At 42.5% G+C, this 144179-nt stretch overlaps 3 protein-coding genes and 1 pseudogene across 4 annotated transcripts; 3 read left to right on the top strand and 1 right to left on the bottom strand.

Moving 5' to 3' along the window:
• Positions 1–1763: 1763 nt before the first annotated feature.
• Positions 1764–14190, bottom strand: cmpk2 (cytidine monophosphate (UMP-CMP) kinase 2, mitochondrial). The gene is made up of 5 exons (XM_020500886.2): positions 13484–14190; positions 5400–5514; positions 5012–5213; positions 4051–4284; positions 1764–2534 (listed from the first exon to the last, which is right to left on the bottom strand). The coding sequence occupies exons 1-5, from the start codon at positions 14069–14071 to the stop codon at positions 2414–2416; spliced, it is 1260 nt and encodes a 419-aa protein (XP_020356475.1). The 5' UTR covers positions 14072–14190; the 3' UTR covers positions 1764–2413.
• A 1482-nt stretch (positions 14191–15672) lies between these two features.
• LOC109903881 (radical S-adenosyl methionine domain-containing protein 2-like) lies at positions 15673–17730 on the top strand (annotated as a pseudogene).
• Positions 17731–23336: 5606 nt separating this feature from the next.
• Positions 23337–26230, top strand: rsad2 (radical S-adenosyl methionine domain containing 2). The gene is made up of 6 exons (XM_020500887.2): positions 23337–23852; positions 24002–24163; positions 24590–24819; positions 24948–25097; positions 25406–25438; positions 25904–26230. Exons 1-6 carry the CDS (start codon positions 23546–23548, stop codon positions 26066–26068), a joined length of 1047 nt encoding a protein of 348 aa, XP_020356476.1. The 5' UTR covers positions 23337–23545; the 3' UTR covers positions 26069–26230.
• Positions 26231–30156: 3926 nt separating this feature from the next.
• Positions 30157–87705, top strand: rnf144aa (ring finger protein 144aa). 2 transcript variants are annotated; one of them, XM_020500888.2, is made up of 9 exons: positions 30193–30560; positions 30701–30892; positions 63964–64114; positions 69615–69719; positions 73271–73331; positions 75425–75644; positions 78606–78753; positions 79403–79492; positions 82314–87705. In XM_020500888.2, exons 3-9 carry the CDS (start codon positions 63980–63982, stop codon positions 82443–82445), a joined length of 891 nt encoding a protein of 296 aa, XP_020356477.1. In that variant the 5' UTR covers positions 30193–30560; positions 30701–30892; positions 63964–63979; the 3' UTR covers positions 82446–87705. The 2 variants fall into 2 exon arrangements, with proteins under 2 accessions (XP_031644222.1, XP_020356477.1); XM_031788362.1 differs by having other exon boundaries at positions 30157–30892.
• The last annotated feature ends 56474 nt before the right edge of the window (positions 87706–144179 follow it).

The raw sequence follows: 144179 nt of genomic DNA, 5'->3' as shown, positions 1-144179 counted from the left end.
TCAGTGATTTTTGCATTTCGTTCCAGTCATTGGCAGCACAGACCTGGTTAGGGTTAGGGTTGTTAGGGTTGTTTTGCAAGCCTAAGCAGTAAGGGTTGCAAAATCCTAGTTGGGAAATTCCTGGAAACGGGAGGGGTAAGCAGTGTTGTACCAGTTTAAGAGGTCCACGGTAAAGGAACAAATGGCTTTGTTACTGTGGTGGTACTATATAAAAGCAAAAATGATCCTTTTGTACCTGTGGAGAAATGTACTATCTGAGGTATGAACTGGGGTACAATTATGTACCTATAACTGGGGTACAATTATGTACCTTTAACTGGGGTACAATTATGTACCTATAACTGGGGTACAATTATGTACCTTTAACTAAAAGTAAAAAAGAAGGACCTTACAATGTACCACGCTAATGACAAGCGGTTGTACCCCTTTTTGGAACAAAACTAAACCTATATTTCCGAAAGTGTACGTTTACGGACTGAAATGTTCCCTTGAATTTAGTTATTCTCTTTTTTTTGTTCCGAAAACAAAAGTTGGATCTTTGTGTGATAGCGCCATCTTGTTTGGATCTAACGTACATTGCTCAGGACTACATTAAGCCTTGGGGTAGAACATTCAGTAACATCACTCTTGAATGTTCTGCAGCCAAGAAAGACGAGAAATGAACAACATCTACGAAATGTGTTAGACATCATGCTACTACCACATAACTATACAGTTCTGCCTTGAGCCTATGACACACAACTCCAAAGTCGATTGGCCTGTGGCATTACTGGCTCCAGTTGTTCTGCTCTCCCACCGCAGAACTTTAGTGTACTCTTGAGACAGAAGCTGTGCTACTCAGTTTTACCTTTTAGATTTGAAAGGAATATCTATAAACATGAGCAGAGCTTTTTCTGAGTAACTGCTGAAATCCAATACATTTTTAGTCAGACTTGCAGTAAACAATTGGAAACGGCCCCGGACTAACGCCCTGGTAACGTATAAAATGTCTGGAGGCTGATACTTTTCAGCACCTCAGGTTTTTTAACCCAAAGCAACGCAATTTTCACTCCTTGTAACACCAATTGTTTTGGACTATACTGCACAGACTTGGCCTACCTGAATAATTTCAACAAACATAATATAATTCCCAGGAATATATGTTACAAAAATAATTCTGGATGTTAGTATTCAAAATGATAGCATCTCTCCGGCCATTGAAAACACTGAGCGCGGTAATTGGAAGAAGAGGTTGCCTCTGCTGATGCATCACTGTAAAAGAGATCCGGCCCACAGTCTTGCCAAGATCATATGAACTAAAACCTCTAATTAATCTTCCCATCACTGACCAAATACAGCTTCCTACAACATAAATTAGTTACTGTATATGTTCAAGTGTGTGTGTGTGTGTGTGTGCATTGGTGATAGAGGGAAGGGAGAGATAACAGAGAGGGAGAGGAGAGAAAGAGTGTTAGTGTGCATATGTTTTTGTGTACATTGTGTGTGTGTGTATGTGCATGAGTGCACAGTTTGCATTTTCATAAGCACATAATGTACACTGCTTTCACTGCCTCATATGCAGTCATTCTCAGTGGTGCAATACATGGCATCTGTCACAGGGGTGAGGTGTGCTTTTCAAATGCACAGCTCACTCACTTACACTGTAGTTGACAACGACCTACATCAAAGCATCAGAGTACCTTTGCATAAAGAAAACACTGACATTGCACTGTATAATACTCCTTATATAAGACACTCGGACAAGAACAGCTCAGAGCCAGACGCCTGGTATATTCAATATGTTTCCTTTAATTTGAAATAGTACTCAAACAAATGAGCAGTGTTATTGTAATGTGAAATGTATCATATTGCTCTGTGTGTGTGTTTTAATCCCTGGGTCCATATAGCTACTTCAAAAGGAAAATGTAGAGTTAGCTGCTGGCCCATACGTTTCAATGAAATAGAAGTGACTGATGACTATACAAACCCTCCCTTTCATTTCCTGAATCTCAGGCCTAATAAAAATGGTTGTCACCGCGGGCTGTCTGGCTGCATATCCCTAAGTATCACTACTGACAGAACACAATGGCATTCATAATAACGTTTCTCCTCATCTCACTGATGGCAGTCATACAGAATAGGACATGTTGTGACATACACTGGTCGGGGTCTTGGTTCTATCTGTGTGCGTGTGTGTGTGAAGGAGAGAGACTGTGTGCTACTGTGTGCATGCATGATTGTGTGTGTATGTGAGTGTGTAGTACTGGCCCTTTGCCATATGAGGCTTATCCACAGTCCAGATCCTCTACTACACCCTGCCCTCTTCTCACTAGCCCTGCCTCTGTCAAATCAATGGCACTCTACTACCACCTAGTGGACCACAACGGAATAATAGCCATCTGGGGCAAGACTGGGAGAGGGGGAGAGGAGCTGTTTACAAGTGGCATTTTTCCCTAATTAAAAGTAGCACTTGTTGGAGCACTTGGTCTGGAGAAGGACTGGCATCCACAGTGACGCAGGCCGGGCCCTCAATCCGCTGGTAAGCCTCCTCCACTCTGCAGACAAAGAGAATAAGTAATTATGTCCCACAAATTAACAAAGCACTTAAAATCTGGGTCAGCAGTACCTTTGAGATGGTATACCAAATTAATTGCTTTTCCTGATCACATGAACTAACCAGGAAAAAGCTAAGGGCCATAAGGATGAGTAAAGCTATAAAATAATGATCACAATGGTTTTTGATAGTTGTATGTCAATTTTAGACTGCAAATTGCTATGCCTTTGCCTGGTTCATCCATATACCGTAATATATTTCACATAATAAGTACCAAAACATACGGCCATAGTGGACATTGAGCAATAGTAAGAACAATGGTCTAGAAGATTAAAAAACATCAACTGACAGCACACAATCATCATGCCAGAGGTTGGACAGGTGATGGACTGAGAGCCAGAGTCCAGACTGTCAACAGTGATCAACAGCTGTCTTCCTTGAGGATAATGACTGCTCGTTGAATATCTGGTGAGCCCATGTGAAAAGCATTAATCCCAAATGGCACCCTATTCCCTATTTGGGGCACTACTTTTGACCAGAGCCCAATGGGCCCAGGTCAAAGGTAGTGCACTATGTAGGGAATAGGGTGCCATTTGGGACAACGCCCAGGATGTCAGCGGGTAGAATGAACGAAAGTTGCCATCGACCAGTCTGACTACTAGCAGTGCGTAATGGAGCAGACCAACTCAGCAACAAATCACTTGTTCTTTCCTCATCAGATGGTTCCCCTCGGGATGGGAACTGATTGTTAAGTGTTTGATGGGTCAGACTAAGACGGAGTAGGACCTGATGTCCACTCAATTAGGTACAGTAGTGTGTGTGTGTGTGTGTGTGTGTGTGTGTGTGTGTGTGTGTGTGTGTGTGTGTGTGTGTGTGTGTATAGGGTGTGTATAGGGTGTGGAGATGTTTAACTAAACTTGTGGGAACCAGAATAGTAAACAAACCAAAATTTAACCAACTGGGGACATTTTGTCAGTCCCCACAAGGAAAAGGGTTCATTCTAGGGGGTTTATGGTTAGAATTAGAAGTTAGGTTCAGGAAAGTAGGATTTTCAATGGGAATCAATTGTATGTGCCCCCAAGGTTGGTTAAACAAGACTGTGTGTGTGTGTGTGTGCGTGCAGATTACAGTTAGTGATGCTCATCTGACCACTTCAATTCAGCAGTGTGTAAGGTCTGTTAATAAACTGCTGCAAAGTGTGTGCTCCCCACGTCTTCATACATACACCGAAACAGTAGGTGCTGTCAATATGTTGGAATAGAACATGTAATATGTACTACTATATATCTACTCACTTCAGTATTGTGAGCTGTATCACATTCTAATACAGTGGTAAACTTGAAGTATAGTTTCGTCTGAATTTCAGTCATCTTACTTTTTTGGTCAAAGTAGAGAGGGGATAGATGAAGGTGAGACACTGTAGGAAGGTTGAACAAACCCCGGCCTCTGCGGTCAACATGTGCGCTTGAGACAGGTGTGTTCCCACTAGACCACAGGCTCTGCACAAGAAATCTTACTTCTGTCTGAACAGGTGATTGGCCTCCAGCTCCTCCTCCTCCATGGTCTTGTCCTGACCTCTGACCTGTAGTCTCCTCATCCTCTCCTGTGAGCTGAGGCTGAGCATCAGCACCAGGCTGGGCCTCAGGAGGTCCCCTGGCCAACCATACACCTCACTGCCAGCCTGGGGCAGGTTACCCAGCTTACCACCCACCGCCGTGGCAATGGCGTAGGCTGCTGTGCTGTGCCAGTACCTGGGAGGAATGGAGAGTATAGTGGGTTGTTGTGAGCCTCAAAGACCAGAGACTATGTCTGGTCTACTGGTGTTGTTTGGTGGTTCATTCACAGCTATGTTGAAAATTTGAACCTTTGCTGTGCTTTTTTTTATGACATTAAAGTGGCATAGCCTACTAATAAGGCAGTTACACATACGATTTTTTTGCTTTCTAAACAGTATGTGAAAATAGAACGTTTTACAGTATGGGATATTTATTTTGGACCTAAGCTTGTCGCCTGCCTTCCCGTCTTTGGGACAACAACTCCCATTGTTAGGGCGGAGGCGTGCATCTCATCATTATATACAGATCTCTGGTGTAAGCATACTGTAAACGCTCATAAAAATGAAAAAAATAACAATTATGAACTCGTGGGCTAGGTTGCAGTCCCCTCATGATTGGTATAGGGAGAAGTTGAGTATCATGTAGCAGCCTAAACATATGGATGTTATAGTGAGCTGGGTGAATGGAATATGAATCATCCAATATGCTGTAATAAAAACAAGTTCATGCTCCAAAAAAAAAAAAGATTGTCCTCCATCATCTTAAACGGCACCGACAGCCACTGAGGGTTAGTACACGGTGTGTCGTTTTAGTAAGAAGTAGGCAAAACAGATTTCAGACACAGCCATACATTCAGAAGGGATGACATATCCCAACTCATCAAACTTGATACAACACCAAAGCTATTTCATCCTGCCCTTACCTGTCTACAATGACAGGTGCTTGTCTGGCCTCCTGGCCTATCTGTCCTGCTGTCAGGTAATTCCCAAGGGCGTAGAAGGCCCTGCGGATGAGGGGGGGCTCAGTGTCGAAGCGGGCCCTCCATGGGGACAGACACTGCGGAGGGGACTTCAGGAGAGTGGCCCCCAGTGCCTCCGTCAGGGACTCAGTCAGAGTGGTTTTGCCTGAGCCGTAGTGGGAATAGAGAGAAATTAGAGAAGGGAAAAAAAGCATTGTAACTGACTGAAAGAGCATTCAGTTTTGTATGACCTGAGTTTTTCCTGACCGAAAGGAAAGGAAAACACCTATGCCGTATACAATCGGCTACATTGAATTGGCAAGGACAATAGTGAAGTAGTGATGGTGTTAACCTGTAGCATCCAATCCCTCTATGACAATAACAGGAAAGTCCGTTTTCTCCTTAGACTTGAGTCGCTGGTCCACAAGCTCCAGCACTGCCTTGGACTCCGGGATGATGTCAACACACTACAGATGAGGAGCAAAGTAGATGGAGATGAGATAAGGTTGTAGTTGGCCTGTGTGAATATCATGTTATTCTTTTCTCCACCATTGGAGTGTGACATTGCTAGGTTTTTATTTTGTCCCTGACTGCACCCAGTATTACACAGGCTTATATAGTTTAATATATAAGCCAGTCATAATATCCATACTCAAACACGGAAATGGTTCCAATAGTTTTTCCACCATTCATTTTATCCATTGTGGATTTTAGAAACACTTCAAATAAGCTCTGTGCTCCGTGTAGGTTTACCCTGACGCGACATTTTGATAACCGTGTAAATCCCTCTCGGACAAGGTGACATTTTGATAACCGTGTAAATCCCTCTCGGACAAGGTGCCATTTTGATAACCGTGTAAATCCCTCTCGGACAAGGTGACATTTTGATAACCGTGTAAATCCCTCTCGGACAAGGTGACATTTTTACCCCCTTTTTCGTGATTATGATCTTGTCTCGTCGCTGGAACTCCACAACGGGCTGCCGAGAGGAGAAGGTCGAGTCATGCCTCCTCCGAAACATGACCCGCCAAGCCACGCTCCTTAACACCCGCTCGCTTAACCTGGAAGCCAGCCGCACCAATGTGTCGGAGGATACACCGTTTCACTAACAACCGATGTCAGCCTGCAGGCTCCCGGCCCGCCACAAGAAGTTGCTAGAGCACAATGAGCCAGGTAAAGCCCCCCCGGCCAAACCCTCCCCTAACCCGGACGGCACTGGGTCAATTGTGCGCCGCCCTATGGGACTCCCAGTCATGGCTGGTTGTGACACTGCCTTGGTTCGATCCCAGGCTGTAGTGACGCGGCAGTACTGCGGTGCAGTGCCTTAGACCGCTGCGCCACTCTGGAGGCCTCATGACAAGGTGACTTTTATCAATTCATTTGCCTGTATTTACCACCCAATCATGAAATGCTAATTAGCTGCTAATGTGGCTATCATACAGAACTACAAATGTCTAGCTGAGGCTTCACGTCACATCACAAAAATGGAACCTTTATTTAACTAGGCAATTACTAAATGTAGAATTTAATAAATGAATAAACAGAGAGAAAACATTGCTGACCGCAATGCAGCACCATTGCAGAGAAAAGAGGGCACTCTAGGCGGGCCACGAAATAAAGAAATGCTGAAACTAATGTTGGACAATCAAATTCGAGATTTAAATAAACTAAATGAGTTAAGCCTGGGCCAATAACACAGGCCTTATTTTACACTGCTCCAATGAAACGAGGCCCTCCACGCATTTATGAAAGCTCAAATGATCTCACTCTTTTTACACTTCTACAGGAATATGAAAATATACGTTGAATAAAAGTGTTATTTTTATTGTAATTGTAACAATTGTGGGATGGTACCATGTGTGATAGATAACAGGTGGCATATTATTAGTAAGAAACTCTTGTTTCCTACTACAGGCAGCTGGCTGCAACATTGTAATGCTCCACTGCAGTAAAATTCCCTTCGGCCCCGGTAAGGGACCTCCTATATGTGCACGCGCGCACCAACATTTTCTACCAGGCTAATCAGAGAATTACATAGATAATTGGAGCCTATATCTTTCTATTAAAAAAAATACGTGGTGTGCCTACCTTTTTAACAGACACAGTTATGGTATCCATAGGTTTCGGTATAGCCAAATCCTCCAATAGCGTCACATGCAATCCTTAAAAACCAGGGCTCGAATTGAGTGAGGGTATCCCATACCCTTTGTTAAGGAAAATAGCAAAAAGGATATCTATTGTTTGCTTTATATTTTGAAATAAATAATAAATAAATAATAATAAATACATAAAAAGTATCCAGATTAAATAAAGTATTCTATACCAATGCTTAACTCCATGATGCCTTATGGTAGAAACAAGTTTTAAAATACCCGCGAAGGACGTGACTCCGATGTAAAAAAGGGATATATTGATTACTCTCTATGACATTCTGAGGCTGAGCTGCAGATTATAATATTCGAGGAGATTTTTTTATTTTTTATGACTTTGCTATTCTGTCCCTATTAATTGAGCTTTTCACTTTCTGAAAAGAGAAGATGTTTGCTTAAACCCAGGAAGCTTTTAGGGTAGCACTTCAGTTGCTGGGTTATGCAATAGACAAGTAGCCAGCAGTTGAAGCTTACATTTTTCTGTATCGATAGAGCCTCTGTCTGGGTGGAAAGTGAACTTTTGAAAGTGCCATGCTTAGATTCATAAAGATGTCTAAGAATTAATTATTTGAAAAACAGCATTGCAAAGAAGACACTCTGGTTTGACATGGGAAAAATATGGTAAGAATGCCTATTTCTCTGTCCATTCTTCCCCATTTTCACTATCCACCTTTCTTTTGAGACCTTTTCAGCGCAGCATTTTCTCTTGATTGCAAGCTGTTTTTTCCCTAATCAACACACAAAGAAATATAAAAAATGAATGTAATAGAGTTATTGGTGATTTCATCAACGTAATCTATATTAGGCTATGTCATTGACATTTAACTGGTTACATAGCCTATTAACCAGATGTGTTAAAAATGTTGTTTAATTTGCAGCATAAGCCTATGAATTGGGCCGCTATTATGTTCAGTTCCTGAGACTTTCAGCTGAGAAGATAGTTGGGCCAAAGCAAAACCTATTGCCGACCCCTGCTGAACACAGTTTAGCTGGGATAGGAGGGGGGGCTGCATTTTTTTTGTCTCGCCTAGTGTGGCAGAACGTCCAGTGCTGGCCGTGTCTGTAAATTCAGAGCGTTGTCAGATTGTCAGTTCATAAATTCTGAGCATTTCTCTCTTGGAGCCTTCAGAGCACACACTGGACTCTGGTGGAGGAGTAGGGTTGATCCGAGCGTTCTGACCTCACAACAGCAGTCAAGCACCAAAGCTAACTGGCTAAAGTTGGCTAGCTTGCTAGCTACTTCCAGGCACAAATGAGAGAAAACCTCACTCTGACTATTTTACTCACTCTGACTATTTTACTCAAACTAGCAGAGCTGGTTAAGACTGTTTTCATAGTAGCGTGTTAGTGACTGTAACTGTGCTGCTAGTGTAACTAGTGATGCACCGGCATTAAACTTTTGGCCAATACTGATATCTGATATTTAACATTGCTTTAACATGCTGCCTTTTTAGCATTCGTGTACAGTTAAATAGTTAACATGCACACATGGATGCAGCAGTCTAAGGCACTGCATCTCAGTGCAAGAGGCGTCACTATAGTCCCTGGTTCGAATCCAGGCTGTATCACATTCGGCCGTGATTGGGAGTCCCATAGGGCGGCGCACAATTGGCCCAGCGTCGTCCGGGCCGTCATTGTAAATAAGAATTTGTTCTTAACTGACTTACTTAGTTAAATAAAGGTTACACACACACACACACACACACTGATCAAAAAGTTATTTTGGTGGCATTTACGTATGTCCCCATTACCAGTAAAACATAATCAAAACCTATTTCTTTCACTTGCTGTGCTGTTTCATTGTTCATTTTAGTCGTTTCCTTCTCAACCAGGATTTCTATTAGAGGTCGACCGATTATGATTTTTCGATGCCGATACTGATACCGATTATTGGAGTACCAAAACCAAAAAACAGATACCGATTAAATCAGCCGATTTTTATACATATATTTGTAATAATGACAATTACAACAATACTGAATGAACACTTTTATTTTAACTTAATATAAAACATAAATAAAATCAATTTAGTCACAAATGAATAATGAACATGGTCAATTTGGTTTAAATAATGTAAAAACACAGTGTTGGAGAAGAAAGTAAAAGTGCAATACGTGCCATGTAAAAAAGCTAACGTTTAAGTTCCTTGCTCAGAACATGAGAACCAATGAAAGCTGGTGGTTCCTTTTAACATGAGTCTTCAATATTCCCAGTTAAGACGTTTTAGGTTGTAGTTATTATAGAAATTATAGGACTATTTCTCTCTACATCATTTGTATTTCATATACCTTTGACTATTGGATGTTCTTATAGGCACTATAGTATTGCCAGCCTAATCTCAGTAGTTGATAGGCTTGAAGTCATAAACAGCGCAATGCTTGAAGCACAGCGAAGAGCTGCTGGCAAAGGCAGGAAAGTGCTGTTTGAATGAATGCTTACCAGCCTGCTACTGCCTACCACCGCTCAGTCAGACTGCTCTATCAAATATGAAATCAAAGACTTAATTATAGTATAATAAACACACATAAATACGAGCCTTAGGTCACTAAAATGGTCAAATCTGGAAACTATCATTTCGAAAACAAAACGTTTATTCTTTCAGTGAAATACATTGCTAAGAATAAGGAAAATGACTACAGTTTCTACTGGTCATTGTTTTCAGGTTGGTTGTATTGGTGCTAGCTAGGTACCAAGCTAAAGCTAGCTACCCCAGAAGTTGCGGTCAAACAAATGATGCTTTATTACCAACGCAGTATTTTAAACACATCGTTCGTGGCCGGTGTTTGCAGACGTTTTTGTACAGCTTTGACAGTGCTACTGTATCTTTTTTGACATGCAAAGACCCAATTGGCGTTCCATAGTATGTATGTCTTGAAGCTAATTGCAGTGATGGTATTACTGTGTAACTCCAGTAGTAACTCCAGTAGGGCAACATCTGAAAAATAGCAGACTTGGTAGTGTTAACCGGTGCTCGACCAGTCGGCGAAAGCTAACATCACCAACAACAGAGAATGATTGATTGTCAAGGGCAATGAATTCCAGTATCTTCGCTTTGATTGATTTTGCCTTTAAGTTGTCTCTCTGAAATTTTCTTACTCTTTCAAATGACTGCTCGACCTGTTGACTGCTCGATCCACACAGCAGACATTGTGTGGGCTAGGTTAGAAATGCTGTGTTGCACGTCTAGCGCAACATTTTACATGGCGTTATTATGTCATGTACCTACGTTATATAGGTATGCATGGTAGCTTTGACATCGGTTTTTGACATCGGCTTTAAACTAGACATCCGTTATGTTCACGGATATATAAGTGTAACAGTGTTGCTTCCGTCCCTCTTCTCGCCCCTTCCCAGGCTCGAACCAGGGACCCTCTGCACACATCGACAACAGTCACCCTCGAAGCACCATTATCCACCGCTCCACAAAAGAAGCGGCCTTGCAGAGCTAGGGAAACAACTACTTCAAGGTCTCAGAGCGAGTGACGTCTCCGATTGAAACGCTATTAGCACACACCCCGCTAACTAGCTAGCCATTTCACAAGGGTTACGCATGTAACTCAACCCCCTTTTGACCTCCTTTTCTGCAGCAACCAGTGATCTGGGTCACGGCACCAATGTAACAGTGTTGCTTCAATCTCTCTCCTCGCCCCTACCCGGGCTCAAACCAGGGACCCTCTGCATACATCGACAACAGTCACCCTCGAAGCACCGTTACCCATTGCTGCACAAAAACCACGGCCCTTGCAGAGCAAGAGAAACAACTACTTCAAGGTCTCAGTGCGAGTAACGTCGCCGATTGAAACGATATTAGTGCGCACCCCACTAACTAGCTAGTCATTTCACACCGGTTACACTAGCAACAACTGAATTATTTTATTTTGTTGTCAACCTTTACTGACACCTGTCATATTCAACGGGTGTTGCGCATTCATTCATTAATCAGTTATTCTGAGCTCTAGCACACTCAAATGAGAGACTGCTCTGAAACTGGTACATAGCCAAACTGAATTTACTTTTGTAAATTCACTCTGGTGTTTTTTTGGAGATGTTTACTGACACAGTTCGTTGTGCGTTCGTATAGTCATCAGTTATTCTGCGCTCTGGCACACTCAGTCGAGAGTGCTCTGAAATCGGAGTAGATACCCAAGAGAGAATTTACGAAAGCACATATTTTCGGCAATTATCCCAAAACTAGGGATGCACGATATATCGGTGAACGTATCGGAATTTGACGATATTAGCTAAAAATGCCACCATCGGTATGTCTAGGTTAATGCAGATGTGCAAAACCGATGTCAAAGCTGACGGGCGTACCTATATAACGTAGGTACATGCCGTAATGACGACACGTATAATTTTGAGCTACACGTGCAACACAGCATTCATAGCCCAGCCCACAATGTCTGCTGTGTGGATCAAGCAGTCAACAAGTCAAGCAGTCATTTGAAAGAGTAAGAAAATTTCAGCGAGACAACTCAAAATACAAAATCCATTAAAGCCGAGATAATGGGATTCACTGCCCAACCGTTCACTGTCATGGGTGATGTTGGCTTTGGTCGGCACCGGTACATACTACCAAATGTGCCATTTTTCAGATGTTACCCTACCGAAGTTACACAGTAATAGCGTCACTGCTATTAGCTTCAAGACATACATACTATGGAACGCCATTTGGGTCTTCGCATGTCAAAAAAGATACAGTAGCACTGTCAAAGCTGTACAAAAAGTGTGCAAACAAGCAAACACCGGCCACGAACGATGTGTTTACAATACTGCATTGGTAATAAAGCATAATTTGCTCAACAGCAACTTCTGGGGTAGCTAGCTTTAGCTTGGTACCTAGCTAGAACCAATACAACCAGCCTGTAAACAAAGACCAGTAGAAACTGCAGTCATTATTCTTAGGAATCCTTGAGTAAGTATTAGCTAGGTTGCCACTTGTTGTTCGCCTATTGAAATTGAGCTTCAGTTCATGAAAATAAATAGCTAGCCAGCTACTTAACCCTGTTGCCCAAAGCTAACGTTATGAACAGCCAGCTAGCTTCATCTGGCTAATGAGGCTCAACCGGAGTTGGTTATGTGTTGTGAAGCTAGCCACAATAAAGATTAGGCACAATATTGGAATTTGGGGTTTGCCTTCAAAATAAAAGTGTCATTGACAGCGATGCAATTGAATACAATTAGTATAATTATGCCATACTTTAAAAAAAAAGACTAACCGTTAAGTCCACTATTGTGGCTAATCCTTATTGTGGCTAGCTTCACATAGATGGGTCCGACCCCCATCATTCAAATACAAACTGTTTTATAAATTAGGGTTATTTTAGATGACACCTAGCTATATAGTTAGCCAGCTAACTATAGCTACTGAAACAGCACTGTAGGTGCACAAGACAACTTTAGCAGCATCATAGCATTCGTATCGATGAATCGTAGTGTAATCAATGTGTAATAACTATGTAAAAAATGTATGAATGCGTTAAATTATTATGTGACGTGCAGTCATATTCAGGTCCTGATTGGTCAACAAGCTTATTTGACACGTCAAATAGTGTTAACGCCTGGTCATTGTTTTATTTTTGACACGCAAAGACCCAAACAGAGTTCCTTAGCAAAGACCCAAACGGCATCCCATAGAAATCCTGGTTGAGAAAAAAAAAAGACTGAATAAATGAACAACAAAGCAGCACAGCAAGTAGGTGAAAGAAATAGGTTTTGATTATGTTTTACTGGTAATGGGGACATATGTAAATGCCAACAGAATATATTTTTGGTCAGTGTGGTGTGTGTGTGTGTAACCTTTATTTAACTAGGCAAGTCAGTTAAGAACACATTTTTATTTACAATGATGGCCAAACCCGGACGACGCTGGGCCAATTGTGCGCCGCCCTATGTGACTCCCAATCACGGCCGGATGTGATACAGCCTGGATTCGAACCAGGGACTGTAGTGACGCCTCTTGCACTGAGATGCAGTGCCTTAGACTGCTGCGTCCATGTGTGTGTGTTAACTATTTAACTGTACTAGAATGCTTAAAAAGCCGCTAAAATTGTAAATATCGGTTATTGGTGTCTTTTTTTATACAAGGAAAATAACGGATAACAGTATTGGCCAAAAATGTCAAATTGGTACATCACTACCCAAAATCCTATGCAAACCAGATGTAACTAATTTCGAGGGTTTTAGGATTACAAACCGGCCAGCTCTATACACATAATGACAACTGCACAAATACACGGCAACATGTGTCAACTGATTTGAAACATAAAAGTGTCACTATTCAAACCTGTTGCAGAACTTTGTAGGCATCCTCAAAACTATAGAACACGTCATAGTTGATAATGTTGAGAGTTGAAGGATGATGCACTGGCTTTTCAGCAGGTACCACGCAGTATTTCTCCAACACCTCCACCCAACCGTCTTCTGTATTGGACCACAGGTGTTGCGACCACTGTCTGTCCTCTCCCCCGCACAAGTAGGAGCATACATAGACTGGGTCATTGCGAAGCAACTCGCCTAATACTCGTTCAGTCGCTGAGGACTTAGATGCGTCTTTTAGAAAATATCCTTTGATGACAGAATCTTTGACATTGGGCTGAAATATGGACATTTCCAAAATCGTACATTCTGGAGGTAACTCTTTAGAAAGTTTTTTTTTCAGTCCTCCATAAAACTTTGCTCTTTCAATTTTGTCATCGCTTTGCACATGGAGCGAGTAGCACATTTCATCAGCGAGGACATTTCTGAACACTTGTGGCCGTTCGCTCTGTTTGCTTGCTAGGGCGAAGTAGATTGGGTCAGAGTTCGTATCGAAGTCCACTGCAAAAACATAAGAAGACCACTGGCCCAACCGGGACATCATGCGTCTTGCCATCTTGAATCAAACCACGAACGAAATGCACTTTCAGCTGAAACACAACTGACAGGCACGCCTGATTTGGGAAACTGGGGAGGGAACGAAACTTATGGCGCTTGACAGGCAAACCGAAACTCGAGCCACTTGATAATACCAAAAACGAAAGTGATAAGGTGTGCCTATCATAATATGGCTGTTACCTCCTGTCCCATGGCCTCACCTAAATGACACAAATGAGTCAGCAAATTTGCTTAGCACTATTACGGTATGAAGGCCTATTCAAAGCGCAGGCTTTTTATTATAAGCACTAACGTATGTAGGCATGTAATAGGACTGCATTTGAATAAATACATTATTGTTCATTTTATTTTCAAGTTTTTAGAGCGCTGCAGTGATGGTCATTTAGCCGAGTGCACCACTACTCATACACTGGGCACAGACGTCAGTCAACGTCGAGTTTTGATTTAGCCTACATTTGGTTGAGTCGTCAACAAAGGTGAATTAAAAGTGAAATCGACAACAAAAAATGACCATGACAAAGCAATTTTTGAAAATCCAACCAGTTATCCACATTGATTCAACATGATCACATTTAATTGTTTGGTTGAAATGGCGTGGATTCAACCCGTTTTTGTGGGAGGCCTATTCAACTTTGGAATAGAAACTGCTCATGTGACGTTATGAAGATCAGTTACATTACAACGCCAGGAGACGCTTCATTTATTGCGGAGTCGAGTTAGCCCTGCATCAGAAGTTTCAACAGGACAGCTGAAGACTAGTAATATTTCTCTACTCAAGTCGTGTTCTGCATGAGTTTCCTCCAGTGCATCTTTGCAACTGTCCTGTCCTGGCATGGATCAATGTGCGAGGACAGCAGGTGCACGTCGCATCACAGTTCTCTTCTACAGGAAAAATCAACCCAAGTGTCAATTATATTTGGTCCTACTCATTGAGGAAGCAAAGAGAGTTTTACAGCTTCTCAATGAATCTGGTATATTTGCCCCAAGATTATATTTATGCATTTTAAAATTCCCTATTTCAATTCACATGATATGTTATTAGATTAGTATTACAGCCTATTTCTATCTAATTTAATATTATATTCAGTGTTTATTAATGTCATACACGATAGAGATGATTTCTTGGGGAAATTAGTCCAATAGTGCAAACATGAACTCCATCTCCCAAGTGTCAGTATTGTCAGCAATGGCAGCATGATCACAAAGAAGTGGTTCCAAACATATGATAAGATGGTTTTCATTTTAGGTTCTGTGTTAAAATAAAACATGGTAGGCCAACCAACGTTACCCCGGTGATTTTCATTACATCATAAAGCACCCATCATAAACAAACAAACCACATTATCCTCAGGAAAAAAAACAAGTTGTTATTTACACTAGATGTCAGCACCGGGTTAGTTTGGATATGAGGTCACAAAAAGCGAACTCAGAGAAGCATTTCACACTTTTTATTTGAAAGGCCTCGACAGTTGACTTTGATCATCAAAATGTTTTTAAAAACGACTTGTTGATATTTTCACTTCTATAAATATAAACTATCACATGGATGTCTGGATATTAATACATTTTGAATTCATTGGTGTTTCAAAATAACATTCTTTGAGAGATGATGTCAGTTTTATCACCAAAACTCTCCTTGGAGAATACCAGGACATTCTGGCCATTTCCTGTGACAGCTTTGACGAGGACATCAACCAGACATTTGGCAGAGCCCAGGGCAGGAAGAGCCACCTGGACAACCTCTTCAAGGTCCGTGACTGGTGCCAGAAGTACAAAGTGGCGTTCAAAATCAACTCTGTGATCAACATCTTCAATGTGGATGAAGACATGAGAGAAAACATCACCAAACTCAACCCTGTACGCTGGAAGGTTAGGGTGTTCCAATGCATTAACATTACACACCAGTAATGCTGTATCTGTGAATAGAGGTGTGTTCTCATACCATAGATGTAACAAATGAGTTGTATGGCCTTGACTTCACTGTGTGTGCTGTATAGGTGTTCCAGTGTCTGCTGATCGATGGCGAGAACAGTCTGAGGGAGGCAGAGAGGTTTCTCATCAGCGACCAGCATTTTCAGGTCTTCCTGGAAAGGCACAGCAGCATTAGCTGCCTGGTACCAGAGGCCAATCAGAAGGTATGGGACTGGACTTAAGACAATATTATATTTTTTTATTGTCCGTTATTGATATTATGATGGTTCAACAACTACTACTCCATTAAAATTGTTTCCAAATGCTACTAAGGTTTAAAGTACACCATTAGAAAAAAGGGTTCCAAACGTGTTCTTCTGCTGTCCCTATAGGAGAACCATTTGTGGTTCCAGGTAGAACCTTCTTTTGGGTTGCATGTAGTACCCTCTGTGGACAACATTGTAATACAAAATAGTTTTGACATTAACATGTTTCCTTGTTGTCTTCTTTTGTCAGATGAGAGATTCCTACCTCATTCTGGATGAATATGTAAGTCCTTTTTTTAAATCCGTTATTTTACATGATACTCACTCTACATTCCAAGTCTTAGCATGCCCTTTAAAGGAGACAGTCCTCGTTCATCAGAACTATTGAACAGCTGTCTAAATGCTTTGAGTTGTATAGGCATGTACCTTGATCAGAGTGGATGTACAGGTTCTAAGAAGGGTGAAATAAGATGCCGTTTTGCATATATTTTATATTTTTAAGTTTTAGGTATGAGGTTTTATAGCAGTGATATTTTGATAATGGACTAGATTGTCAAGAAGCTCTTCTATGACCAGTTGGTGACCCTTTATAATAACTTTCATGATTAAGCCTTTATAAATGCTTATACAATTCTTTATAAATGATTCTTCATGTTCTAAATGCTTATGAATTAGACATTTAAAAAAAATGCTTTTTTAGATGCGTTTCCTGGATTGCCGAGAGGGGAGGAAAGATCCATCCTTGATGTTGGCGTGGAAGAGGCCATTCAGTTCAGTGGCTTTGATGAGAAGATGTTCCTAAAGAGAGGAGGGAAATATGTGTGGAGCAAAGCTGACATGCGGCTCGAGTGGTGATTCACACATTATAATCAGTTATTGCTACACTTCTGTATGTATTTTCTGTATGTTTTTTTATAAAAAATAGTTTCCGCCTGTATAACTGCACTTTACACATAAATATTTTTGATATTCTAAAAGTTATGTTGGAATCTTTTACTGCTACAGTGGGGCAAAAAAGTATTTAGTAAGCCACCAATTGTGCAAGTTCTCCCATTTAAAAAGATGAGAGAGGCCTGTAATTTTCATCATAGGTACACATAGGGAACTTTCACAATTCGTGGCTGACTAAATACTTTTTTGTCCCACTGTATACCTTGAGGCGTTTGTGTACTGTACCTTTAATTAGTAGTAAAATTACACAGCACAGCTACTCTACACAGACAACTATTTAATCACTCACTGGATAATAATAACTTGCTTCTTGTATGTCCAGATTTGTTGCTTTTTCCTTTTATGTCCTGTTATCCAATTTTTTACATGTTCTATTCACCAGCCAAGAGGCTTATTTTCACTTTCGTGTAGTATTTGGAATTTAGCACTTTGAGTGAAATGTGGGGAATTTACGAATACAGTTGCTACTATTTGCAGTGTGTTACATCTGTCTCTGTATGTAATGTATCGCAAAAAAATAAAAATAAAGATGACATTGCATGATAAAGAATGATGTTTGTTAATCACAATCAATTTACAGGAAGCACATTTATTCAGTATCTGGATCAGGTTTGTTGCCATACAACCATTCCAATTTTAAGAGGCAACTACTGTAGCTTAAAGTTATATGCTATTGTTCTCCATCCATTTCAGTAGTTGTAGTTCTACTGTAGCCTAAATGTGCAGTACATGTCTATTGGGATAACTCAAATCCCCACCCCTGATAAGATTGCTCACTGGATCACTATGAGGATGGGTTCCCTTGGGACTGACATAATGTCTCTGTTTACTACAGTATGTTGTAATCAGGTCTTGATCTTTGTCTCATCATATCTGGAGACTCTTAATGGGACAATAGTCAGTCCCCCTTATATTAATAAGCAGGCCTATAAGCCTTCATCTATTGCTACTGAAGCTGAATACATGCATCAAGTAAAGCTTAATTTTCTTTCCTTGTTTTCCTTCATGTTCTTCTGTCTGTTCTAACCCTGAGATATTTCCTTCCTGTAAGAACCAACGCTGATGATGAGAAGCAGGTAAGGAGAGTGAACATTTAATCTTGCACAGACATGGAGCAGGACAGGAAAAGCGTCAGAACCGGGGGAACAAAACGAGATACGACAACCAATGCGGAAGCGGGGAACAGAGCTGGGGAACAGACAGATATAGGGGAAGTAATGACACAGGTGATTAAGTCCAGGTGAGTGCATTGACTCACAGATGCGCGTGACGAGGGAAGCAGGTGTGCATAATGATGGTGGCAGGAGTGCGTAGTACTGGGCAGCCAGGGAGGGTGAGTGGGAGCAGGCATGACAGGACTTCCCCCCCCCCCCCCCCCCCCCCCCCCCCCCCAGGAGTGCCACCTGGCATCCCACTTGGACGAGCCTAACGGGCCGGCCGAGGCAGGGCGCTGGACCAGCTGGCTGGGAGCGTAGAAGCCCGACGAACCAGCTGAGGCGTGGGAGCCTGACGATCTGGTTAAGGTGTGACAGCCTGATGATCCCGTTGGGATGTGGGAGCCTGATGAACCAGCTGAGAAGTGGGAGCCTGATGAACCAGCTGAGAAGTGGGACCCTGACGATCCGGCGGAGGCCTGACGTGGGATGGGTGCCTGCCAAGCCAACCGGGGCAAGAAAACCTCTCGAGTCAGCTAGGGTGTGGAAGCCCAACGAGCCAACTAAGGCACCGAAAAGCCAACACTCCCAGATGCTTCATTTGGTGGCTTCCGCATTCTGTAAGAACCGACGCTGATGATGAGAAGCAAGTACGGAGAGTGAACATTTTAATCTTGCACAGGACAGGAATAGTTCCAGAACCGGGGGAACAAAACGACATACGACAATCAATGCGGAAGTGAGGAACAGAGCTGGGGAACAGACAAATATAGGGGAGGTAATGACACAGGTGTTGAAGTCCAGGTGAGTGCAACGAATCGCTGCAAAAAATTAAAGAAAAAACAATTCTGAAATGAATCGCCTGACCACAATGGAATTAGATATCAAAATGTAATTTGCTTCAAAATGTAATAGGCCAATCAATAGGAAATGTAATTCAGGAATTGCATTATACAATAAGTTAATTTCCGACCAGGCCTATGACGAGTGAACATTTGATAGTGAAATTTGCTCAGTTGGGTAATCCTCTCCATAATGCACCATCGACATTGAAAGCAAAATGCCAGTGACGCCTTTCGTCATTTAGATAAAGTTAAACACAGTAGCTATTGATAAACTGGGTAGTTTGGGTCCTGGATGCTGGTTGGCTGAAAGTTGTGGTATATCAGACAATATACCACGGATATGATGCAACATTACTTGTTTACTGTTTCAATTGCATTGATAACCAGTTTTCTTCAAGTGAAAATGCCCACGAAGTCGGTGTTTGGAGGATATATTGGCACGGGTGTTTGAGGGCTGGCAAACCGTTCCAATATATCCTCCAAACATCGGCTTCGCGGGCATTATGACTTTTATACAACGGGTAACCAACATATTCAAATAACGGATTGACACATTTTCATTAAAAAAAACATTATTTTGTTGAATTTATTCATACTATTTCATCCTTTCATGAGATATAGACCCAACACAAATCTAAGGGTGCTACCCAAACTGGCTGGTCGTTCGTTCTATCAGTTTGATTGCGCGACCTAGTCATTAATTATTTTTGTTCAGTATCAGCTTTTCATTCTAAATGTTCCATTGCCCATACTGGCTGGCAACGTTCTTATCCCTTGCTTGCTAACTAACCAACTACAGCTAACATACAGTTACGTCAAACAGTGCAGCCAGAATAACAGCAAATTAGCTGCATTTGCGTTTGTTTAAGCTGTTTTCTATTGACATTTCTTTATGTATATCCATAAAAATGATGCCAGCTGATTCATGATTTCGACTGGCTGAGAAAAGTTGTCTGCCTGCCTGTATTGTCCCGACACGTTCATTACTATGGGACAGCTGGAGATCGAATTTCCATATTGAAACGATGTTGCAAATATCGGAGAGACAGGCAGCAAGGTTAAATACAAATCTCCGCTGTTGAAAACCAAATGCAAGTAAAAAAGAAATGGGAAATAATGTCTAGATGCTTTTTATAGTGGAGATCAAGTTCATACATTGGATTGAGAAGTTAGATGGAACAGAGTAAATAGGCATGTCAATGTCATAGTTTGTGGAATAGAGACTGGCTGGAATGCAGTTTTAACCAATCAGCATCCAGGATTAGACCCAACCATTATATTAAATAGCAATAAGGCACCTCTGGGGTTTGTTGTATATAGCCAATATACCACTGCTAAGGGCTGTATCCAGGCACTTCATGTTGCGTTGTGCATAAGGACAACCCTTAGCCTTGGTATACTGGCGATATACCACAACTCCTTGGGCCTTATTGCTTAAATATAATCAAATTAAGTTAGACCTATACACTTGGTGTCCAAACTTTTAACTGTCACTGAATATATATATATATATATATTAGGGGAGCATACACCCTAAAAGTAGTGGGAAAAGTAGTGGGATGAGGTGGTGGGTTTTGGCAAATAATATATAGGTGCAGGGTTAGATGGTGCAATTTATGTTTTTCACATTCCCCTTGTCCCTTTTTTTGGTGGGTCCCAAAATGTGCAATTCGCATGATCTGCGAAAGGCAGCAATACGCCACACAGTGTCTGGTCTGCCGGAAAGACACATGAAGAAGAAGTAGAAGAAGTCAACAGAGGCTGCATTTCAATGTCATAAAAGACACACTCTCGTCTTCTTACCCTTGCAGTATGTCCTTGGGGGAATCCCCGCGGTCATATTTGTTGTCGGTCCAAATGATTAGCCAAGCAACGTAAGCCCCTCAGTCCTCGTTTTTAATGGAGTTTGCGAGTGTACAATTATGTTCAGTTCGGGGCCTGAAACGCCCCATAATTCAATTAGCAATGATTGTGCATCCGCTAAGAAAAGTCTGCCGAAACTTCAAACCTCAACATCAATATGGATAAGTCAACATACAAGTGTAAGTAAAAACAACTGTAAAAAGATTAGAAATTGTGCTACTAACGCAAATGACGGCACAAACACGTCTCGTAAAAGTAATGTTTTTGTTTGGTTAGCTTTTGGAAATTGTAGAAATAAAAAAAATCAATAGTTAAGTTAATTTGCTAATTAATTTGCTAGCTATCAGACAGTAGGCATATATTAATAATTATATGGTTAGTATAGATGTAATCATAATTGACTGTAGAGCATATAAGGCACCAACAAGCTACCAGTGGTTGAAAACACAATCATCGAGGGATGAACGAGTGACGAATTTCCGGGCAAGGGCAGTCCATTTAAAAATCATTCCTTCCTCTGTCGCCCCTTGTCCTGCAAGTGTATACTCGTCAGACATCATGATACGTCATCAGAAGTGTCCACTTAATTTGAGGGCTGAGGGGATAGGGTGTGTATTTTAAGTGTTTGGAATGCACATATTACGTCATTCCAGTGTGTCACTGCGTATTTTATTAGGATCGCTACTTTACAACGCCAGGCGACGCGTTGTGTATCGCGGTATACATATACATAGAGTCAAGTGAGCCCTGCATCAGACGTTTCAACTGGACAGGCCAGGTGAAGACTAGTAATATCTTCCAAGAGTCCTTAAACATTAAAATACAATTTATAACAATGAGCTTTTTGGTCAGAATTTAAATAAAATAGGCATAAGGTTAGCAGTGTGGTTCAATGTAGGTTTAAAATCACAAAATAGCACGCCTGATTTGGGAAACTGAGGAGAAAACGAAACTTATGGCGCACTTGACAAGCAAACCAAAACTTGAGCCATATTACCAAAAACGAAAGTGATGCAATGTGCACCTGACTGTCTGAGATAAGGGCTGCGTTTCAATCTCATAAAAGACACACCCTCGTCCACTTACCCTCGCCTTATGCCCTTGGGGGAATCCCTGTCACCATCTTGGACATCGGTCCAAACGATTAGCCAAACAAGGGAAGTTCGCAATTTAAGCTCCTCAGCCCTCGTTTTTGATTGAGTTTGCGAGTGTACAATAATGTTAACTTCGGGCCTGAAACAGCTCATAATTCAATTCATGATGATTGTACATCTACTAAGAAAAGTCAGCCGAAACATAAAACCTTAACATCAATATGTATAAGTCAATATACAAGTGTAAGTAAAAATAACGAACGTAAAAAGTTTAGAAATTGTGCTACTAATGCAAACGATGGCACAAACAGTCTTGTAAAAGTAATTATGTTTTTGTTTGGTTAGCTTTTGGAAATTGTAGAAATAAAAAATGTTCCTTCTTCAGAAGTTCCAGCCAGACAGGCTAACGTTAAGTAGCTAATTAATTTGCTAGCTATCACACAGTAGGCGTATATTAATAATTATATAGTTAATATAAGTAGACATGCAATCATAATTGACTGGAGCACATATAAAGCACGCACAAGCTACCTGTGGCTGAAAACACAATCATCGCGGGATGAATAAGTGACGAATTTCCATGCAAGGGCGGTCCATTTCACAATATTTACTTCCTTCCTCCCTCGCCCTGCAAGTGTACTGTATTCTCGTCAGACGTCATGATACGTCATCAGAAGTGTTCACTTAATTTGAGGGCTGCGGGGATAGGGTGTCTTTTAAGAGTTTGGAATGCAGAAGGTGGGCCTATCATAATATGGCTGTTACCTCCTGTCCCATGTCCTCACCTACATTACGCTAATGAGTCAGCTAATTTGCATGGCACTATTAGGGTATTCAAAGCGCTTAAGCATGTAGGCGTGTAATAGGACTGAATTTGAATCAAGGCATACTTTTATTTTCACGTTTTTAGAGCACTGCAGTGATGGTCATTATGCCTAATTGCACCACTACTCATACAGTTGGTAGCCATTGGGCAGAAATGTCAGTTCAATGTCAGTTCAATGTTTAGTTTGGTTGAGTTGTCAACAAACGTGAATTAAATGTGAAATCGACAACAACAAAAACACGTTTTACAAATCCAATCAGTTATCCACGTGGATTCAACATAATCACGTTACATTTTGGGGGGTTGAAACAACGTTGATTCAACCTGTTTTCGGCCTGTGGGTGGCCTATTCAAATGTGGACATTTCGGTTTCCTTATTAGCAAATAGAAACCCAGATGATGTTTTGATGAAACGTACGTTACTTTACAACGCCAGGCGACGCGTTGTGTATCGCGGTGTACATATACATAGAGTCAAGTGAGCCCTGCATCAGACGTTTCAACTGGACAGGCCAGGTGAAGACTAGTAATATTGTTCTTTACCCAAATCGTGTTTGTGAAGATGTTTCTACAGCTCTGCATACGTTTCCTCCAGTGCATCTTTGCAACTGTCCTGGCCTGGATTGGTGTGCGAGGACAGCAGGTGCACGGCGCATCACAGTTCTCTTCTACAGTTAAAGTAAATCCAGCTACAATCAAGGTGGTGAACAATGTTATTTCTCAAGTTGCGGCAACTCCAAGCAGTGTCAATTATCATTTTACCCGACAGTGCAATTATAAGTGCGGTTTTTGTTTCCACACTGCAAAAACGTCTTTTGTCCTGCCTATTGAGGACGCAAAGAGAGGTTTACAGCTTCTGAAGGAATCAGGTAAATTTGTCCAAATATTATATTTATTCTATTTCAAATCCATATTTAAATTCACATGATATGTTATGACTTTATTATTATAGCCTATTGCTATGTCATTTAATGTTATATTCAGTGTTTACAATTCAGAATTTCATTATTTTTTAAAGGACTGGAAAAAATTAACTTTTCTGGCGGAGAGCCTTTCATACACGACAGAGGTGATTTCTTGGGGAAATTAGTCCAATACTGCAAACAAGACCTCCAGCTCCCAAGTGTCAGTATTGTCAGCAATGGCAGCATGATCAGAGAAAAGTGGTTCCAAACATATGGTAAGATGGTTTTCATTTTCATTTCTGTGTTAAAATAAAATATGGTAGGCCAACCAACATCATAAAGCACCCATAATAAACAAACAATCCTCATCATGCGGTCAGGGAAAAAAAAAGGTCATTTGATTGACACTAGATGTCAGCACCGGGTTCGTTTTTGATATAAGGTCACAAAATGTAAACTCAGAGAAGCATTTCACACGTTTTATTTGAAAAGCTTCACAGTTGACTCCTTACAAAATTTAGGACTCATCATAAAAGGCATACTTTGATCATCAAAGTGTTTAAAAAAAGACTTGTTGATATTTTATCTCAATAAATCTAAACTGTCACATGAATGTGTGGATATTTATACATTTACAATACATTGGGGTTTCAAAATACAATTGTTTGAGATGATGTCCAAAACTCTCCTTGTCCTCACAGGCGAATACCTGGACATTCTGGCCATTTCCTGTGACAGCTTTGACGAGGACACCAACCAGACTATTGGCAGAGCCCAGGGCAGGAAGAGCCACCTGGACAACCTCTTCAAGGTCCGTGACTGGTGCCGGAAGTACAAAGTGGCGTTCAAAATCAACTCTGTGATCAACACCTTCAATGTGGATGAAGACATGAGAGAAAACATCACAGAACTCAACCCTGTACGCTGGAAGGTTAGGGTGTTCCAATGCATTAACATTACACACCAGTAATGCTGTATCTGTGAATAGAGGTGTGTTCTCATACCATAGATGTAACAAATGAGTTGTATGGCCTTGACTTCACTGTGTGTGCTGTATAGGTGTTCCAGTGTCTGCTGATCGATGGCGAGAACGCTGGGGAGAACAGTCTGAGGGAGGCAGAGAGGTTTCTCATCAGTGATCAGCAGTTTCAGGACTTCCTGGAAAGGCACAGCAGCATCAGCTGCCTGGTACCAGAGTCCAATCAGAAGGTATGGGACTGGACTTAAGACAAAGAGAACACAATATTATATTTTTTTATTGTCCATTATATACCGTATATTATGATGATTCAACAACTACTACTCTATTTAAGTTGTTTCCAAATGCTACTAAGGTTTAAAGTACACCATTAGAAAAAAGGGTTCCAAAAGGGTTCTTCTGCTGTCCCTATAGGAAAACCATTTTTGGTTCCAGGTAGAACCTTCTTTTGGGTTGTATGTAGAACCCTCTGTGGACAATACTGTAATACAAAATAGTTTTGACATTAACATGTTTCCTTGGTGTCTTCTCTTGTCAGATGAGAGATTCCTACCTCATTCTGGATGAATATGTAAGTCCTTTTTTTCAATCCGTTATTTTACATGATACTCACTCTACATTCCAAGTCTTAGCATGCCCTTTAAAGGAGACAGTCCTCGTCCATCAGAACTATTGAACAGCTGTCTAAATGCTTCTCATCGATTGAGATTTATAGACATGTACCTTCACATAGTAAGTCCCAGAGTAATGTGTGCCTTCAATCTTGATCAGAGGGGATTTACAGGCTTTGAGAAGGATGAAATGAGATGCTGTTTTGTCGATATTTTATATTTATTAGTATTAGGTATGAGGTTTCATAGCATTGATATTTCGATAATGGACTAGATTGTCAAAAGGCTCTTCTATGAACAGTTGTTAACACTTTATAACAACTTTCATGATTAAGCCTTTATAAATGCTTATACAATTCTTTATAAATGATTCTTCATGTTCTAAATGCTTATGAATTAGACATTTAAAAAAAATGCTTTTTTAGATGCGTTTCCTGGATTGCCGAGAGGGGAGGAAAGATCCATCCAAGTCCATCCTTGATGTTGGCGTGGAAGAGGCCATTCAGTTCAGTGGCTTTGATGAGAAGATGTTCCTAAAGAGAGGAGGGAAATATGTGTGGAGCAAAGCTGACATGCGGCTCGATTGGTGATCCACACATTATAATCAGTTATTGCTACACTTCTGTATGTATTTTCTGTCTGTTTTTTTATAAAAAATTGTTTCCGCCTGTATAACTGCACTTTACACATAAATATTTATGATATTCTAAAAGTTATGTTGGAATCTTTTACTGCTATACCTTGAGGCGTTTGTGTACTGTACCTTTAATTAGTAGTAAAATGACACAACATGTCACGCCTTGGTCATAGTGTTTTGTGTTTTCATTATATATTTTGGTCAGGCCAGGGTGTGACATGGGTTTATGTGTTGTGTTTCGTATTGGGGTTTTATAGGATTTGGGATTGCTAATGATTAGGGGTGTGTCTAGTTAGGCTTGGCTGCCTGAGGCGGTTCTCAATCAGAGTCAGGTGATTCTTGTTGTCTCTGATGGGGAACCGTATTTAGGTAGCCTGAGTTTCACTTTGTATTTCGTGGGTGATTGTTCCTGTCTCTGTGTAGTTTCACCAGATAGGCTGTAGTTAGGTTTCACGTTCCGTTTGTTGTTTTGTATTTAATAGTTATTTCATGTATCGTCATTTTTCTCATTAAAATATCATGATTAACCACCACGCTGCATTTCGGTCCGACTCTCCTGTTATCCAGATTTGTTTCTATTTTCTATTCACCAACCAAGAGGCTTATTTGCACATTCATGTAGCATTTGAAGTGTAGGAAATGTATGAATTGCAGTGTGTTACATCTTTTTATTTTTATTTTTTTATTTCACCTTTATTTAACCAGGTAGGCAAGTTGAGAACAAGTTCTCATTTACAATTGCGACCTGGCCAAGATAAAGCAAAGCAGTTCGACACAGACAACGACACAGAGTTACACATGGAGTAAAACAAACATACAGTCAATAATACAGTATAAACAAGTCTATATACGATGTGAGCAAATGAGGTGAGAAGGGAGGTAAAGGCAAAAAAGGCCATGGTGGCAAAGTAAATACAATATAGCAAGTAAAAAACTGGAATGGTAGATTTGCAATGGAAGAATGTGCAAAGTAGAAATAAAAATAATGGGGTGCAAAGGAGCAAAATAAATCAATTAAATACAGTAGGGAAAGAGCTAGTTGTTTGGGCTAAATTATAGGTGGGCTATGTACAGGTGCAGTAATCTGTGAGCTGCTCTGACAGTTGGTGCTTAAAGCTAGTGAGGGAGATAAGTGTTTCCAGTTTCAGAGATTTTTGTAGTTCGTTCCAGTCATTGGCAGCAGAGAACTGGAAGGAGAGGCGGCCAAAGAAAGAATTGGTTTTGGGGGTGACTAGAGAGATATACCTGCTGGAGCGTGTGCTACAGGTGGGAGATGCTATGGTGACCAGCGAGCTGAGATAAGGGGGGACTTTACCTAGCAGGGTCTTGTAGATGACATGGAGCCAGTGGGTTTGGCGACGAGTATGAAGCGAGGGCCAGCCAACGATAGCGTACAGGTCGCAATGGTGGGTAGTATATGGGGCTTTGGTGACAAAACCGATTGCACTGCGATAGACTGCATCCAATTTGCTGAGTAGGGTATTGGAGGCTATTTTGTAAATGACATCGCCAAAGTCGAGGATTGGTAGGATGATCTCTCTGTGTTTGTAATGTATCTCAAATAAATACAAAACGATGACTTTGCATGATACAGAATGATGTTTGTTAATCACAATCTATTTACAGGAAGCACATTTATTCAGTATCTGGATCAGGTTTGTTGTCATTCAACCATTCCATTTTTAAGAGGCAACTACTGTAGCTTAAAGTTATATGCTATTGTTCTCCATGCATTTCAGTTTGCTGTAAATGTTATTTTTGGAGGGTTTTACCTTTATTTAACTAGGCAAGTCAGTTAAGAACAAATTCTTATTTACAATGACGGCCTAGAAACAGTGGGTTAACTGCCTTGTTCAGAATTACAGAATTTTTACCTTGTCAGCTCGGGGATTCACTCTAGCAACCTTTCGGTTACTGGCCCAATGCTCTAACCACTAGGCTACCTGCTGCCCCAGTGTGTTGTAGGCCTACTGTAGCCTAAATGTGCAGTAAATGTGTATTGGGATAACTTAAATCCCCACCCCTGATAAGATTGCTCACTGGATCACTATGAGGATGGGTTCCCTTGGGACTGACATGATGTCTCTGTTTACTACAGTATGTTGCAATCATTTATTGATTTTTGTCTCATCAGATCTGGAGACTCTTAATGGGACAATAGTTAGTCCCTTGATAAAAACCTATTATATTAAGCAGACCTATAGGCTTACCTCTGTTGCTACTGAAGCTGAATATCTGCATCAAGTAAAGCTTCATTTTCTTTCCTTGTATTCCTTTCTTCATATTCTTCTTTCTGTTCTAAAACATTAGATATTTCCTTCCCTACTAGTGCTATGCTGATCAATGTTAGTGCTCTCCTACAATAAACACATTTTTTTCCATTTATTGATATTGGTCCATAATATAGCAAAACAAAATAAAATTAGGCCTACAATTCTGAAATAAATCGCCTGACCATAATGGAATTTGACACAGTCACTGATTCAATTTTATAATAGGCCAATCAATATGAACTGTAATTCAGAAATTGCTACATAAAATGATTTAATCTCCAACCAGGCTGTTGATGAGTGAACATTTGATAGTGAAATGTACTCAGTTGGATAATCCTACGTATTCATAATGCGCCATCGGCACTGAAAGCAAAATGCCATTCGTCATTTTTTTTTTTTTTAAACACAGTAGCTATTGATTAACCAGGGTGTTTGGGTCCTGGATGCTGGTTGGCTGAAAGCTGTGGTATATCAGACAATATACCACGGGTATGATGCAAAATTACTTGTTTACTGTTTTAATTGCGTTGATAACCAGTTTATTTAAGTGATATTGCCCTAGAAGCCTGTGTTTGGCGGATATATTGGTACGGGTTATGTTAGGCCCGAGACAAAACTGTGCCAATACTTCCTCCAAACACCGGCTTCAATCACATTTATTCAATGGGTTACCAACATGTTTAAATGATGATTGACATTATTTTCATAAAAATTAATTTATTCATACTATTTCATCCTTTCACGAGATATAGTCCCGACACAAATCTAAGGTTGCTACCCAAGCCGGCTGGTCGTTCGTTCTATAGAGACGCAACCCAGTCATTAAGCCTTTTTTGTTCTACACAGTATGCATGACCGTTCTAAATGTTCCATTGCCAAATTGTCTGGGAACGTTCTTATCCCCTCCTTGCTAGCTAGCCAATTTACAGTTACGTCAAACAGTGCAGCCAGAATAACATCAAAGCTGCCGCATTTGCATTTGGTTAATTTGTTTTCTAGTGACATTTATTTGGATACATCCATAACAATGCGCTAACGATGCACATTGTTTTTGCCTGGCATAGAAATTCTGCTCACTGTTTTTCAGAGAAGCTAGCCATTAATACAGCTAACACAATAGCTTCAAACTGAAGCTGGAAAGGCTGCAAACTATCGGCATTTTGTTTGACCTGTTTTCTATTGAAATGTCATTCTATACAGTTGAAGTGGGAAGTTTACATACACCTTAGCCAAATACATTTCAACTTAGATTTTTCACAATTCCTTACATTTAATCCCAGTAAAAATTCCTTGTTTTAGGTCAGTTAGGATCATCACTTTATTTGAAGAATGTGAAGTGTCAGAATAATAGTAGAGAGAATGATTTATTTCAGCTTTAATGTATTTCATCACATTCCCAATGGGTCAGAAGTTTACATACACTCAAGTAGTATTTGGTAGCATTGCCTTTACATTTTTTTTTACCTTGGGTCAAACATTTCGGGTAGACTTCGACAAGTGTCCCACAATAAGTTGGGTGAATTTTGGCACATTCCTCCTGACAGAGCTGGTGTAACAGAGTCAGGTTTGTAGGCCACCAAGACTGTTGAAAAAGCATTCCAGGGAAAGCTGGTTGAGAGAATGCCAAGAGTGTACAAAGTGGTCATCAAGGCAAAGGGTGGCTACATTGAAGAATCTCAAATATAAAATACTTTTTTGGTTACTATATGATTCCATATGTGCTGTTCCGAAACAATGCGCACGATCTGTGAAAGGCTGCAAGAAATACGCAACACAGCGTCTTGTCTGCCGGAAAGACACACGAAGAAGAAGAAGAAGAAGTCAACAGAACCGTCACATTCACAGACATTTACAGTCATTCCAGTGCGTCGGCCGCGAAAATCACGAAGACAACAATTAGCTTTTTGGTCATAATCTAATACAGTTTAGTGATAGGTATGAGGTTAGCAGTGTGGTTATGGTTAGGTTCAAAATCACATTTTTAGAATATAAATTGTAGAATTGGGCGGGGTTTATGGCTTTGGTAACGATTTGTGTAGTGCTGCAGGGCATTTTCAAGGTAGGCACATCACCTTGTGACATTCACAATATTATGTGCAGAGATAGGCTCGGTTTGTGTTATGTGAGCAAACGGTTTCGAGGCGGGTAAAGAGGACGTACTGGACGTTGCAAGTGAGTCCTCAGTATTTTCCCCATGCAGCTACTATACTGTAGCTGTCAGTCGATAGAGCTTGTCAGCTGTGGTGCCGCTTTCGTTACCCACATAACGGTACTCGTTGGTTGCATTGAATATCATATTCGTTTCTTTCCAGGTGATACACGGTCGAATCTTTCAGATACATTAATGGATTTATTTAGAATGTCAGTCACCACCAAAAACGATACTCTATAACCTGCCTTTCAAGCCACCGACATCTTTCCAGGAGATAACCATTGAAGTTCTGCTTTCATCGCTCCTGAAGTAATTTCCTGACCAAGAAGACTGCGCTGTCACAAAAGGCCAGGTAATATTGGTTTAATTCCAACATGTGCACCGAGATGTAATGTTCACACGACAGTTCTGCCTGCGCGGTTTTTCTCGTACAGGCGAGGCTACACTGTTTTTGTAACATTATCTTGTAATAAGCCGAGGGACAATTTTGAACGAATTTGCTTAGCAAATATAGGCTTACATTGTCATCGCAATTCCAGCTGAAATATCCCTCACCTTTTACACTGTAAAGGTAGATTACAGTAGCATCCCACTGGGCAAAAACTGCTTGAATCAACGTTGTTTCCAGGTCATTTCATTGATGACGTTGAATCAACGTGGAAAACTGATTTGATTTACAAAAAGTCATCAACAACTTCAATGACCTGGTGCATTTTTGTTGTTGTTGAATTCACACTAGTTGACAACAAAACTAGACGTTGAATTGACATCTGTGCCCAGTGGGATACTCTTGGTGCAGTAAAATAGTGTTGCAGCCTATTGTAGGCCTTTTTGTTATAAAATTAGGCCTATTGAAAATGAACTGAGAGGGTGCCAACATTAGGATTGTCTTTTGTTCTGCAATGACCTGTTGTTTAGGAAGCTCTTTTGCATTTGGCATTTGCTTGTCTTGTCTATACTCAGAGCTCTCCAATTCATTAAGCCAAGACTCTATTTGTTGATCCACTCAGGTGGTGACAAGTGTTATGATTTTATGAGCTGCTGCTCTCTGTTGTTGACACTGTAGCCACATTATCATTATCCAAGCACAGCGCTCCTCGGCAACCATGAGACCCATACAGTGCTGATATCCGATAGGCTGCTGAGTTATTGTTCTAGTGAGTGTCATGACCCAGAATAAGGTAACATTAAATGCTATATAGTGATACTATAAAAATGAATATCAAAGATTCTAGATAAAGTTAATCCGTGATATTCTTCAAGGTAAACATATTTAAACACAAAATATAATTGATGACACAGTAACACCGCTGAGGTTCATGTCAATATTCATCTCAACCTGTGTTGTTTAGGCTGGTTGACTGCTCTTTGTGGGCACCAAAATGTCATATTGTGCCTTGCCATGGCATTTCCATTTAAATGTACAATATCTAACTTTTTGGACTACCTGACCAAATTCACATAGAAATATGACTTATAGATCTTTCATTCCTGTTGAAAGCAAGTCTAAGAAGAGGTAGATCTGTTTTGTGTGTCATTTCTATGCTTCCTGTTTAGAAGTTTCATTTTTGCATCTTTTTCTTTCGGTTTTGTACACCAGCTTCAAGCAGCTGAATATACATTATTTTTGTTTATGGAAAATATATTTTACAGTGGTTTAGTTTAGATGGTACAATGGTACGCAATGACTGCTTGTTTTGTCACATAAACTGAAATTAGGCGAACTATTAGAATTTTAGCAACCGGGAAATAGTGGTGTGATTTATGCATAGGGCATCTTTAAATTGGCTAGATAACCTCAGTGGTCAAGATTAGGCCTAGAAATCCTGCTACTGAACAAAGAGCATGTCTGCACAGTCACAGTCGAGGCTGAGAACACATTGTTATACTGTACATGCATGCCCATTTCTCTCTCACCGTCACTGCTCTTATCTGGCCCAATGCTCTACAATTGATTCTGTTTCCCTTAAATGATTCTGTGTTGTATCAAACACTTCAAAGGCTAAGTAAATACAGCCTCGCAGACAGGCGTGCAAGGTGATGGAGTTTCCATTTTTCTTATTCCTAGTCGAATGAGGCAGGCATTCCCATTAGGGAACAAAACACATCCAACTCCAAGGCCAAAGGTTTTTCTCATTAAGAAAAATGATTGTTCTGAGAAGAATGGTTGTATTGAAATGCATTCACTGAGTGACAAGCCACTCTCGGGGGGGGGTATGGGGGTGGGGGGGGGGGTGGACCTGGATTTGCATGAGAGGAAGATGGATGTGTTTTTCAATGGATGCGATATGCTGGTTATGAGAGGCAGGCTGAGAACCCACTGTACCTGCCAGAATCTTGGGAACATAGTCAACATTGCACTCCCCAATCCCTCAGAACTGTGAGTCCTGCCTCGAGCATCCACCTTTACCAGCAGAAAGCCCAGGTGAATGAAACTGACTGACTGCAGCCTTGTGTATTCCTTTTCATTTAAACAGGCACTGCATGTGTACCTGGGTGTGGGGGTGTGTGTTATGTTGGCTTCAAACAGCACAAGCCTCCTTTTCAGTGGTAAAGTACATGGGCATTTCGCAAGCATTTCATGGCCGTTGACCTTGGCCTGGCGTGTAACTTGAACAGCTGTCGTTTTTAGAAGACTTGTGAATGATGACGTAAATTTCCATGTGAAAGGACCCATGAGCACCAACATGAAGTTTAAAGGAACATATCACAGTTAGTGTCAAATGAAAGCTAAGAGTCTATCTGTTGTAGATCCGTTTTTCAACCGATTGTCATCCTAAACATTTTGAATAAGCAGCTTTGATTTCTTGTCACACAGATGAAAAAGGGGTCTTTAAAAAAAAAAACATCTACTAGAAAACGTCTAAAAAGTTGTAGGAAATCAAAACGCAATCAGTCATGTTTAAGTAAAGCCCCCTGCCAACTAATATCAACATGTTATATTTAGTTTTGCAGAAATGATTTGCCTTCTGTAAATGTAACAAATATGTCACTAACTGTTTAGTAGTCTTGTGGCTTGGGCGTAGAAGCTGTTCAGAGTCCTGTTGGTTCCAGACTTGCTCCATTGTTACCGCTTGCCGTACGGTAGCAGAGAGAATGGTCTATGGCTTTGGTGGCTGGAGTCTAATAGTATTTAGGGCCTTCCTCGGACACCGCCTGGTATAGAGCTCCTGGATGGCAGGGAGCTCGGCCTCAGTGATGTACTGGGCCGTACGCACTACCCTCTGTAGCGCCTTGCGGTCGGATGCCAAGCTGTTGCCATACCAAGCAGTGGTGCAGCACATCAGGATGCTCTCAATGGTGCAGCTGTAGACCTTTTTTAGGACCCGAGGGCCAATAGCAATATTATTTTCTGCCACCTGTGGGGGAAGAGGCGTTGTCATGCCTTCTTCACGACTCTGGTGTGTGTGAGTACCATGATAATTCCTTAGTGATGTGGACACCGAAGAACTTGAGGCTCTCGTCCCGATCCACTACAAGCCCGTCGGCGTGGATGGAGGCGTGCTCAGCCCTCTGTTTCCTGTAGTCCACGATCAGCTGCTTTGTCTTGCTGACATTGAGGGAGAGGTTAGCACCACACTGCCAGGTCACTGACCTCCTCTCTGTAGGCTGTCTCATCGTCATCGGTGGTCAGGCCAACCACCGTCGTGTCGCCGGCAAACTTAATGATGGTGTTACAGTCGTGCGCGGCCATGCAGTCATGGGTGGCCCCCGTGTTGAGGGTTAGTGTGGCGAATGGGTTGTTTTCCTACTCTCACCACCTGGGGTGGTCCAGGATCTAGTTGCAGATGTAGGTGTTCAGTCCCAGGGGTCCTGATTGAGTCAGTTGAACACTGAGCTATAGTCAATGAACAGCATTCTCACGTAGGTGTTCCTCTTGTCCAGGTGGGAGAGGGCTGTATGGAGTTGAATAGAGATTGCGTCATTTGTAGATCTGTTGGGGCGGTATGTGAATTGGAGTTTTTGGAAAACGCGGTCGACCTAAAAAACTGCCCGAGATTTTTCTGTCTTTCTGTTACCGAACTTTATCTGCACTGTTCCTCAAGTGGCAATTGTTAAAAGTATTTACTTGAAATACTGGAATGCATTCCAGAAATGTGACACACGTTCAGTTTAAACAGATGCATTTACCGGCTAATAAATGCCTAATTACCTTCCGATGTTCATTACCAGGGCCTAAAACTGAGTTTTTGTGTGTTGTGTTGCTACACAAGGTGGGATGTAATGTTAGGATGTGTATTTCTTTATGCATTACCAGACATGAAACATGAAACAAAATGGAAGACATTGCTACTGCAGCAATTATTTTGCTAATAATCACAACTTGCACGTGACTGCTTATACTTGACTTTTGACAGATTAAAAAAATAAAATCAACGTTTGCACTGTAGAGCCCTGACTGACCACCCTGCAACATGGCTGGTGAATTAGACATTCTTACATTCATGCTAACCTCTCACCATTACCAATAACAGGAGGTTAGCATTTTTTGTGCAGGGCCTAATTTTAGGCCATTATCTTGTAAATGCTTTTAGGCCGGCTGGGAGAGAAAGTTAGAGGCATAACTATCATACCCCCCCTAAAAATGCTAACCTTATTAGCATTTTTGTTATTGGTAATGGTGAGAGGTTAGCGTGTTTTGGGCGTATTATCTTTGCCTCTCTATCTTTCTCACTCATCACTATTCACAATTCATTCATGATTATTCATAATCATTGTAGGATCCACATTTAATGTGGAAGTGTTAAACATATTCTGTTCTTATCTACAATGAAAGTTACTCCAAAATGACCCTACATTATTTACCATTCATTTCTATTGGGCACAACATAATCTGAAACACAACCAAAACAAACCACAAATATATCCAACAAGTTTGTAGAGTCACAAGCTAGATGTAGTCAGTCACAAGCTAGATGTAGTCAGTCACAAGCTAGATGTAGTCAGTCACAAGCTAGATGTAGTCAGTCACAAGCTAGATGTAGTCAGTCACAAGCTAGATGTAGTCAGTCACAAGCTAGATGTAGTCAGTCACAAGCTAGATGTAGTCAGTCACAAGCTAGATGTAGTCAGTCACAAGCTAGATGTAGTCAGTCACATGCTAGATGTAGTCAGTCACTTGCTAGATGTAGTCAGTCACTTGCTAGATGTAGTCAGTCACATGCTAGGAATATACGTCCAAAAACGTTTGACTACTTTAATACACCAGAAGTGAATTTGTCCAAATATTTATGACACCTTCAAATGGGGGACTAGATTCATAAAGTGCTTTCATTTCAAACGGTAAAACAGATATGAATGGAAATACCTTAAAATAAAAGGTGACATTCTGTACTGTCACCTCACTTGACACATTGGATCTCAAATCCAAAATACTGGGGTATAAACCCAAATCAAAAGATCTAGCTTTAGTGTCCAAATAAATACGTAGTGGAGTGTACACTTACACTGCTGCGGTAGAGTTTAAAGTAGTAGTACACCCTTACAATGGATACACACTTCACACATTTTCAGGAGAACTACAAACCTGAACCTTTCGACCATGATGTCCGTATGCCTGGGCTTTGATTCGTGTGTTTAAAGGAAAAGGCAATAGGCTTGCTCAGTAGGCTACGATAAAGGACCGTTAGAGTGAGCAGTATATATCGTACGCTTATGTAATTCCACTGGAGATAATGGGGAATGCTTTGATCAGGTAAATGAATGCGTTAGTCGTAACCGCGCTTAGAGCCCACACTCCCTCCCTATTAAGTCAGTCACCATGGTATTTTGTCTCTCCCCTTTTTTGACATGGTAAGTCGGAGACCTTGCTCTTTGGAGTGTTCCTTACTTGAAGCGAGTGTGTTCTGTCTATCTACAGGCTCAATAGTGTTTCCTTAGGTACTTTTCACTTCCTCTTCCTTTTCTAGCCCTCCGTGTTTCAGTCAGTTTTTTTTATTCCGTTTGGTGCCGAATGATTATGACCCAGGCCGTTAAGTCAGTCTGCGGTCGACACCAGAGAGGGCCCCGCAGAACTAGTCTGGGCAAAGGGGGAGATGAGAAGTACAATGTGCTGGTTCATCATTTTTTCCCGGACTTGGATTCTGAAATAGGGTGTGGGGAGATGGGAGCCAAAATGCTGCGTAAGGCTGTCTAGCCCCATAGGGAGAGAGTTAAGGAGAAGTACATTTTTATCAATGTCAGACAACAGCAAATGTGTTTCCACAGACTAGGGGAGCATGTTTTGCAGCATTGTATTTACCAGTAAGGCCTTTCAGTATGTACAACATTATCAATAGAGCGAGCATCCGTTTTAATGGACAATAGTATGCAAATAGAGATTGCATTCCACCTGAAAGACCTTTTACTCTGCTGTTGCGTTTACTGTGTGGTGAACTGCTAGGTTGTTGTTGTTGGGATGGCCCGGTGTGGCCTTGCTGGAGCTCATTCAAGCCACGTGGAAGGGTTATAGCAGGATGGATTGGGGGGGTGGCGGCTCAGTGAGACTCAGTGCCCACTCAGTCAGTCTTTCCACTTGATTATCTGTGAAGTGCTGTGTTGGGAGAATCAGAAAGTGCCCTAAACGTGTCAGTCCCGTGGTACGGCTGCCGGGATGACACAAAGGACGTCTTTTATCTGTGACTTTGTCCTTTTGTTGGAGAGAGCTTTCACTGTCACTGTCACTGCATTTCTTTTTTTTTTTACGGTTAGAAGTTTTGAAATTCCTGTCAATTTACCAAACTGCATTACGCATGAGAAAATAACCCTGTGCCATGTCCTTTGGATTAAACTGTCTCTCTCTCCCCCTCCCCCCTGTCTCTCCCCCTCTGTGTGTCATTCAATTTAAGGGCTTTATTGGCATGGGAAACATATGTTAACATTGCCAAAGCAAGTGAAGTAGATAATTAACACAATAATCTCTCTCTCTCTCTGTCTCTGTTTCTCTTTGTCTCTGTGTGTATCTATATACAGTGCCTTGCGAAAGTATTCGGCCCCCTTGAACTTTGCGACCTTTTGCCACATTTCAGGCTTCAAACATAAAGATATAAAACTGTATTTTTTTGTGAAGAATCAACAACAAGTGGGACACAATCATGAAGTGGAAAATTATTCAGCCCCTTTATTTCAGTGCAGCAAACTCTCTCCAGAAGTTCAGTGAGGATCTCTGAATGATCCAATGTTGACCTAAATGACTAATGATGATAAATACAATCCACCTGTGTGTAATCAAGTCTCCGTATAAATGCACCTGCACTGTGATAGTCTCAGAGGTCCGTTTAAAGCGCAGAGAGCATCATGAAGAACAAGGAACACACCAGGCAGGTCCGAGATACTGTTGTGAAGAAGTTTAAAGCCGGATTTGGATACAAAAAGATTTCCCAAGCTTTAAACATCCCAAGGAGCACTGTGCAAGCGATAATATTGAAATGGAAGGAGTATCAGACCACTCAAATCTACCAAGACCTGGCCGTCCCTCTAAACCTTCAGCTCATACAAGGAGAAGACTGATCAGAGATGCAGCCAAGAGGCCCATGATCACTCTGGATGAACTGCAGAGATCTACAGCTGAGGTGGGAGACTCTGTCCATAGGACAACAATCAGTCGTATATTGCACAAATCTGGCCTTTATGGAAGAGTGGAAAGAAGAAAGCCATTTCTTAAAGATATCCATAAAAAGTGTCATTTAAAGTTTGCCACAAGCCACCTGGGAGACACACCAAACATGTGGAAGAAGGTGCTCTGGTCAGATGAAACCAAAATTGAACTTTTTGGCAACAATGCAAAATGTTATGTTTGGCGTAAAAGCAACACAGCTCATCACCCTGAACACTTCATCCCCACTGTCAAACATGGTGGTGGCAGCATCATGGTTTGGACCTGCTTTTCTTCAGCAGGGACAGGGAAGATGGTTAAAATTGATGGGAAGATGGATGGAGCCAAATACAGGACCATTCTGGAAGAAAACCTGATGGAGTCTGCAAAAGACCTGAGACTGGGACGGAGATTTGTCTTCCAACAAGACAATGATCCAAAACATAAAGCAAAATCTACAATGGAATGGTTCAAAAATAAACATATCCAGGTGTTAGAATGGCCAAGTCAAAGTCCAGACCTGAATCCAATCGAGAATCTGTGGAAAGAACTGAAAACTGCTGTTCACAAATGCTCTCCATCCAACCTCACTGAGCTCGAGCTGTTTTGCAAGGAGGAATGGGAAAAAATGTCAGTCTCTCGATGTGCAAAACTGATAGAGACATACCCCAAGCGACTTACAGCTGTAATCGCAGCAAAAGGTGGCGCTACAAAGTATTAACTTAAGGGGGCTGAATAATTTTGCACGCCCAATTTTTCAGTTTTTGATTTGTTAAAAAAGTTTGAAATATCCAATAAATGTCGTTCCACTTCATGATTGTGTCCCACTTGTTGTTGATTCTTCACAAAAAAAATACAGTTTATATCTTTATGTTTGAAGCCTGAGGCAAAAGGTCGCAAAGTTCAAGGGGGCCGAATACTTTCGCAAGGCACTGTATATGTCTCTCTCTCTTATTCCCACTTTATCTGCACCTCTCTGTCTCTCTGTCTCTGTCTTTCTCTCTGTCTCCCCCCTATATATCTCTCTCTGTGGTAAAATGGCATGGTGTCCCGCCTGCCCAGGCACTTATGGAATGCAGGTGATGATGATGTAACCGTCTCGGTCTCTGAGCCCAGTTAGGATGAGAGCCTTCCTCTTAGGAGCCCCTGAAAGGAAATATTCAACCATTTTGAATGTTATATTGGTTTGTTTTATTTTGTCTATCGCTCAGAGATTCATGTTTTTCATATTTTCATGTGTATCTGAGCTATTCACCGTTCAAGCAGGCAGAAATGGTTCCGGTATGACGAGTTTTACAGAATGACGGCACAAACAGCATTAACTGTCATTCTGTTACCCAACTTTGCATCTGCACTGTTCTTCAAGTAAATGTGTTTCTGTCAAATGTTCAGTGGAAATTGTTAATAGTAGTTATTGTGCATAGATGTGTATGGTTTGTTTTACTTGGCAATCATTTGCTTTTTGTTTGAAATACATTTTAAAGTGAAAAGAATAAGGGTGTCATGTCTGGCAAAACAGTAAGGGTGTGACAATCTGCTGCACCATTTATGCCCTGGGTTTTTTGGTGCAATGGGAGAGAATGCACACAATCTGCTTTAGTGTTGACATTGGTGTTAGAATGAGTTAGATTTGACCTCCACTTTCATCTCAAATGTGGAGGTTCTGATTAGCTGGACCAAGTATGCTTAGGTTTTCCATTTCCATTCTATATTTCAGTACATTTTGTCTTCACACATATGGTATGTTATCTTGAATGATGCTTTTATGTATTTTTACCCTTGTAGATCCGGTCTCATCCAGCTCTTGTCCCTAGCGTCAACATGTGGCCTAGCGTAGCTGTGGTGTAATGGCTCTTCCAGCCTCTGTGTGTGTGCGTGCGTGCGTCCGTCCCAGGGCTCTAGGAGAGTGTGAATCGGCTGACGTCTGTGAGGGCGTTGAGGACACGGAGTCTGGAGGGAAAGGGGAAGCAAGGCCAGTCACACGCAGGATGCTCTGGTCCGTGGAGTGTGTGCAGTACTGTGAGTGAGCTTCTGTGTGTGAGAGCATCGAGCTGTGTGTGAACATACTATGTGCTAGCCGGTGTGCGTGATGACTGACAAGGCACGCACAAGTCAACACAACAGGGGTGAGTAGGCACTCGGGGCAGAAGCATTGTGACTGTGCCCACAGGGTTAAATGTGCATTAAGAATGAGTTAACAGTTATGGCAGGCTCTCTGATTGAGTCATGTAATGGAAAACAACATCTGGTTACAAAAGGCCCCCCAAAAGAAAGGAAGTGAACCTATTTTGTATACATGTACTTAGAATGTCTCCTGACATTACAGTGAAGTTCTACACCGTTGTAGTCAGAAGTTTACATACACTTAGGATGGAGTCATTAAAACTCGTTTTTCAACCACTCCACAAATTTCTTGTCAACGAACTATAGTTTTGGCAAGTTGGTTTGGACATCTACTTTGTGCATGACAATAGTAATTTTTCCAACAATTGTTTACAGACAGATCATTTCACTTATAATTCACTGTATCACAATTCCAGTGGGTCAGAAGTTTACATACACTAAGTTGACTGTGCCTCTAAACAGCTTGGACAATTCCAGAAAATGTCATGGCTTTAGAAGCTTCTGACAGGCCAATTGACATCATTTGACCCAATTGGAGGTGTACCCGTGGATGTATTTCAAGGCCTACCTTCAAACTCAGTGCCTCTTTGCTTGACATCATGGGAAAATCAAAAGAAATCAGCCAAGACCTCAGAAAAAAATTGTTGACCTCCACAAGACTGGTTCATCCTTGGGAGCAATTTCCAAATGCCTGAAGGTACCACGTTCATCTGTACAAACAATAGTGTGCAAGTATAAACACCATGGGACCATGCAGCCGTCATACTGCTCAGGAAGGAGACTCCTTCTGTCTCCTAGAGATTAACGTACTTTGGTGCAAAAAGTGCAAATCAATCCCAGAACAACAGCAAAGGACCTTGTGAAGATGATGGGAGTAAACAGTTACAAAAGTATCTATATCTACAGTAAAACGAGTCCCATATCAACTTAACCTGAAAGGCCTCTCGGCAAGGAAGAAGCCACTGTTCCAAAACCGCCATAAAAAAGCCAGATGACGGTTTGCAACTGCAGATGGTGACAAAGATCGTACTTTTTAGAGAAATGTCCTCCAGTCTGATGAAATAAAAATAGAACTGTTTGGCCATAATGACCATCTTTATGTTTGGAGGAAAAGGGGTGATGCTTGCAAGCCGAAGAACACCATCCCAACCGTGAAGCACGGGGGTAGCAGCATCATGTTGTGGGGGTGCTTTGCTCCTGGAGGGACTGGTGCTCTTCAAAAAATAGATGGCATCATGAGGAGGAAAAGTATGTGGATATAGTGAGGCAACATCTCAAGACATCATTCAGGAAGTTAAAGCCTGGTCACAAATTGGTCTTCCAAATGGCCATCACAAAGTCCTGACCTCAATCCTATAGAAAATTTGTGGGCAGAACTGAAAAAGCGTGTGCAAGCAAGGAGGCCTACAAACCTGACTCAGTTACACCAGCTCTGTCAGGAGGAATGGGCCAAAATTCACCCAACTTATTGTCGGAAGCTTGTGGAAGGCTACCTGACACGTTTGACCCAAGTTACACAATTTAAAGGCAATGCTACCAAATACTTATTGAGTGTATGTAAACTTCTGACCCACTTGGAATGTGATGAAAGAAATAAAAGCTGAAATAAATCATTCTCTCTACTATTATTTTGACATTTCACATTCTTGAACTAAAGTGGTGATCCTAACTGACCTAAGACAGGGCATTTTTACTAGGATGAAATGTCAGGAATTGTGAAAACTGAGTTTAAATGTATTTGGCTAAGGTGTATGTAAACTTCTGACGTCAACTGTGTTCTACCTATCTACCTACCTACAATATTTTGAACCGGAATTACACTATAAAGCACTTTCTCTGTCTGATGATGACTGTGAATATATTGTGATGTGACTTGAGCCGTTATAAGAAGTCGAGCACAGAGAGGCGTGAGAGACAACAGATTGTGGACACATTCAACCCTGGGCCTTTGCTCTCTGCATCTGTCAATAAGGATATGCACGTTGGAGCGCACACGTCGTCTCCTCTTAGCTTTTCAGACATTCATATTTGCCAAGAGGCTTTTTTGGGGGGAGAGGACGTCTCCTCTAGCTGCTCTGCGCTCCGTTTTTTTAAGATTGTGGCAAGACTGATTTTATTTATCCTGATGCAGTTTACCAAGACACACATGTTGCCTTCTCTTGTTTGTTTCTAAGATCTCATTATTCACTGTGGCAGTTTGTCCTCTGTGGAAAGACAGCACAGCAAATGCTTTCTTCTCTCTCGCGCTCTCTCTGTCTCTCTCTCTCTCTCTGTATATGTGTGCAAGGCTCAAGTCATGCCCCCTTGAGATTACACCTCTGTTCAGTTGTCATTTGACTGTTTGAGAAGTGGATAATCTATTTGTCTACTAATTGTCATGTCACCGATTTGCTTTCAAAACAGAAACTGACAATGTTCATACGGTTAACTGTGCAAACCACCTTTTCTCCTGGACTTTTGCTATTGGGGAACAGTCTCATAAGGATTGTTTCGTCGGAAATTGTAGACATGGGGCAAACAGTTTTGACCCACGTGTTTATCAAAATTGATATATCGATGGGGATTAAACAGTAACACTTTACTTGACACCCAGCTCCACAACATGTTATGACATGGTCATGACCATGTATGTCATAACAGCTGACATAAGCTGTTATAATAATGTCATAACACTATCATGACACATACAGTATACCTGTTGCATTACTTTATGGCTGGTTATGTCACCTACTGTACATGCGTGTTAAAACCCACAAAACCTACTACACAAGGCAAAACATTCCATTACACCATAGTAGAGATCGACCGGCTATGATTTTTCAACGCCGATACTGATACCGATTATTGGAGGACCAATAAAGCCGATACCGATTTAATCGGCCGATTTAAAAATAAATAAAAAAACATATATATTTGTAATAATGACAGTTACAACAATACTGAATTAACACTTATTTTAACTTAATATAAAACATCAATAAAATCAATTTAGCCTCAAATAAATAAACATGTTCAATTTGGTTTAAATAATGCAAAAACACAGTGTTGGAGAAGAAAGTAATATGTGCCATGTAAAATATGTGCCATGTAAAAAAAACTAACTTTTAAGTTCCTTGCTCAGAACATCAGAACATATGAAAGTTGGTGGTCCCTTTTAACATGAGACTTCAATATTCCAAGGTAAGAGGTTTTAGGTTGTATTTAATGTTATTTATAGGACTATTTCTCTCTATACCATTTGTATTTCATATACCTTTGACTATTGGATGTTCTTATAGGCACTATAGTATTGTCAGTGTAACAGTATAGCTTCCGTCCCCCTCCTTGCCCCTACCTGGGCTCGAACCAGGAACACATAGACAACAGCCACACTCGAAGCATCGTTACCCATCGCTCCACAAAAGTCGCGGCAGCGCAAGGGGAATAACTACTCCAAATCTAAAAGCGAGTGACGTTTGAAACAGTATTAGCGCACACCCAGCTAACTAGCTAGCCATTTCACATTGGTTACACCAGCCATTAGGCTGATAGGCTTGAAGTCATAAACAGCGCTGTGCTTGCAAAGAGCTGCTGGCAAAACGCACAAAAGGGCTGTTTGAATGAATGATTACGGGCCTGCTGCTGCTCAGTCAGACTGCTCTATCAAATCTGACTTAATTATAACATGATAACACACAGAAATACGAGCCTTTGGTCATTAATATGATCGAATCCGGAAAATATAATTTCGAAAACAAAACGTTTATTATTTCAGTGAAATACGGAACCGTTCGGTATTTTATCTAACGGGTGGCATCCCTAAGTCTAAATATTCTTGTTACATTGCACAACCTTCAATGTGTCATAATTACATAAAATTCTGGCAAATTAGTTCGCAATGAGCCAGGCATCCCAAACTGTTGCATATACCCTGACTCTGCGTGCAATGAACGCAAAATAAATTACACAATTTCACCTGGTTAATATTGCCTGCTAAACTGGATCAGTAGTTATAAGTAGTGTCTATGATTGATTGTTTTTTATAAGATAAGTTTAATGCTAGCTTGCAATTTACCTTGGCTTCTACTACATTCGCGTAATAGGCAGGCTACTCGTGGACTGCAATGGTTAGAGTGTTGGACTAGTTAACTGTGCGGTTGCAAGATTGGAACCCCTGAGCTGACAAGGTGGAAATCTGTCGTTCTGCCCCTGAACAAGGCAGTTAACCCACAGTTCCTAGGCAGTCATTGAAAATAAGAATGTGTTCTTAACTGACCTGCCTAGTTAAATAAAAGGTATACATTTTTTAAAATTTTTATAATCAGAAATGTGCAGTTGATGTCTGAAGTTTACATACACCTTAGCCAAATACATTTAAACTCAGTTTTTCACAATTCCTGACATTTAATCTTAGTAAAAATGCCCTTTCTTAGGTCAGTTAGGATCACCACTTTATCTTAAGAATGTGAAATGTCAGAATGAGGCCCGTCTAAAGATGTGCTCCCATTGAGCACATCTATAACCTGTTGGATTGGGGGATGAGGGCTAGGGCCATTCCCCCCCAGAAATGTCCGGGAACTTGCAGGTGCCTTGGTGGAAGAGTGGGGTAACATCTCACAGAAAGAACTGGCAAGTCTGGTTCAGCCCATGAGGTGGAGATGCACTGCAGTGCTTTAACGCAGCTGGTGGCTACATCAGATACTGACTGTATACATTTGACCCCCCCCAACCCCTGTTCAGGGACACATTATTCAATTTCTGTTCGTCACATGTCTGTAGAACTTGTTCAGTTTATGTCTGTTGGATCTTGTGTTCATTTAAATGTTAAGTTTGCTGAAAATAATTTTAGTTTGCTGAGTCACACAGGATGGTCATAATGCTTCTTGACGATGTTATTTAAAATATGAAAAAATGATGACTAAATCATTTTTTATAACAATTTACTTAAGAAACAAACTTTCAAAGAAAGGAAATTACCTGGCAGGGAAATAACTAATTTGTATAAAAGTGGGTTTTGACACTAATGTAGATGTTTTAACCAGCCATAAAATAATGCAATTTGTCACAACCGGTGTAAATATATGGGTCAGTATTTTGACGTGGTTATTCCCATGTCAGGTAAATTGTTACCGATTTTTAAACGCACTGACACGTCAACTACATGATTTTCCTTTTTTATTTATTTAAATAGGCAATTCCGTTATTAAGAACACATTTTTATTTACGATGACGGCCAAACCCGGACAACGCTGGAACAATTGTGCGCCACCCTATGGGACTCCCAATCATGGGCGGATGAGATACAGCCTGAATTCAAACCAAAGACTGCAGTGCCTTAGAGATGCAGTGCCTTAGACCGCTGCGCCACTCTAGCCATGAGATAACAACAGAATAAGAGAGAACAAAAAATGGTCTACTTACTGTCAGTCTTCCCCTTTGTCGGATTTATTTAAATTTTTATGATCAAGTCGGAAGTCAGAAAAGAGAGCCGACACAAATAATCCACAAATCTTACATTTGTTTGTCTTTCCCCTACTGTCCTATAAATATACATTGTTTAATTCTATAGCAGTTTATATATACACTGCTCAAAAAAATAAAGGGAACACTTAAACAACACAATGTAACTCTAAGTCAATCACACTTCTTTGAAATCAAACTGTCCACTTAGGAAGCAACACTGATTGACAATACATTTCACATGCTGTTGTGAAAATGGGATAGACAACAGGTGGAAATTATAAGCAATTAGCAAGACACCCCCAATAAAGGAGTGGTTCTGCAGGTGATAACCACAGACCACTTCTCAGTTCCTATGCTTCCTGGCTGATGTTTTGGTCACTTTTGAATGCTGGCGGTGCTTTCACTCTAGTGGTAGCATGAGACGGAGTCTACAACCCACACAAGTGGCTCAGGTAGTGCAGCTCATCCAGGATGGCACATCAATGCGAGCTGTGGCAAGAAGGTTTGCTGTGTCTGTCAGCGTAGTGTCCAGAGCATGGAGGTGCTACCAGGAGACAGGCCAGTACATCAGGAGACGTGGAGGAGGCCGTAGGAGGGCAACAACCCAGCAGCAGGACCGCTACCTCTGCCTTTGTGCAAGGAGGAGCAGGAGGAGCACTGCCAGAGCCCTGCAAAATTACCTCCAGCAGGCCACAAATGTGCATGTGTCTGCTCAAACGGTCAGAAACAGACTCCATGAGGGTGGTATGAGGGCCCGCCGTCCACAGGTGGGGGTTGTGCTTACAGCTCAACACCGTGCAGGACGTTTGGCATTTGCCAGAGAACACCAAGATTGGCAAATTCGCCACTGGCGCCCTGTGCTCTTCACAAATGAAAGCAGGTTCACACTGAGCACATGTGACAGTCTGGAGACGCCGTGGAGAACGTTCTGCTGCCTGCAACATCCTCCAGCATGACCGGTTTGGCGGTGGGTCAGTCATGGTGTGGGGTGGCATTTCTTTGGGGGGCCGCACAGCCCTCCATGTGCTCGCCAGAGGTATCCTGACTGCCATTAGGTACCGAGATGAGATCCTCAGACCCCTTGTGAGACCATATGCTGGTGCAGTTGGCCCTGGGTTCCTCCTAATGCAAGACAATGCTAGACCTCATGTGGCTGGAGTGTGTCAGCAGTTCCTGCAAGAGGAAGGCATTGATGCTATGGACTGGCCCGCTCGTTCCCCAGACCTGAATCCAATTGAGCACATCTGGGACATCATGTCTCGCTCCATCCACCAACGCCACATTGCACCACAGACTGTCCAGGAGTTGGCAGATGCTTTAGTCCAGGTCTGGGAGGAGATCCCTCAGGAGACCATCCGCCACCTCATCAGTAGCATGCCCAGGCATTGTAGGGAGGTCATACAGGCACGTCGAGGCCACACACACTATTGAGCCTCATTTTGACTTGTTTTAAGGACATTACATCAAAGTTGGATCAGCCTGTAGTGTGGTTTTCCACTCATTTTGAGTGTGACTCCAAATCCAGACCTCCATGGGTTGATACGTTTGATTTCCATTGATCATTTTTAGGTGATTTTGTGGTCATCACATTCAACTATGTAAAGAAAAAAGTATTTAATAAGAATATTTCATTCATTCAGATCTAGGATGTGTTATTTTAGTGTTCCCTTTTATTTTTTTGAGCAGTGTATATCGATGTTCACAACAGGTCTATGCTAATTTGGTACGGAACATTTCCACCTCGTGTTTTATATTCCAGATGACATCAATCATGAATAAGTAATGCCGCACGTGTTTGAGTAAAAGCCATGGTGAAAGTTGACTGGAGATTGTGAGGGGGCAATTGTGAGAACACATTTTGATCAATCATGGCAATAAAAGTGCTGTAAACAAATTGGCTCCCTATTTAAAAGAAGAATGCTGGAGTTTTGTTGCAGGTACAGCCAACTAGCGCAAAAATACTATTGCGATATTGTCAATACGATGTATCGTCAAAAATAATATCTCGATATGTAACTATTGATGTTTTCCCTCATCACTTGGCGGTATCTTAGAAAGAGCTGGTTGGATAGAATAATTGAATGTAAATGTATTAAATTATGCCCGTATTTAAATGCTAATTAATGTTATTTGTTCTGCAACATAATAACAAAAAATATAACAAGGGCATATGTGGATTAAAAAGCTTGGCATATGTATTTTCAAAGAAGAACAAATTTGACATTCCATTGAATACCAGAAGTTCTTCCAAAATGTCTGGATTCTGTTGTTTTTCTGTCTCATGGTTTGTGCTATACAGTATATTTGGTGGATTAAAAACAAAATTCTTAAAGAGTTGAGTCATTATCCAGCTGTTACATTTATCTGAACTCTATTTTGTACTTTTTTTTTTGTTAATCCATTTTCATGACCATTGCTACTCAGTGTGGACCAATGTCAGTGTGTTACTGTGTTTGGGTCAACACAATGAAGAAACTGTAGTGAGCCAGATCACTTTTTTTTTTCTTTCAAGCCAATTCGTCATTGTGGCTCTTCAAACGTTGCTTTGAAATGAGTCATCTCGTCTTAGGGTGACCTCGTCCTACTCAAAATCAAAACAACCCAGGCTTTTGTTTAGTCTGTGGTTATCATTCTCTTTCGGGCTGTGTGAAGCCATTTAGAATTCTCCATGGCCAATGCCTCTGTGGCAACAACACTGTTGTCAAGCTGACTGTTGTGACATAGTAGTATGGATGAGTTCAAGACTAGCACTGACGGTAACAGTGCCTTCTAGTTTGTGTGTGTGCGCTTAGTAAGCCACAGGGTATTGGGGGGGGGGGGGGGGGGGGGGGTTTCAATCAGACACAGCAGATGAAAGATGGGTCTTGTCCCTGCCTCTGCTTTTTTGGGGATCGGAAAGGAATAAATGGAGCCCCACTTAAAGCAGCACAAAATCTCATGAATATTTACGCTGATTCATTAAGCTCTACCTAAACCCTGGGTCGTTTGGCTAATGGCACATTAGGAGACTTATCAAAGTGTAGAAAGTGGACTGGGGCCTACGGCAGCATTCATTACCGCCACCCCTTTTCCTCCTGCCAGAAAGCAGCACAAGGCCGGCACTGGAATGGTGACATGCCCAATAGGCATGAGAATGGTTGTGTCCTAGTTACCCGGGCATGGCCAGTGTCTGTCCATTGGCCTGTCTGAATGATTACCTCAATCCCAAACAGCACAACACTGTATATACCCTTCCATCAAAATCTACAACTCTACATTTGGACGGTGGTCTGATGTGTACCTAACTCCTCCAGCTATGGAATAAATAGTCCTCTACTGTCACACTCAACTAAGTGTCTGGTTCAGTCCCCCCACCTCATCAAGGACAGAAAGCCAATTGTTCAATGTCTGGGCCCGCCCGGTACTATACTACACTCTGCATGCATGTCATGTCAACTCCGAGATCCTCATTAAGGGAAAAAAGAGAGAACCCAAAATAAAGGACCCCTGGATCCCTCTGGGTAATACATTTGGGTCAGTTGGCTGGGGCTGGAGGGCGGTGGAAAGGGGCGAAGTGTGTGTGTGTGTGTGTGTGTGTGTGAGAGACATTAAGTATGCGGCTTGAAACATTTCAGTCACAGCATTTTCTTACGATAATGGCCAGGCACAGCACATTCAAACGTATTATGCTGAATTCATATATCGCTATAGCAAAAACAGTGTTCTATTCTCTTGTTGTTTTCATAATGTTCTGTGTTGAATAATGGGTGCCATTTGTGTGTGCCTTGAGCCTATGTTTAGGGGAGGGTGAGATGGGTCGAGGGATTGACTTACAACCACAGCACCTATTTTCCTCAATTTGCAAATCAATGACCGCTTCAGGAATAATGAGAACGTCTATCTAAAGCCCAGCTGCATTTAGAACCGAAACTGTCACAGCGGTGTTACTGTCGCACATTGCAACATGCACCTGCTCCTACCCACAGTCTTCCACTCCTTCTGAAACGGTGAAAGCATGACTTCCATGGCAACCAGAAGTTAATGAGTCGTCGTGTTCTTGGCACAGGGCCAGGGGTGACCTTTTTACAGAGACGGACAAATTAGGAGCAGGTTGACTCCACACCGAGTCCACCATATCGGCGGCCCTCAGACCAGCCTGACACACACACACACACACACACACACACACACACACACACACACACACACACACACACACACACACACACACACACACACAGCCAAACATGCAGGCTGGATGGGAATAAGGCCTCTATGTTGTGGTGCATTTGATTGAATGCTCTCCGGATTTGAGTTCATCTTTATCTGCTTGTACTGATGAACGAGTTAATATAGCATGGACCCTGTAAGCACAAGTGGGATGCACCAGATCATCATCTGGAAATATACTGTGTCCTTTCTTTTGTTTGTGGTGCAACTTGTGGTTCCTGTCAAAATGTATTGCGGTTGATGTAGTTGAGTGAAGATTCCAAATGTTCTTTTGGAGTACAACCAGGCTTGAAATGAAGAGACGTGTTTCTCATGTTCCGTTGGGATTATGCTTTAAATCTCCGATCTCTGCATATAATACAACCCTTGGCAAAGACAATGAAATAGCATCGACTTGTCCTTGGTCTGGCTTGCAACATCAAGGATGTCGTACTCCGACTGCCTCTCAGAGACGGCGTCGTTCCACTTCAACATGTCAACGCTGTTGTCATCTTGTTCTCTTTTATGATTCCAAGAGATTGCAGTGACTTGTTGTATCCTTTCCCTATTCCAGTACCTCTATACAATACAATATGTCATTTTATGGCAATTTCAGTTCTATAAACAACAGGAAAACTCACAGGAAATGTTCACAGCCACACGTTGAAGTACATGCAGGCTTCAAATCCTCTGTTGGTTTAATTAATTTGTACATAGATACACTGTCTGACTTCATAACTAGATAGACCCCCTCCCCTTGCTTGAAGGGCTTGACCGCAAACAGAGGTATGTCTGTGCTCATGTTGTACAATGTATGCCCAGTGAGAGCTACACAGCAAGGTGTCCCGGAAAACAGGCAGCGCTGCCGAAAACCAGGTGACCCGGGAGACTGAGGATATTGGCAGATGGCCAGGACGAGACATAAAAACTGGACGCTAAGGATGAATTCTTAAAATGTTATTTAACCAGGAAAAAGTAAATTAAGAACAAATTCGTATTTACAATGACGGCAAGAGACAAAAGGCCAAGAGCAGGGGGCTGAGAAATGAAAGGACCTTTTTCCATGCTCGGTTTTAATTTGCAGGACTCGTAGCATAAAACAACCTTGAGATCTGAGCGTGAATATCTTTTCATTTTGAGCTAGAAGAGAAGATGGATATAAAATGCCAGTTTTCCTAAAATGGCTTTATAAATAACGCTGTACCAGTGTTTGAGCCTGCGTGTTGCTAGGGATATCTACCCGACAGCACTGTGGAGATAAATGGTCGGTTACACATCTGATTGGTGACAAAACGAAGGGCTGCGTGATATAGAGACAAGAACCTTCAATGTAGAGCTTGTCGCTTGCACATGCTGTAGGTAGTATCACTATAGTCCAATAGAGATAAGTACAATGAATGAACTATTTTCTGGCAGCAAAGAAAGAACGAGCTTTGTGCCGGTAATAAAACCCAATACGCAGGCTTGCGTTTCTTGTTAAGGTTCTCTACACGGGTGGTGAAGCTCAACTTGTCATCCACCCAAACTCCAAGATATATTTGTACGTTTTCCAATGTAGTAATTACATGGTTTTCAGAGTGTTTTAATATTGGAAAAGACCATGCATTTTGTTTTTAGAGGAATTCTGAACAGGCTTCAAATCATACAGATTCTGTTGAATTACATTAAAATGTACATAAAAATGTACATCAGCTGTCTCACTCTTGTTGTTGATATAGATAATAATCAACAGGGGGCCTAAAATGTATCCAGGAGGCACCCACCTGCTTTAACACACTATGTTCGATTTGACAGGTAATTCACATAAACCACTCCAAAGCATGACCGGTATTTCCAACACACTTCAATCTCTGCACCAAAACCGTGTCAAACGCCTTTGACGTGTCCCATGAAAACAGATACATGATGCAGCTTCCTGTCCAGGGCTCAGTCAACATCATTCAAATCCTTTTAAAGTTGCTGTGACAGTGCTGACCTGAAACCTAATTGTATACCACTCAAAATATTGTTTTCCATGGAGGTAGGCCCTGCTTATTGACTAGGGACTCCAATTTGCCTTTGCCAGAATAGACCACTTAGTTTGGCCGATTTTAGTTATTCAGTAGAGGGGGATGACTTCCTTTCAAAAGGGGTACAGTAGGGCAAATGCTGATTTCTACCACATGGGGATCTCATTCGATTCTATGGTAAGGTTAAAGATGTTCAGAATAGAAGTTTCTCAGTTGCCACCTGACGTCAACCCACAGTTGTTTAGGGAGCTGTGCATATGTTTTGGGCTCTACATGTGGGTTTACTTGCCAACATGTTGAAGGATTATTCAGATTATCAGCAGAAGATTTGAGATCTGGTACTGGTACTCCCTGTATTAAAGCTCTGTTCTTGTGTATTTTATTGTATTCATCTTGTGTTAGTTACTATTGTGTGTTATTTTTAGCTGCATTGTTGGGAAAGGTTTGTGTGCAAGCATTTCACTGGTAAAGTGTACACCTGTTGTATTCGGCGCATGTGATACATACAATTTGATTTGAGGTAGTGGTCTGCTTTTGGGTCATAGCCACACCATGATTCCATCCAATCACCAGCTGAGTCTGACCTTCCTGCTTTAGCCCACGTAGCATTCCGTTTCCTTATGACTTCAGCTAGTTCATCTGAGAATGGCGTGCTGGTCACACCGCTTGCGTTGCTAAATACATTGACACATTTTTATTCAATCATTTCATCTAAACTGCTCTCGTGCGACAACGAGCGTCTGCATAGCCAGGCACTAAAGTAAAACATAGTTGTATTTTGGATGCTTGGCGCGTTGCAAGTCCCGCCTCTCCCATTTCATTGGTTTTTATGAGCATATACCCATGTGGGTGATTGAAAGATGAACTGAGGTCCACACTCCAGTCCAGTTCGTAGTGGTAATGCACCTTAAAGTTGGTTGTCAACCGACATATCAAGTCTACAGAAGAAGAAGACGACGACTACTACTGAAGGAGAGATTACAGTACTAGAAACTAACTAGTTTCCCCCTGTTATCTGTGGATTAAATGTCAGAGTAGAGAACAAAACTCCTCAAAGATCCAGAAAGAAATGACCTTGTGCAGTTCAGCTAAAAATAACAACCCAATGTTTTATATCCCAGGACAAATTAGCTAGCAACAGCAAGCTAGCTAAATGTCCATGAATGTTTCATGTGTTTTGACCTGTCCCCAAATGTAATATAGTTAGTTCAGAGTTCATTTTGATATTTCAACCTGCGTGTCTGTCTTGCATTGCCTTCTGGTGTGGGATGTACAAAAATCAACATGCACGTGTCCAGTCTAGACAGCATGTTAAGTGTTGTCGCTGCCCTTAACTCTCTGTTGTTTGAAAGGGGCATACTTGTTGTATATATCCTGGAATGCTTTACGGAAGTAAGAAAATGCTAATTCAACATCAGGGATGAATTCAACTCTATTCAAGGAAATGAGTATCAAAGGGCCTCCAGTTTTTCTTCATGATGGTACGTGGAGGCAGTTTAGGAATTGTGCCATCCCTTACACAAGAAACTGCATAGTGATCTCTTGTATAATTAGCAAAAGCAACAGATACATTAAAACGATGTGGGAGCGTTGATTTAAAATAAGGTCAATCAAAGATGATTTTAGAGGACAATTTGACACACATGAGCACCAAAGTTTCTCCTTATCTGTCTAGAGCAGGAATGGGCAACTTTGATGGGGGTGGGGGCCACAAAATCTGAACTCATCATTAGGGGCTGCAGTGGCTCTGCATACCCACATCCATAAGCACACATGCAGTCAGAGCCAGCCCTAGTCCTCAAGGGGCCATAAGTGGGGGCCATACCTTGCGAGCCAAAACATTTTAGTGGCCCCCTGTCTTGAAAGCGGACTGATTTTATTGTAAATTTCCTGCAATTCTACACATTTTGCCATGGAGCGTAGAGAACATTTTGCAGTTTTAAAGCAAGTTTGCTGCAATTCTACTCATTTTGCCATTGGACGGAGAAAGAAATACTCGGGTTTTACAGCAGATTTTGCCAGACAAATGTTTGCAGTTTTTTTATATGATACACTACATGGCCAGTTCATCAAATGTCTGCCCTGCTAGAGCTGCCCCGGTCAATTTAAAGTGCTGTTATTGTGAAGTGTGAACATCTAGGAGCAGAAAAGTCATAGGCCACACAAGCTCAGCATGAGCAATGCCAAGCGTCGGCTGGAGTGGTGTAAAGCTCGCCGCCGTTGGACTTGAGCAGTGGAAATGCCTTCTCTGGAGTGATGAATCACGTTCCACCAGCTGGCAGTCCGACAGACTAATCTGGGTTTGCCAGGAGAACGCTACCTACGTAGTTCCAATTATAACATTTGGTAGGGGAGGAATAAGGGTCTGGGACTGTTCGGGCTGGGACTGTTCTCATGGTTCGGGCTATGGCCCCTTAGTTCCGGTGAAGAGAAGTCTTAACGCTACAGTATACAATGACATTCTAGATGATTCTGTGCTTCCAACTTTGTGGCAACAGTTTGGAGAATAACCTTTCCTGTTTCAACATGACAATGCCCCTGTGCACAAAGCGAGGTCCATACAGAAATGGTTTGTCGAGATCGGTGTATGAAAGAACTTGACTGGCCTGCACAGAGCCTTAACCTGAATGAATTGGAATTGGAACGCAGACTGCGACCTGGCCTAATTGCCCAACATCAGTACCTGCAACAACTTCCCAACATCTATCATGGAAAGCCTTTCCAGAAGAGTGGAGGCTGTTATAGCAGAAAAAGTGGGACCCATCTCCATATTAATGCTCATGATTTTGGAGTGAGATATTCATCTAGCAGGTGTCCACGTACTTCCGGCCATGTATTGTATTGGTGAGAGTGACTGACTAACAAAATCAATCTGGCCCCCCCAGTTTTAAATTCGACCATGATTACTACAATTTTAGAGTCTAGCCAGCTAACTTACCAATCTAAAAATACTTAGCTGACGTTGGCTAGTTGATATATGCTAAACCAAATTTCGAAATTGCATCTTGTATATTCTAACACTTCAACAGTATTTAAATACCCAACGGATTTTTTTTTTTTGGGGGGGGGGGGGGGGGGTTGGAATTGATCTGGGGACCCACCATAGGGGGAATTGAATTGAAAGTTATATCTCACCGGTGACAGCATCCAAGCAAGAGAAATACCACCACTCTGTCTTTGTATGTGTAGGCCATCTATCTGATGCTGTCTGCTCAAAAAGATTGACATTGTTGCCACCCGTAGCATTGAATGCAAGGAGATCCAGCGAGCATTAGACCTCCCTTGATAACAAAAAAAAGTATAAAGCAATAGCTCATCAGCGTTGCGCTAAACTGAGTGAGCTCATCTGTCATTGGTCCTGGTGCATCCAAAACAAAGTATCAAGGGAAGCCAGTTTGGACTGACGCCAACTCCAATCACATTGCATCGAGAGCATACATGGTTCTGAACTCTCCGTGGTTCTAAATCAATGGTTGTTTAGTGGTCCGTAATATGTTTTTTTCCCCCCTCTGGCTTCCTCAGTGCACCGCTACCGGAGTGGTGTTTGTCAGACCATGAGACATCCCGAAAAATAGGTATTCTCACTAAACGTCTGTCGCGTCCGAACGGTTTGACCTACAAAAGCTATTATGACCACTCTATGGAAAAGGGAGATTCTTACAAATGCGTTTTGCTTACGACCCCCAAAAGTGTCACGGGACCCATCTGAAGGTAACATGTTTCCGGTTTTTAAAAATGACTGGAAGTATGAAAGTAGTTTTGTGCTTACCCCAAAAAAAGGGGTTAAATATTTCCTGACCTTATATCTCCTAGATAAAGGACAAACACTTTAAAACCTTGTTTCTTATGGTTTCTTTTTGACTGTTTTAACATTGGATAAAATGATATACAATGGGAAAGTAATTCTGCTTTGAAAGTTGATGATAAACTTGTAACACCACTTTGAGAAAATGACCATTGAATGTTTTGGTACACCCACTGGAGAGCTCTTTTGTCTATACCCACATTAGGATATACAAATTTATGGTAGCGGCAACGTATGGCGTGTGTGTTAGGAGAGAGTTATGTGGATAGAATGTGGATAGAGGCACTGCAGATAGTGCTGATGACTGTGAACTTCCCCCAGCTAACATTAGGCTATAATTAGCAATGCAAATGGCTTGCTGATATAATATAACTACACAGATCATACACAATGTTAGCTAGCGAGCCAGCCATCTAATGTCAGCTAGCTAGCTAACAGTGTGCTTTAACTTGGTCTTTTTGTTTAGACATGTAGCTAGCTCGCTAACAGTAAGAAATGAACATGTAACAATTTACCATAATCCCAATCCATGGAGTACTAGCAAAACAAACAGATTGTCATAGCTAGCTAAAGTTAACCAAATAGGTTCAATGTTAGCTAGCTAACATTAGGCTTTTACTAGCAATGCGAATGGCTTTCTGAGACAATATTACTACACAGATCATACACTTAACGCGAATGTTAGCTAGCGAGCCAGCCACCCAACATCAGCTAGCTAGCTAACAGTAAGATTTAACTTGAAATGAAAACAACTTTCTGACAAAATTTGAATTGTATAATATCTGAAACTGTAGCTGGACTCTTACCCGTAGACATGGATGAATGCTTCACGGCAAACCGCAACCCCTTTCATTAAATAAGACATCCTGTGTTCCATTTTGTTTGTACAGCTTGCTTGGCCCGTTGTGTCAAGTCACTCTGGTTCACACTGATTGTGTGCAATGCCATAATAATCATAAAATATTTCTCCCTCTCTGTCATGGATGCCATGGTTGCCCATAGTTTGAAGATGTAATCCGGAGACAGGTGTTTTATACAACAGCCTTCTGTGTTCCCTTTTCGAATCCCTCTGCATTTGCAGTCAAACGCCAGAATTGAATTCATCTCCATATAATACTATGCTTCTACCAGACATTCCACTGATTTCCAAACTCTGTCAATTTCTTCTGTGACAATGCCGTTGATCGCTGTTTCTTCCCCATCGCTGTCATCAGAAGACTCTACAATGTCTACTTCAATTAAAATGTTTTTACCAAAATCAGGGATTTCCTCATTCTCAGAGTCAGAGAGTCAGCATGGTACGATCGTCCTCCTGAAAGTAGTCCATCTGTAACGTTCTGGGTGTCGTGAGTGGGAAGTCAGGCGCAGGAAACAGAGTTCAATATAGTGCTCTTTTAATGCACACACGGTGAACAACGGCCACCCCACGAGACACTGGGTGCTCAAAATAAATGCCCCGTACACGGGGGACGAAAACTGTCCAGCAAACTACACGAACATAAACCAACACGTTCGTCTACACCAAACACAAAGGTTACAATAATTAATCCCACACAAAGAAACAGGCTGACTAAAAAAGCCCAACTAATTACAACAAACTCAAAACAGGTGTAACCAATAAACACATAAGGAGGGGGAGGAAAGAATCAGTGGCAGCTAGTAGGCCGGCGACGACGACCACCGAGCGCCATCAGAACGGGAAGGGGAGCCCCCTTCGGTCGAAGTCGTGACACCATCACAACTTATTCCCCACTGACCTTTGTCGATAGCGAATGATGAAACATTTTTGATACCTAAAGGGGTCCTAAGATCCATAGTATGACCATCTTAAAACAATTCCATATGTCAGTTTAGACTTTTAAGAATGAACCTAGCCTGTTTGTCATTTTAGTTTTGTGGTTTGGACTCGAACGAGTTTTGGACTCTCACTATGATCACGACCTAATATGTGTTTGGTGTTGAGGAACTTCCAGTAAGTGGGAGCTTACAGAGGCTAAATGTTCAATGAGATTAGTGGCAGCCTCTATGTTCCTATCTGCACTTCATTGATACGGCCATTTGCGAGAGCAAAAAAATACTTTTCATTTCACTGCGTGATAAACCCAGAAACCATTTCCCTGAAGGTTACATCATAAGCATGGTTCCAACCATCTCAACTGCCATTCATTCCCCCTCTGGCTGAATGCACACCAACCTTGTTGCTTCTTTTCACATTCCCTCTGCAGTGGAAGACAATGGATAACTCTCCTAAGAATGACAGCTTTCCTTTTTTGCACTGCTCCAGAGTGTTCACTTCAGTAGGAAACAACAAGCACTTTCAGCAGTAATTGTATCACTTCTATATTTATTTGTCGCTGTCTACCACAACAAACCGATGTTGGCACTAAGACTGCACTCAGTGAGCTGTAGGCCATAAGCAAACTAGAAAATGCTCATCCAGAGGTGGCACTCCTAGTGGCTAGGGACTTTAATACAGGAAAACTTACATCCGTTTGACCTCATTTCTACCAGCATGTCACGTGCAACCAAAGGAAAGAACAGAGACCCGTACAAAGCTCTCCCTCGCCCTCCATTTGGCAAATCTGACCATAATTCTATCCTCCTGATTCCTACTTACAGGCAAAAACTAAAGAAGGGAGTACCAGTGACTCGTTCAATACGGAACTGGGCAGATTCTAAGCTAAGGACTGTTTTGCTAGCACAGACTGGAATATGTTCCTGGATTCATCTGATAGCATTGAGGAGTACACCACATCGGTCACCAGCTTCATCAATAAGTGCATCGATGATGTCGTCCCCACAGTGTCTGCACATGCATACCCCAACCAGAAGCCATGAATTACTGACAAAATCGGCATTGAGCTAAAAGGTAGAGCTGCCGCTTTCATGGAGTGGGACACTAACCCGGACGTTTAAGAAATTCCACTATGCCCTCCGATGAACCATCAAACAGGCAAAGCGTCAATACAGGATTAAGATTGAATCCTACTAAACCGGCTCTGATGCTCGTCAGATGTGGCAGGGCTTGCAAACTATTATGGACTAAAAAGGGAAGCCCAGACGCAAGCTGCCCAGTGACATGAGCCTACTAGACAAGCTAAATTACTTCTATACGTGCTTCGAGGCATGCAACACTGAAGCCTGCATCAGAGCACCAGCTGTTCCGGACAACTGTGTGATCATACTCTCCGTACCCTATGTGAGTAAGAACCTTTAAACAGGTCAACATTCACCAGACGGATTACCAAGACATGTACGCCAATTCGCATACCGCCCCAACAGATCCACAGATGATGCAATCTTTATTGCACTCCACACTGCCCTTTCCTACCTGGACAAAAGCAACACCTACCTGAGAATGCTGTTCTTTGACTAAAGCTCAGCGTTCAACACCATAGTGCCCTCAAAGCTCATCACTAAGCTAAGGATCCTGGGACTAAATACCTCCCTCTGCAATGTGATCCTGAACTTCCTGACGTCTGCCAGGCTGATCCTCAACATGGTGGCCTCTCAGGCGTGTGTACTTAGTCCCCTGCTATACTCCTTGTTCACCCACAACTGTGTGACCAAGCACGACTCCAACACCATCAAGTTTGCAGATGACACAACGTTGGTAGTCCTGATCACTGACAACAATGAGACCGCCTATGGGGAGGAGGTCAAAGAAAAGGATTGCCGAGCACATCCCCATTCACATTGACGGGGCTGTAGTGGAGCAGGTTGAGAGCTTCAAGTTCCTTGGTGTCCACATCACCATCAAACTATCATACACCAAGACAGTTGTGAAGAGGGCACGACAACACCTATTCCCCCTCAGGAGACTGAAAATATTTGACATGGGTCCTCAGATCCTCAAAGTTCTTCAACTCCACCATCGAGAGCATGGTTGCATCATCTCCTGGTATGGCAACTGCTCGGCCGAAAGGTGCTACAGAGGGTAGGTTGTACGGTCCAGTACATCACTGGGGCCAAGCTTCCTGGACCATCCAGGACCTCTATGCCAAGCAGTGTCAGAGGAAGGCCCTAAATATGGTCAAAGACTTCAGCCACCCTAGTCATAGACTGTTCTCTCTGCTACCACACAGCAAGCGGTACCAGAGTGTCAAGTCTAGGTCCAAAAGGCTCCTTAACAGCTTCTACCCCCAAGCCATAAGCCTGCTGAACTGAACAGGTAATCAAATGGCTACCCAGACTATATAGATTTTTTTTATGCTACTGCTACTCGAATTTTAACATCTATGTATTTTTGCTTTACCTCTACCTACATGTACATATTAACTGAATTACTTAGACTAACCTGTACCCCTGCACATTGACTCAGTACCTGTACTCCCTGTATATAGCCTCATTGTTATTTTATTGTGTTACTTATTTGTGATTTTAAAAATATATATTTTTTAAACTTTATTTAGTAACTATTTTCCTAACTCTTATTTTTCGTAACTGCATTGTTGGTAAGTAAGCATTTCAGGTAGGGTCTCCACCTGTTGTATTCAGTGCATGTGACAAATAATTTGATTCCATCTCTAAGACATTTTTGCCTGTGTTTTTTTTCTATTTTTTTTATTTTTGTCCTTCAAATGTTGAATTGACCAGGGGCAGGTCATCAGTTGTTTAACAGCGCTTTGGTCTCTTTGAGAAAGTACCCCTATCCACCATCAAAGACCCTGCATTTTGCACAAACGCACGACGAGGGCTTGTGGCTTGGCCGTTTCACAAAAGTGAACCTGCGTTTGGAGTGTGGAGCACAGAGTGCATCCGCTCTGGGAGGCTGCAGTCATAAGCATTCTCTCACATTAGCCTAGGTAGAGTATAAATAGACCTTACGCAACCCAGTTTGATATGACATTATGTAATTACAGAGAAAGCTGCTAGGTTCACATGAGAGCCGTTCTTGACCAGTCTCCGTCTGCATCGCGGCCGAGTAGGCGTTTTAATATTGATATTAACGAGCGATGGCAGCGCCGTATCGCATCGATTCTAATGCAGAGCTCGGCTATTCCGTGGTCTCAATGGTAGAGGGCAGTGACAGATGGGTTGAGAACGAAAGGGAGGTTCGACGAGGCCTATTTGATGAAGTGTCATGTGTTTCTGCATATCATAACACGGGTCATGGACTATCCATTTTGAAGATGACCCATTTTCCTCTGACGGAAGGTGAATTGTGTAGAGACCGTAGGGATACTGTAGCTCATTATAAACTGTACAGGATACGTCCACTTATAGATGGCCTACTTGGCTCGCTCATCTCAGAAAGGCCCACTGCTCCACTTTCCATACAGCCCTACTCTCTACTGTACACATTCACTATCTAGGCTGCTCACGTAATATGTTATGGAAGAGTTCAACGCTGACAGAGACAGAGACACACATTCTGTGCAGTAATAGTAACAGAATGATAGAACTTCCCTCAAACCCCCCCTGGGACACTACAAAATGTAGACACACGCACAAAATCACACTCTGTTGTCAGAATTCTGACCCTCCCCCCCTTATATATTAGTGTTATTTTTTTGCAATCGCTAACCCCTGTTGCCAGGGGGCAGATGTGGTTGGAAGCTTAGGCTGCTACACCAGACTCTTCACTCCCACTCCGTTTAGTTCATCTATATGATAAGACTGGTAACTTCCTCGTCTAGCAGTGGTTCACCATGTTCACTTTACGGCACCCTGCGCATTGATTTGGTGCCGACATGTGACCTGCCAGACATGCGTTTCATAAAGCAGGGAGCCGAGATGCATTTTGGTGTGTGTGTGTGTGTGTGTTTTCTTTTCTCACTGAGCGATAATGGACCTCCTTGTAAATAATGCAGCGGTGGGAGTGCTCCCTTTCGCATTGCACCACCTTTTTGTCAAGACAATTCTGCTCTTTTCCACTCGTCTGGCTCGCCTTAGGAAACGCTCCTTTGTCCTTCTTGACTCTCATTGTGAACCTTAGCCTAAGCAATACAGAGACGGTGGTGGAAACAAAGGAGGAGGAAGCTTTATGGTACTGTATTATGGCCCATCCATCTACCTGGTACTACCGTAACAGACCCACACAACCTCTTCAGTGAGGCTCTCGCTGTAAAGACTGCCGTATAATGCACGTAGCATTTCGTCAATGATATGGCTACCTATAGTGCTAATGGGATTCCGCTCCCACTTGCTGCCGTCTCAGCTGGCCATGGCAGGTATTCACTGAGCAGCCAGTGGGTCTTCTCTTGACACCGCTGGTCTGATTCTGTGTAGAGTACTGGCTTTTAGAGCTCCTGGCTAGCCTCGCTGCCCGTCCTGATGAAAGCAGGCCCAGTGTACTACGCTAATGGATAGAGGGGAGGCTCTCCTCAAGCTCTCTTTCCCTCTCACACACTCACACTCTCTCTCTCTCACACACACACACACACAACCTGGTTGCCTCCACTGAGCTGAGGGGAAGACCAGAGTCCACAAATCAAGGGGAATCACTTTTTAATTAGGAAGTGCCCATTTCAGTAATAATAATTTATCACATAATGATTCCCACAACTCTTCATCTTGTCTGTGTTGTCTCCATGTTTTTGCCTAGTAGACACAGGGTGGTTTTGGTGACTTCCCATGCAGCGTGTTGACCTTGTTGACACACACTTGTCAGTCAGCCCCTAGCACAGGTCAGGACAAGTTATCTCCCCGCAGCACATGTAGACAGCGTTGGGCTTGCTTTACTCATTCCCATCCCCCACAGCAGCCCCTCCCCCTTTCCCTCCTCCTCCACCTCCTTCCCTTTTTAGGTTTCTGAGAGGGACACTATTCTGTTAGCGTTCACTTGCCTAAGCAGTAACTACTATTTATTTGGTCGGCCTCTCCTAATCTCCCTCGTCCCCCCCCCCCCCCCCCAGTTGCCTAGCAGCAATGGGAGAGTTTGACAGTGTTGACGTTGCCTGCATGGGGGCACTTCCTGTAAACACTCAGAGACATTAAGCCACTCTGTGCTCTCTCTCTCTCTTTCTGTGTCTCTCTATCTCGCCGCCTCCGCTCTCATCCACAGTGGAAGAAAGGCAGTGGGAGTCAGAGTTGAGGTGGCCCAAAATAAACCCCTTTCTCCAAATAGACATGACTGGAAAGGGAAAGTGTTATTTTAATATGAATGCTTTTATCGTATGGGGGAACAAGACGCTTGCTGCAGGACTGTTTGTTTTGAGATGTATTTATTTAGGGCTCTATAAAAAATTTTTTACTGATTCCGTTCAGTTTTTCCCAAAATTAAAAATTTCTCCGTTTCGTTTTCCCAGGTTTCTGTTTTCTGAAAATCACAATTGTTAATAGAAAATCGATTAAATTGGATGTTCTAAGTCTACAACCAAGCTTAAACCACTTCAGGAGAAGACTTTTGAGGTCTAGGAGAACTGAGAAATTTAGAGTTTTGGGTGTAGTTACCCTTTAATTCCCTAGCAAGGGGCTGTTGTTTTGATGTTTTGTATGTGATGGTAGACTTTTCAAAACAAAATACCCATTGGATTGAGACAAATAATCATGGTATTATTCTGCCAGGTAGGCATAGTCTACTTTATAGTTAACATTCAATTGAGAAGGTTTTTTGGGAAAGCCTTTCCATCTACCAGAAGAATTTTCATTAGCATCATCGCTAACGGCTACACAAAGTGGTAGATGTGCGCCCTTACATACACAGCCCCCGGGGGGGGGGATTCTCGTTGCCTCTTCAGAAAGTTGCTGGAAATTTGAATCACTGTTCATATTTTATGATAAACTTGGGCAAATGTAATACATTTTTGCGGAAACACATTTCAGTTGAATGCGTTCAGTTGTACAACTGACTAGGTATCCCCGTTTCCCTACATTTTCAATGCATTTAGTTGATCCCTACTAAGTTCAATGCTATTGTTGAATTCCGTTTTAATGTCTGGATTCCGTGATTCTGTCCGTGTTCTCCGCATCACACATTTTAAAGGGCCCTAAATGGATTCTCTGTCTGTGAGCAACCAGAACAGAATGGAAATGATAGTTACTGACCAGGGACATTTACGCAAAGAGCTGGTGTCACTCTGCATTAGCCTGTGTCTCTAATGTGTCCTCACTTGGACACAACTCAGTAAGCCTTTTTGGCCAATGCATATTATCACAGCAAAATATGTGCATGCCTTGGATTAGGGACAGATCATGTATACATGCTCATATTGAGCTAGCTTCATTCACACCTCGTGAATATCATGTCCGTGTCCTTTTTGTAGTCTGTGAAACAACAAACATTAGCCAACCTACATCTTTAACTCCCCTCGTTCTCTCTCTCTCTCTCTCTCTGTCAGCTCTGTGCCAGGCAAGATGACCACAGCCAGGTATCGGCCCACCTGGGACCTGGCACTGGACCCGCTGGTCTCCTGCAAACTCTGCCTTGGAGAGTTCCCGCTGGAGCAGATGACCACCATTACTCAGTGCCAGTGTGTCTTCTGTACACTAGTGAGTGCCCTTTCATCGTCTTTTACCCATCTTATCAAAATGTCCTCTGTATGCATTAGGGCTGGCTCAGTAATCGTGTAACCGCTGATTTATGGATGAAGACCGTCATCAAAATTAAATAATCGGCATAACCGTTTTTATGGATTACAAAATGTAATAGTTTTTAATCAAATTCATATTCAAGTCAACAAACGGAGTAAATAAAGTGAGCCTTGTTTACATCTATCAACTCAAATAAGGATGCAGAGTAGCAAAACTAGTCAGTTAACTAGTCACAAAGCAAAAACAGGTTTTTAGAAGATTTTGCAAATGTATTAAAAATAAAAACTGATCACATTTGACCTAGTATTCAGACCCTCTACTCAGTACTTTGTTGAAGCACCTTTGGCAGCAATTACAGCCTCAAATCTTCTTTGGTATGATGCTACAAGCTTGGCGCACCTATATTTGGGGAGTTTATTTGTCGCTGAAAAACATCCCCACAGCATGATACTGCCACCACCATGCTTCACCATAGGGCTGGTGCCAGGTTTCCACCAAATGTGACGCTTGGCATTCAGGCCAAAGAGTTCAATCTTGGTTTCATCAGACCAGAGAATGAATGTTTTCCATGGTTTGAGAGTCCTCTACATGCCTTTTGGCAAACTCCAAGCGGGCTGTCATGTGCCTTTTACTGAGGAGTGGCTTCTGTCTGGCCACTCTACTAAGGCCTGATTTGGTGGAGTGCTGCAGAGATGGTTGTCCTTCTGGAAGGTTCTCATCTCCACAGAGGAATTCAGAGTGACCTTTGGGTTCTTGGTCACCTCCCTGACCAAGGCCTTTCTCACCCGATTGTTCAGTTTGGCCGGGCAGCCAGCTTTAGGACAAGTTTTGGCGTTTTCTAAACTTCTTCCATTTAAGAATGATTATTCTTGGGAACAATCATTGTTCTTGGGAACCTTCAGTGCTGCATACATTTTTTGGTACCCTTCTGCAGATCTGTGCCTTGACACAATCCTGTCTCAGAGCTCAACGGACAATTCCATCAACCTCATGGTTTGATTTTTTTCTCTGACATGCACTGTCAACTGTGGGACCTTACATAGACAGGTGTGTCTTTCCATGTCATGTCCAATCAATTGAGTTTACCACAGGTGGACTCCAATCAAGTTGTAGAAACATCTCAAGGCTGATCAATGGAAACAGGAAGCACCTGAGCCCAATTTCAAGTCTCATAGCAAAGGGTCTGAATACTAGGTATTTCTAAAAACCTGTTTTTGCTTTTTTCATTATGGGGTATTGTGTGTAGATTGAAGTATTTTTTTAAATTTTTTATACATTTTAGAATAAGGCTGTAACGTAAAAAAATGTGGAAAAAATCAAGGGGTCTGAATACTTTTCCAATGCACTGTGTGGGTGGGTGGGTGGGCTGAAGCTTGGCCGCAAGACATTAACTCAAAGCACACATCAAAATCCACAAATAAATTGTTAATTGACCACAAAATCAGTCTCTGGACTTGAACCCCATTGAAAACCTGTTTTTAAAATAAAAGAATGTTGAAGAGGGCACTCCATTAACACAGATGAAGGATATCATGGATCTGGAAAGATTCTGTATAGCAAATTAGTAAGAATGTCTCACCCCATGTTCAAGAATGGCCTTTTACCCTTTATTCAGATTACAACCTCTCACTTTCAGTTATTTGAAAAGGAAATAATCTCCCAAATATCGCTATTTTTAAAACAAGCCATAGACAGTTTGTTGAGATTTCAATTTAATCCACGAGAAAGGACCGAACAAATAATACAATAAATATTGTGGTTAAACTCAAATTTACTAATTGGAGAGAAAAAAAAAAAAAGTTTAATCTTCATAACTTGTATCATAAATATGACTGGTGGAGTTATGTCCCACATGCAGCTCAGGTTGCACATTTTGGGGAATATTCAGAGGTGTAAACTTTCCATGGAAATATATGCAAATTAATATTAAGTTAGTAAATATTATGTTTTTGCATTAGATATATTTACCATATCATATGGAGACAGAAATATAAACATTTGACCTTATCTTAAGTAGACATAATTGCAAATGATTAAATCCTTCTAATATAATTTTTAGTTACAAATTGAACTTTAATTCAATTAGTTGACTCTTCACATGAGATGATTTCACTGAACAACAAAAGAAAGGGATATTGAATGATCTCCAATGATCCGTCACATCTCCCCAAAAAGTTTTCAACATACATCTGTAAAATGATACTCAAGAAATGAAAGCTTTGGTTGTCTTCCTCTCAGGCTTCCATGTCTTCTCCCTGGACCTCCTCAATGTCCACCTCTTGAACATCAGACTATGAGGCCTCATCTTCACTGTCACTTTCCAACCCAGTTGAGGATGGCTCGTTGTCAGGCTCAAAAAGCCCAAAATTTGCCGGATGGCCACCAATTTTTAAACCCTGTTGTCAACCTGTTGCGTGCTTTGGTGTGTGTGTGTTCCCAAACAAGGACCAGTTGTGCTCTGATGCGGCTGATGTTGGTGGGATTTGGAGAATGATGGAGGCAACAGGGGAAAGAGCCTCAGATCCACAAAGTCCCTTCCACCAGGTGGCTGATGAGATATTTTGGCACGACTGCCATATTGCATCTCCATCCCAAAGCCCTTGCTTGGAAGTGTACTTCGCCAGACTGCCAAGAACCTTGCCCTCATCCAGGCCAAGGTGGCGAGACACGGTAGTGATGACACCATAGACCTTGTTGATCTCTGCACCAGACAGGATGCTCTTGCCTGCATACTTGCGGTTCAACATGTACATTGTGGCTTATATGGGCTTCAGGCAGAAGTCTTCACGCTTTTTGATGCATTTCAGAACTGCGGTGTACTCCGCTTGGAGCAACAGTGAAGTGGGCAGGGCAGTATGGATTTCTTCTCTTACATCTGCAAGCAGAGTCTGAACATCAGACAGGATAGCATTGTCTCCATGCAATGGCTACTGCTATAGGTTTCAGGAGTTTAAGGCTGCTTACCACTCTCCCATAATACATCATCCAGGAGGATCCTCATGATGGGGCTGTCCATATCGGCAGTGATATGGTAATTTCTTCGAGAGCCTCCTTCCCCTCCAGGAGACTGTCAAACATGATGACAACACCACCCCAACAGGTGTTGCTGGGCAGCTTCAATGTGGTGCTCTTATTCTGCTCACTTTGCTTGGTGGGGTAGATTGCTGCTTTAACTTGATAACCATTTCCTTGGCTCTCTTGTAGAGTGTAGCCATTGTTTTCATTGCCATGCTGTCCCTGAGGAGCAGATTCAATGCATGAACAGCACAGCCAATGGATGTGATGTGAGCGTAGGACTCTTCCACTTGAGACCAAGCAGCCTTCATGTTCGCAGCATTGTCTGTCACCAGTACAAATACCTTCTGTGGACCAAGGTCATTGATGACTGCCTTCAGCTCATCTGCAATGTAGAGACTGGTGTGTCTGTTGTCCCTTGTGACTGTGCTCTTGTAGAATACTGGTTGAGGGATAGAAATTATGTAGTTAATTATTCCCTGCCCACCCATCAGAGATGACTGCAATAGTCTACTTTCTCTATGATTTTCTTGACCTTCACTTGAACTCTGCATCCAGCAAATTAGTAGATAAAGCATGTCTGGCTGGAGGGGTGTATGCTGAGCGAAGAACATTCAGAAATCTCTACCAATACACGTTGCCTGTGAGCATCAGAGGTGAACCAGTTGCATACACAGCTCGAGTAAGACATTCATCAGAATTTATCTGACTGTGTTCCTCCATTGAGTCAAAATAACTTCTGATTCCAGGAGGACCATGAGCTGTTGCTGTCGATAAGGTCTCTGATTCATCCTTTTCACCTCGAATAGAAGTGGAGGGACTTTTGTCAGAGGTTGCTAGTTGTGACCGCTGAGGCAACTTTATGCACTTGGCCAGATGATTCTGCAGCTTTGTTCCATTCTTCTTCACATGATTTGGTACAGTATTTGCAAATGTACAAAGCTTTTCCTTCTACATTAGCTGCAGTGAAATGTCTCCACACATCAGATGGTGCCCGTGGCATTTTCATGTTAAGATTAGAAAAAAAACATGAAACAGGTCCAATTAACACTCCTCAGTTAGCAGGCTCAAGCAAGCTAAAACCCACATGGTAGCAAAAAATAATTAGCAGACATTGTTAACAAGTTAGAAATGATTTAAACACACTTTGCTGTAGGCTACTATTTACTAGTTAACAAAAATCATGTGTGTCATATAAAATATATTCAAGGCTCAGAGTCTTAATCCTCACAGGGTGAGGCTGCTGGAGTATTAGAAACAGGCGATCCAATAATTTTGATAATACTTTTTAGACAATCTCTTTCTCTGAGAAATTGTATTAATATAAAATAATGTGCATACAATACAATGCATCTCAGTATTAGTATTATTTATTTTATGCAGTCTTTTTTTGCTCATCTTTATCAAGGGATCCAATCATTCCGGACCCCACTGTACCTCACATACTTAGTTAATACTTAGATCTAGTACCTATTGGGAGTGAGCAACTCCTACACACGTAAGTGCATGGTCCGCCTACCAGGGTAAATCTGAAATCTCACTGCAACTTTAAATCCCTTCTCGACTTCCTGATCTTGCTATTTTGTTTGCATTGCATGGACAGAAATATAACTTGTATCTTCCAGTGTTTACATGTCATTAAACTACAGTGAACTACCATTTCTCCTGCAGTCAATCTGGACTGATGTCCGGTTGCATGAATTCAGAGAGGCAAATGGACATTTGACCTGACAAGCAAGCTGGTACCACAGCCATGACTCTGCCAGCATGGGAAATGTCTAAACATGCTTGAAAACTCAGCCCCTCTTATCCCTCCGCCTTAATATGAATCATGCTATTTTTCTCGCCACTCAGTGTTTGGAGGGTGGGAGAAATACAAAACATGAAAAACCATTTGTTTTCCCGAACCATAAAAATAATGAGGCATAAAAAGTCAATAACTCAGTGATAAATATCAGGTGTGCTGTACTTGTTTTACGACAATGGCCTATTTGAACAGTGAAGCATCGCGCCATTAACAGATTCTGATTATACCGTTCCTGTTCACTGGAGCTCAATCATAGCTATGAAAAGAGCAATGGCTTTTTAGTTTGGACAGGATTTGTACCACAATGCAAGCGTACATCTTGTAGCTGAGAGGAGCCTTAGTTTAGAAGTCCCTCTATCTTTATCTCATTCATTTTTAAAAAATACTTTCATTAGGATGTTATGTGGTTAGCATGCTTCTCTTCAGCTAAGTAGACACTGTACATAAAGAAATGGATAGCAGAATGAATAGTCAATGCCAAAAGCAGAGAACATCTACTATGGGTTTCAGAGAGGGAAAGGCACAGTGGAGTTTGTCATCGCACCACACAATATGCCTACACATTTTTCTGATTGACTGCGCGGCCATAGAATGAGGTCAATGTTATGCTCCCCTCCCCCCCCCTTTTTCTTTCAGTGCCTGAAGCAGTATGTGGAACTCCTGATCAAAGAGGGCCTTGAAACTGCAATTAGCTGTCCAGACTCTGCCTGTCCAAAACGAGGACACTTGTTGGAAAATGAGGTATTATTTCCAACTATTTGTATTTTACTGTTAATCCTTTGATTTGAGGGGAAGATATAATTATGATATTGATACATTGAATGAGAAACAGTACCCTCACACTTCAGCTGGCGCTTATTTCCAGTGAACAGTTGCTTAATTGTAGTAAAACCTTTCTTACAACATTACGCACATACACATCTTCATAATTCATTTGAGTGAATTCATGATCACAATACACAAAAGTTGTGGCAAGTCGGAGGATAATTGCATATGATTTTACTGGACTTGATGCTTGCATTTTACAGCAACAAAACAGAATCCATGCAGAATTGACAGACGTTTCTTTCATAAAATGTGTTCGTATCAAGACGACAACAGGGAGGTTACACAGACACAACGCAACAGACATGATAGAGGAAACTAGCCTGAGGGCCAGTCTGGTTTGTCACATCAACTTCTTGTCATTCATTGTCATGCCATTGATCGGCTTGACATTGAGCAATGGAGTTGGCAAGAACAAACAGATCCGGGACCTGGCTCTGACTATTTCATAGTGAGGCACAATGCATTCCATGTATACCATCAGATCATCAAGGAAAACCATTGTGACCAAAGCCCCTCAACTTCACCATTCTTTGGTAAAGCCGTAAGGGAACACTAGTCGCCACAGAAGAGGATTTTCTGTGTGTCGTTGTGGCGGATGAAGAACAAAAAAGGGGCAGTCGGCTTTGAAGGTGTGTACTTTAGGTTTCCAAAAAAGAAGAAAATAAGTCATATTATTCAAACAAGCTAGTGGTGATGGCAGCCGGCCTTTCTGCACTGCTCGTTCACGTCTACAAAGGCCTTTTTCACCACTCCAGCCAACTGCAGGTCGTCATCGGGCGACGTGCCTGAGAAGTCGCTAGACCAGTCTAAGGTGTCAACTATGCCCGTCTTAGACAAAATGTCATTCAGGTTGTAGGTCTCATCCAACTTACATTGTGGATGTTACGCTCGTGCCTCCATGTACTGGATCCTCACTGGCCCCGTCGCAAAGTTCTCTCATGTGAGCTGCTTCTCCAGCCCAGTGGTGAAGTCCAGCTTCTCCAGCCCTCGTCAGGGAGCATAATGAGCATGCTCACCTTAGTTCCTTCATAGGGCATCTCCAGAATCTGAAAGTGGACATTGATTGTCATTTTCATATTTTCCACAGGCAGTTTCTAAATCTTGCTCACTTTGAACCTGATCTTCTCCGTCAATGGACTCCTCAAATGCCTCTCTCCACTTGCCCTTGAAGTAGATTGCAGTCACCAACTCTAGTTTTGTTAAATAGTTGAAAGTCCCCTCCCGTCAGGTAATTCATTTTACACTCTATTTCTGCACCCAGCTTTATACGTACCCCCCCCCCCCCCCCCCTCTGCACTGGGCCTCCAACTCGGCGCCGTAGTACTTCTTGCTTTCACTGAGGAAAGCCTCAGCAGACTGATAAGACTGCTCTCCTTACAGATGGTTGGCCAGGCTCAGTGCGTATGGGGCTCCCCCTTTGTTCAGCACAGACAGATGATCCTCTTCAATCTACAGACAATACCCCATAATGACAAAGCAAAAACTGATGCTGCCACCACCATGCTTCACTGTAGGGATAATGCCAGGTTTCCTCCAAACGCGACCCTTGGCATTCAGGCCAATGACTTTAATCTTGGTTTCATGAGACCCAGAGAATCTTGTTTCTCATGATCTGAGACTATTTTAGGTGCCTTTTGGCAAACTCCAAGCGGGCTGTCTTGCCTTTTACTGAGGAGTGGCTTCCGTCTGGCCACTCTACCATAAAGGCCTGATTGGTGGAGTGCTGCAGAGATGGTTCTTCTGGAAGGTTCTCCCATCTCAACAGAGGAACTCTGGAGCTCTGAGTGACCATTTGGGTTCTTGGTCACTTCCCTGACCAATGCCCTTCTCCCCCGATTGCTCAGTTTGGCTGGGCGGCCAGCTCTAGGAATAGTCTTGGTGGTTGCATACTTCTTCTATTTAAGAATAATGGAGGCCACTGTATTCTTGGTGACCTTCATTTCTGCAGGCAGCTCTACAGACAATTCCTTCGACCTTGTTTTTTTCCCTGACATGCGCTGTCAAATATGGGACCTTCTATAGGCAGGTGTGTGCCTTTCCAAATCATGTTCAATCAATTGAATTTACCACAGGTGGACTCCAATCATGTTGTAGAAACCTCTCAAGGATGATCAATGGAAACAGGATACACCGGAGCTCAAGTTTCAGTCTCATAGCAAAGAGTTTGAATACCTATGTCAATAAGGTATTTCTGTTTTAAAAATTAATACATTTGCAAACATTTCTAAAAAAGGTATCGTGTGTTGATTGATGTAAAAAAATACATATTTGATTTGTTTTAGAATACAGCTGTAACGTTATATAATGGGGGGAAAAGTCATGGGGTCTGAATACTCTCAGAATGTACTTCAGGTAAAAATAATACATATTTAAGTATTTTCTTTTCCTCCATATTTACAGTTAGTACGGTAGTTATTTACACATGCGGGGGAAGTGGAAAGTTCCAATTTAAAGGGATAGTTACAGAAATAGTTAGTCTCCTTACCTTTAAACTTGTATGGGCCAAGATTAATTCACTCTTCAGATTTATTTACTAAGCCGCTGCTATCAACTGCTAATATTAGCATTGATGACCAAAACCAATTCATTTCAAGTGGCCGTCGTGGATTTGAAAGACATAAAAAAATATATCAGGGATTAGTGTCTTTCCTGGCCCAATATACTTATTTACTTTTTCTTGATATTTAGACCTTTTGAACATGTTCAATGACTATGAACATATAGGTAATGTATGTGCTTTATTTAGGTGAAAGACATCTAACACCTCCACATCCATTCCAGAGGCCTCTGAGCCTGCAGAAGGACCGTGTTTTTAATTTGGGGTCCCTTGCCGAGCAGACATTAGCCCTCTCTGTGAATACCGCTCTCCGTCTTTTCCAAAACCACCTGCAACAAACCAGTCTGGCTTAGCTCCGTCTCAGCTCTGGCCCACCTTCGAGACGTGTCGGCGTGTTTTATACAGAGTGGATGGGCCCCGCTCGTCTGTGTCCTTCCCCGATTTGAGGTCAATCCGAGGTCACTGCGCCTCACCTCCCACTCTCTGTTTCGGAGGCCGGCGGCCGTATGTTTCCAATCAATCAAAGTCACTGGTCTTTTACTGGGACCCGGCTTGTCACACCAGTCAGAGACGAGGCGTCTCTCATCCAGCCGCTGTGACAGATAAGTCTTTGACTCATAATTGACTGTTCTCACACTCAACCCCCCCACCCCCGAATGTTATTTTCATCATTGCATAATGACTACATTTAACCTTTTAGTATATGTAGCCAGTATGCAAATATACCTCTCACAGAACATGTGAATAAAACTGGTGGGCTAGTCCTAATTATGCTGAAATTGAGTGGGGTTTTGTAAATGATCATCTTCAGACTGTAGTGTGGCTGAAAGCATCATGTCCTGTATTCGTTTGGTAAGCTATCACAAGGGCATTATGTTCCTAACTCTCCCTCTTCTTTCTCCTGCAGATTGAGTGCATAGTGGCTACAGCGATTATGCAGAGATACAAGAAGCTGCAGTTTGAGAGGGGTAAGTGGGAGAGTAACCGCACTGACTGCATCACTGCTCATAGACGTGTGGGGCGTGTAGGTAATTGAGCTCCCACCTGGCTCCCTTGTCTCCCCACACCATTTAGTATTTATTAGGGATCCCCATTAGCTGCTGCCAAGGCAGAAACTACTCTTCCTGGAGTCCAATATCAATTTGACCTGAAGGACAATGACAGCCCTCTACCTTTTTTCTTATTGTGTTCTGATTTAGCCTACATTCTGTATCAAAGTGTAACACGGCCACCATCAAAGATGCATGAGGGGAAAGCCTTTTCAGGTACATTTAAAGTGATGTTAATTGGATAGGTAGTGCTATATCATGACCTACACTGTGTCTGGCTGGGGAATGTATATATCTATACGTATGTCTGTCTAAATGTCCTAATTCAAAGCCTTTAATATTTAGTCCCTGTGTTCGGTTATGAATTCATCATCTGTGGTTGTCTGTCTGTATATTTAATAAGGTCGTAAAAGTCTCACTGGGAAGTGTTAGGGGGTGCCTTTCTGCTGTGAATGGCGTATGGCTGGGCGGTATACCTGAATGCACTGTAGACCGGTATTGATGCACGAACCGGTTTGTGTTTTTACTTTACCTTGTATAACGATATTTCAATGTTTGGTTTGTTAAATGTGTTAACGCCCGGGCTCTTCGATGGTGAAATAATGTCCGTTTTTGTTGTTTCCCCCGTTTGCTACTTGAGTCGTCTCTTTCCTTCCACACACACCATTCCCCGCCCCCTGTCATTCAAGGAGAGCAGTTTTTGCGCTACCACGAGTCGCAACAACCACTCGCAATCAGTCTTCATGGTCAATGCTGCAGATCTGGCTAGTCAGCTAGATAAATGTACTTAGTCAGAGCAATGATACCAGTGCTGTTGTAGGCCTACATCAGCATGTTTGCACAATGGTATATTCTAAATAAGAGAGGAATAGGCAAAGCATGGACATTTTAGCTACATCAAAGCAGCAGTAAGATACCATTTATTTTATGTAGCATTCATTATGGTCCACTGGGAAACACTGACCGACACTTTGGTTCCTTCCCTGTCCCAATGGCCTTATTTTTTTTTCACTATTCAAAGTGCCTATTATATTCCAACTTTTGTTTGAAGTTTCATTGAACAGTATAAAACAATCAGAATGGACAAAGCCCCATTTAAAAAAAACAACAACAACAACACTTAGAATGTATGTGTTGCCACCCTAGGGTCATACGCTACTCATAAAGCACATTTATAACTTTTATTATTAACAAACCTCAAATACCATCAAAAATGTTGACATGTGCTAATCTGTGACATGGGGTTCCCACGCTAACCTCAGCCAGACTTTCACACCCACTCTATATGGCATATGCCTCGAAGGTACTCCACCCACTCAAAGGCACAAACACAGACACATATTGTGGACACACAGGGATGGAGAGTCGCAGAGCCAGAGCAGCACAGACAGGAGGGCAGGGGGCAGGGGGCTGCCATTTCGGTTCAAAAGCAACAGACTGAGGAACATGCGAGAGTCAACAGAACAGAGCCATGTGATGGCAAGCAGTGTGTGTTAGTCATTGGGACTGGATGGTTGGACTTGTTTTGTAGCCACAGACCAAACATTGAGCGTCTGCCAACTTTGTTTTAGTTTGGTAGAATCACATTTAAATAGGGTGATTGGAGAAAAATAGATGTTGATTTAGCTGCTGTGTTAAGGGAGCACCAACTGATCTATGTCAAATGACACTTGTCCTTGCGGGAGTATGTACTTGTGCATAGGTCAAAAACATGAAATAAAATATGTTTTTTTAATAGACACGAAACAAGCCAACAATTAACAGGAAAGTAGTAAACCACGTCTGGCACATAGCACCTATGTCTCTGTGTTAACACACACACACACACTTTCTGATTTGCAATGGCTTTTTGCATAGATTACAGATGGATATCCATCTGAAAGTGTGTGTTTGTGAACACAGAGACAATCACCTCGTGACCTCCTGTCTCCTCATGACCTGTCACCATGCTTTGGAAGCAGTCACTGTATACAGTACTGTTGGTGGTGACACCTGGTTTTGTGCCACCACAGAGGTGCTTCTGGACCCGTGCCGGACGTGGTGCCCATCGTCGTCGTGCCAGGCAGTGTGCCAGCTGAAGGAGATGGAGGTGGCGCAGCCCCAGCTGGTGAAGTGTGCCGTGTGCACCCTGGAGTTCTGCTCAGCCTGCAAGGCTAACTGGCACCCCGGGCAGGTCTGCCCACCCCAGGAGAACAACCTGCCCATCACCGCTTTCCTACCCGGAGAGACCAGGTATGGAACTGAACCGTCTCCTCTTCCTTCATCATATCAATCACTTCCTCTCCACCTCATCAATTCTTTGATATCCGTAGAGACCAGGTATAGATGGAGCTGGAGTTTTTCCTCTTCTTCCTCCTCTTGTCTTCACCATCTCAATCGCACTCTCCTCCCCATCACCTCCTCGAGCTAGTTGACAGAGGTTAGACTCCGTGACCGTTGAATGACATTTCGTCCCAAGAAGCATAGGTTCTCATTCTATCAGTCATTGTAACTGGCTTTCCGCAATGAGCCACACTGTAATCACTGCGTTGTTGAGACCGTAAAGTCGTACGTTTGACAGGAATAATGTCCTTATCCCGGGAAACCCTGGTCCCATTATCCTCACACACGTAAACTCACACGCTCGCGCGCCGACACACACACACAAACGGCTCGTAGTTGTTTTCTCCTAATGTGGTTGATGATCTGCCCTCACCTGCTCTCACCCCTCTACTGAGGACACTGTGAGGACACAGCATCTGGTCCCCGTGGGAACCTGTATTTACCACCCTGGATACCAGCCTAGCTACCGCTGTGTTGATGTCTCCATGAAGCCAGCTGCTCTCATGCATAACCATCCAGGCGCTAGTCATCTAGTGCCTTCTAGTGCATATTTAATATGACTGAGTGTATTGGCTGGAGCAGGTTGCCTGGTGATAGTGCTGGGACCCATGGGCTCAGATAAGGCTAGCCGGGGTTGACCAAGGTCACAGAGGAAGTCATAATGTGTCAATATAAGGAGTCAAGGCCGTAACTCTTAGCCAACCTGCATTTGGACTATTCGTCTACTTAAAACTCTAGAATGTGGTGGCCCAGTGGCAAAGCTACACTACATGACCAAAAGTATGTGGACATCTGCTTGTTGAACGTCTCATTCATAAATCATGGGCTCTGCTGCTATAACAGCCTCCACTCTTCTGGGAAGATTTTCCACTAGATGTTGAAACATTGCTGCGGGGACTGGCTTTCATTTAGCCACGAGTCAAACCGAGATTTGTCTGTCGACTCCAGAGTCCAATGGCGCCGAGCTTTACACCACTCCAGCAGACGTCCAGCAGACATTTGGCATTGCGCATGGCGATCTTAGGCTAGTGTGCGGCTGCTCGGCCACGGAAACCCATTTCATGAAGCTCCAGACGAACAGTTATTGTGCTGACGTTGCTTCCAGAGGCAATTTGGAATGGTAGTGAGTGTTGCAACCGAGGACAGACTGTTTTTATGCGCCATGCGCTTTAGCACTCCGCAGTCCCGTTCTGTGAAAGGCCTACCACTTGGTGGCTGAGCTGTTGTTGCTCCGAGACGTTTCCACTTCACAATAACAGCAGAAGTTTGACAAACTGACTTGTTGGAAAGGTGGCATCCTATGACGGTGCCACGTTGAAAGTCCCTGAGCTCTTCAGTAAGGCCATTCTACTGTCAGTGTTTGTCTATGGAGATTGCATGACCATTTTATACACCTGTCAGCAACGGGTGTGGCTGAAATAGCCGAATCCACTAATTTGAAGGGGTGTACACACATTTGTGTGTGTGTGTATATATAGTATATCTAAAAATAAAGCGAGAGAGAGGGTTGTGGAGTTGTCCTCAGATGTCACGAAAGGCCACAGTGGTTTAAAGGGAAAGTTTGGGACTTTACAAATTAGTGTTAGATGGTTCCTCACCCTGAAAAATAAGTCTATGGGCCAAAAGAAACTGTAATCCATAGTTGTTTTCTCTAAACAGCCCCAACAAACTTCATCTAACTTGAGCCATGGATTACAGTTTTTCCAGGCCCATAGACTACTTTTAGCTTGCGGAACCATCTAACATCAAGTTGTAAAACCCTGAACTTCCCCTTTAAACTCTGCCGCCTCCTCTCTCTCTCTCTACCCCCTGTCAGGACTCTTAAGTATGGCTCTTACTGTGATTACTGTACATACTGCACTTATCTAAACAATGAGCTCTGGAGTACGTTCTTCTCCTCTCTCGCCTTTCAAGAGTGTGGGAAATTAGTGTCCTAATTCGAATGGACTCCACGTACACTATTAGCCCGATCTGCACCCAGCTGACATATGCAGCAATTACCGCAAAGGGCAAATGTATTACTCTGTGGACCTTTCCCATTTTGCCTGGATCTTGCTGCCTTTTGCTGATACCATTTTTAAAATTATTTTTACATTTCTCCCATGACATTCCTCTGACATAACAGCCAGCATTCAGGAGAAGGACACTCTCTCCTTAATCCTCACACTGATCCAGGTATTTTACCTTCTGATCTTTAGCCTGTATTCCATTACATTCAGGAATGGAATCCCGTTCCTTCCAGAGTAAAAGCTAGAATCCGAAAGTCCTGATTAGTTACAAAATGACTGCCAGGGTGTCAAATGAGGTAGGACATGAAAGGTGTGCATTAATTCACTCTGGCCAGATGCGATCAATAGCCAGAGAATTGGCTCAGAAAAATGAATGTGCTTGTTCCCTGTCCGCCTCTCTGACACTTGAGAGGACAGCCGACAGCATCACCTGCTCTCCTTTCTGGCCTTCAAGAGTCAGCAGCACTCAGGTGGGAAAAGGACACAAAAGACCTGCTTTTAAGATGAATAGAAGAAAGAAAAGCCTGAAAGGAGTGGGAGAAAGAAAGGCTGAGACGAGCACACTTTACATTCTCTCATTTCGTTTGCATTTCAGGTGTTAGGAGAAAATTCTGTTGATGTTTATTGCAAGCTTAGATCTGTTGTACATTAACAAAGGCTGTTCAAGATCTGTGGCATGATAAACTGTGTGAGAGGGTAATCTCTCGTGGCATTCTGGATCTCTGATGTATCATGGTCTTTGTTTTTGCTGAATGATGCTAAAGAACAATTGTTTCAACCAACATTTGTTTTTGAAACGTAACACACTGAACATTGCTCTCTCTCTCTCTCGCGCGCGCGCTTTCTCACCGTGTCTCCTCAGCTCCTTCTACAAGAGTGACGATGACGATGGTCCCATCAAGCGCTGTCCCAAGTGTAAGGTGTACATCGAGAGGGACGAGGGCTGTGCCCAGATGATGTGCAAGAACTGCAAACACGCCTTCTGCTGGTACTGTCTGGAGTCACTGGACGTGAGTAGAGAACCTTGTCGCACGCAAACACACACCCCTTTCTAGTGGTACTTTCTGGAGCCTCTGGATATGAGTAGAACCTTGTCCCAATGTTTCCCCAAAACACCTCCCCACATCTGTGCTGCTGCAACATGTTCATATAGAATAATACACACGTATCTTTGCAAATGAGTTTTAATTTCCCCTTTCAGCATGTTGGTCCTGACTTCAATACAGCGGTCTGAAATGTGCATAGAATTCACTCTGTGTATATTTCGCATGTCTGGTGTGAGCAGTGATCCAATGTGTTATCAGGGAATAACAGCACTGCAGGAGGTGTGATAAGGCTGCAGGCGGATGGATTTCCAAATCCAAAACCAGTTTTTATGACGTTTGATACAAGACAATGGAACTGAAACGGAGGGATTTTATCTGGGCTTGTAGGAGGCTTTACTGGCAGTGGCTTAAGTCAATTCTAATTGCAGACCACAGGCGATTTTGCACCACACTGGTAATTTAAAAGCAATTTTCTCCAAGCAGCTGCCCCTACCTCTCAGTACTAATGATAGATCATTCTTTTCTCCTCTTTCTCTCTGTGTGTGTGTGTGGTGTGTGTGTGTGGTGTGTGGTGTGTGTGGTGTGTGTGTGTGTGTGTGTGTGTGACACACAGGATGACTTCCTCCTGATCCACTATGACAAAGGGCCCTGTCGAAACAAACTGGGCCACTCCAGGGCGTCTGTCATCTGGCACAGAACACAGGTGAGTAAAGTTAGTGCGCCCACTTTCCTCCTTTGTCTTTCTCTGTCTCTCACACACACTGGACTTCCCCTATGTCTGCAGCATGTGGCAGGGCACATGCAACACACTTTTCCCCCTCACACAAACACTTCCACGCGCACACATGTTTAATGTGAATAATCATGGATGGTGCTCTGTGAAAACACTAGTCGGTAGGAGAGCACAGCTTGGTCGTTGTGCTCTGTGTGTTGGCCCGTTGTTGTTTGTGTCAACATGTCTCCAGCATTGCTTTCTTACAGTATAATTTTTTTTTTCTGTGTATAATATGTGGACATTTGCACGTCACTTATGGGTTAGAGTAATGCTTTGACTCTGGCACAGTCTCTAAAGTAAAAAGCAGGGGCGCAACTTTCACTGCACATTCTGAAATTTAATTTTTGCCCCCCCCCACACACTTTTATCATTGGAATGTGATCCAAAACGAGGCAACGGTGTGCTTTAGGACCATGCGGACGCCTCCGAGGTGACTGGATAAAGAATGCGCCCCTGGTAAAATGTAACACTAGTTGCTCAATATTATTTGATGGTACTGTTAAGCTGTTCAGTTACAACATACATAATGCTTGCCACACATTATGAAATAAAAGTCAACACATCCTTTTTAGAATTCTGATTCTAATATCGAATGAGAATATTGAGTAGACGTTCTATATTTTCCTGTCCACCCAGTCGTTGTTCAGCTCTCGCTGTCATCCAGCACATATCTAGTAATAGACGAGCACATTTCCCGTGTTTAACAGAGCGTTGTGAACGCTAGCGCACACACTGACATCTGTTGCCCAGTAGGACAGGCTGAGTCATTTGAGCATGATTACAGCTTGTGGTACTGCACCTCCTTTACCCAGCCCATGCAACATCACTGCTCCCCAAGCACAGTCTCTCTCTTTAGCTCCTCATGAACGCGTAACACATACAGAAAGGACCCCGGGGCCCTTATTCACAAAAGAAGTGCTGATCTAGGATGAGGTCCTCCCTGTCAATGTCATCTTATTCATTATGGCAAAAAAACAGATCCTAGATCAGCACTCCTACTCAGACATTTCCCGAATTAAGGCCCTAATAAATCCTGCCTTTTTATAAAGAAAGCTCAGTCTCTCTGTTTTCTGTTTTCGCCTCTGTATCTGATTTTCAAATCCGTTTTGAGATTTGAGCTGAGGGGGTTGCATCCGCTAGGGACGCCATAGAAGGAATGAAGGTCACCTCTCTCGACGCTTACTGTTCTCAGACCAGACATGGTCTATTGTATACGGTAGCTTTGTCAAGGCTTTGGTTGATCTGAGCGAATAGGATATCATGTTAACACCGGTATGCCGGTGCAACTAAAGGTTCATGGGGTGCTCGTCTGGGTAAATAATGTGATTTACGGAGACCTCCGAAAAGAGGGAGATGGACAGAAATACACGAGAAGGGATCGCAACAGCAATGTATATACATGCATGGAGCTATTTTATCTAAGGTCTTTGTCATAGGGTGCCACTCTCTGCTGTCTTGTCCTTCATTGGCCCGCCCTGGGTGATCCTCAAAATGACTCTCCTACTCTGACACCGGCAGAAGTCCATTAGGTTATTCTAAGAAGGCAGGTTTGCGTGTAATTGCTACTTTCGAAGGCCGTTTTGTAGCTGAGGAGATGTTTCTGCTCGTATCTGATGCCCCCATGTGGTGAGATGGGAGACTTGCACTACCAAGATTGAAAATAACTTGCATGGTGGGTTATGACCACTTCAAACAAGAGAGCAAGTTTTGAGAAGGGAAGTGGAAATGATTTGGTGTGTATTATCTTGTTAAGGGATCTCTCATACGCTAGTCCTGTTTTTTTTAAAGTATTTTCTATATAGTGCCAATTGTGTTCTTCCTGATATATATTTGCAGTGTAGCTAAACAAATCAAATCAAATGTTATTTGTCACATACACATGGTTAGCAGATGTTAATGCGAGTGTAGCGAAATGCTTGTGCTTCTAGTTCCGACAATGCAGTAATAACGAACAAGTAATCTAACTAACAATTCCAAAAAACTACTGTCTTATACACAGTGTAAGGGGATAAAGAATATGTACATAAGGATATATGAATGAGTGATGGTACAGAGCAGCATAGGCAAGATACAGTAGATGATATCGAGTACAGTATAACATATGAGATGAGTATGTAAACAAAGTGGCATAGTTAAAGTGGCTAGTGATACATGTATTACATAAGGATGCAGTCGATGATATAGAGTACAGTATATACTTATGCATATGAGATGAATAATGTAGGGTAAGTAACATTATATAAGGTAGCATTGTTTAAAGTGGCTAGTGATATATTTACATCATTTCCTATCAATTCCCATTATTAAAGTGGCTGGAGTTGAGTCAGTGTCATTGACAGTGTGTTGGCAGCAGCCACTCAATGTTAGTGGTGGCTGTTTAACAGTCTGATGGCCTTGAGATAGAAGCTGTTTTTCAGTCTCTCGGTCCCAGCTTTGATGCACCTGTACTGAGCTCGCCTTCTGGATGACAGCGGGGTGAACAGGCAGTGGCTCGGGTGGTTGATGTCCTTGATGATCTTTATGGCCTTCCTGTAGCATCGGGTGGTGTAGGTGTCCTGGAGGGCAGGTAGTTTGCCCCCGGTGATGCGTTGTGCAGACCTCACTACCCTCTGGAGAGCCTTACGGTTGAGGGCGGTGCAGTTGCCATACCAGGCGGTGATACAGCCCGCCAGGATGCTCTCTTATTTGCTCGTGCCTCTGCCTTGTTTGCAGTCTCTTACTTTCTCTCCTCTCTCTCTCTTTCTCCAAGGTGGTGGGGATCTTCGCAGGCTTCGGCCTTCTCCTGCTGGTGGCCTCTCCCTTTCTCCTCCTGGCCACGCCCTTTGTCCTCTGCTGTAAGTGCAAGTGCAGCAAAGGGGACGACGACCCCCTGCCCACCTAAACCCCGCCTCGCTAAGCAGGCGGCCATATTTATTTTTCGTCCCTTTCTTCCGTTTTCTCCCTCCACGCTTCTGGCGGTGCTTCATTTAACGGGTCTGGGGCCGAGCTGCACCATCTCGGCCCAGCCGCGTCACGATCCATCTCGCTCGCAGTGTCATGGTGGGAGAGGAGGAGTTGTGTTGACCCTGTGCTCCCTGGCCTGGTGGAAGATGGGTTCACAGAGGTCAGACTTTGTGGACGACAACGACGCGCCTCTCTGTGGGCTTGGGAGCCATGTGTCCGTTTACTGTAGCAGGGCCACGCTGAGGCCTTGAGGTGAGCTACAGGCAGTGGTGTAGTACAGAACCGAAGAGGATGTTTTATCAAGAGAAGAGGGATAAAGACGTGATGTCTGGATCCTCTTGTTGGAGACAGTTTCATGCAGGAGCTGCTACTATCGGAGGACCTTCACCTTAACTCGTTTCAGTCGAGTTTCTTGTTTTTGTTGGTTTGTCAAACACAAAGCTTTCCCCCCACCCCTCTACTCTCGCTTTTTATCTCTCAACATACAGGAAATACCACTGGAGTTTCGTTTTTACAAACGTTTTGTGTTTACTCTGTTTGCACATTAAAGACACTCCGTTTGTCGCTTTAAGAACCGGGGCTGGAGTCGGGAGGTTTTCTATCTCTCACTCCCCTGTACAGCACGTTCTCTTGGTGATGTCTGTGTTTCTGTCATCTTTTGCTCTGTTCCCTCTATCAGCAAGAAGTTATTGTTTTTACAAAATGGATTTTAACTCCTATTTGTGTCTTTAAAAAATATATATATATAGATATATTCTTACCCCCTTTTACTCCCCAATTTCGTAGTATCCAATTGTTAGTAGTTACTGTCTTGTCTCATCGCTACAACTCCCGTACGGACTCGGGAGAGACGAAGGTCGAGAGCCATGCGTCCTCCGATACACAACTCAACCAAGCCGCACTGCTTCTTTAACACAGCGCGCATCCGACCCGGAAGCCAGCCGCACCAATGTGTCGGAGGAAACACCGTACACCTAGCGACCTGATCAGTGTGCACTGTGCCCGGCCCGCCACAGGAGTCGCTACGGCACGATGAGACAAGGATATTCCTACCGACCAAACCCTCCCTAACCCGATGGACCTCCCGGTCGCGGCCTGCTGCGACAGAGCCTGGGCTCGAACCCACAGTCTCTGGTGACCTTAGACCACTGTGTCCCGGTGTCACCCGGGAGGTCTAGGTGTCTTTTTGAGAGGGTGTCCCAAACTCCTTCTCACAGGCCAAAAAGAGGACTCCTGGTCCTGTGTTTACAAAGAGTCTCAGAGTAGGAGTGCTCATCTAGGCAAGACAAAACTGATCCTATATCAGTACTCCTACTTCAAGACACTTTGTGAACATGGGCCCTGAACATTCGTCTCCCCATCCACACAGACGTGAACAAACCGTCTGGAACTGGTTCTGACTTGTGTTGTCGAATGGAATACTTTAATATAGATGTCATGGGGTTCATTCTGAGTTCCTCTCAACTCAAATAAGAATTATATTTAGCCACATAGCAACAAATGGCCTTAAATGAATAAGAAACAAAGCCAAAAGAGCCACCTCCCAGTATTCTGGTGAAGGGGGAAAAAAAACTGTCTTACAAAAACACATGGCCATTGTCCAATTCCGTCCTCGTGAAAGCACACTTAAATAATGAATTTGTTCAATGCGTCAGTCATTCATTAAAACCTGTCTATTTTCAGGTGGAACATAGGAAATGAAATTGTCTCTCTGATACAAAGATGTCCCTTCATATGATCTATATTACACTGATGTTGGTCATATATCCAACCTCTGTAATGAACAATAATCATATACAATGTTTTTTTTTTAATGGTGTGAGTCCGTGGCAAACTTGCATAATGTTAGTGGTATTGTTGTCAGCGTTTTTGTTGGGAGCAAGTCGAGAGCTCTCACTACATGCAGCTACTGCAACCTTTGCAGGGATATAAAATGGTAAGAACTTCACTGGACTGTTTTAGACACATCTGAAGACTGCTCTACACATGACTGTATCTATGCAAGTTTGTACATTTCCTATCTTTAGTATCTTAGTCTTGCTAACAGTGTGGTCATATCAAGTGGTCCAGTATGTTATACCAGATTCCATGTGCCATTATCACGTCACACAGTAGAATTTCACAAAAGGGTGGTTGACTTACATCAGACGTACTGATAGTTTTCTTTTTTTGTGTGATTTTAATTTTTAATTTTAATTTGAAATCTATCATTATTTTCCCTTAAGTTGTTCCCTCAGAACTTGTGGTGAGGGGGCATTTACTGTAGCTACACCATTTCTCACTCTGAAATGCATTTAAACTCAAGAGATCAGTCATTGGCGTTCCGCCATCAATAAGCCTCTTTGGAACACATACAAGAAATCCTGGGTGCCAGTCTGTTTCTGCTCTCTTGCCAACTCCGTATGAAATTGTCATGCAAAACTGTCTTGACAATGGATTAGGGGAAAGCACAAACAAAACCGGGACTACTGTAGAATACATACAGAATACTGAGATACTCTTCTCAGAAATCCCAGATTTTTTTTTTTTTGAATTTTGCTCTTCCATATTAGGCTCCACGTAGCATTCAAAGAGTGGTTATGGCAGTTACTGGAACTAGCATTAGCCATTCACCTCTAGCTCATGGTAGCCACCACACACAAAGAAAACATTAGCCTTAACTTGTAAGTACCTCGTACCTTTTAGCCTCATCCTTTTCTGCTAACCCTTGATGCATGCAAGTTGTCAAAGACTCGAGTTCCAAAAAAAAAAGTTGAGCTTAATTTACCCTCATTTTCTGGCAGTAGGGAATACGAAGGTCCCAACTGAACATGTGGACCACTGAGCTGACATGCCAAGCAAGTCTTGTGGGTGGCGATTAGAGAGTAAGTGACTAGTTTCAAGCATTTTAAGGTTTGTAAAGTAAAAGTGGAGATCTTATGTCTGTATGGCCAGTGCCAGTTGCAGGCATAATCCAATCAGGGTCTCAACTTACTATTGAGAGTAAGAATAGTAGAGTACACCAAGGTGCCATTTTGGAATTTGGTTGTGCATTAGCAGTTTTCCTCTTCATGTCACTCACTGACAGTCAATTAGCGATGTCAGTTAACTATTTTCAGAGTGGTAGATAGTCTAGCCATCTATCTGAACTCGTAGTGTTCATGGCCGCATACCGACCGGGCATGCATGGCACGTGCCCAGGGGCCCTGACCTCCAGGGGGCCCCCGTTTTTGATTTTGTTGGTCATTCTCACTCCGATATCATATAAACATGGCATAAGTCATTAGAAAATGTGTAGAATTGCAGTAAATTGGCTGTAAAACTGAAATGTTTTATCTCCACCTCATGGCAAAATGTGTAGAATTGCAGAAAAAATAAACATGCTTTAAAGTTCCAATGCAGCCATTTTTATCTCAATATCAAATCATTTCTGTGATTTGTTTTAAATTAAAATGGTAAAAAATAAACAAAGATGGCTTAGCTAAGAGCAATTTCTCAGGCAACCTTTTGTTAGGGAGTGGTCTGAGTGGGGAGGGGGAAACTGAAAAGTAGCTGTTATTGTCAAAAAAGGTTTGGAACTCTCTTTCTTGTTGGTCTATTAACTCATTTACCGCATGGTGTTGTCACCATGGAAGGCCAAAACAACATTCCATGAAAACAGGAGGACATTTCAGTCAGTCTTTTCAAACAGCTTAAACACTAAAAGGAAATTATCATGTTCACAATTTCACAGTATTATTCTAACCTCCATAGTGTGGAAATTAGGTCTGTCAAACAATGAAAATAATGAATTGCGTTATACTGCAGTCATATCGAGGCATTCAGCTAGCTAGCTAACATTAGCATAACTAGAATAACTGTTATCTAAAAGAAAAATGCCTGGGGATGTGTGTATAGTTCAACTTTCTGTACGTTTTCCTTCAATTGTTGCTCAAAGCTGCATGCAGAGAGTTTTTTTAGTTTGACTCCACTGGGAAATTCTACACCCCTTGGAAAAATGTATAGAACTGCAGGAAATTCCCCATCGTCAAGATAGGGGCCACTAAAATGTTTGTTTTTTCCGCTAGGTGGATTTGGTCCCTCAACCAAATCTCGTTTAGGGCCCCAAAAGGCTAGAGCCGTCCCTGCCGATGGCAGGGGGATGTTAATGTTGGAAGTTTTTGAATACTGTACAGTATGACGGTGTACTATTGTTTTTGTTTTCAAGATGCAGTATGTTCATTAAATATTGCCGTTCTCTCTAGAAATGCGTAACGCTGTCACAGACACTTTTGTTGTCCTTATTAAAGGGGTTTGGGGATTGTAATTTTAAGAAATGTTGCCTCTATTTTCAGGCTTCCTCATAACTCTGAGACTTGGGAGGATGGCATTGCGTGACTATAGGGAAATGTACATTCAAGAGAAGTGGACACCATTTCTCGTCATCCATTTGGTTTAGAGGGGGCTTTGAGCTGAGAGAATCTTGAAGGCTTGTCACAAAGTCCTCTGACTCAACTGATTTTTCCAGTATGCCAATCAAACGCCGATGACTCGTACAGTCATTAGTGTTATCATCTGGTTTCTAGCGGCATTATGCAACAAAGGGACACAAAACATTGAATAAATCCCATTCACCTCGAGGTGAGACCAAAGCCTGTTGCACAATTATATTCTATGACTTCAAACCTATTTTGCTCTTTGTTCACACTTTTGGGCTTCTAAACTATATTTCAACCTGTTATATCAGATGATGACACTGCTCTTGTTTTTAACATTGCATGTTCTGCTCTCTACCATTTGATATATATATATATATATATATATATATATATATATATATATATATATATATATATATATATATATACATATATATTTTTTAAAGAGGTCAAACTCTGCCTCTTAATTTTAGGGAGTCCGAAACAACATTGTGTACACAGAACGTTTGACGGTTTCGGTCATGACGTACCCTTTATCCTGGATTTTAAGTTAGACTGTCACACGTACCGTACTTGCCTTTGTGTTATACTTGTTCTGTTGGCGTTGACGCCGTAAAGCAAACTGTAATGACTTGTATTTGTGTTAACTGTGGAAGGATTCATATTTCCAACTTTTCAAAAGATGTAACCTTGTAAATGGGCATGTGTGGACAGCATTGGATAAACACATTGTGCTTCTCCCATGTATCTACTGTTCCACTGACACTGTGAAATGGAATAAATGTGGTTGTTTTTTTGTGACTTGCCTCTCCTCTGGACATAAACGCTGCAAGCATATTGACATTAGTTCACGCTATAGGTCGAGCTGAATCGTACCGTGTTGGCGCAGGTTTTCTTTTCGCTTTGTCCTCTCCAGCACGTTTCCCAGCAACTATGGTGGATGTGTAACCAGACCAGTACAGCTTGGCTCTGTTTTGGCCGTATGGCGTGAATAAGGGAATACATGTCTCACTGGTCCCCGTCATCAGTTCCAAACACATTGGCAGTCTCGTGTTCAAGTGTGCCCTCTGGTGTTGGAAGATGGTATGTTCATATCTCAGCCAACACTTGATGGGACATTGTCTTTCCAGTCAGCGCTCGGGTCATGTAAAGGCCACTGAATATAGATCTGTTTTGAGTAGGTGAGCAAGAGCCATCAATGTACTTGTCTTATTTGAAGGCATGCCTACCAATATGTTTTTTTGGGGGGGGGGTCTGACGTTTTACAGAAGGGAAATCGCTAAAGTGACATTTTTCCACACTGAATTCTCATAAGTTGCTTCAAATGTTGATTTCCTACATTGTGACAATGACACCATGAGAATAATTCCCTTTTCTTCTCCCCTCCTATTTTTGGAATATCGGTTATCAGTGAAGTTATCGGCCGGGAACCGATGTAGCGTTAAAAGGCCAATATATAGGTAGATCATATCGGTCGGGCTCTAATCAAATGTTGCTACGCTTCCAAAGGATCTTTTTTTGAGAGAGAGAGAAAGAGAGGGAGACATTCAAGTCTATTCATAGTGTAGCTGATGCCCTTTCTTTTCTTCCTGTTATCATCTTTGCACAGAGACAGATTCTCAGAATAAGCAAAGACTACTGAGAATGAAGGATAATCTACATTCATTTCCTGGTATATTTAATAAATAAATGCAGTACATTCATATAAATGTAATATGTTTGTGTGGTCCCATTCACAATGTTGTTTTGGTCTCAAACTATTTTCGCACAGCTTTGGGGTTCAGTACTGTACATACCGAGTTGAAGCCCTTAACCAACAATGCAGTTCAAGAAAGAGTTACAATATTTACTAAATAAACTAAAGTAAAAATAGAAATAACGAGGTTATATACAGGTGGTACTGGTACCGAGTCAATGTGCGGGGGGTACTGGTTAGTCAAGTTACAGTATTTTGTACATGTAGGTAGGGGTAAAGTGACTACATACAGTGAGGGGGGAAAGTATTTGATCCCCTGCTGATTTTGTACGTTTGCCCACTGACAAAGAAATGATCCGTCTATAATTTTAATGGTATTTGAACAGTGAGAGACAGAATAACAAAAACATCCAGAAAAACGCATGTCAAAAATGCTATTAATTGATTTGCATTTTAATCAGGGAAATAAGTATTTGACCTCTCTCAATTAGATAGATTTCTGGCTACCGGGTGTCTTTTTATGCAGGTAACGAGCTGAGATTAGGGGCACACTCTTAAAGGGAGTGCTCCTAATCTCAGCTTGTTACCTGTATAAAAAGACACCTGTCCACAGAAGCAATCAATCAATCAGATTCCAAACTCTCCACCATGGCCAAGACCAAAGAGCAGAGAGAACAGTCTATGACAGAGAGAACAGTCTAAGACTGGAGTCTTTGACAATGTTTTGGGCCTTCCTCTGACACCGCCTAGTATATAGGTCCTGGATGGTAGGAAGCTTGTCCCCAGTGATGTACTGGGCCGTACGCACCACCCTCTGTAGCGCCTTCTGATCAGATGCCGAACAGTTGCCATACCAGGCGGTGATTCAACCGTTCAGGGTGCTCTCTGGTGCAGCTCTAGTAATTCTTGAGTATCAAGAAGCTATAGAATACATGCTCACTAAAGCTATTGAAAAGCCTTCTGCGAGCAACCTCCATTTCTCCTCATACATTGTAGTCCTGTGTGGCCCTGTCAAACCAACACCTGCTCTTCAGCCCTTTGTTAATCACTCTCTCTTTTCTCTCCCTCTTTCTTTCATTGTGCTTCTATTTCCTGCCAGATGTGGGTCTGGAAGTGTCAAGCAGACGAGCCTGAAATGCAATTGCTAACGCCAAATAACAACTCCGTGATATATCATCCCCCAGCAGCTGTTCTCTGTTTGGAAGGCCCCCACCAATCGCAGGGCCCGGGCCGCAGAAAGCGCCATCTGTGGGCGCCATGGCGACAGGGTTGCGGGTGCTGAGGCTGATGGGTTATCTGGAGCGAATTAAGCAAGGAGAGTGGATAGGAAGCCAGCACCAGGCCCTCACACCTGCACTGTAGGGTACACAAAGTCCTGAAATCACACGTGTGTGTGTGTGGGTGCCCGGCCGCAGGGCTGGGTTTACCCACTGCTCTGCCAAATCCTTCCTTTGCTCTCTCGTGTACTTTACCCATTGGGGTAAAGAGTGTACTTTATACTTTGGTTACTTCTTTCTCCTTGTGTCTTCCAGGGTGTATTTTTGTGAAATGTTACACACACTAATTGCTGTACTGTTTCTAGAGTGGACCTGCATAGTAATTGGATTGTGCAAATATACAGGTTCATGAGTAGGTCATAATTTCTTTTAGGTTGATCTTTCGTGTACACACATGATTTAGTTCTATCTGTACTTACCCAAACACACCCTCTTCATACGCATGATATACACACAGTACCAGTCAAAAGTTTGGACACACCTACTCATTCAAGGGTTTTTCTTTATTTTGTACTATTTTCTACAATGTACAATAATAGTGAAGACATTAAAACTATGAAATAACACGGAATCATGTATTAAACAAAAAAGTGTTAAACATCAAAATATATTTGAGTTTCTTCAAAGTAGCCACCCTTTGCCTTGGTGACAGCTTTGCACACTCTTTTAATTCTCTCAACCAGCTTCATGAGGAATGCTTTTCCAAGAGTCTTGAAGGAGTTTCCATATATGCTGAGCATTTGTTGTCTGCTTTTCCTTCACTCTACGTTCCAACTCATCCCAAACCGTCTCAATTGTGTTGAGGTTGACTGATTGAGGAGGCCAGGTCATCTGATACAGCACTCCATTACTCTCCTTCTTGGTCAAATAGCCCTTACACAGCCTGGAGGTGTGTTTTGGGGTCATTGTCCTGTTGAAAGACAAATGATAGTCTCACTAAGTGCAAACCAGATGGGATGGAGTATCACTGCAGAATGCTGTGGTAACCATGCTGATTAAGTGTGCCTTGAATTCTAAATAAATCAGTGTCACCAGCAAAGCACCATCACACCTCCTCCTCCATGCTTCACGTGGGAACCACACATGTAGAGATAATCCGTTCACCTACTCTTTGTCTCACAAAGACACGGCGGTTGGAACCAAAAATCTCAAATGGACTCATTAGACCAAAGGACAGATTTCCACCAGCCTAATGTCAATTACTCGTGTTTCTTGGCCCAAGCAAGTCGCTTATTATTATTGGTGTCCTTTAGTAGTGGTTTCTTTGCAGCAATTCGACCCTGAAGGCCTGCTTCACGTTGTCTCCTCTGAACAGTTGATGTTGAGATGTGTCTGTTACTTGATCTCTGAAGCATTTATTTGGGCTGCAATCTGAGGTGCAGAGGATAATGAACTTATCCTCTGCAGCAGAGGTCTGGATCTTCCTGTCCTGTGGCGGTCCTCATGTGAGCCAGTTTCATCATAGCGCTTGATGGTTTTTGCGACTGCACTTGAAGAAACTTTCAAAGTTGTTGACATTTTCCGTATTGACTGACCTTCATGTCTTAAAGTAATGATGGGCCGTCATTTCTCTTTGATTATTTCAGCTGTTCTTGCCATAATATGGACTTGGTCTCTTACCAAATAGGGCTATCTTCTGTATACCAACCCTACTTTGTCACAACACAACTGATTGGCTCAAATGCTTTAAGAAGGAAAGAAATTCCACAAAGTATCAAGGCACACCAGGTTAATTGAAATGCCAGTGTGCAACGCTGTCATCAAGGCAAAGGGTGGCTACTTTGAAGAACATAAAATATATTTGAATTTGTTGATCACTTTTTTTGGTTACATGATACCATGGGTTATCTCATAGTTTTGATGTCTTCAGTATTATTCTACAAGGTAGAATTATTATTATTATTTTTTAAATAAATAAAAACCCTGAAATAAGTAGGCGAGTCCAAACTTTAGACTGGTACTGTATATAAAATGTCACAATTATATATTACCTTAGATAGGACTCTGCTCTGTTCTATATCTGCAGACCCTGCCTGTTCTTTCAGAGGTCCTCTTCCTGTCTCTGTGGTTTGTAATAAGCTGCTAGGAGCTAGGAGGCAGCTGTAAACTTGGCTGTGGAGAGACTGGGCTGGACTGGACTGGTGATGGTATGTGGTTGGAATTTCTCATCATCTCTAAGTGGCAACTTGATGGATAGCCCATAAAATGTCTCAAAGCGATTTTGGTACTGTAAAAGAGGCCCCAGGTGCGGCCCAGCCAGTATTGGACCGATCCTATCCACATAACACAATAATTTGGATAGCCACGCACCTTTTCCCTCATGTGGGTGCTAGCGAGATAGCAAGCAGGCTAGGGAGGGCTCGGTATCAACAGCTAATCCAGTGAGCTATAGTGAGCTTCGACTGGTCAGTAGCGTCCCGATATTGCTGTGTACCTGCATAAAGTTCAGCTTTCCCCAAGTTTGGTCCTGCTCTGTTCACGCTCTCTCGCCCCCCCCCCCCCCCCCCCGCCCACTTCACTCCCCTCCATTGAAAATGAACGGGGCTTCGTTGATTCGCGTTATGTGTTAATGCACATCTCTGCTTTGATAGTGCTGAAAGCGAAGAGCTCCTTTTGGTCCATCAGTGGTGGAGTTGTGTTGGAACTTGAGATAAGGGTGTGTGGCATTGATATCGACAAATGCCAGTTCAACCCAGTGTCACACAATGTATTTCAGTGATGAGTGACACAGAACACAGTTTATTGGTTCATTACTTAACTTCATGTAATGGTTTCTGTTTCAGTGTCAGTAAAGCTCGACTTAACCTTTTGCAATGTAAGTAGTTAATCATTTCACACACCTCATATACACGGCACATATGGTTAGATGAATTAGCCAATATTGAAAAGTTCAAACTTTTTAAGGTGTCGGTGGTGTTCCATTTTTGGCTCTTAGTTTTTGTTAATTGTCAATAATGTGTGTTGAATTGAGATGATAATATGATTAACACGTAGCAAGCGGTTATTTTGGTCCTTCCTACTTTCACCTAAAAACATGGAAGGAGTGCAGCACTGTGGCAATTAAAAGTCCTTTTAGTTAAAGTATTCAACTTTGAATAGTATCATTATCACTAACTAATTCGCTTCAGTTAGCATGTATCTGTTCTTCTTTACCACCACCTACAACACATTAGATTCACAGCAGGGTTTTGTAAGGAAGGCATACAATATGAATAGAATATGATTATCACTTCCTGTTGATCAACTGTGTCGCGCAATCATCTGGAATATGTATGGTGTTGAATTTCACAATTTTACTGGCCCAGTGACCTGGTTGTTTTTATCTACCTGGATTTATATGTGCGATATTAATCTCCTGTTATTTCCTTTAACTCACTAGTCCTCATAAATGTGCTAGGATGTTAACTAAATCAGTAAATACTGTACTTTTAAAAAATGTTTGCGAATGTCTTTGCTTCTATGATCTTTGGGGGGCTTAATTCAAGGGATATGAGCAGTGTAAGGGATGCAATGTAGAATGCCAAGGTGAATGCTATAGATCAGTTTGCCAGAAGAGGGAACTAGAGTGCTAACATCTACAACACAGACAGCATGCCCCCCCCCCCCTCCCCCACACACACACACATTATGTGACTGATAACCTGAATATAGAGCTAACCTAACCTAGAGTATGTCACCTTCTGGCCACAGCATGATGACAAGTTGTGCTTCAAGTGAATTATTTAGTAGAGTTTAACAACATGTAGTGTTGCATATGGACCAGGAACGTATAGGTTGCATGACAGAGGGCTGTCTTTTCTATACCATATTCCTCTTTTTTCTTAAACATTATGTAACGCTTCAACCTCCCTGAATGTAGCCCATATATTGCATCATATCCATAGCTGACAGTGTTGATTGTTGTGAGGTCAGTGAAGGCACACATGCCTGCTATGATCTGTTGACAGGGGTTGTTTGTTTCCCACACACAGATGAATGGAGTAAACACAGGTTGCCATTGGGCACGCCCCCGAAAGGTCAAAGGTTAATAATGAGCAGGGTGATGTGACTCAAGCTGTGACCGGAGGCCATGTGACTGCCATCAGATGACATGTTGATCAGTTTTCTCCCAGCATGCTACAGTGCTGCTCTTTGTCCATGTCACCCATGACACCTATTAACTTCCTGTGGTTCGGCATGGCCTTGGTCCTCTCGCGCTGTGTGACATTAGCAGAAGAAGAAAAGGCTTGTTGGCCTCCAACCAACAAAGGATAGCCTTATTGGTGGCTTTCCAAAGGTCTTCTCGCGCCTTTGACAAGATTTTCTGCCCATGATGTCACACATATGGGAGGCAATAAAATCCATTCTGAGATCAATGAATAGCATAAGGCAAATTACCATCGTACTCCTATGGAAGTAATTCTGACAGATGGAAGTAATTCTAAACTCACCATATTCCTGACGGCACAGCCAGAAGAGGACTGGCCACCCCTCATAGCCTGGTTCCTCTCTAGGTTTCTTCCTAGGTTCTGGCCTTTCTAGGTAGATTTTCCTAGCCACTGTGCTTCTACACCTGCATTGCTTGCTGTTTTGGGGTTTTAGGCGGAGTTTCTTTTACAGCACTTTGTGACATCAGCTGATGTGAGAAGGGCTTTATAAATACATTTGATTGATTGATGACCATAAACATTCGGATGCCAGGGCAGAATACATTTCATTCCAAGTCATTGCTTTATGTACACTCTGTCCCCATAGGAGAACCCTTTGAATAACTCCTTTTGGTTCCACATAAGAACTCTTTTGGGTTCAATGTAGAACCCTATCCACAGAGGGAACCCAAAAGAGCTGGAAACAAAAAGGGTTCTACCTGACTCCGAAAAGGGTCCTCAGCCGCATAACCCTTTTGGAACCATTTTTGCTTAGAGTGTATTGCACCGAATCACCCAAATAACCTCATGTCAACATACAGTAAGTATTGTTCTACAGTGTGTTTATTGATGAACCATTCCAGTGAATGGTATGATACCAAAGGTAGGACCTACAGTACAGTAGAAGCTGTTATGTAACAACTGCCAATAGTGTTGACATGTCTCTTCTCCGTCAGGGCTCCACCCTCCTCCTCCTCCTCCTCCCTCTGAGGCCGCCTGCAGTCATTCACCTGAGACTTCTCAGCCGTTCTCTCTCTTTGACATATCTGCCGGCTTCCATGGAAATGTTGTTCCCTGCCACACGGGCAAAAAGCCCTGTTTCTCTGTGTCTGTTCTGTACACGCCCTCAGATCAGAGCATGCCAGAGGAATTTGTTGGTGGTGAATGCAGGCAAATGCAGATGCACAAACATGTTTGAAATGGAGATCACCGAGTCAATCTGCAAAAGCACGTATCTATGTCTTGGGAAGATTGATTATGTAAGAAATTATGAGAATTTTGTGTGACTTAAGTTCTCGTTCTTTGCATAGTTTTCCTTTTATAGGTGTCAAATGACAGTTTAGAGCTCAATTACTTATTGAGGTTCGTAGGCACAAAAAAGCTAATTGGATTTATCTGCCTTCCACTTTCCATAAACTCCACAATAACCCACCCCTGGTTATGGATCTAAGTAGATTGGCTTCCAGTTTGCCAAGAATTTGCCAGTGTTCAAAATGTACATTTTGTCTTTAGACTTCAAACTGCTGCACAGCCTTGGGCAGTAGAGAGAACCTGGATTCACATGAGTTTGGCACGTTGTTTTGAAACCACCAGGGCTAGACTTGGCAGATTTCGCACCGCACCAGTCTTTAAGTTGTGTCACTCAGTCATCTCTCTGCAGTTGTAGGATCACCCTGTTGCAGGAGAATTTCTCGTGGAATGCAGGAAATATGAAACTTGTGGTTTATTTGAGGTTTGAAAAGGCTTCTAAAGTTTGTCATTCCCACTTTGAAATGTCTTGATTTTCCCGTCACGAAAAATGTATCAACCCCTACAAACATGTGAATTATTATGTGGGTTATAATTATTGGACATTTCCTGTTGCTGCGATGATTGTTTTCCTGCTGTAGCGAACTGGCTCAAAGTAAGATCCTACATCTGTATGACTTCTTCTCTTTTATGTGTGTTTGATTAGTGTGATTGGATGTGGCAGTAATCAGAAGAGATGTGTAGCACAGCTCTCCGATGGATGTTCAGTTATACCAGCGCTCCCAGCCATGCACCTGTTCCTTCCTCCTGCTCTCGTGTTGCTTGTGGATTTTGCTTGGCGCTTCTCATTAAAAACTCTGACGAAAGTTGACCGAAATAGTTCCCGACAAGTGACGCTTCCCACAAAGACTCTCAAACTGACAGACAGATGACATCCAGCAGCTTGTTGTTAGATGTCGACACCGTTGTCTCAGGCTAGGGACAAAACCCAGATGTAAATTGACGACGCTGATCGTCACCGACGGTTTTTCTGGAATCAGGGTAGATGTCAATCTAATGGCAATGTGTGGGAGACGTATGAAGGAAACAATGATGAACTCTTGTTGTCATGTCATGGTGACACTAGGTTGTTGGATTTGGGTGAGTACTTTGTTCTGTTTAAGCAAATTAGATCCTTATACTTGTAAGCATTTTACTCAAAATTAATATTCACCTTTTTAAGAAATAACATGTTTTCTCTTCAGCCTTCCTATTTCCCTATGAGTAATTTCACGTTTCTCAGAGCAGTCTACTGTATACAGCCACTACAGTAATTCAATGTTTCTATGAGCTCCTTAGCTCTGGCTTTAATAATGCTTGAGTGTACACTCTTTTTTTTCGACGGCGTGCCCTCTGTCGCCAGTAAACTTTTTGAAAAGCAAGTTTAACAGGCCGTGAAAGAGCAGCACAGATGGCTACATCCTAGGTGGTAATTATCAACCACTTCCTTCCAAAAACAAGTGAAGGTGTTGCCATCAGGTCAGGTGGTTGACACATTTCGCTAGTCAACTCCAATCGATGGCGGCCTTCTGCCGCGCGGAGATGGCGAGCGAATGGTGTCACAGGTCATGCGCGTCCGTAAGAGGATGATTTCTAGCTTCACTGCGCATCACTTCCTTCCCCAGTGGAAGTCTATATTAAGGGCTGACTGTAATAGCTTAGAAAATATGGAATGTGATTATACTGTACTGTAGGCATTAGTTGACAAGTGTTGTCTACGGGACTTTGAAGGAGTACTCTGAATGCATTTTAGAGGTAGGTTTTGTCATGTACAGTAGACGGGCACATTGCTAAGATGCAATTAGTGCGAACCTTCCCGTCTCCACAAGCTGTTGGTAATAGGGGCGTTTTACGCCACATTAAACGAGCAGGGGTTGTTTTTGAAGAGCTTAACCGTTTATTTTGGCGCCAATCTATTAAAATTGAAGGTGACAGCTAATTTGAATCATCTTTTAATTTGGGTGCAATTGAATACTCTACAAGGTGATAGCAGCTCCCCACGTACAAGCGTGCGCATGCAAAAATATGTAAATGCTGCCCATATTAGAATCTTTGTCTGCTTGTCATTCTCACATGGGGCACATCAAAGCCATATGACCTGATTTTTTGCACCTGCTGTTTAATTAAATTTACAAGACAGACACAGTCTCCACTCCTGGTGATGTACAAATCTGGTTTTATTACCCGGGCCCTGTAATTTACAAGGCAATTGACTGCTGAGTGGTAATGGTGCCTGCCAAAGAGGCTCTCCTCCGAAAACATGTTACAAACCCAAGAAACACTGGGGTTTGTCTTCTGCTCCTATTCAGAAGAATGCTTTGAATCTACAGTATCATAGCTGGAGTGTCCTCATCCTGGACATAAGAGGTATCACTTCTGGCGTTTTTTCTTACCTGGGACCTACTTTTCGACTTCTTTTTCCATCGTGAAGGTACACCCAGTACAAAGTCCACCATCACACAGGCACACACAGTATCTGCTCGTGTGCACGGGTTCGCGTCACGCTGTTCACAGCGTTGTAGCCAGGTCACCAAAACAGAGGAGAAGTTGAGCCTCGCCGTAATTGACACACTTTTTTGCTTTCTGCCTATCGCCCGAGTCTACCATGAACTTTCTCCTGATATTAGGCTCGGAAATGGTGTTCATGTGGAATTGGCATTGTGTTGTAAGTGATCTGTGTTGGGAATTCGTGGTTTCATTGTGATTGTTATTTTTTCAATATGATACACTCCAATTGACATTTGTGATTCATTATCCATTATGATTATAATGGTAGAATTTTATCACAGTTTTATACCCTGTCATTTCTTTTTGATTGGCAATCCACTTATCCATCATAATATAGTCTACTTCCTTTTATAAAACAACACAACATGAAATGCAATACAATAAAATGCATTATTTTGTTCCAAAAAGGTTTGGTGTCTGCGTGAAGTATGCAAATTTGAGATTGCATGTGATTCAGAAACATGCCCCCGGTCGCAGAGGAGTGTGCTTCTCAGGCAATCCATAATAGATGATGGAATTTGGCAAGCGGTCCAGCCTTATGGTCCATTCTTCCTCCTGCAGCTGCTTGTTTTCCCAGAACTCATCTGTGCTGACCAAGTTGTGTGTGTGTGTGTACGTGCCTGTGCCCGTATGTCACTGGCTCTGCCCACAAGTACTCCACAAGCAACTTTTCATTATTCAATATGTCAGAATATGTAACGTCCAACTTTCCTCAGAGCTCAACCTCCATGTGCACATATGGGTGGGAGTGGATCTGGAAAGGCCATGTGCTTTGGAGGAAAATAGGTAGGAGTTGAAAGTAGGAGACAAGCTGTTGCGTTTGACTTGAGTCTGAATGTTTGTCTGATGAGGTTGGATGAAGTTGCCTTGAGACACTGATCTTAGGTCAGTTTAGGGTCTTTTCACCTAATGGTTCTGGTTGGGATATGGGGAAGGATGGCTGATCCTAGATTCGGTGATCTGGGATGATGGGAAGAGACACACCTGCCTCATCTGACGACTATACACTGTCCTTCCTCCACTACCTCCACACTAACTCTCATCAAGTTTGCAGACGACACAACAGTAGTAGACTTCATTACCAACGATGACGAGACAGCATACAGGGAGGAGGTGAGGGCTCTGGGAGTGTGGTGCCTGGAAAACAACCACTCACTCAACGTCAACAAAACAAAGGAGATGATCGTGGACTTCGGGAAACAACAGAGGATGCACCCGTCTATCTACATCGATGGGACCGAAGTGGAGAAGATGGAAAGCTTCAAGTTCCGTGGCGTACAAATCACTGACAAAATGAAATGGACCACCCACACAGACAGTGTGGTGAAGAAGGCACAACAGAGGCTAAAGAAATTTGGCCTATCACCTGAAACCGTCACACATTTTTACAGATGCACAATTAAAAGCATCCTGTCGGGCTGTATCACCGCCTGGTATAGCAACTGCACCGCCCGCAACCGCAAGGCTCTCCAGAGGGTGGTCCGGTCTGCACAACGCATTACAGGGGGCAAACTACCCACCCTACAGGATACCTACAGCACCTACCGCCAAAAAGAACATCAAGGACATCAAGCCCCCAAGCAGAGACCGAGAGACTGAACAACAGCTTCTATCTCAAGGCCATCAGTCTGTTAAACAGCCATCACTAGCACATTAGAGGCTGCTGCCTATAGGCATAGACTAGAAATCACTGGCCACTTTAAGGAATGGAAGACTAGTCACTTACATTTGTTTTATCCTTTATTTAACTAGACCAGTCAGTTAAGAACAAATTCTTAGTTACAATGACAAACTAGGAACTGTGGGTTAACTGCCTTGTTCAGGGGCAGAATGACAGATTTTTACCTTGTCAGCTCGGGGATTCGATCTAGCAACCTTTTGGTTACTGGCTCAATACTCGAACCACTAGGCTACCTGCCACCCCATTTTAATAATGTTTACATATCTTGCATTACTCATCTCGTATGTACAGTTGAAGTCAGAAGTTTACATACAATTGGGTTGGAGTCATTAACTTGTTTTTCAACCACTCAACACATTTCTTGTTAGTCGGTTAGGACATCTACTTCGTGCATGACCAGGAATTTTTTCAACAATTGTTTACAGAGATTATTTCACTTATAATTCACTGTATCACAATTCCAGTGGGTCAGAAGTTTACATGCACTAAGTTGACTGTGCCTTTAAACAGCTTGGGAAATTCCCGAAAATGATGTAATGGCTTTAGAAGCTTCTGATAAGCTAATTGACATAATTTGAGTCAATTGGAGGTGTACCTGTGGATGTATTTCAAGGACTCAGACAAGTCTCCAGACCTCCACAAGTCTAGTTCATCCTTGGGAGCAATTTCCAAACACCTGAAGGTACCATGTTCATCTGTACAAACAATAGTACACAAGTATAAACACCATGGGACCACGCAGCCATCATACCGCTCAGGAAGGAGACACGTTCTGTCTCCTAAAGATGAACGTACTTTGGTGCGAAAAGTGCAAATCAATCCCAGAACAACAGCAAAGGACCTTGTGAAGATGCTGGAGGAAACGGGTCAAATGTATCTATATCCACAGTAAAATGAGTCTTATATCGACCACTTAGCAAGAAACAAGCCACTGCTCCAAAACCGCCATAAAAAGCCAGACTATGGTTTGCAACTGCACACGGGGACAAAGATCGTACTTTTTAGAGAAATGTCCTCTGGTCTGATGAAACAAAATAGTACTGTTTGGCCATAATGACCATCGTTATGTTTGGAGGAAAAAGGGGGAGGCTTGCAAGCCAAAGAACACCATCCCAACCGTGAAGCACGGGGGTGGCATCATCATCATGTTGTGGGGGTGCTTTGCTGCAGGAGGGACTGGTGCACTTCACAAAATAGATGGCATCATGAGGGGGGAACATTATGTGGATATATTGAAGCAACATCTCAAGACATCAGTCGGGAAGTTAAAGCTTGGCCCAAATGAACAATGACCCCAAGCACACTTCCAAAGTTATGGCAAAATGGCTTAAGGACAACAAAGTCAAGGTATTGGAGTGGCCATCACAAAGCCCTGACCTCTATCCTATAGAAAATGTGTGGGCAGAACTGAAAAGCGTGTGCGAGCAAGGAGGCCTACAAACCTGACTCAATTACACCAGTTCTGTTAGGAGGAATGGGCCAACATTCACCCAACTTATTGTGGGTATTGTGCAAGGCTTCCCAAAACGTTTGACCCAAGTTAAACAATTGTAAGGCAATGCTACCAAATACTAATTGAGTGTATGTAAACCTCTGACCCACTGTGAATGTGATGAAAGAAATAAAAGCTGAAATAAATCATTCTCTTTACTATTATTCTGACATTTCACATTCTTAAAATAAAGTGGTGATCCTAACTGACCTAAAACAGGGAATTTTCATTAGGGTTAAATGTCAGGAAATGTGAAAACTGAGTTTAAATGTATTTGGCTAAGGTGTATGTCAACTTCCGACGTCAACTGTTTATACTGTATTCTATACTATTCTACTGTATCTTAGTCACTTAATGTTTACATATCTGGCATTACTCCTCTCATGTGTATGTACTCTTTTCTATACTATTTTACAGTATCTCATTCACTTAATAATGCTTACATATCTTGCATTACTCATATCATATGTACAGTGCCTTGCGAAAGTATTCGGCCCCCTTGAACTTTGCGACCTTTTGCCACATTTCAGGCTTCAAACATAAAGATATAAAACTGTATTTTTTTGTGAAGAATCAACAACAAGTGGGACACAATCATGAAGTGGAACGACATTTATTGGATATTTCAAACTTTTTTAACAAATCAAAAACTGAAAAATTGGGCATGCAAAATTATTCAGCCCCCTTAAGTTGATACTTTGTAGCGCCACCTTTTGCTGCGATTACAGCTGTAAGTCGCTTGGGGTATGTCTCTATCAGTTTTGCACATCGAGAGACTGACATTTTTGCCCCATTCCTCCTTGCAAAACAGCTCGAGCTCAGTGAGGTTGGATGGAGAGCATTTGTGAACAGCAGTATTCAGGTCTTTCCACAGATTCTCGATTGGATTCAGGTCTGGACTTTGACTTGGCCATTCTAACACCTGGATATGTTTATTTTTGAACCATTCCATTGTAGATTTTGCTTTATGTTTTGGATCATTGTCTTGTTGGAAGACAAATCTCCGTCCCAGTCTCAGGTCTTTTGCAGACTCCATCAGGTTTTCTTCCAGAATGGTCCTGTATTTGGCTCCATCCATCTTACCATCAATTTTAAACATCTTCCCTGTCCCTGCTGAAGAAAAGCAGGCCCAAACCATGATGCTGTCACCACCATGTTTGACAGTGGGGATGGTGTGTTCAGGGTGAAGAGCTGTGTTGCTTTTACGCCAAACATAATGTTTTGCTTTGTTGCCAAAAAGTTCCATTTTGGATTCATCTGACAAGAGCACCTTCATCCACATGTTTGGTGTGTCTCCCAGGTGGCTTGTGGCAAACTTTAAATGACACTTTTTATGGATATCTTTAAGAAATGGCTTTCTTCTTGCCACTCTTCCATAAAGGCCAGATTTGTGCAATATACGACTGATTGTTGTCCTATGGACAGAGTCTCCCACCTCAGCTGTGGATCTCTGCAGTTCATCCAGAGTGATCATGTGCCTCTTGGCTGCATCTCTGATCAGTCTTCTCCTTGTATGAGCTGAAAGTTTAGAGGGACGGCCAGGGCTTGGTAGATTTGCAGTGGTCTGATACTCCTTCCATTTCAATATTATCGCTTGCACAGTGCTCCTTGGGATGTTTAAAGCTTGGGAAATCTTTTTGTATCCAAATCCGGCTTTAAACTTCTTCACAACAGTATCTCAGACCTGCCTGGTGTGTTCCTTGTTCTTCATGATGCTCTCTGCGCTTTTAACGGACCTCTGAGACTATCACAGTGCAGGTGCATTTATACGGAGACTTGATTACACACAGGTGGATTGTATTTATCATCATTAGTCATATAGGTCAACATTGGATCATTCAGAGATCCTCACTGAACTTCTGGAGAGAGTTTGCTGCACTGAAAGTAAAGGGGCTGAATAATTTTGCACGCCCAATTTTTCAGTTTTTGATTTGTTAAAAAAGTTTGAAATATCCAATAAATGTCATTCCACTTCATGATTGTGTCCTACTTGTTGTTGATTCTTCATAAAAAAATACAGTTTTATATCTTTATGTTTGAAGCCAGAAATGTGGCAAAAGGTCGCAAAGTTCAAGGGAGCCGAATACTTTCGCAAGGCACTGTATATACTGTTTTTCTATACTATTCTACTGTATCTTAGTCCGTTCCGCTCTGACATCACTCGTCCATAAGCATATAGTCTTAATTCATTCCTACTTAGATATGTGTGTATTGGGTATATGTTGTGTAATATGTTGGATATTACTTGTTAGATATTACTGCACTGTCGGAGCTAGGAGCACAAGCATTTCGCTACACCTGCAAGAACATCTGCTAATCATGTGTATTTGACCAGTAAAATTAGATTTGAAATCACCGGGGAAGCAAGGGCCAGAAAGATAAGCCATATTACAATCATACTGTATTTGTTTTGATAATGGCTTTGTTTGCTCCATAACCTGTTAGTTCATACTGTGATATCTGTATAGGCCGAAGGCCAAGACAGTAAGTAGACGGTGGCAGAATAAATTCAACCACTCCTTTTGTTTCATTACAAAACAGGAGAGCAACATCCGTCCGGTGAAGTCCACAAAGCATATTGAACAGTTGCATGACCTACAGCATGGTCAAACATGGAAATGTTTCCAATATCTCCGGACCACTAAACAACTATTGCATTTGAACCACATCCCTCCACTCTTCCAGCACCATTTCATCTTAAACCAGTCAACATCACCAAATCACTATTAGTCTAATACAGTTACAACTAAACGATACCAAAAAATTGATTTAGTCCAATCAACGTAAACTAAGTATGATGTGGCTGTCCATGGTACTGATGTGTGTGTGTGTGTGTGTGAGAGAGAGAGAGAGACTTTGTGTGTGTGCGCGCAAGTAGAAAAAAACATGTTGAATCATACCGCTTGTAGAGAAACACCAATGCCATCCTCCTCTTTTTCATGTTACCTAAATGGCCTAGGACTCTGTCATACAGTGCAGTTTTTGAATCCGAATCCCCATTATAATCACTGGCCAGTATGGAACATTACGTAAAACCAGAAGTCCAAATCTCTATCTCCATCTCCATCCATGGCTAATCTAGGAAAGGGCTGATTTTAGCTAGATAGCTAGCCACCAGAGGACAATGACACAATGAGAAGCAACCATTTAAAAAAGTATGTCAATGACGTTTAGCTTCTGATGTGATTGGTCTTAAGCCAAATCCAAACTGGCTTCCCTTGAGATTTTTTTTTTTTCAGTGCACCCAGGACTATTCACAGCTGAGCTCACTCAGATTAGCCCAACGCTTATTGGCTACTGTTTTATTTTAATTGTTTTTAATTAAAGGAAGGCCAAAGCTCGCTGGCTTCCCTTGCATTCAATGCCATTGGCAAAAACAATGTCATGCGCTTTTTGACCAGATAGCATCAGATGGATACACCGCACATTCTGAGACAGAGGGGCGCTGTTTAGTTCTCTTGGATACTTTCTCCGGTGAGATCAAATCAATCAAATCAAATCACATTTTATTTGTCACGTGCACCGAATAACAACAGGTGTAAACCTTACTGTGAAATGCTTACTTAAGAGCCCATAGCCAACAATGAAGAGTTTTAAAAAGTAATAAAAATGTGCTCAATAAACTAAAGGAAAATAGTAACACAATAACATAACAATAACGAGGCAATATACAAGAGATACATTTCCTTGAGTTCGCAAAAGGCTGAATGTATGAAACACAGAGAGATGACAAATTTAGTACGTTTATTTTTTCTTGGCCAATTTTTGGGGGTAGCCTGGATTCCCTTGGCATTCATGAATACTCACAACTGTACCTATCTGCTCATGGCTTTTCAACTTCAATCACAAAAATAATTGAATGTACTGGAATAGTTCTCTGTATTAGTTAATGCATTGACTTTTCACCCAAGTTTTATTTGATCTGACACAAAGCGCGGGGTACACATACTCTCTCTCTCACACACACCCATTCTACACAGCGGTGTGGTGATTGATGGGATGGGTTAGGCTGGTATGGTGGTATAGCTGTGTGTGAGCGGCTGAACAGCAGCTGTTTTCTCCAAGCGAAAAGAGTGAAAGAGAGCAGGAGTGAGAATAGAGAGCAAGAGAGGAGAGGAGAGGGAGGAAGTCTTCCGCTTGCCCTTCAGGCAGACCAGGTGTCTGTAGCTCCATGCTGTGTCATCGATAGAACCTGGCACGACTGCTCTCGAACATGTCCTCTTCATAAGGGAGGGCACAATTAACACACATGGAGTGCAACGCCCCCCAAAAAACACACAAAAAATATGACAATTTCCCTAGCCTCCGAACACGGAAGCGAATGGAAATGGGAAAGGGAGCCAGAGAATCACACAGGAGAGCTTGTTTTGGATAGGTGCAGGTGCAGAATTTGAGTGACTGCCAGGTTGCGCTCTCCTTTTGGATCCTGTATTAACGTGTCAGCTTTTTCCATGTTTTTTTTCCCCCCCACCTGCAGCACATTCAAACCACATTTTGCAGTTTGCTCATTTTGTGTTCCTCATAATATGGAAAGATGGAAGTTTGATTTTTGATGATTATCATACAGTACATCTCACAGTTGTATGAAAATAGAATGTGTGAAATGGAATGTCAGGAAAATAAAAGCATAATTTTATATCTCAACCTTGAACTTGCCAAAGTCATAACTTTTAATTCCTGTATAGTGATGTGTATTCACGTATGCCAAGAGAAGCCAGGCTTCCCACCCATAAAAATTGCAAGAAAAAAACATGTGTTTCATAGTTGTTTCATCATTTGTGTTTCATAATTGTCCTTCAGTTCACAACAGGCTGAATGTACAGTGCATTCGGAAAGTATTCAGACCCCTTGACTTTTTTTCACATTTTGTTACACTAGTCTTATTCTAAAATTGAGTAAATCGTTTTTTTTCCCTACATCAATCTACACACAATACCCCACAATGGAAAAGCAAAAACAGGTTTAGACATTTTTGTAAATGTATTAAAAATACAAAACTATTAAATTTACATAATTATTCAGACACTTTACTCAGTACTTTGTTGAAGCACCTTTGGCAGTGATTACAGCGTCGAGTCTTCTTGGGTATGACACTACGAGCTTGACACACCTGTATTTGGGGAGTTTCTCCCATTCTTCTATTAAAGAATGATGGAGGCCACTGTGTTCTTTGGTACTTTCAATGCTGCAGAAATGTTTTGGTACCCTTCCCCAGATCTGTGACTCGACACAGTCCTGTCTCTGAGATCTACGGACAATACCTTCGACCTCCTCGCTTTGTTTTTGCTCTGACATGCACGGTCAACTGTGGGACCTTATATAGACGTGTGTGTGCCTTTCCACATCATGTCCAATCATTTGAATTTACCACAGGTGGACTCCAATCAAGTTGTAGAAACATCTCAAGGATGATCAATGGAAACAGGATGTACCGGAGCTCAATTTTGAGTCTCATAGAAAAGGGTTTGAATGCTCATTTAAAAAAATTTTTTTTTGCTTTGTCATTATGGGATATTGTGTGTAGATTGATAGAAAAATCTATATATTAAACAATTTTAACAATAAGATTGTAATTTGTAAGAAATGTAATTTCCGTATGCACTGTATCTCACCAGAGAAAGCATCCGAGTAAGCGAAACAGCGCCCCTCTGTCTCAGTATGTGTAGCCCATCAATCTGATGCGTGTCTGGTCAGAAAGAGTATGACATTGTTGCCGCCCATAGCATTGAATGCCAGGGAAGCCAGCGAGCATTTGGCCTCCCTTGATAATATTTTTTTTATACAATAATAGCCAATCAGCATTGAGCAAAACTGAGTGAGCTCAACTGTGTCCTGTCGCACCCCAAAAAAAAGTGTCAAGGGAAGCCATTTTCTTCACACCAATCACATCAGAAGCAAAACATCATACAGAAATAATCTTCAATTGTGTGCCGCTATCCTCCGGTGGCTGGCTAGCTAGCTAGCTAAAATTGTCCCTTTTTTAAATTAGTCATGGATGGTGATTCGGACTTGTGGTTTTACTTCAACGCACAGGCCAATGCCCCTGGCCTGAGAGGGTGGAATTTCAATATGTAGCCAGATGTCGTAAGCTAATGTTAACTAGCTGGCCTGGTACATCATTGCCCATGAAAGGAAGTTAGGCTAGCGAGCAAGCATTTAAGCCAGGTAGCATAGGCCAACATATATGAAAGGCATATTCCCATAGACTGTTTTGCCAACATGAAAGAGAGGAGGGTGGCATTGCCATTTCTCTACGAGTAGGGTGATTCAACATGTTTTTTTCTACTTACACACACACACTGAGAATTCGGTACTATGGACAAACACATCATATTAGCTTCTGTTGATTGGACTAAATCGTTTTTTGGTATTTTTAGTTGACATTGAATTACACTAAGCAGAGGTGTTTTGATGATATTGAAATGGTGAGCAATAGTGGAGGCGGCTCCTGTTTTATTAGAGACTTCACGGTAACTCTTCATGCTTCTAAATCAATAGTTGTTTAGTGTTCCCGAAAATGTCAGAAACATTAACTTGCAGATGTTGCTCCCCGGTTTCGTGATGAAACAAAGGTGTGGTTGAATTTATTCTGCCGTTTAGACCTATATATCACGGTGGCAAGGCATATGAGCTAACAGGTTATAGAGCAAACAACGCAATTATCACAATACATAGGTTGTAAAATGGCTACCCCCCCCCGTCTTGGCTTCCCCATTTGATTTTACCCACACACTGCCACTGGTACAATAACAATCTGAAAACATTCTATCCAGTTCTAATGCCATAACAAATGTGAAGTCAAATCAAATGTTATTTGTCACCTGTGTCGTAAACAACAGGTTTCACTAACAGTGAAATGTTTACTTACAGGCACTTCCCAACAATGCAGATAGAAAAAAGATAAATAATCTGAAGGGGGTGCTGTGACGTTATGAATAAATACCCATTGGGCACAAACTGGTTAAATCGACGTTGTTTCAACGTAACTTGTCAACGCTTTGCAATGTGGAATATACATTACATTTGGGGGGGGGGGAAATCAACTTTTGTTTTGAGGGTGAAATTTCAACCACAGGGTTATGTCCTCATTGTAACCTATTTTCAACATAGGCAAACCTTTTTTTTTTTTTTTTTACAATTTGTACCTTTTTTAAACAACGTCAGATCTTCAACGATATATCAACTATCAGAAAACAACAACAATGGGGTATGCAACACTTTCTACTGGAGATTGGATCCATCTACAGCTCTTCATTTGGTCTCCCGTCTAGGTTTTTAACCAAGCCCTCCTTAGCTTTGTCATGGTCTACTGTGGTGAGGAAGATTTATCTCTTAATAACTAAATATATTTACAGTTGCTATCAAAGTCATTCCAAAGGGTAGGTTTAACAGAGCAAATGAAATGTATCCACACTTTCAAAGTCATGTATCATCACTGAGAGTATTCAGGCCTGTATAGCATTTGCTAAGTCATCTACAGATATTGTTTCAATTCAACCCAGGGTTCAACTGAAACTAGACCATACATAAAGGCCTAGGGTTTCAAGCTCTGGTTGATTTGTCAAATGTAATCGGCAAGTTAATCATTAAATATGTTGGATTCACATCACCATCTCAACCAAAAATTGTGAAGGAGTAGGACTAAAGGAGTAGGACTAAAATCAAATCAAACTTTATTTAAAGTGCGTTTAAAGTTTGATTTCATTTAGTTCTACTCTTGAACTAGTATTTTGGTTGAGATGGTGATGTGAATCCAACGTAATCAACCATTAATTTGTAGAAAAACTGGAATTAAAGCGAGACAGTGGCACAAAGGTTGACAACGAAACACCATTCAATCCCACTGGGCACAGATGTCAATCCAACATCTATTCCACAATGTTGATTCAATCAGTGTGTGCCCAGTGGGATATCACTTTTGAAATACAGCACATAGCCTATTAACCTGTCGACAAGTTCAATTATCTGTTGGATTCACGTCTCCAACTTAACCAAAAATAAAAGTTAAAGAATAGAATTAAACCAGTCGATCAGATGAAACAAAATAGCCTAAAGTTAAGGCTATCAAACTAATGCGACAGTATTTATTCAACCTTAAAATGAGTAACACATCCATGACGACATTGTGAGGTGACTGTAACTATACACGTCTTCTTATGTAATGATAGAAAGCGTGTCTGTTCAAGAGGGCGTGTAAAGGTCACAGGTCTGTGGAGATCTTCACCATTGCTATAGTAATCTGGGCAGATTCTCGAGCAGCATTGATCACTAATCTCAACTGTAATCCAGGTCATTTGGTTGTGCTATTAGATGAAGCACAGTGATAACACATTAAATTGTAATAAATACAAAATATCGGACATTGTAAATCCCGTTTGACCGTTGTTATTGTTGAAAATGGTTGAAAGCTCAGTGATAACACGTTTAGATTACAACTAAACCAAAAAAATCTGACATTCATTTTGCATTGGAATTTATTTGATTGGACCTCTGACTGTCTTTTTGAGTGGGTGAATGAAGGTTCAAGTCGAATTGATCAACTTCTCAACCAAATGTTATCAAAATGTCCCACGCTGTTTGTACGTCCAACATTTTTCAGAGGTTCAATGTAGTCCAGGAATATGGTAAAGATATGGCTGTGAAAATGACCTGTAGTCTATTGACACCATCATTGGTGCAGAATACATTTACTTCCCATAAGCACTAATATAACCTGTTTTCATCCTCACAGATGACCAGCCGGCTGGATGTGTACAGACGTGTACAGTCACCTCAGCATGGGCCTATAAAACATATTGAGCCCAACATCATACACAAACCCACACACTGTATTGGTGTATTTAGAGGCCCATCCTATCCCCATTGCCTGCCACTCGACTCCGCTGCCATAACAACCTCAATCCTTATCTGTTTAATTAAGCTTTTATGCCATTGTTTGTGTTTATTTTTTTTGTCCTGACAGATGTTTGTCTTTGCAAGGAGAGCTATTCTTAATTGCGGAGACAGATGCTTCTCACCAAAGCACACAAAGCAAGCAGGCCTTTAGTTTAAACCCACTGAAAGTGAGGCACACGTGTTCCTATACCCACTGTGTTTTTGTAGTAGTATTTTGAACATAGTCTCTATTTGGCATGGACTGTTCTTTCTAATGACATTTCAGAAGTACCAGTGTGGTCTTGAGTGGAACAATAATCAAATTCAAGTTCAACTACTTCCTACCTGTTAGGAGTACATTGAGTACACTGCAAGATACATCAAGGAATCCAACAAACCATAGGGTCAGCACACAACCAAAACTTGGATGGGAAAAAAGTTCCTGAAACCCCAATATGTGTCTGATCGCTCTGATCTTTGCATGTTTGATAAAGCCAGTTGGTGAGGACAATTTGTGGACCACGCTCAAGTCTAAATTAAACAAATGGCGGGAGTTGGATGACAGCTTTAGAGGGGCAGGGCACAAGTCTTCTCTGTGTGTGTGTGTGTGCGAGAGAGAGAGCAAATGTAGCACAGCAAACATTGGCACAAACCGAACCCAGCTCTGAGGCAACGGAAGAAAAATAACTTCTGTCGTAGGAAAACAACAAAGGAGAGACACACGGCATGCCTACCACTTTGGTCCTCATTATTTTAAGATTTCGTAACCAAGAGGATAGGATCTGATCTACAAACCATGGACAGCTGGTTCATTTCCACCGCCGAGCCTGCTGGGACTTGTAGTTCTTTCTCTACGACATATGCAAATCCCAATTGTCCCTCCCCTCGCTCCCTATAAGTGTCGACTTTTGAGAGACAGACGGAGGCTCTGTGTGTGTGTGTGTGTGTGTGTGTGTGTGTTTTTGTGTTTATGCATGTGTGTGCTCGAAAGGTCCTACGTTATTTCCAGTAGATAAATAAAGTGCGATGCTTCTTCAGGGCCGGGCAGGTTAGAGACACAGAGGGGATTGTTGAGGAAATCTGGGCCGTGGCTGTGCATCGATTCTCCGTTGGATCCACGGGTGCTGCATTGTGGGTCACAGATTGCGTCGCCCGCATGGGCGTCCCTCAAGTGAGCTGTAAAAAGCGAAGCTCCCATCTGCCGAGCAGATTTTCTACAGCCCCATGAAAGCCTTGTCAGCCAGGGAGGATGATGGGAGGAGGACAGAATGACACACACACAGCACGCCACGCCACTCAAATCAACTCCGCTGTCACCAGAGAAGTGGAGCTAGTGCGAATCTCTAACCTTGCTGACGACTTGCTACAAACTTTACTGTGCATAACTGCCTGAGAGCTCTTAAGCCTGTCAGTATTGTAGGTTTCACAGAATAGCATAGGCATACATGGCCATGGTACAACACAACAGCCTGCAGCAGGGTAAATTATGGTAATAACATGCAAGTCATCTGCTTGGTGGCATTTGACTTGATACATCTCTGAAACACTCCACTTCAGAGTGGGAAACAAAGAGGCCATTTCAGATCGAGGTGGACTGTGGTGTTTGTACAAGAACCCTTGTTCCTGTTCTCTCCCACGTAAAATCATAGAGGAAGTTTGTTTTACAGGTGGTGTAATAATCCGTATCACTTGATGGTGAAGTGACCAGGGGTTTGATTTTGAGACCTGATCATAGTGATGTGACGTGTAGTCTTCAGGGCAAGGTCGGAACAAGGCCTGTTTAATCTCCATAGTAAAACATTGGCAGTAGAATGGCCTTACTGAAGAGCTCAGTGACTTTCAATGTGGCAATGTCATAAGATGCCACCTTTCCAACAAGTCAGTTCATAAAATGTCTGCCCTGCTAGAGCTGCCCCGGTCAACTGTAAGTGTTGTTTTTGTGAAGTGGAAACGTCTAGGAGCAACAACGGCTCAGCCGCGAAGTGGTAGGCCACACAAACTCAAAGAACGGAACCGCCGAGTACTGAGGTGCGTTGCACTTAAAAATTGCCTGTCCTCAGTTGCAACACTCACTACTGAGTTCTAAACTGCCTCTGGAAGCAATGTCAGCACAAGAACTGTTCGCCGGGAGCATCAGGAAATGGGTTTCCATGGCCGAGCAGCCGCACACAAGCCTAAGATCACCACGCACAATGCCAAGTGTCTGCTGGAGTGGTGTAAAGCTTGCCGCCATTGGACTCTGGAGCAGTGGAAACACGTTCTCTGGACTGATGAATAATGCTTCACCATCTGGCAGTCCGACGGACTAATCTAGGTTTGGCAGATGCCAGGAGAATGCTACCTGCCCGAATGCATAGTGCTAACTGTAAAGTTTGGTGGTGGAGGAATAATGATGTGGGGCTGTTTTTGATGGTTCAGACTAGGCCCCTGAGGTCCAGGGAAGAGAAGTCTTAACACTACAGCATACAAATACATTCTAGCTTCCAACTTTGTGGCAACAGTTTGGGGAAGGCCCTTTCCTGTTTCAGCATGACAATGCCCCCATGCACAAAGCGAGGTCCATACAGAAATGGTTTGTCAAGATAGGTGTGGAAGAACTTGACTGGCCTTCACAGAGCCGTGATCTCAACCCCATCGAACACTTTTGGGATGAATTGGAACGCCGACTGTGAGCCAGGCCTAATCGCCCAACATCAGTGCCCGACCTCACTAATGCTCTTGTGGCTAAATGGAAGCAAGTCCCCGCAGCAATGTTCCGACATCTGGTGGAAAGCCTTCCCAGAAGAGTGGAGGCTGTTATAGCAGCAAAGGGGGGACCAACTCCATATTAATGCCCATGATTTTGTATCTCTCCCTGTCTAGGTGGATGCTGTGCTTCAGAGGTGCAGTGGGGGTGTCTTTCAGTTTAACATTCCAACCTTCCTGTTCAAGGAAGGTTGTGTGTGTGTGTGTGTGTGTGTGTGTGTGTGTGTGTTTGGCGACACACCACACTGCAAAGCAACCACCGCCCCGTACACAGCTGTTGCTGGGCTCATGTGCAGGTGCGGTTCTCACTTCAAACACAAATTTAGGATGAGAAACAGATACAAGGCGCAGTGTCATAAGAATTCCACAGAGATCCACACATCGGCAATACCGCCGAGGTTATCCTCACGCCTGCTCTCTTCTGATGGCATAATTATTCAACGTGGTAAAGTTGGGACTTTTTCTACCCGTACTAATTTGTTCTCTTAAGTGTTTTTGTAGGTAGCAGGGTTTCAGGTTGCAAGGTTGTGGTCTCAGTAAATCCCTCATTTGCAGGCTTTCGTCAGTACTCTACTACTGTTTATCATACCAAAGACTCATTGGTGCTAAAATTGCAATAGGCTCTTAAGTCTGTTGCTACACAGTCCAGCTGGGGCTACAGTAAGCAGGGTCTTGCTTGGTCGGTTCTTGATTGCGGGGCCTCTTGGGAGGAGCAAGGTGCTGCAGACAACATACTGTACATCTGCTGATTAAACCATAGATTATTGTCATAAATCTTCAACATTTGATTTAATAGGCCTTATGTATAATATTTCAACATTTGTTGATATTGATCATGTATTTGGAGATACTGTTACTATAACTATTTATATTCTTTCAGACCAAAATGCATTCAAATTACACTCATGGTCCCTTCGTATATGGTAATGTCGAGACCTCCTCTCATGGCGTCTATAGAGGTCACATGACTTGGTCTGTTAATGTCTACTTGCATTTGACATCTGAGAGGACTAAGGTGAAGTGACATGCTCTCTCCCTCTGACGTCATCACCAATGGCAGGGGATATAGTTGAAATGTCACTCAATCAAATCGATCCTTTTACTGGGGCTTCAAGTCAACTGCAATATTGACACCAGACTAAAGTCTATTTTCTCATGAGCTATTCAAGACGGCTCACAGATTCCTTCACTCGTTCTCTAAATGTCTAAGTGTGTCCCAGAGACGACAAGAAAGACACAGCCATCAGCAATGCATCATCTTGTTTTGAGGCTGCTTTGCTCTTTCTCTGCCTCCCTCTATTTCTCCTTCCCTCCTCCCTCCCTTGCCCGTCTCTAGCCTCTCTATTGAAACTCTAGACAGAACCATTAGAATTATACAAACCTGCGATCAATAGAAAACATGTAATGCAGAAAGTTTCTCCTGCTTAAGTGAGTTATCTGGATCTATATAAAGAATGTAATTCAATCACAAGATGGGAGACTTCAAAGACCTTAACCTTGTACTGAGATGTCCAGACAGGCAGTATGCAATGAATGTTCTGGTTCAACAGTGGAACCATTTCCTTCCACACATGCACAATCCATGTCTCAATTCTCGAGGCTTAGAAATCCTTCTTTAACCTAACACATCCCCTTCATCTACACTGATTTTTAAGTGGATTTAACTAATTACATCAATAAGAGATCATAGCTTTCACCCGGATTCACCTGCTCAGTCTATATGTCATGGAAAGAGCAGGTGTTCTTAATGTGTTGTACAGTCAGTGTATCAGCGACAGTCGGTTGTAATGAGAAATTGCATAAAATCATCAACTCTTTATATAGATATCTAATTTCTGAAATGACATTGCGTTCACATACGTTCTCTAACACGGGACCCAAACCGGGTGCGCATGTGCGCCATCGTGCATACATTTATTTTGTAACCCTACACTAAGCGCGATCACGACACGCAGGTTAAAATATCAAAGCAAACTCTGAACCAATGACATTAATTTGGGGACAGGTCGAAAAGCATTAAACATGTATGGCAATTTAGCTAGTTAGCTTGCACTTGCTAGCTAATTTGTCCTATTTAGCTAGCTTGCTGTTGCTAGCTAATTTGTCCTGGGATATAAACATTGAGTTGTTATTTTACCTGAAATGCACAAGGTCCTCTACTCCGACAATTAATCCACACATAAAACGGCCAACCCAATCGTTTCTAGTCATCTCTTCTCCTTCATGGCTTTTTCATCTTTGAACTTATACGATGATCGACATCTAAACTTTCATAGTATTACCACGACTACCGGCAAAACAGTTTGTCTTTCAATCACCCACGTGGGTATAACCAATGAGGAGATGGCACGTGGGTACCTGCTTCTATAAACCAATGAGGAGATGGGAGAGGCAGGACTTGCAGCGCGATCTGCATCAGAAATAGAAAGGAGTTCTATTTTAGCCCTTGGCATCGCAGACGCTCGTTGGCGCGCGCAAGCAGTGTGGGTGCAATAATTGAATATCATGGATTTCTAAATGTATTTTGCGACGCTCGCGCACGCGTCATGTCTGGTCTGCATGTTAGGCATTACTAATCAAGCTCCGCACAAACAGACATCAATATTATTTGACATATTACTTGTGGTTCTGTATTAATATCAGTAACGTAGTAGTAAAAAAAAGAAACTCGTAATGGGTAAACTATAAACTCCAGTGGGCGATCAAGATAAGACGAGCGAACAACCGCCGACAGAAACGAATACGTACGCCATTTTTTTAACTGTATTGTTTGCATGTTGATGTAGGCCTATAGGGAAGACGGGCCATGTGGAGATGTTCATACTGAAACGTGTCTTCATTTGATTTACTTCCTATAACTTGTTTGATAAGATTGGTGCATATTTTCTCAGGGGACCTCACATGGGGCCCCGACCCTAAGTGTGGGAACCACTGTGCGAACCTCTCTCTCCGCTTGCTTCCTCGCTCTCTCTCTCTATGTATCCACTCTGCTTCCTCCTGCATGCATTGCAACCAGCTTTAACCTCACCACTGAGCACCACATCACTGTCAGTCTCATTAGCCTACTCTCTGAAAAGCATTATTATGAGAATTTAGTAGCCTATTTTTGTTGTTGCTCCTGCTGAGGTAGGCTCTGTTTTTAACATTAGCTTCTTACTTCATCCTTCTAGCTGGCTAATAGCCAGAGCCCTTCAACGTTACTGCACATATCTATAAGCGACTATTTACCAGTTGTGCACTCATTCACAGAGAGTTGTTTTTTGTTTGTTTGGGGGGGATGTCTGTAGTCTCGGACGGTTTCAAAATGGCCTTTTGTCCAGAGTCTTGCAAACACACTGTCAGCAGTTGCCTACTTGAGAGGACTCGGAGGCGAACATAACAAACAAACCACTGTTCATGATTCCGCTCATTCGCAAAGAGCCAGGCGCGATTAGAACTCTGTCAGATCAAGCGTTCTGAGCTTTGATCAACGCTGGGAGCAATATTTAGATGTATTTCTTTTTGGGGTGGGGGTGGGTTTACATGTACTCATACAGTATGTACACTGAACAAAAATCTACATGCAACATGCTCAAAGATTTTACTGAGTTATGGTTCATATAAGGAAATCAGTCAATTTAAATCAATTAATTAGGCCCTAATCCAGGGTTTCCCAAACTCTGTCCTTGGGAACACATGTGGTGCACGTTTTGGTTTTTGCCCTAGCACTACACAGCTGATTCAAAGAATCAACTAATCCTCAAGCTTTGATCATTTGAATCAGCTGTGTTGTGTTAGGGCAGAAACCAAAACGTGCACCCCTTCGGGTCCCCAGAACTGAGTCTGGGAAATGCTGCGCCGAATCTATGGATTTCACATGACTGGTTATACAGATATGCACCTGTTGGTCAGAGATACCTTTAAAAAAAGTAGGGGTGTGGATCAGAAAACCAGTCAGTATCTGGTGTGATCACCATTTACCTCATGCAACTTAAAACATCTCCTTCGCATAGAGTTGATCAGGCTGTCTTCATTGGTCTGCTCTTAAATGCAAGTAAAACTAAATGCATGCTCTTCAACCGATCGCTACCCGCCCGCCCGTCTAGCATCACTACTCTGGACGGTTCTGATTTAGAATATGTGGACAACTACAAATACCTAGGTGGCTGGATAGACAGTAAACTCTCCTTCCAGACTCACATTAAGCATCTCCAGTCCAAAATTCAATCAAGAATCGGCTTCCTATTTCGCAACAAAACCTCCTTCATGCTGCCAAACTTGCCCTCGTAAAACTGACTATCCTACCAATCCATGACTTTGGCGATGTCATTTACAAAATAGCCTCCAACACTCTACTCAGCAAACTGGATGCAGTCTATCACAGTGCCATCCGTTTTGTCACCAAAGCCCCATATACTACTCAGCACTGCGGCCTGTATGCTCTCGTTGGCTGGCCCTCGCTTCATACCCGTCGCCAAACCCACTGGCTCCAGGTCATCTATAAGTCTCTGCTAGGTAAAGCCCCGCCTTATCTCAGCTCACTGGTCACCGTAGCAGCACCCACCTGTAGCACGCCCTCCAGCAGGTACATTTCACTGGTCATCCCCAAAGCCAACTCCTCCTCCCCAGATAAGCTTTTTGTGTGTATGGAACATTTCTGTGATCTTTTATTTCTGCTCATGAAACATGGGACCAACACTTTACATGTTGTTTTTATATATTTTTCTTCAGTGTATTTATGGCTCCGGCCACATCAAAATCTAGGAATGTCATTCAAACAGAGATAAGTTTAAATCAATACTCAGTCAAAAGTCTATGCTTTTCTGAAGGCAATGCTTCATTTCTGCAATTGATGATAATTGTATATTGTATATCTTATTAGTACATATTGAATATCAATATTTTTAAGTGGATCATCTTGTGGATTCTGCACTAGAAAACCCCAATATCTCATTCATGCTATTGCTTATTTAGAATATATATTTTTTTAGACTGACTATCTTATCCGTCATGTTTCCACATTGTCCTTTAAACAAAGAAACGGAGAAGTTGCCTAGACAGCAACACACAAAAGTAACCAACACAGAGCTCAAAACTTATCAAACAAAAAAATACCCCCACCCCCCACCCCCTGCCCCCACTCCCTCCTCCTCATCTGTCCATATCTCATTTTCCCTATTTTTTTTCTCATTGTGAGGAACAGAGAGAGGAGAAAATGGGAATTTCGCCCTGAAATTAAACATCCTATCTGTTCTCTGCAGGGCAGCCTACTGAGCTCCAGACACACACACACACACACACACACACACACACACACACACACACGGTTGGTTATTGAAAAGTAATAAAACTACAGTAACAGTGTAGCACAGTGTGTGAGTGTGTGTGTGAGGCTGGATACAGGACCTAACTGTGGCTGGGGCTCGGTGCAGGAGATAAATGTCACTTCCACCCTATCCGCAGGCCTGCAGCACAGACACAGCCGCTCGCTCTTCCTCTTATCATTAGCCGGCACACACACTGCTCCCTCTCTCTAGAACAATTAGCTTTATGCCGGCGCAGAGCCTGTGAAATGTCATTCTGTGGAGTAAACGGGTTATTATATCACAAAGGCTGCAGCTGAGTCAATTATTCAGTATAGGGGAGAAGGGTGAGGGGGCAGAAGAGGGAGAGAAAGGACCAAAGGAATAGAAGGGGCTGGCCACCTGGGCAATGAATTCTTGATTTCATCAAAGGAGCCTCCATTGGGGGCAGAGGTGGCCTGGGTCACCGGTGCATTGAGGATGGACTGAGAGAGAGTGAGAGAGTGTGAGAGAGAGTGAGAGTGAGAGTGTGAGTGAGAGAGAGAGATATCGTTAATCAAATAGGACCTCAGGTATGCTAATCTGCCATTTACTTCTGTGGGGATTGGGGAAAACCCAAACAAACTGTGTCCTGAAACCTATGATTCAAATATGTAGGCTTGAAGGGGATTATTTGTGAAATGGTACCACCATCATATTGCATTTGTCAGCTGTTTTCATACATGGCCACAGCATTAAGGGGTGGCATGTATTATGGTTTTATGATAGAGTACACTGTCAAACATGTTTAAAGGTGCACATGATGATGGTGTAATGGTGAGCGTGTCTTGCATTGTGAGTGTGACAGAGAGAGAGCGTGAGAGAGAACGAAAAAGAGAAACAGTCAAAAGTAGAAAATCGAGAGAGAGACACTTATTTTTTGAGCGAATGCCATGTCGCTGCCATTCTCCACTGCAGAGTGGCCAGATGGAGACTCCGTGCTCAGGGCACGCAAAGGTGGCCCCTGGGGACCCCTCCCCCCCATCACCCTACCCCGCCCCTGGTCTGGGGCTGCCACGGCTGGGGAGAGGGAACCTGCTCTGTGGCACCGGCCTGCTGTGGAGGTTGTGGAGGCCCGGTCCCTTCCACTCCCTCCTGCTGCGGACGAAAGCCCAAATGCCAGCACGTCCCACCTGGACCCAGCCAAGCCTGTCCCCACTGATGGGTGAAGGGGGGAGCGTGCGTGACACGCCGGGCCCAAGGCAGTCACCCCTGACGGGAACACAATGGCCCAAGGACTGCCAGGCTGACTCGGGCAGGTACAGATAATATTGTTAATCGTGCAGAATGGCGAACAGCTCCCCAGAACAATGAGAAGTCGGCGGAGCGGTGATTGGAAAATATCCCCCCCCCCCTTTTCCCATTTTAAGCACAGAAAATTTCATTTGGGTCTGTGCTACCTCTGAGCCCCTATCTGCCAAGGTGTTCCAGTCTGATATAACAGCAGAGAGATTTCTGCCATTTTACGGAGGTGTGTAAATCGCCAAAAATCCTCCCCTCTCTTTTTTTTAATCTAAATTGGGAAACAATAAACGCACATTGCTACAAACCTTGTTTTGCCCGGCTTTCTTTTCCCACCGCCTGGATGTTCAAAGATATTCTCAAGCAAAGCCTTTATAAAGGAAGATAAACATGTAATTCTTCAATATGTTAAAATTCCCAAGCATTTTTAATAAGAAAAGTATTCCCCTTTGGGTATGCAAACTATCATCTACTTCTACTTAATTTTTTCTCTGTGTTGCAGGCAACTCATTTACATATTGTGAGTGTGAGGCTTCACCATCCAATATAAACAGTGCAACTCCATTTGCAAAGCAATGCGGTTCTTTTGCAAATATGTGTGGTATCATTACCATGACATTTTTGAAAACCGCTGTCGGGCTTTTCAAAACAAGTGCACGTCCCTTACACAACACCTTTTAGAAGCACCGACAGTTCATAGTCACATCACATAATGTCAGTTGACTAAGCACGGTTTGACACTGTGAAGTAAATAAGGTTGACTCTTATGTTAATTACAGAGATTGCAGATTATTCTCAATGGTGTATTCAATAAACAGATCATTTCCTACTTTTGATGCCTCCCATAATTACATGTTTCAGGAAGCTAAGGTGAAAGTATGTGGGTTCATGAAAAAAATAAGACATGTTTTGAGCAGGCGTGGAATCGCTTACACCCATACCTCATTGACTTTGTAAGATATCAAAAGAGGACTCCCTGTGCTCTCACCTCTCTCACACATACACACCGCACACACAGGCACGCACGTGCACATACACATAAATATTTGAAACACACCCACGTTGTCATATATTGAAATAAATGGTCATATATTGAAATGAATCTGAAAACAGCGTTTCAGTTTCATCGTCACATAAGGAGGCTGAAGAATTCGTATTTGCCTCCGTTTCGCATCTCTCTCACTTGGTTAGAGTTGGGCGGTGTTGTGACGGCGACCCTTCTAGCTGCTCAGATGTGTCCAGATTGAGTGACAGCCTCCCTAGCTCCAGTACATCTGGGGTGTGAGGGGGATGTGTCAGCAACACATCCCAGAGACCGACACTTTATCACCTGCTCTCATTCATATTAATGTCTGCAACAGGATCTGACCGGCTTGCTCTGACTAAAGGCCCGTGTTGGACTCACATGCTGCATATGTGTCGTGCAAAAGTAGGGGACGATGTAACCGAAAATAATAATGATGCCGAACAAAGACACCCAAAACGGGGCTTTTCAAAAACATTCGTATTTGAATTTCCTGTTATTTGGACATATTGCATTCGTGCTGTTGATTCAGATTCATGTCTCTTCGAAGAGGGACACCTCATCCAAACGCGGGTCCCCATTTCAACGCAAGACATTTGGTATTTATCCTAATATTGAAAAGAGTCTTGTAAGATATACTAGTGCTGAGAAATAAAAATAAAAAAGGTGTGAAAACCAACCTGTCTCCCCTACCCTGCCGTGCATAAAGAAAACATCCAGGGATGAAACTGGAATCAAGGTAGTCCTGGATAACAATGTACAAGCCCCCCCTAAGACCTGAGTTTGTGCTGAATCGGTATCTCCTCACCTATCCCTAGAGACAGGAACCAGGAGCGACCCATGCTTATCCATGCAAACCTATAATGAGATTCTGGAATGGACTCCAACGTGGTCGTTTGGCACGTCACAAAAGAATACTTCATTTTCCAACGGGCGAAAAGGTAATTTAGCGAAAGCTTTTTCTTATGGACCACGCACATGGACAAGGCAAACAGTCACCAGTGACCCAAGAAAACCTTCCTCGGTGACCCTCGGTGGGGAACTGAATCATAAGGAAAGTCAAGTCAAAAGGGATTCCAACAGCCATTATCTCCCCTTGACCCTGAACACGAAGCGCTGGCAACAGTCAAGACAACAAAGGAAAGACCTCTTCGAACAAACAACATCAGCCATCCCTCCCTAACATCCAGTCATCAGCATAAAACCAAAAAAACTTTGCACACATCGAACATCACAATCCCGCAAGAGGGCGAGCGGCGCACTTGACTACAAAGCCGGCGAGTCGGAGCCCCCATACCACTTTTGTGCTGACCTTAAAATGAGCCGCGCGGTGTGCAACATCTGGCTCATCAGCTGGATCCTATGCATCAGCAAGCAGAGGGACACACTGGGACAGGTTGGCGGCTGCCTTTGACAGCAACAGTTAATTTCCAACATAATCAATTTATGTGCAGCTCCATAATAACCATCTGTGTGCGGCGTGAGGACAGTCCTGAGGAACAGGAACAGCTCTCCTTCCTCCTCGCCAGGAGCCAAGTCAGGGAGGACAAGCCAGGGAAGGAGAGGACGATGACTCTTTCCATAAACACACACACACACACACAAATCTCATCTCTCAGGCAAGACATCTTAGGGCCAACAGTATGCAGTGTGATCTTGAAGCATGCTAAAGCGCTGGTTCAGAGGGATGCACGGGATTGTGTTTGCGGACATGCTTTTGTTTCAGGGAAAACATGCTTCGTCTCATTGGCTTCCAGTTATTTTGCATTGGATTAAGTGGTGCACCATATCTACCTGCACTCAATTTAGTCCTGGAACAAGGTTACAGCCCCCTTGGTACAAAACTCTGAACATCCCCTTCCACCTTCCGTGTCAAACTTTCCCAGAGAAGATGCCACTCACACGATTACCGTATCACCTTAGTGAGCCAATTACAGTGTGTGCTGTCAAGGCCAATAGCGAGCGGCAGCTCGCACGCAGACGCCTACAGCTTGGCTCGGGAGATAGGCTACATGAAAACAGAATTAAGCTCCCGTGACCCCCAACCCCACTACATGCAAGTTTCATGAGAGCAATCAGCACATGCCACTACTGCCCTAGCAACTCAATACACTCTGACTTTGACCTTAGCTGTGCACTGAGGAAACTAAACTTTGTCTTGATGTCACTGTTTAGCAAGGATATAGGTTTATAATTTGCATTTCCCAGTTAGGCTGAATTAAAAGCAGATAGACGGGGCACCTTGGCTCACCAGCTTAAGTCTCCATTATCAGCCCTGAACCGTTGCAGACACACCATTAAACCATAGAAATTGCTTTAGTTTGAGGAGAATTGCACTGGAGGTAGCAATTGGGAATGAATGGCTGTCACAACAATTTCAGTGTTTACCCTTTGTCAGGATGTGTGTGTGTGTGTGTGTGTGGTGTGTGTGTGTGTGTGTGTGCGTGTGTGTGTACGAGAGAGAGATTATTACATCATGGTATCAAGTAGTCTCACTGCGAATCCACCGCCTGTGACAAAAAGCTATGGTGTGTACTCGGTTTCCTGGTTTGAACTGCAGCACACCGTTTTCCAGCAGGCTTTGGATCCAATTTAAAGCTTCTATACAGTCCATCCCACCTTGCCATGCCACATCCATGCATTATACATTTGGGCTGTGGATGTCCTTGTGTGCTGTAAATACACTTCTCCCTTCTTCCTCCTAATTGACATGCTGAGGGTCCCGGCAGCTGTGTTGCTCTCAGTGAAGCCTCTTGCATCACCCTGGCCACCTGGACATAATAGTCCTCTAAACCCCTTCTTTTTTTTTATCTCCCAAGCACCGCTGCCATTGTTCAAGCCCCCACCTCTGGCGTTGAGGATATCTGTTTCTGACACAAAATGGATTCAGCATCCGGTAGAGCAGACGCTGGTATTTCAATGGTAAAGGCGTAACTGGCGGTGTGGTAGCTCCGGCCTCTGCTGTCGCTTTGATGTTAACACCAAGGAGTAGCACACCCACCATGTACAGGTGGGATAAAGGCCTCGACTACATAGGATGAGACCGTGTGCAATTTCATCTCCATTTTGTTGTTGTTGTTACCCTGATGCGATAACATATCCTAGTCTGCTTTGAGGTGTGAGAAGGAAGGGGACGTCACATTCCCTCAAAAGCACGAATATTATACAGTACACACTTGTCAAATGGAGATAAAGAAGTTTTCTTTCTACCAATAGTTCAGGAATAGTGTATATGCGTTCTTTGTTCACAGTACATTCTCAACCTGACATATGCTTGTTTTTTTTTCCCTCACACCCCACTTTTTTTCCTTATTTTTTTCCCCTATCAGAATCCTTTTGATTTTTTGTCCTGCTTCTCAATTCTTCATGGAACTCATCTTCAAAGAGTTATTTTTTTCTCTTTCCCAGGCAGAGCGCTGGCCAAGTCTCTGAGTAAGAGTGCCCATCAGAGGTTAGCTGGTGTCAGTAGGGGGTTGCTTGTCTCCAATTCAGGTCATCCTGGGCTCCAGACGGGGACTTTAAAGCTACCCACAACGGGTCCTGTGATCCCAGTAAGCACGCTTGTTAGTGGAATTGATAACGGCTCCGGTACACCTGGGTCCTCTGAAGTTGGCATGCCAGTTTAAAGGGAAAGGCAGAGCCAGGGCAGTGGATACATGCACCAAGTGTCCAATGAGGAATGGAAAAGGACTTCTGGCACATGTAGAAAAAGAATATCATTGAGAGACCTAAAAATACTGTCAAGCCCAATCTATACTTTGCGGTGGCTAGAAAGTTTTCGTCATGACTCTTTGTAAGTGTGATATAAGAGTTTCACGTAATGTACAGCCAGCTAGGTGTAAAATTAAGCATATTTCAAAATATAGGGTCATATATTTTGTTCATCATATTGATTATAAACCCATTGTTCAGGAAAATATGAATTTCAATACATGACAATGACATATTTTAGCATACAATAAAGCTATAATTTGCCACCCCCTTGAATCTTTGACATGCAGAGCCAGTCAAACGTTTGGACACACCTACTCATTCAAGGGTTTTTCTTTATTTTTACTTTTTTCTACATAGAATAATAGGGAAGACATCAAAGCTATGAAATAGCACATATGGAATCATGTAGTAACCATAAAAAAGGGTTAAACAAATCAAAATATATTTTATATTATCAAATCAATGTTTATTTGTCATGTGCACCGAATACAACAGGTGTAGACCTTACAGTGAAATGCTTACTTACAGGCTCTAACCAATAGTGCAAAAAATGTATTAGGTGAACAATAGGAAGGTAAAGAATTAAAACAACAGTAAAAAGACACATTATATACAGTAGCGAGACTATAAAAGTAGAGAGGCTACATACAGACACAAAGTAGCCACCCTTTTCATTGATGATAGCTTTGCACACTTTTGGCATTCACTCTACCAGCTTCACCTGGAATGCTTTGCCAACAGCCTTGAAGGAGTTCTCACATATGCTGAGCACTTGTTGGCTGCTTTTTCTTCACTCTGCTGTCCAACTCATTCCAAACTACCTTAACCTTAACTTCTTGCGTCGAGCCATCCCGGATCTGGGATCGTGAATACAGCCTCAAGCTCATTAAATCAAATCAAATCAAAGTTTATTTGTCACATACACATGGTTAGCAGATGTTAATGCGAGTGTAGCGAAATGCTTGTGCTTCTAGTTCCGACAATGCAGTAATAACCAACAAGTAATCTAACTAACAATTTTCAAAACTACTGTCTTATACACAGTGTGAGGGGATAAAGAATATGTACATAAAGATATATGAATGAGTGATGGTACATTACCATAACGCAACGTTAACTATTCATGAAAATCGCAAATGAAATGAAATTAATATGCTAGCTCTCAAGCTTAGCCTTTTGTTAACAACACTGTCATCTCAGATTTTCAAAATATGCTTCTCAACCATAGCAAAACAAGCATTTGTGTAACAGCTAGCGCAGCTAGCGTAGCATTTAGCGTTAGCATTAGCAGGCAACATTTTCACAAAAACCAGAAAATCATTCAAATAAAATCATTACCTTTTGAAGAACTTCAGATGTTTTCAATGAGGAGACTCTCAGTTAGATAGCAAATGCTCAGTTTTTCCTGAAAGATTATTTGTTTAGGAGAAATCGCTCCGTTTGGTGCGTCACGTTTAGCTACGAAAAAAACCTGTATCCAGGAGTGTAATTATCCCCGCAGCTCATTAGCATAACACAACGTTAACTATTCATGAAAATCGCAAATGAAATGAAATTAATATGCTAGCTCTCAAGCTTAGCCTTTTGTTAACAACACTGTCATCTTAGATTTTCAAAATATGCTTCTCAACCATAGCAAAACAAGCATTTGTGTAACAGCTAGCGCACGTAGTGTAGCATTTAGCATTAGCAGGCAACATTTTCACAAAAACCAGAAAATCATTAAAATAAAATCATTACCTTTGAAGAACTTCAGATGTTTTCAATGAGGAGACTCTCAGTTAGATAGCAAATGCTCAGTTTTTCCTGAAAGATTATTTGTTCAGGAGAAAATGCTCCGTTTGGTGCATCACGTTTGGCTACCAAAAAAAAAATGAAAATTCAGTCTTCAAAACGCTCTCTTATGGCCAATCTTCCAATGATATGCCTACAAATACGTCACAATGCTGCAGACACCTTGGAGAAACGATAGGAAGGGCAGGCTCATTCCCGGCGCATTCACAGCCATATAAGGAGACAATGGAAAACAGAGCTTCAAAAATTCTGCCCATTTCCTGGTTGAAGTTTCATCTTAGTTTCGCCTGTAGCATGAGTCATGTGGCACTCACAGATAATATCTTTGCAGTTTTGGAAACCTTAGAGTTTTCTTTCCAAAGCTGCCAATTATATGCATAGTCGAGCATCTTTTCGGGACAAAATATTGCGCTTAAAACGGGCACGTTTTTTTATCCATAAATTAAAAGAGCGCCCCCTATATCCAAGAAGTTAATCGGGTTGAGGTCGGGTGCTTGTGGAGGCTACTTTGAAGAATCTAAAATATATTTTGATGTTTAACACATTTTTGGTTACTACATGATTCCATATGTGTTATTTCATAGTGTCGATGTCTTCACTATTATTCTACATCTACACTATACATTCTACAAAAATCCTTGAATGAGTAGGTGTGTCCAAACTTTTGACTGGTACTGGAGAATAGATTTTGTATCTGTATCTGAAAACAAAGCATTGTTGATTTCATATCTGAAAACGAAGCATTGTCGATTTCATATCTGAAAACAAAGCATTGTCGATTTCATATCTGAAAACAAATCATTGTCGATTTCATATCTGAAAACAAGGCATTGTTGACTTCATATCTGAAAATGACTTATTGATAACCAAACAAAAACAACACCTCCACCTCAGTTTACCATCCTCCATCAAAACAACAAGCAATAATCCTCAGCTCTCCTGTTTATGATAATCAGGGTATAATTCATTTCTACGCTCTACCTTTACCATGTGTTGACCCATAGGCCATGTTGTGAGCCCACATCTGGCTGGTGCTCACAGGCCTTGGAAGGGATTTGCCTCTGGTTATGGGGCAGCTGGTAGTGCAGATGAAGATGGGTTGAGGAGTGCTTTGTGTATTATGGATATGGGATTTAATGGAGACATTGACAGCTGCACATCTCCTGAGTATGAGGCCCACTTCTGTTGTTCCTCTTCCTTTTGCAGTAAAAAAAACAGTCAAGCCCACAACATTAGTGGTAAGAGTTGAAATGGAGGCTAGTTGAGATGGAGGGTAGTTTAGGTGATGGACAAGATGAAGGCCTGTGGTATGGGAGAGTGGTTTGGGGCACTCTGGAGTGCCGTCTAAAACACGTTTACCTCACTGTTTGTGGGGCTGGATTCTCCAGTTGCAATATGGAGGGTTTTGTTAACCTTGTATCTGGGTCATATCTTACTTAGTAGCGTGTAACGTTGAAATAAGAAATAGGACATTCATATTGTGGCAATAAGCTAAACCATGAATTAATTAATTAACAGTAAGAGTTTGTACATCAAAATATTAGACTCGGTTGGATGAATTTATTGCACTAACCACTGTGTGTTCAAAACAGCGGCGTTCAATTCTATCTACTAATGATTATGTCTGTTAGGGTCCAGGTCGGTAAGGTGGACCGAGCGTGTGGAAGACTGAAAGGCAACCGTATGAACCGACAGAGACCATGGACCATGAGAGAGCCAACCACCAACCTTCCCTGCTGCCCGTTTGTAAAGGATTTGGGGATTTCATAATTTCCTGTTCTTTCTGAAAGGGGGATGGCAGCACCTGGTCCACACAGCTGTACTTCATTTAGTGAGCAATTTGAAAAGAGCGAGGGGGAGAGGAGCGCACGCTGCCTTGTCATTAAGGGCTCCAGAATGGCCTCCGTTTGTTAGACACATGGCACAGAGTTAATGCCTCTGAATGGGGAATACGCGCTGTTGATGCTGTCACAAATTTCTCGTAAGTGCTACGACATCTGAAAAGCCGCTCCAAAGGCGGGGAGGGAAAAATTCAAATTTTCCTTATCAAAGGGGTGTTTTCATAGGTAATTGACAGCTGTGGAAAAAAATGTACTGCAAGCACGACGTGGTGTCTTGTGTAGTCGAATATTCAATTTGCGTCTTCTCGTTTCATCTTCGAAACACCCTGAGACTTCTGGGAATCGGCAATTGTATTTTTTCTAAGTTTATGTCAGTTGCTTCACCGTAAGAGCAATAATTGTGATGTTGGTAAACTGGCAGTGCGACGTGCAGGTTTGTTCAGTAGCGGATGCTGCCGTGCTTCTTCAGCTTTGACATAATTGATTTTGACATGCACATGTGCAGGGGAGAGAAAAAGAAGAGAAGTACGATCAAAGGCAAGTGCTTTATCGCCACATCAGAGCCCCCCACTGCATTTTGTATTCTACCAATCTGTCGAAACATTCTGACAAAATCCTGAGACGGGGAGATGGTTTTTCTCTCTCTCTCTCTCTCTCTCTCTCTCTCTCTCTCTCTCTCTCTCTCTCTCTCTCTCTCTCTCTCTCTCTCTCTCTCTCTCTCTCTCTCTCTCTCTCTCTCACAACATTTTAAAGTTTAATATTGTATGCTAATTAACCTTGTATGCTAATTAACCTATCTACGTTGGCAGTGTTTGGAGTCAATAAACCTAAAACACAAAGGCTGTCATAACAAACATACACAGTTACAATAAAAAGGTATACCTGATATACTTAGACAAGTATGAACCAAGGCCCCAAGAAATGTTAATGCCTAACGTTAGGATTTAGGAGTTAATGCCTAACGTTAGGATTTAGGAGCTAATGCCTAAACTTAACCTTAAACACTTTCAAATTTGAAGTCTGCTACTACTTCGACATTTGACGTTTTGAGAAACATAGATAAATGTCTAATTCTGATGTGAGACTGTGAGAGCTAGTTGAATAATTCACATTTCCTGTTGCTACAGGATTGTTTTCCTGCTGTAGGAGACTGGCTCAAGTTAAGATCCTACATCTGTAGGAGCGGAATCGCTTACACCCACACCTCACACCAATAACACACACACACACAGCTGTCTTTATATGGATAATAGCAGTTGGCCACCTTGGCTCCTCATCATGAGTTTGTGGCTCCCTGTAGAGTGCGGTACTGCATGCTCATTGTTAATGGGATGTGTCTGTGGGCAGTGTGAGAAACAGAACCACGATTGGATTGAGGCAGCTCTGAGCTGAGCAGAGTGGAGACCGATGCACACCTGGCAGGTGTGGGAGGCTCGGCGTAATGGTGTTGGACTCCCACGACCCACCGGTCTCACAAAGCTGTGCATCGCAGATGAGTCAGAACCACAGCCGTCTCGCAACGTGCCCCATGGTATACGTCTGCAGTGTGGATAGCAGGCACACGTACACGCACACACAAACACAAAATATTGGAGAGCGCAACCGCAATATACTCACTTAATTTACAGACTCAAACCACACCTCATCGGAGCCATTCCAAACGTAATCTGCAGTACTGCCTCATCATTGTTTATGCCGTGCCAAGCCTTCAGATTACCACTCCCACCTCTGTTTAGTCACAAACGCTGATATTACAATGCCGTCTGCCTTTCCAAGAAGAGGAACCAACCAACAAACCAAAGAAACAAAACTTCAGAAAGTTTTCAGAGGTCTGTGCATGGTGTTCGTTGATTATTCCTTTGGCTTGGATGGTGGGTGAGAGGCAGCATTGGGGTGAGATGATGGTGGTGGGGGCGGAGGATTTGGGCAGGGGGGGGGGGGGCGGGGTCAGGGGGGCTCTTGGCTGCTCTCCTCCCCTCCTGTCAGCCCTCCTCTCTCGGCCAGGCGGCGTTGGGGCGGCCCAGCTCCTCAGCAGCAGATGCGAGGCCTCATGTCAGAGGCAGCCAGTGGCCCGGCGGAGCGACGCTAGCGCCTCATACCTCATTGAGCCATCTCCCCTAGCAGATGGCGCGCTGCTGCGGGCGCTCCTCTCCCCGATAATTACCAGGCCTCGCTACAGATGGAAATGTCAGTCAGCCCTCACAGGTCCTGGTTCCTGCCATTGCCTCCGTCCACGGCCCCTCTACCTAGGCAAGGCCACTGCCAACACTCACCATGTGTTTTGTGACTGCTGACTAGGCAGGCAACAAAAGAGACATTTTGCCATGAATATTCATGACGGGATTGTAGGTAGGTAGATGGAGGTCGGAGTAGCCCGCCGCACAGTTGGACAGGTTGCTTTCCACTCCTTCTCCCCTCCCTTTTTCCCTCCATTTCTATATCCAATGCCAACTAGCCTTCTGAAACGTGATGTGAAAATGGATGCCTCTCTCTCACTCTCCGTCAAAGTTGAAATACTTACTACTTGTACATTACGGTTGGGGAAAAGACATGTTTAGTAGATTAGGATAACTGTGTTTGCAAAATGGATTAATTCTAGCAGATGCCAGGACTAACCCCCACTTATCTGTGATAAGGTGACCAGATGTCCCAGCTTGGCAAGAGCAACGCTCCCACTTTTATTACTCCCTCCCAAAGTATCCCAGGAGAAATATCCCGCCGTATTCATAGATAATCTACCTTCGCGGAGAACAAGGAGACAGGATTTTGCCATTTCATTTGTCAGTCCCTGTAAGACTTTGTGGCTGTGTTTGACCTGGGTCCTGTGTGTAAAAAGCTCAAGTAGATTAAACCTGAGTGAATACCCGAGGTGCACCAGGGGTTGAAAAAGACACCGAGACCAACAGCAACAGCTCACCTTAGGTGTCCGACTGCATACCGCCAGATCAACAAGGCTCAGTGGAGAACTGGCAAAGGCCTCATTTGAAAGAACACAAAATGAGACATTGTCATCCCCAATGCGGGCCACTTCTCTGCCCACTGGGCACACTCTGGTTGAATCAATGTTGTTTCCAAGTTCATTTGTTTGGGAGTTACTGTCAGCCCATCACAAGGCAGCAATGCAAGAAACAGATTTCCAAAGAGAGAGAGAGGGGGGGAAAAAAACGACCGAAAACATTGGCCAAGGCATTTGTATTTTTTTGTGGATACATGTGCCACTGTCAACAGGGACATGATGCAGATTCCATTCACACTGCCTTCATCTTTTGATTTCTTCATTCACTCCAAATAGATTTACATCAGTGATGCCAGTCGTCACAAGCAAGTCACAACCGAAACAAGAATGTTTAGATCAATCCTAACTAAACTGGCGGCACTGATGAGGCATCACAATTCACATACATACTGTACATGCAGACATACATACATACATACATGCGATGCCTCGCAAAAGTGTTCAGACCCCTTGGATTTGATTGTGTTACAAAGTGGGATTAAAATTGTTTAAAAATAATAATACTCTCATGTCTAAGTGGAAGAAAAATGGTAATTTATAAAAATATTAATACAAATGTAACAACTAGAATAGTTGAGTGAGTCAATACATGTTAGGAACCCCTTTGGCATAGAATACAACTGTGAGTCTTCTTGGGTAAATCTATAAGAGCTTTGCACACCTAGATTGTGAAATATTTGTCCATTATTCATTCATTTCATTTCAACATTCTTCAAGCTCTGTCAAGATGTTGGGGATCATGGCTAGACAGCATTTTCAAGACTTGCCATAGATTTTTCAGTCCGATTTAAGTCAAAACTGTAACTTGGCCACTCATGAACCTTCACTGTCTTCTTGGTAAGCCACTCCAGTTCATAGTTGGCCTTATTTTGTAGGTTATAGTCCTGTTGAAAGGGGAATTCCTCTCCCAGTCTCTGGTGTAAATCAGACTGAAGCAGGTTTTCCTCTAGGATTTTGCCTGTGCTTAGCTCCATCCCATGTATTTTATCCTGGAAAAACTCCCCCGTAGTGAGTCCCGAAACTCCCCAATGTCAAGCATACCCACAACATGATGCAGCCACCACCACCATGCTTGGAAAAAGGAGGCAGTTACTCAGTGTTGTGATGTGTTGGATTTGCCTGAAAGAAAAGGCCTTGCATTCAGGCCAAAAAGTGTATTATTTTTCTATGTTTTTTTTGCAGTATTTCTTTAGTGCCTTGTTGCACACAGCACGCATGTTTTAGAAAATGTGTATTCTTCATTTTCTTTTCACTCGGTCACTTTTCTTTTCACTCGGTCATTATTGTGGAGTCACTACAGTGTTGTTGATCAGTTTTCTTCCATCACAGCCATTAGCTGTTTTAAAATTGTTGATGTGTCTGGGTGATTTTAAGAATCCACAGCATAATTATTAACTTGTCCATGCTTAAAGAGATATTCAATGTCTTATTTGTTATTATTTCCCATCACTGCTCTTTTATTATTTTATGGTAGTTGAATCTCTGCTTCAAATACAGTACTTGACTAAGGGAACTCACAGATACAGTTGTAGTCAGAAGTTTACATACACTTTAGGTTGGAGTCATTAAAACGCATCTTTCAACCACTCCACAAATTTCTTGCTAACAAACTATAGTTTTGGCAAGTCGGTAAGGACATCTACAATTGTTCACAGACAGATTATTTCATTTATAATCCACTGTATCACAATTCTAGTGGGTCAGAAGTTTACACACAGCAAGTTGATTGTGCCTTTAGACAGCTTGGAAAATTCCAGAAAATGATGTCATGGATTTAGAAGCTTCTGATAGGCTAATTTACATAATTTGAGTTAATTGGAGGTGTACCTTCAAGGCCTACCTTCAAACTCAGTGCCTCTTTGCTTGGAAAATCTAAAGAAATCAACCAAAACAATTGTAGACATCCAGAAGTCGGGTTCATCATTGTGAGCAATTTCCAAACTCCTGAAGGTTCCATGTTCATCTGTACAAACAACGGTACTCAGGTATAAACACCATGGGACCACGCAGCCGTCATACCACTCAGGAAGGAGACGTGTTCTGTCTCCTAGAGATTAATATACTTTGTTGCAAAAAGAGCAAATCAATCCCAGAACAACAGCAAAGGACCTTGTGAAGATGCTGGAGGAAACAAGTGCAAAGTATATATATCCACAGTAAAACAGGTCCTATAACGACACAACCTGAAAGGCTGCTCAGCAAGGACGAAGCCACTGCTCCAAAACCGCCATAAAAGAAGCCAGACTACGGTTTGCAGCTGCACATGAGGACAAAGATCGTACTTTTTTGAGAAATGTCCTCTGATCTGATGAAACAAAAATAGAACTGTTTGGCCATAATTACCATCGTTATGTTTGGAGGAAAAAAGGGGAGGCTTGAAAGCCTGAAGAACACCATCCCAACTGTGAAGCACAGGGGTGGTAGCATCATGTTGTGAGGTTGCTTTGCTGCAGGAGGGACTGGTGCACTTCACAAAATAGATGGCATCATGGGGCAGGACAATTATGTGGATATATTAAAGCAACATCTCAAGACATCAGTCAGGAAGTTAAAGCTTGGTCGCAAATGGGTCTTCCAAATGGACAATGACCCCAAGCATACTTCCAAAGTTATGGCAAAACGCTTAATGACAACAAAGTCAAGGTATTGGAGTGGCCATCACAAAGCCCTCACCTCAATCACATAGAAAATCTGTGGGCAGAACTGAAAAAGCGTGTGCGAGCAAAGAGGCCTACAAACCTGACTCCGTTACGCCAGCTCTGTCAGGAGGATTGGGCCAAAATTCACCCAACTTATTGTGGGAAGCTTGTGGAAGGCTACCTGAAACGTTTGACCCAAGTTAAACAATTTTAAGGCATTAAATGCTACCAAATACTAATTGAGTGTATGTAAACTTCTGACCCACTGGGAATGTGATGAAAGAAATATAAGCTGAAAAATATAATCCTCTGTTGTTATTCTGACATTTCACTTTCTTAAAATAAAAGTGGTGATCCTAACTGACCTAAGACAGGGACTGTTTACTGGGATTAAATGTCAGGAATTGTGAAAAACTGAGTTTTAATGTATTTGGCTACGGTGTATGTAAACTTCCGACTTCAACTGTGTATGTATGGGGAACAGAGGAAGGATTAGTCATTCAAAAATCCATTTAACGTATTATGTGACTTGTTAAGCCTATTTTTATTCCTGAACTAATTTAGACTTGCCTAAACAAAAGGGCTGAATACTTTTGCAATTACTATATTTTAGTTAGGAATTTTCGATTTATTAAAAAATACATGATTTTTTTTCTTCCACTTTGGCACTACAGAGTATTTTGTGTAGATTGTTGACAAAAGATGACAATAAAATCCATTTAAATCCCACCTTGTATCAGAATAAAATGTGAAAAATCCAATTGGTCTAAATACTTTGCAAGACACTTTTATCGACATACATTTAGCCTCATTGCTCATCTCAAGGTTATGTGAAACCACCAGAACAATGAAACCCAGTGATTAGAGAGGGGAAAACGCTATGAGTCACACTCTTCTCTACCTAGTCAACTCTTGCTCTCTGCGATGCACCACTGTTCTTATCCCTGCCTGCTCTGGCCACAGAGTCGTAGACCTAAGCCTGGCTGATGCCGAGAGGGGCATACTGCTGGCTGCAGTGCAATGCAGGTGCAGTCAGCAGAGGAAATTAGCACCGGTAGTGCGGTCCCTTAAAGTGGTTACGGTAATGGGATGTTCTTCTAGTGCAAACATTGCAGCAGCAGTTGAGAAGGGCAGGATTAGAAGGGTGTGATGCATGTGTTGTTTTTTTTAAAGAAGGCTACATTTTTATTGTCTAGATTTTTTTTCTTCCCTTAGTGTTACAATATATTACATTTAGAATAGCTTGAGTCTTTCCTTTGGGTAGTTACGATAAAAGCACACTCGAATTGAGAAGTAATCTATTCAACATATCCTGTTTGCTGTTGTTCTTTTGGATTTATTTGATCGTTAGTGAGTGAAACCACTGTCACCTTTTGACTTTTGACTGCACTAAAGTGGAAGGAATTATTTTGTTGTGAGTGAACCAAATCAAATCAAGCTTTATTTACACAGCACATTTCAGACATGAATGCATCACAATGGGCTTCACAGGAAGAAACTAACAACGAAAATAAAACGGAAATATTTACTACGCAAGAAACATAAGACGATAAAAATAAATACAAAAATAACTATTTTAAACTGAAAGACTAAAAAAGAAGTAAGGAAAAGCCTAAAAGGAATGTTTTAATATCCCTTTTAAATAAGTCCACAGTTTCGGCCCCCCTCGGGTTCTTTTGCAGGCTATTCCACAGGCTGGGGGCATAGTAACTAGAAGCTGCCTCTCCATGCCTCTTGGTCCTAAGCTTTGGGATAGTTAAAAGGCCAGTGCCAGAGGACCTGAAGAACCTATAGGGTACATAACTTAAAAGCTTGAGGACTAATTAAATAGACTACAGCCTAACAAGACTAAACGGATGATACTTAATGACACTTAATAAACTCAGCAAAAAAAGAAACGTCCCTTTTTCAGGACCCTGTCGTTCAAAGATAATTAGTAAAAATCCAAATAACTTCACAGATCTCCATTGTAAATGGTTTTAAACACTGTTTCCCATGCTTGTTCAATGAACCATAAACAATTCATGAACATGCAACTGTGGAACGGTAGTTAAGACACTAACAGCTTACAGACGGTAGGCCATTAAGGTCACATTTATGAAAACTTAGGACACTAAAGAGGCCTTTCTACTGACTCTGAAAAACACCAAAAGAAAGATGCCCAGGGTCCCTGCTCATCTGCGTGAATGTGCCTTAGGCATGCTGCAAGGAGGCACGAGGACTGCAGATGTGGCCAGGGAAATAAATTGCAATGTCCGTACTGTGAGACGCCTAAAACAGAGCTACAAGGAGACAGGACGGACAGCTGATTGTCCTCGCAGTGGCAGACCACGTAACAACACCTGCACAGGATTGGTACATCCGAACATCACACCTGCGGCACAGGTGTTTTGTTTCACATGGGGTGATGGTTGGATTTGCGTTTATCGTCGAAGGAATGAGCGTTATACCGAGGCCTGTACTCTAGAGCGGGATCGGTTTGTAGGTGGAGGGTCCGTCATGGTCTGGGGAGGTGTGTCACAGCATCATCGGACTGAGCTTGTTGTCATTGCATCTCAATGCTGTGCGTTACAGGGAAGACATCCTCCTCCCTCATATGGTACCCTTCCTGCAGGCTCATCCTGACATGCATGACAATGCCACCAGCCATACTGCTTGTTCTGTGCGTGATTTCCTGCAAGACAGGAATGTCAGTGTTCTGCAGTGGCCAGCGAAGAGCCCGGATCTCAATCCCTTTGAGCATGCCTGGGACCTGTTGGATCGGAGGGTGAGGGCAAGGGCCAGTCCCCCAGAAATGTCAGGGAACTTGCAGGTGCCTTGGTGGAAGAGAGGGGTAACATCTCACAGAAAGAACTTGCAAATCTGGTGCAGTCCATGGGGAGGAGATGCACTGCAGTACTTAATGCTGCTGGTGGCCACACCAGATACTTGACTGTGAATTTTTTATTTGACCCCTCTTTGTTCAGGGACACATTATTCCATTTATGTTAGTCACATGTCTGTGGAACTTGTTCAGTTTATGTCTCAGTTGTTGAATCTTGTTATGTTCATACAAATATTTACATGTGAAGTTTGCTGAGTTGAGTAGAGTAAGATGGAAACTCAAAAGCAATAAAGCATATGATGCAATGCACCAGCAATACAGTATTGGCATTAAAAAAACAATTAGAACCCAGACCTCAACTGGAACACTACCTACTGTTGTTATAACTCATGTTTGAACCAACACTACTCCTGCGTTTCTCATGTTTGCCTCTCTTGACATAATACTTCTTATGTCACATCCAATACATAAACATAAATATCATGCATGACTGTAGATGCTCAGCCGTATCCCTGGCCAGCCATGATACATTGTCTGAATGAAGTTACATTGTTGTTTTCTCTGTGTTGCAACTGTCAATAAAATCATTTCTGACAAAACATTTGTTCCTAATTTCCACCTGCATCTGTCAATGTGTTTTTACTCCTCCTTCAATCCCATTCAAATAGAATAAAACAACAACACTCAATACAGACGGAGGGCCAAGAACGCCCCCATCCACATCGACGGGGCTGTAGGGGAACAGATCGAGAGCCTCAAGTTCCTCGGAGTCCACCTCAGTAAGGAATTATCATTGTCCACACACACCAACACAGTCGTGAAGAGGGCAATGCCTCTTCCACCTCAGGAGGCTGAAATGATTCGGCATGGGCCCTCAGACCCCCCAAAAAGTTCTTCATCTGCACCATCGAGAGCATGGTGACTGGCTGCATCACTGCTTGGTATGGCTACTGCTCGGCATTCGAACGCAAAGCGTTACAGAGAATGATGCATACGGCCCAGTACATTACTGGGGCCGAGCTCCCTGCCTCCAGGACCTCTATAGTGGCATGGCAAGAGGTACCAATGCACCAAGTCTGGAACCAACAGGACCCTGAACTGCTACCCCCAAGCCATAAGACTGCTAAATAGTTAGTCCAGGCAGTTATTGGTTAACTATTTAACTGTCTGCATTGACCATTTTTGCACTAACTCCTTTAACTCACATATGCTGCTGCTACTGTTTATTATCTATCCTGTTGACTAGTCACTTTATCCCTACCTATACAGTATGTATATTGTGGTCATCCTGTCTGGGTTGGCGCCCCCCCCTTGGGTTGTGCCATGGCGGAGATCTTTGTGGGCTATACTCAGCCTTGTCTCAGGATGGTAAGTTGGTGGTTGAAGATATCCCTCTAGTGGTGTGGGAGCTGTGCTTTGGCAAAGTGGGTGGGGTTATATCCTTCCTGTTTGGCCCTGTCCGAGGGTGTCCTCGGATGGGGCCACAGTGTCTCCTGACCCCTCCTGTCTCAGCCTCCAGTATTTATGCTGCAGTAGTTAATGTGTCGGGGGGCTAGAGTCAGTTTGTTATATCTGGAGTACTTCTCCTGTCCTATTCGGTGTCCTGTGTGAATCTAAGTGTGCGTTCTCTAATTCTCTCATTCTCTCTTTCTTTCTCTCTCTCGGAGGACCTGAGCCCTAGGACCATGCCCCAGGACTACCTGACATGATGACTCCTTGCTGTCCCCAGTCCACCTGGCCGTGCTGCTGCTCCAGTTTCAACTGACCTGAGCCCTAGGGCCATGCCCCAGGACTACCTGACATGATGACTCCTTGCTGTCCCCAGTCCACCTGACCGTGCTGCTGCTCCAGTTTCAACTGTTCTGCCTTATTATTATTCGACCATGCTGGTCATTTATGAACATTTGAACATCTTGGCCATGTACTGTTATAATCTCCACCCGGCACAGCCAGAAGGGGACTGGCCACCCCACATAGCCTGGTTCCTCTCTGGGTTTCTTCTTAGGTTTTGGCCTTTCTAGGGAGTTTTTCCTAGCCACCGTGCTTCTACACCTGCATTGCTTGCCGTTTGGGGTTTTAGGCTGGGTTTCTGTACAGCACTTTGAGATATCAGCTGATGTACGAAGGGCTATATAAATAAATTTGATTTGATTTGATTTGATTTGATATCAAGACACAAGGCGAGTCCCAGATGCAGACACAGGAGGCAGATGGTTGGAGTCTTACAATATTTATTAACCAATAGGGGAAGGAAAGAGAATGGTCGTGGACAGGCAAAAGGGTCCGAACCAGTTCGGAGTCCAAAAGGTACCGAAGGGCAGGCAGAATCAAAGTCAGGGCAGGCAGGATGATCAGGCAGGTGGGAAAGTAGTCCAAAGTCAGGCAGGGGTCAAAACCGGGAAGACTATCAAAAAGAGAATGGCAAAAGGAGTACAGGGGAAAAACACGCTGGTTGACTTGACTGACATACGAGACGAACTGGCACAGAGAGACAGGAAACACAGGGATAAATACACTGGGGAAAATAAGCTACACCTGGAGGGGGTGGAGACAATAACAGGAACAGGTGAAACAGATCAGGGCGTGACAATGTACATACTGTATCTACTACCTCAATTACCTCGCACCCCTGCACATCGACTGCAACCACATGTATATAGCAGAGTTATCGTTACTCATTGTGTATTTATTCCTTGTGTTATTATTTTTCTATTATTTCTCTTTTTTTCTCTCTGCATTGTTGGGAAGGGCCGTAAGTAAGTATTTCCCTGTTAGTCTACACCTGTTTTTTACGAAGCATGTATTGTCGAAGAAACGTTTAGTCCATAATGTTGATTGATCAGTTGTTAGGCTATTAGCTAGCCAAAATGTGTCTATGTCATGACTTCCGCCGAAGTTGGTCCCTCTACTTGTTCGGGCGGCGTTCGGCGGTCCTTCTAGCCATCGCTGATCAACTTTTAATTTTCCATTGGTTTTGTCTTGTCATCCATCACACCTGGTTCCAATGACATGTTGTGTATTTAACCCTCTGTTCTCCCCCATGTCCTCGTCGGTAGTTGTTTCTTGTAGTGCTTATGCACGGTCTGCTGGTATTTACCGGGTTTTGTTGGACCCATTTAGTGTATTGTTCTGTTGACGGTGGTTTATGCATATCAATAAACGACACAGTTGTAAATACGTTTTTGCTCTCCTGCGCCTGACTTCTCTGCCGCCAGTACGCACCTCACTACAGTCTACATGAAGAGTGCAATACCATCAAAGAGACTTCCCGGGAGATTTGCATACTGTTTAGCCTGTAATTCTGAAAGTAGTGCCAAAACGGGTCCCCAAAAATGTCATGCTACGTCATATACTGTATGTGCAGATATGTGCATCACGTCATTGCTCTCTCGTCTCTCGCTCTCTCTGCTGGGTCACTGAGCCAGCCAATGGGTGTGTTGTAGCGTGTTTTCAGTGAATTTATGTCAATCATGAAGCTCATCGGAAATTTGCAGCAACAAAAGAGTGATCAAATTAAGATCCTACATCTGTACATCCCTCATTATTTGTGGTGTGCAGATGTGCTCAACTGAATTGACTGAATCAGTCCTTTGCGCTGTCTTCTTTTTGTCTCAGGCTGACAAAGCCTCAGCCTCCTTTTGCATTCGCCCCATTATGCAAATGGCGCGGCGGCACATATTGGTTCAGATGAGTAAAATAAGTGTAAACGGCTAGGTCTCCTTCAGGACCAAGCAGAAATTTGCACTTTAAAGCCATTTGTGGGGAGGAAACAATGGCACAGGTGCTGTGTCCTTGACCAAGGGCTCTCTAGTCTCCTGTGAGGCAGAAAGTTGGAGTCACACCTGTTTCATCCCTTTCTGTTTGCTCTAGGCCAACCTAATTCAGCCCTGCGCAACAATTACCTACAGCCGAAGCTGTCGAAATGAATCACGGCAGCTTTCACTGCTATCTTCCAATCCCCTGTCTATAGCTTTTATCCAGATTGTGTCCTTCCTCTTTTCAATCAAGTTCAACCCTCGTGTGCAAAATGAACTCATGGCCTATCACACGCCGGGGTTGGAACCTAAATGATTTCCCAATCGTTCTGTTTCAAGCAGAAGCCTTGTTTATTTTTTGTTCCAGTGTTCTGACCAGCGCAATAAAGTTCTGAACCGGTCGAACCCAAAACATGTAACGGATCATATAGTTCCTTTTCGTTCATTGTTAACCCCGTCAAATCAACAACGTTTCTACATGAAGCACATGCATTTACTCCACCAGTGAGCGTGGATATAGCAGCTTGTTATGGAATGGGTAAGCTAGCCGTTTACATGTTGGAGGGGCAGAGAAGTGCAGGTGCGAGAATCGACTGAAATGTCCTGGGTCGGGAGAAGAGTGAAAGAGAGGGGTGGATGTGAAGGAGGCTTGGCTTGATGCGCTGGACGTCATGACATGACGTGAATTGGACACCTTTACTAGCATCATAACTTCCCTTTATTACTGAATTAAATACTAGACGTTAGGAATGTTTTTTTTGGAACGAAACCATTTCTCGAGATTTGAAAATAACAGTTCTGTTCTGAACACTAGAGATCACTTTCGCTCCTGCCTCTGTTTTCATTCCTTGAACAATTTCGTTATTTTCCAGGTTTCAGTTCTGTTCCCTGAACCGGTTCCAACTCCTGCTCACACGTGATGTTTGATTTTTACAACATTGCTATTGTATGTTCCGAAACTACTGTATGTGAAAACCAATGTTCACTCAATATATTCACTTGTTTGGCTACAATCCTACCAATAGGCCTACTTTGTGCTTTTCACAACCATCGCTCTCCTTGTCGACCTGTAACATCACCTGTACTCCACTATCATCATTTCACTTTGTGTAATTTTCCTGATTTTGATTAATCATGCCTCACCTCAGTATGTTTGCGGGATGCTGCATTTGACATATTAACGAGCAGCCATATGCTATTCGTGGTCTGGCGAGGTTCCTCTCAAATATCCTGTTGTAACACTCTGGCAATAGTGAAGGGCAAAGCTGCATGACCAAATAGATTAAAACTCATCACCTATTACATTTAATCAGTGATTTCATCCACCTATAAGCCCCTCATGAACAACAATGGAAATGTTTAGCACTTTGGTTAAACGAGGGGGAGCCGCTCGCTGTTAGCTTCATGTTACATGTGTAGAAAGCTAATACTTTCACTGATGTACATTTGACCACATTCGACAAACATTTCTATCATATTTACTTTGCATATTTAATGTTGCAGTACGAGATGGTACTCTCCCTCCATGACACTCTGTGATCTGACAACCTGTTAGCAAGCACATGCTTTGTTAGCGTTAGCTTTGAGTCCTACTACCCAAGCCTTTACGAGCCCAACATTGGGCTTCACAACTTTGTCTTGATGAACAACTGCCCTTATTTATGTTCCATTTACAGAGCATGCACTTACCCAAAGGGAAATTTTATCAACCTCTTTACCTTATTTCATTAAAATAATGTTTATTTCCCCTATAAGCTGTTGATCTCGTGCTACACCAGTGGCTAAAGTAGACATTTATGATTATACAGCTTTCAAACTGCAGTGCAAGTGGATGAAAATGACATGGTTGACGCTTTGCTAAATAAACCTTTTGCATCAATATAAATTCCCCTTTGGGGTATGTGCATGCTTATTACCTTGTTCCAGAGTGATCAGATGTGACAACAACAAAAAAACAATGAGTGGAAGGAACAGTTGAAACAACATGCTCAAGTGCTGGAAGCTAATTAATTTCCTTTTATGATGGTTTCCCTTTATCAACCCATATCACATAATGCAATTAGTTGAATGTGCATGGGCAGGATTCAGACTTAAACATGGAGGCTGTAGTTTCAGAGGAAAGTTGTATTTACTGGAATTACAGTCGTACATAGAAAGCTCCCTGCTCATCTCCTCAGTCTGTGCACCTCAAAAAAGTACATCAGGGAATTTGAGCAAAAGACAGCAAGTAAGTGAGAGGGAGTGGGAGTGAGTGAGCGAGGTGACCTTGTTACCAGTTGGGTTGAGTTGGACAGGCTGGTAGGAGGTTTGTGTCTACGGGGAAGGACAGACAGATGCTCGCCCCGTTCCCTGGGTGAGACATCTCGCCTGGTGCAGGCAGTGCACAATCTGGCCCGAGCAGATGCAACCCTAATGATCACTGGTGGCACCGCACCTGACCGGCTTAACGCTTGCCCGCCCCGCCCGCCTCGCCCTGCTCCCCGGCCCCACCCGTCTCCTCTTTGACCTCCACCGCCTTCGAAACTCTGAGTTAAAACAAGTCAAGTTAAAATGGAGAGGAGGAGGAGGAGGAAGTGGAGAAGGTGAAGGAGGAGGGAGAGGAGAAAGAGGAAGAGGTAGGGCAGGGTGGTGGAGGGTGGCAGGATGGCTCTAAGGAGGAGAGAGTGGAGAGAGAGAGGAGCGGCTATGTTCCTCCCCAGTGTTCCCAATGATCCTGTCTGAGCTGCTTATCGACCCTCTCCCACACTGCACTCTGGTGTCGGGGCTCTGGCTGTGGCTGGGTGGGTTTAGCCTGTCTCAGACTCATTGCTGCTGGGTAGCACTATAACATCACTCAGGGGATAACATGGGAGACATGGATTGGGAAGCATTTGTGTGCTCATCTTCCCCCTGGTAACCAGCGTTCCTTTTCTGAAGTCACGGTGTTGATCACTCGCTATTTTTTTTACCAGGTCTGTTGTACAGGGACAGTTTCAATGCAGATGCTCTTGTTCAAATTAGGATATGCTATACCACTTCAAGAGTACCAGTTTTATTAATGTAACTAGAGTCATATAGACTGTGCAGTTAAAAAATATAGTGCATTACATTCAATGGGTGAAAATACGCTGATAATTGCAGTCATCTTTTGAAGCTGATCCTATTTAATCTATGGGCAAAAATAGCAAAGCAATTTCCTACTGTAGTTATTTCATATATTGGGGGAATTATGGTTTTACAAAACATGTTTTTGTTTGGCGTGTGAATTATGAGTTGTACGACTCCTAATTCTAATTAATCAATGCTGAGCTGTTGTTTTTCTGGCATGCTGTACTCACACACACACACACACACACACACACACACACACACACACACACACACACACACACACACACACACACACACACACACACACACACACACACGAAAGGTCACCAGAACCATTGTTTAACATAGTAAACACATCAATCAAACAAGAATTAAATCACTGAACTGCTCCATTCATTAAATCATCTAAAATATTACAAACTTGACTTCAGATTTTCTGTGGGTGACAGAAGTATTTGATGATGATAGAGTGGAGTTTTCGGGTGAGTGAATGAGCGTTTTAAATCTCACAGAACAGAAGTTTCAAAAGGGGGTGCTGGTTAGCTACTGTGAGCTCCTCCATTCTGTCTCGTGTCGACAGAAAGCTACGATCATTGTGAGGCTTTCTATTGAATTACAAAGGATACAGTACAATACAACAGGGACAGCGAATGTAATTCTGCTCAAGAAGGCCATATTCTTTCAAGGTTTTAAAATACAAAGAGCTTGAGTGCTTCACCAAATAATATTCTCGTTGCATTAGATGAAGTCATTGAATCGCTATACACAAATAAACAATAGTGGTTCATTGCTTATCCACATAATTAGTCCACAGTCTGCACGTTGTCTTGAATTGTATTGCATTTTGAATTTTGTATTGCATTTTGCAAGTATTACAAGTAACAGAATGGACACGTGACAGAGTTGATGTATAACAGAGTGGATGTATAACAGAGTGGATGGGCCAGATCTGAAGTGGAGCTGCTCTTTCACAAGGCAGAAGGGGAAACATTAATTAATCAGCACCGTCATGACCTTGTGACCCCTGTGTATGAGACAGGTGCTCACAGCCGTCTTTGATGTCTAGTGCATCTTAGTCCAAGGAAGAGAGACAGGAAGTGAACCAGGAGAGAGAGAAAGAGAGATAGTTAAGTAGAGAGAGAGAGAGAGAGAGAGAGAGAGTGGGAGAGACACACAAAGGGAGAGAGAGTGTATATGTGTGTGTGGAAGAGAGAAGTGTTTGGAGATCAGCCCTGGCCAAGAATGTGCTCCTGCTGCTGCTCTGTGTGCCTGTCTGCCTGGGTGACACTTGTGACACAGACGTTTCACAGTCTTTCTGACCGCTGATC

This window comes from Oncorhynchus kisutch, linkage group LG14 (assembly GCF_002021735.2).
Source record: "Oncorhynchus kisutch isolate 150728-3 linkage group LG14, Okis_V2, whole genome shotgun sequence".
NCBI lineage: Eukaryota > Metazoa > Chordata > Actinopteri > Salmoniformes > Salmonidae > Oncorhynchus > Oncorhynchus kisutch.
Note: the sequence above shows the minus strand (reverse complement) of the source record. Positions and strands in the feature narration are given on the sequence as shown.

Coding starts and splice junctions, on each gene's coding strand:
- cmpk2 (XM_020500886.2), bottom strand. CDS start 14,071: ATGGCAAGACGCATGATGTCCCGGTTGGGCCAGTGGTCTTCTTATGTT. Junction 5,515..13,483: donor CCTACAAAGTTCTGCAACAG/GTTTGAATAGTG, acceptor CCTCATCTGTAG/TGTGTTGACATCATCCCGGA. Junction 5,214..5,399: donor AGAGGGATTGGATGCTACAG/GTTAACACCATC, acceptor ACTACGGCTCAG/GCAAAACCACTCTGACTGAG.
- rsad2 (XM_020500887.2), top strand. CDS start 23,546: ATGTTTCTACAGCTCTGCATACGTTTCCTCCAGTGCATCTTTGCAACT. Junction 23,853..24,001: donor ACAGCTTCTGAAGGAATCAG/GTAAATTTGTCC, acceptor TATTTTTTAAAG/GACTGGAAAAAATTAACTTT. Junction 25,439..25,903: donor ACCTCATTCTGGATGAATAT/GTAAGTCCTTTT, acceptor ATGCTTTTTTAG/ATGCGTTTCCTGGATTGCCG.
- rnf144aa (XM_031788362.1), top strand. CDS start 63,980: ATGACCACAGCCAGGTATCGGCCCACCTGGGACCTGGCACTGGACCCG. Junction 69,720..73,270: donor GACACTTGTTGGAAAATGAG/GTATTATTTCCA, acceptor TTTCTCCTGCAG/ATTGAGTGCATAGTGGCTAC. Junction 73,332..75,424: donor GAAGCTGCAGTTTGAGAGGG/GTAAGTGGGAGA, acceptor GTGCCACCACAG/AGGTGCTTCTGGACCCGTGC.